This window comes from Echeneis naucrates, chromosome 7 (genome assembly GCF_900963305.1).
Source record: "Echeneis naucrates chromosome 7, fEcheNa1.1, whole genome shotgun sequence".
In the NCBI taxonomy this organism is placed as follows: Eukaryota; Metazoa; Chordata; class Actinopteri; order Carangiformes; family Echeneidae; genus Echeneis; species Echeneis naucrates.
In genome coordinates this window covers 23,041,283-23,185,461 of record NC_042517.1, presented here as the reverse complement: position 1 = coordinate 23,185,461, position 144,179 = coordinate 23,041,283, and the positions used below count along the sequence as shown (strand labels likewise).

The 144,179-nt window shown below is 40.1% G+C and overlaps 7 protein-coding genes across 14 annotated transcripts; 5 read left to right on the top strand and 2 right to left on the bottom strand.

The window, feature by feature from the left end:
• The first annotated feature begins 5,393 nt into the window (after nt 1-5,393).
• Nucleotides 5,394-13,951, top strand: rbbp8l (retinoblastoma binding protein 8-like). 2 transcript variants are annotated; one of them, XM_029506378.1, is made up of 14 exons: nt 5,394-5,495; nt 7,003-7,078; nt 7,625-7,667; nt 7,878-7,973; nt 8,290-8,402; nt 8,618-8,693; nt 8,831-9,009; nt 9,110-9,153; nt 9,455-9,540; nt 10,211-10,949; nt 11,039-11,135; nt 11,243-11,304; nt 11,448-11,589; nt 11,978-13,951. In XM_029506378.1, the coding sequence occupies exons 2-14, from the start codon at nt 7,018-7,020 to the stop codon at nt 12,037-12,039; spliced, it is 1,800 nt and encodes a 599-aa protein (XP_029362238.1). In that variant the 5' UTR covers nt 5,394-5,495; nt 7,003-7,017; the 3' UTR covers nt 12,040-13,951. The 2 variants fall into 2 exon arrangements, with proteins under 2 accessions (XP_029362238.1, XP_029362237.1); XM_029506377.1 differs by having other exon boundaries at nt 5,396-5,495; nt 6,940-7,078.
• A 4,210-nt stretch (nt 13,952-18,161) lies between these two features.
• Nucleotides 18,162-35,603, top strand: hck (HCK proto-oncogene, Src family tyrosine kinase). Its single transcript, XM_029505517.1, has 13 exons — nt 18,162-18,475; nt 24,791-24,927; nt 26,387-26,420; nt 26,936-27,029; nt 27,164-27,259; nt 27,486-27,589; nt 27,910-28,059; nt 28,880-29,032; nt 29,127-29,309; nt 29,973-30,049; nt 31,264-31,417; nt 31,711-31,842; nt 33,165-35,603. The coding sequence occupies exons 2-13, from the start codon at nt 24,799-24,801 to the stop codon at nt 33,365-33,367; spliced, it is 1,509 nt and encodes a 502-aa protein (XP_029361377.1). The 5' UTR covers nt 18,162-18,475; nt 24,791-24,798; the 3' UTR covers nt 33,368-35,603.
• A 4,600-nt stretch (nt 35,604-40,203) lies between these two features.
• Nucleotides 40,204-59,177, top strand: tm9sf4 (transmembrane 9 superfamily protein member 4). The gene is made up of 18 exons (XM_029506997.1): nt 40,204-40,227; nt 42,227-42,337; nt 43,742-43,841; nt 43,952-44,108; nt 44,305-44,449; nt 44,943-45,066; nt 45,176-45,297; nt 46,235-46,346; nt 46,556-46,626; nt 46,783-46,915; nt 49,667-49,748; nt 49,853-49,928; nt 50,080-50,163; nt 53,246-53,421; nt 53,501-53,564; nt 54,178-54,297; nt 55,706-55,795; nt 57,175-59,177. Exons 1-18 carry the CDS (start codon nt 40,210-40,212, stop codon nt 57,322-57,324), a joined length of 1,935 nt encoding a protein of 644 aa, XP_029362857.1. The 5' UTR covers nt 40,204-40,209; the 3' UTR covers nt 57,325-59,177.
• Nucleotides 59,178-64,486: 5,309 nt separating this feature from the next.
• On the bottom strand, nt 64,487-101,542 carry plagl2 (pleiomorphic adenoma gene-like 2). The gene is made up of 4 exons (XM_029506917.1): nt 101,324-101,542; nt 70,601-70,727; nt 69,999-70,491; nt 64,487-68,998 (listed from the first exon to the last, which is right to left on the bottom strand). The coding sequence occupies exons 3-4, from the start codon at nt 70,331-70,333 to the stop codon at nt 67,513-67,515; spliced, it is 1,821 nt and encodes a 606-aa protein (XP_029362777.1). The 5' UTR covers nt 70,334-70,491; nt 70,601-70,727; nt 101,324-101,542; the 3' UTR covers nt 64,487-67,512.
• A 15,771-nt stretch (nt 101,543-117,313) lies between these two features.
• On the top strand, nt 117,314-121,493 carry pofut1 (protein O-fucosyltransferase 1). The gene is made up of 7 exons (XM_029506677.1): nt 117,314-117,455; nt 118,113-118,234; nt 118,779-118,961; nt 119,216-119,328; nt 119,487-119,679; nt 119,999-120,241; nt 120,416-121,493. Exons 1-7 carry the CDS (start codon nt 117,323-117,325, stop codon nt 120,608-120,610), a joined length of 1,182 nt encoding a protein of 393 aa, XP_029362537.1. The 5' UTR covers nt 117,314-117,322; the 3' UTR covers nt 120,611-121,493.
• Nucleotides 121,494-121,814: 321 nt separating this feature from the next.
• kif3b (kinesin family member 3B) lies at nt 121,815-133,755 on the top strand. 6 transcript variants are annotated; one of them, XM_029505956.1, is made up of 9 exons: nt 121,815-121,925; nt 122,577-124,087; nt 124,341-124,442; nt 126,614-126,736; nt 127,717-127,835; nt 129,214-129,330; nt 130,772-130,877; nt 131,206-131,408; nt 131,599-133,755. In XM_029505956.1, the coding sequence occupies exons 2-9, from the start codon at nt 122,681-122,683 to the stop codon at nt 131,702-131,704; spliced, it is 2,283 nt and encodes a 760-aa protein (XP_029361816.1). In that variant the 5' UTR covers nt 121,815-121,925; nt 122,577-122,680; the 3' UTR covers nt 131,705-133,755. The 6 variants fall into 6 exon arrangements, with proteins under 6 accessions (XP_029361816.1, XP_029361814.1, XP_029361812.1 ...); XM_029505954.1 differs by having other exon boundaries at nt 121,833-122,034; XM_029505952.1 differs by having other exon boundaries at nt 121,833-122,034; nt 122,574-124,087.
• A 2,482-nt stretch (nt 133,756-136,237) lies between these two features.
• pcmtd2b (protein-L-isoaspartate (D-aspartate) O-methyltransferase domain containing 2b) lies at nt 136,238-143,241 on the bottom strand. 2 transcript variants are annotated; one of them, XM_029505959.1, is made up of 7 exons: nt 143,120-143,241; nt 141,308-141,468; nt 140,996-141,146; nt 140,295-140,397; nt 140,041-140,212; nt 137,988-138,111; nt 136,238-137,878 (listed from the first exon to the last, which is right to left on the bottom strand). In XM_029505959.1, the coding sequence occupies exons 2-7, from the start codon at nt 141,461-141,463 to the stop codon at nt 137,328-137,330; spliced, it is 1,257 nt and encodes a 418-aa protein (XP_029361819.1). In that variant the 5' UTR covers nt 141,464-141,468; nt 143,120-143,241; the 3' UTR covers nt 136,238-137,327. The 2 variants fall into 2 exon arrangements, with proteins under 2 accessions (XP_029361819.1, XP_029361820.1); XM_029505960.1 differs by having other exon boundaries at nt 143,005-143,216.
• Between the last annotated feature and the right edge of the window lie 938 nt (nt 143,242-144,179).

The following is a 144,179-nucleotide window of genomic DNA, read 5'->3' as shown; positions in this document are numbered from 1 at the left end:
GGGTTCCTTTTCTTCTGTCCTGCACATTTAATTGTTGCAATAAAAAGAAGAGGAGTGCCCCAAGACTAAATGATTTATTGTCAGATGTTAGATATAAACGTCATATTGGCTAACATTCAGCCTCCAGCCTTGAGCCTGACAGTAAGTGATGTATCATTAAAATTTTCCCCAGCTTGAAGGAAAGGGGGTCATCCTGTGAGTTTTGTGGTACCTTCATTGACAATGGTTGTCCCTCTTACGTTCTTGCTGCTGACTGGGAGAACACAAGCCTGCCATTTCAGAGACACTCCAACCCAGTCACCTGGTAACAGTCGGTTCCTTGTCAAAGACACTTGAGTCTTAGCACCTGCTTCACTTTCACTTTCATCCATAATATTGACTATGAGAACAAACTACCAAGTCACCACCTAATATACTGCAGACTTTGCATAAAAAAAAAAAATCATCATTAATTTGCTTCATCTTTGACTGATGAGTGTTTTGGAAAGCTTAACTGTGGTAACACTTTGGTTCTTCATAATAAGAATGAGTCAGAAATTATGCCCAAAGTCAATCCATTAAAATTTGACAGCGATATATAGTCTCACTTTGGGAGCGTTTGATTTAAAATCATCAATTACTCCTCGCTCTTATGTTTCTTTTCCTAATGGATGGGTAATGTATAAAGTAATTTCATAAATAGAAATACTGATACTAAGCAGTGTCCAAAGATGTCCTTGATATTCCAGTGAGTCAAAAACAGTCTCTTTCTCATCAGTGCCCCTCAAGTCTCTTGCCTCCTCAACAGATTTGTCAAATGCTGTTTATGTAACGGAGGGAAAGAGAATCCAGTGATTTACAAGCCTGTGAGTGTTTTAGTGATGGCTAGTGCAGGTCAAGGTAATGATCATAAATAAGAAGTGCAGCAGAGGCGGAGGAAGTGAGGACAAGTGAGAGAGGGTGGATGAACATCATAACAAGTTTAGGGAGTATAAGGGTTCAAATTCCTACAGCTCATGGGTGTTGTAACTTAAAGGACCTTGTGCTGACCCTGACGGAGCTGGGAAAGTGTTTGGAGAGCTTGATAGCAACTTAGAAATTTTGCATATTAGCATTTAGCATATTAGCATATCATTGAATTGGAATAATTTGTTTTATAGGAGCCACTGACAGTAGCTTCTCATAGTTTGCAATACAACATAGAGTAGTTTCCTATGTTATGTGACATTTCACATCTGTAATTGTGGCACAACAAAACTAATGCTTGCAGATCAATGCATGAAGGAGTCCTAAGGCCATTATTAATGTGATTTTGGTTAGATGACTCAAGACATTTTCACGTGTAAGATATCATCACCATAGGGTCTTTTGTGCAGTCGGAGGCAGAGTCAAGCGACTTGTGGAAGGTCCCAGAAGTGAACATTCATTCACGGGTGCAACCAGGGAATGTGCAAAAAAAAAAAAACTAACTACACAATAAAACTGAGGATAAATCAACTCATAACAGTACAAGCAAATATCAGCACAAGCCATAGCATCGGCTGTGCTTAATCCTCCCCACTTGGATTCCCCAACCAACTGACTTTATACCCTGGCATACCCCTCAGTATGCTGTATCAGGCCATCACCATCCTCATTACAGGAGTGGGCACCAAGAATATGAATCTGAACCAAAAATAGCAAACACAGAATAATTTCTGATACAATTTAAAATTTTCCACTACCATTGAATGCATTGCAAACTGCTATTCTCCACTCAAATCAAATCAGATTTATTTGTATGCAAAATTATATCAAGGCACTTATAGAACAGGTCTAGACTAAACTCTTTATAAAATGATTTAAATACACCCAACAGATCCCCCGATTAGCAAGCACTTGGCAACAGGGGCAAGGAAAAACTTAATTTAAGAGGCAGAAACCTCGGGCAGAACCAGGCCTTGGGGGGGGACCTCGACCAGTTAGGTTGAGAGTAGGAGAGAAAGAGATATGTTCAGTCCTTCCCCCAGTAGTCTGGGCCTATAGCAGCATAGCTCAAGAGTAGAGGACTTTAACTTTTTAACTATAAGCAGAAAAGTTATAAACCTGGTCTTGAAAACTGCTAAAGAGATACTGGAAGTTGGTTCCATAGAAGAAGAGCCTGATAACTGAACGATCTGCCTCCAGATTTACTCTTGGAGACTCTAGGAACCACAAGTAAACCTCCATCTAGAGAGCAGAGTGGCCTGCTAGGACAGTAAGGAACTATGAGCTCTCTGAGATATGATGGAGCTTGGCCATTAAGAGCTTTATATGTTAACAGAAGGATTTAAAATTCTACTCTGTATTTTACTGGCAGCCAATGAAGAGCAGCTAACAGGAGAGATGTGATCTCTCTTTCTAGTTCCTGTTAATATTCATGCAGCAGCATTCTGAATCAACTGAAGCCCTTTCAGAGATTTGTTTGGACATCCAGATAGTAATGAGTTACAGTAGTGCAGCCTAGAAGTTACGAATGCTCTACACTCTCCACCAAACATACATAAAAACCATATTAATACTATTAGCAGCTCCCCCCTCAGACATGGCATGGCATCTTCTCTGGCATCACTGAAAGCTTAATAGACCGGAAATTTCGGGTGGCCCCCTCCCACACAATGATATCCCGCAGCTGGTAATACAAAGGAAACTTTCTCAAACAAATAACTTTGTAAGCAGTGTAATGACAAAAGCAATAAAAGTAACAGAAATAGCAACATTTGTCTGTTATTACTGCGTTAACCTAAGTGTAAGAATGATGGAAATCTCAACTAAATATAATGCTTAACACAAACAAACCTGGGATAGTAATGTGTATTGACGTTATCAGGTGAAATCCAAGGTTAACGAAACAGGCAATGAAACTAAACAAACTAAAGATGTGATAAAAAATGGCTAAAAAAATGAACAGATACATAAGTGACAAATGACAAATAAGTCCACTTTGTCACATCACGTTTTGTTCCATAACATACATTATGTGAATAATTACAGCTAGCAGTTATGGATTTGTTGGATTTTATTCTGTTGACTGAGCTGACAAAGTGATGTTAAAATTATCTGAGTGTGGTGAAATTCCAAAACAGTAGCCAAGCAAGATTAGTGCCAAGTATGCCAGTTAGGTTAATCAGATATTAGAAACCGTTGCTAGGAGCATAAGTTTACAGATAACAAAACACAACGACTTAATCATGTGGTGGTCTTTTGATCCATCGTTAACAAAGACAACAATAAAAAATAAATATTCAGCTGTGAACATGGTATTGTAGATTGGAAAATAACAATAATGAGCTAGCTGGTTAGGTCATTTCAGTGAAAGAGAGGCGTGATCATTGGTATTTACTTTGGACCTCGCCAAGGTATTTAAAGGTAGTTGGTCCAGATCAGTCCTTTTCATGAGAGTTCCAAGTGTTTCTTCTCTACCCAGAAAGTTCTGTTATGTAATTAAAGTTTCTTTAATGTCTCATAAACAGTAAAAAAAAAAAAAAAATGTACATGTATATTAACTTCAATCGTCAACCCAGAAAAGTAAACACTCTAGTGCACATCCACACAGTCACACGGAGATACAGATACAGTCAGAGTTATACCCAGAAGCCCTTGAGACAGACTCACCCTTTAAAATACACATATATTCTGATAGGATTGTCTTGTTGTAGCTCTCTGTTTGCTCATGTTCTTGTTCTAAGAGTTTCACTGTACTTCTCCCCTATCAGTTCGCAACTGGATGGAAAAGAAATGTTGCACTTCTCATTTTACTGACTGAGACTGGGACAGAAAAGGGGAAAAAATGGCCTGTCAGAATCAGCCTCAAAGTGTTGATGAAACTCCAAAGAAATATTTTTTCATCAAAGCTTCTCGATGTTTGTTGCATTTTTATTATTGCATAATATGTTCAGCTTGACCATTGATTGATTTGCCTGCTTAGCTTCCCAAACCACCAAAACTGTCTCACCTTTCTAAAAGTGACCTCCTGTTATAGTGGGGAATCAGTCGTCATGACCCTCACTCAGGTGGACTATGGAACGTTTTGGGTCATCATAAACTGAAAGGCCACAGAAAACAATGTGCTCTTACCAGCGGACCATCAGAGCTCTGTCTGCTTCAAGGTTCAACTGGTCCCCCTTGTGGATGGAAATAAGCATGACACCATTATATGAGGACAGCCGATCGAAGTCAGGTATTTAATGGTATCTGGAGGTGCTTCTGCTGAGACGCAGATTCAAACTATTTCACTAACGTTTCTTTCCTTCACTGGCTCCTGATCCACATTATATTCGGTGTGGGCGCTACAGTGACCCCATATCTGTCTAATATCCACTCTGAAGAGTCCTGTCGTCTTCTGTCCTTTTTCCGTCTTTCCATTTAAACTGCCAAATATTAGATTACTTTGGAAGCTCTGGCTTCTTGTTGGTGGGTCTCGGGTTGGCGACAAACTGAGACAATGGCACGTTGAACTCACATTAACTATAACATGCAAACTACACACAGAAAGGCCCCAGGCTCAGGAATCAAACCCACAACCTTCTTGCAGTGAAGCCACAGTGCTTGCCATTATGCCACCATGCTTCCAGCTGGTTTATGAATCAAGAAATTCTCAATTTTTAATTTCCTCTCATCCTGATGAGCCACAGCTGCAGAGCAACGGGCTTTGTGTCAACCTAAAACCATGCACATGTAACTCTTTTGCACCCAATCACTTTTGCTCATTCTCCTTGGTGTTGACATTCATGGTACCTATGGCAGCAGGAAGTGTCTGGCAGGCTATAGGAGACAACAGCTAGGCAAGTCACTGGGGATGCAGTTGGTTTTCAAATCAAACACACACCAAACCCGGTTTTCAGCGACGTTTGCTGCCGTTATTGCATGTTGTTTTGCAAAGAGAATTTACATAAAAGTATCACAGTCATCATATCTACCACTTTCTGTCATATGACTGCCCACATATATTTACTGTACGTACAGCGATTATGTATATGATGACTTTGTTGAAAACTAACAAAAACAGACAGTCTCTAACATTCTTTATATGTGTGAGTGGGATAAAGAGGGTGTGTGTCTTTCATACTATTTATTACACTGCCATCGACTATTAGGATTCACCCAAACATTTGAAGTTTATTATAATTTAGTGGTAGAAAAATGTAACGTCTGATTTAAATGTAGCAGACTTCTCTGTCTTTTCTCCGATCAGCTTTGTCCCTCTATTGCCTCAGGGCTTTATGGGGCCGGTTTAGCCGGTTACATGGGATTTCAGCAGAACAGGAATATCAAGGGAGAACTTGCCCAGGCCTTGGTGTTTGTGTTGCTCAAGGGGACAACCGCTCCAACCGGTTTTCTGGGGTGGAGAGATGAGAGAAGGGAGGGTGTGGGGTGTTCTCCCTTACCTCTTTCTTGACATTATTGTCTTTTCTCTCCTCTCTTCTCTGTGTGTCACTCAGCCCATCTCTTCGGTCTGAGCAGTACACTGCGTCTGGAGTGTTCTTCAGCTGTGTGAGGTGAGTTACCACTGATTAAGCTTTGTGTTATTAAACCAAGGGCCAGACAGGTGGGGAGAGTAAGTGCAGGTATGCGTGGAAGTGAGGGCAATACAGGAAACTAAACATGGTATATTCACAGTCATTTTAGGGTATGTGTGTGTGTGTGAATGGATTTGTGTCCCCTTCCCTCCTTTCCTCGTCTTTTCATCTTCCCGTCCTCCTTCTTTCCTCCTTGGTATGGAGTGTATTCAGGCCTAATGAAACAAATCTTTATCGACAAATATAAGGCTTAGGTTTTTGCAAAAACAAAATACACGTGAGAAGAACTAAGAACTAAGGGAAGCTTACTGATCATCGCCATCCACTGATGGACAGCCACAGTATCAATGAGACACAGTGACAGTCCAATACATAGCAGCACTGAGAAAAGCTTCCAATGCCATTTTTGTTGGCCGTGGCTTCTCCAATTTGTTCAAAACAACATCAGGTAACATTGTGTGACAGCAGTGAATGAGACCTGAATACACAAACTTCCTCTTATGCACTCAAGTCTGCTTTCAGACAACAAAGATCTCTCTCTGTTTGAAAAGGGATAAAGCTACAGCAGGTTTTCTGCCTGTGTGTTATCTGCATCTTTCTATAGGTGTACGACATCCAGGACTACGTATTTACAGATACTACGATAATGCCTCTCTCAATAACATGATAGAGCAGCAATAAAAGTTTAGGCATGAATATGTTCGAAATACAGAATAGCTAGACAGTAAATAATAGAATGTGTGTCCATGCGTGCGTTAATAGTGAGTGAGTGAATAATGATCGAGAGATAGTAGACCAGCCACATAAAGGTAGACAGGTCTTTTCTTGCTCTGCCGAGATGATCTGAACAGCCACTTGCCTGGCATATCCTGACATGTCGGTACAGCCCAATCCACACTGATCAAAATGCTAAATATTCAGTTCATGTATTTCTTCATATAAACAAGTGTGTGTGTGTGAACATAGCCATGAATACCGAACGTGTCAGTTGGCAAAAACACAAGTGTTGACTATTACCTTTCTAATGATCGTGCTGCATTAGTTTTCGATAACATGTTCAGACTGACACCGTGCAATGCACATGTATACGTGCACACACTAGAAAAGCTGTTTTTCACACACTTAAAATAGTCTGCAGACTTCAGTTTCACGCCTGGCAGGACCAGTCTGGCAAGTTTTAATGATTCTCAATATAACAATGAAATTTGCTCGCCCATTCAAGTTATGAATGTGCAGTGCCAGCAAACTGTACTGTGCTCTGCTGTATCTGCTCCAATGAAGAACAGACCTCAGGCTATAACGCCTGAACTCTTTATAACTAATGAACAACTTACTTACAAAAGTGTGTTTACTTCCATCAGTGGTTTGAAGTTCTATTTTGTAAATGTGCTGGGTTTAAGATGTGAATTATCTTCTCATTCAGTTCAAGACGTACTGAATTCTACGTTGGCAAATATATGGACGTGAGGTCACTTTTCTTTTGCAGCCATACTGGAGGACAATGGAGTGCTTCAATGACCTGCTCCTGAAATTGCAGGAGGTCCACGACCGGGAAATGCAGGGTAAGTTAAACGCAGACATAGGTTGTTATAAGATATCTTTGTGTTTTAAAGATTAGAACAAGATTTAAACAAAGCATGATAATACATTGTGCATTTTTTTTTTTTTTTTTTGGGGGGGGGGGCAAAAGCTGAAAAAGCTCAATAACCTCTACATTATTACTTAATGAAAGGAATGAGTATTAAGGGTCACCCATACAATTACTTGACAAAGATAAATATTAGCAACATAAACAACCACTGTCATACATCGAGGTCTACCACTAAATAGATTCTCTCAGTATCTTATCCTGAGTTTTTCTCCTGCAGATGCCGTCTACTGGCTCCATATTGCATAAAATCAATATTTTCTAGAATTCGCTTTTTTTTTTTTTTTTTCCCAAGATAAATGTTCTTTGTTGACAAACAGTCTGTGATATCCTTGATCCACACATTTTATCAAGCAATGGTAGATACAATATTTTATGTTTAGCTGAAATCTACATGTAAGTGCCTTAAGAGACTCACCTTTCACACTTCCACCCAACCAGATGTGTCTTTGACTTCCAGGTTGGCAGGTGAAGGTCCAAGAGTTGTCCAACAAGAAAGGCTGGTGAGTGGATTCTTCACCTCTGTTGATAATTTATCTGACTGTTTACACAGCAATGACAAGATGTTCAAGGTTAGCCGTTCAGCCACAATGGGAGCTTTGTTCCGGTCTTTGTGGACTAGGCTGGTCCTGCACCAGGACCTGTGTGGGCCCACGTCATGATTGGAAAGTGTGGATCACCAAGTATGTGTTTATGTTTGTACATACAAACAGTGACATAAAGCGAATGGAGGAACTGTTCACCAGAAACCAGCAGATGAAAGAACAGCACAGAATACTCACCGAGAACATAAAAACACTGGAAAACAGGTACTGATGCCCCACTATGGTTTAATATAGTAGTATGTATAGTATGTGGCTGCACACGTGAACGTGTGCACAGTCAAGGCTGGGTAGCTTCAATGGGAAAGACTGGTACTTCAACAATTGCTATGCTAACATTATTCGATTAATAATGCTTTATTGACCTGCATTGTGGAAATTTGCATAGAGAAAGCAGAACTTGAAGTAAATAATGGATGGATTTAGTACCTGAAGATTAGAGTGATTTCAAGTTGTCTTTCCATTCGTTCTGTTTGTAACGCTGTGTTGATTTTTTTTTTTTTTTTTTTTTGCTGGTGATCAGGTTGAGAGCAGGGCTGTGTGACAGATGTACAGTAACTCAAGAAGTTGCCAACAGAAGACAACAGGAGTTTGAAGTGTCACAGATACAGACCCTCCAGCACATCTCTCTACTGGGTATTCAGTCCAATCATATCCACTCATATATCCATCTGGTGTATTTCATCTGAATTTGTGCAACACATTAGAATTTTTAAATCAATTTCTTATTGGTTCTTTGCCCTTTGAGATCCACTTGCACTTCCTTTTTTCAACCTACAGTCTAACCCCAGCAAAAGTGTATTTGAAACTTTCTAAAGTGATATTATCCTCTCCTGTGATGTATGTTGTAGCGGGAGAGATGAACAACTTGAAGAGGGAGAACAAGAGACTCAAAGATGAAATCAAGAGTTTAAGAGCAGCACTAGAGTGCGTACAAAGTGCTTGTTTGTAAAGTTTTGGGTTCAGTCCATTTTTCTTCTGGTCGTTGTTGTTATTTAAAATACTACTAAACTAAAGTTCAATGTGGAAACTGTAATAGCGCTCTATATGTGTGGGTTCAGCAGAAGTCACAGTGAGCATTCCTCAAACAGCAGCACTACAGACGTCAAACCGATCAGTTCCCCTGAGCTCTCACCATTCTCTGGACCTGTGGCCCTTGTTGGTACAGCAACAAGCAGGAGCAGCATCCAGCCACCAGATGGTGATCCCGTATCGAAAACTGATATGGGCCAAAGAAGTCTGGGTGAGGAGGGGCGCCTTGGACTTGCATTGTATGTTTGTTGATTTCCGTGGTCTTGTTCCAATTTATCTAAGTCCACATTTTTCTGCATCTCATCAAACAGAAACTGAGCACAAACAGCCAAGAGGAATGAGCAGGAGCCACTTTGTAAGTTTCTCATTCAGCTGACTCAAACTATCCAATAATTGTTCTGGAAAACATTCTTGTTCAGTTTTTCATTGAGAGTTAATTAAGAAGAGCAACACCACTCTCATAAGGATAGGGATAAAGGTGTAAAATGTCAAAAACTGTTCACTATAAAACTGTTGCTTTAGTTTGGTAAGTCCAGACACATTCAGACTCTTCATTGATATTTAGCAAACAATAAAAGCTTTTCTGTTTTTACAAACATGTCCAACCATACAAGTACAGTCATTCATTTGCCCTCTGTCCTCCTCCATTCTGTCAGGAGTCATACAAGTCTCTACCACTGTCGACTCTTACGTTACCATCCTGGAAGAGAGAGCATGGTGTAATGTGTGCTGCAGAGAGGAGGTGAGAGAGATCAGCAGACTACTACTATATTAAATGATCTTTGTCTATGCAGAGCTCTATTTAAGTACCTATATCTATGCAGACCTGCATTAAATACACTGTTTTTACAGTTCAATCCTAAAAGGTGATCGGGCAGCTGCGACTCATTCACTTTAGTGAATTGCTGCAAGTTTCGATTTTTGGCCTGCTACTACGTTCTTAATTGGCTGGGAGAGAAGTTTTCAAGCCCATAATTTTGTAGCTTTTGGGGACACACTCGTTTCCAAGTCAAAACTTGTATTGCATTGCAATGTAGTTTGTAAGGGGCAAAACCTAAGATTAGCAATGACATAGATACCTGCCTGCCTGATAAGCCTTATCAGCCTTGTCATCGCTGACGAATGCACCTGTAATAAAGTAATATGGGTGTCACTGTCATTATTGTCTTTGCCAGCTGCTCATGCTAATTTTATGCACCTAATCAACTGCAGAAGAGATAATCGACTTCCTGTGTACACTAGCTTGCATATGGCTGTGTCTGTCATTTAAAAATGAGAGCACAGTAGTGTGAACGTAACATTCAAGTGTGTGGAAACTAAATATGGATATGTTAGACACAGTCCCTACAGCTCACATTTCTATGCTACCCAAAGATTTTGACCCTCTGTCTCATGTCTTTATCCTAATTTAGAGGTCAGAGTATTGAACCGCTGGACCAACGATCCATTGTCCCCCCTCAGACTCTCCTCCTGAAGAATTCTTCTTCTTCAACTGTTGCTGAGGTCAACCCCAGCAGACATGTGCTCCATACTCCCATTTCATGTCGTCCACAACTCATCGAGAGCAACCCTGCTGCGCTCCCTTGGCCCTTATCTGAATCATCTGACTGGCGTTCTGTGACAGCTACAGGCACAAGCCAGATGATTCAACCTTCTTCCAAACCAAATCAGCAACGCTTTCCAAACCTGGTCCAAAAAAGCCAACATGCCAGCTCTAGAAAGCCAGTGTTCGAGGTTCCTTGGTCCAAACACAGCACTCCTCTGTCCCCAGTCAAAGACCCAACTGGGGTGTTCAGGTTGAGAAGTCTGTCAGAGGATGTGGAGAGACAGAGTAAGCCACAGGACAAAAAGGAAATTCAGCCAGGTAAGGCTGAGAGAGTCTCTGGACAAGGGCTTACAGAGATGTATGAGGGACCTCTGGACCTATCAGATCGGGGAAAGTCTAAATGCAGCCAAAAACCATCAGGTGATTCCCCCACGGCCTTTCAAGTCGGAGAGAGAGTACAGAAGTCTCCTGACAAAGATGAGGAGACTAATACATATGCACATGAAAGGGCATCATCACTTTTACTACTTGCACAGGCCTCATCCTCATCAACACCACCTATCGACCAACAAGAAGAGGAGTCGACAAGTGATCATAACCACAAGGTAACAACTTCTGGTGTGGAAATGAAATGAAAAGCCAAACACATTGATGACGGTAAAGGACTTACAGTGTGATGGTCTCATCGCTGTAGATAACCGAAGATCAGGAGCATAAAGAGGAGGTGAATGGGAAGACAGACCAAAGCAACGAAAAGAAGGTTCCTGTCCTGACTATATCATTAAGACCAGGTAAAGGGCCTTGATACACATGCTCCTGCGTCTGTGTGTGTATGTTTGCATCCATATTGCATCCATGCACAGATTAATAATACTCAGCGTTCCGGTTTCCTTAACAGTGGTAGTGCTGGAAACTCTGAATTCTGCTCTCCAAAAGGAAGAGGCCTTATCCAATGGCAAGGTAAGGTCAGATACAGTACTAACGTAAAATTTTGTTCGCATATATTGGCGCATTCAGCTTTTGCCGTTTTCCAATGACAATATTAGCAACCTTAAAGTCAGGGTTGTCTTATATTGTGAGCCCTCGTGTTTGCCTGGTCATAGTCGTTTTCACAAGAAAACGAGCCCAGGAGCAGCACAGATGAGCTGGACGAGGATGAGAATGGAATCCAAGAAAGCAGCCAGAGTGGAAAAAGGAAGAGGGCATCAGTGGAAACAGAAACTGACCTAGACTCAGACACCGACAGTAGGCACCACTTAACATATCTCCTTTTCCTTATCCTTTTTTTCCCTCCTCCTGGGTGTGGTCTTGAAATCAAATCTCTAAGCTTTGTGAATTCATTTTTTTCCCCCACAAAATGCCCATTCATATTCATCTCTGGTTCAGCTCTGTCCCAAGGTAACAAACTCCAATACTTTTCAGTATAGTGTATTTTTTTGTTTAGGTGGTAAAGAGCCACCATTTGAACTATACTTATAGAAAGTAATTCGTCCTGCCTGTAACTACTATAAATTACAACTTGGTTAATTGGTGGTCTTAAAAATGACTATCAGGTATATTGCTTCCTTCTTCAATCTGTTTCTCCCTGACCTTAAGAAACTCTTTGGAACAATTTTTCATCTCTTCCTCACAGACATCCGAAAGGAAAGGAAAGTCAAGTTCACAATGGGAACTGAAGAGAAGAGCCCTACCTAAGGGGGACGGTGGTCATACCAAAACTTCAACCAGCCTATGTTTTCGGCCTCTGGAGAGCTGGGTAACAAGCTAAAAAACAGAACTAAGAAGCAACACTGCCGTTTTATCTACGTATAAGTTGACAGTGGAAAATGTACAGATCCAGCCGACATGGAACTAACTTAACATTAACCAGAAATGTTTTTTTTCATGTCGCCAGTCCAATACTGACTCTTCATTTAGCTTTGGTATTTACCTAACTGCTGAGTGCAATATCCAATATCCTCCTACTCAGCTAAAATTGTTAATCTGGCGCCTGGCCTGGTGTAGAGTTGTGATGGGAAATTCATATCTTTTTACTGACTCTGGTCTTTGAATCTTGTTCAGTAAAATGAACAAATCTTTTTTCAAGTCATTTGTTTGTTTCATTCATTGGAACCAGTGTGGCGCTGTAGCTTTGAGTGATGACTGAAAAAGCACGGCTTTCAAACACTGAAGAGCAACATGGTTTGCTTCACTTGGCACAAGTTTGCTTTTGTTAAACTACCGAGCACCCTTTTGGGACATAGCCTACTGAAGTTGAAATGACTGATTACTTTATTTGCCGGCAGGACAGCGCTCCACCTATCATTAAAAAATTCTCATTCACTTCAGCCTACCTGGTCACTGAAGACCCGTAGTGTATGAATTTGTTCCAACAGAAAGGCAAATTAAACATCCATCCTTTCGTGCTAATGTCAGACAGCTCTCCTCACCAGTAATAACAGCATCGGTCACGTTACTGCTGTAACCACGTGAATAACTACGCTGGTAACTAGCATACAGGAGAGGAGAGGCGGAGTAGTTGAACACATGGACCAGGGCTTTATTCAGCTTTCTACACTGAGAATATGTGGCAGAAAGTTTTTTTAACGGATCTGAGTCTGTGGTGTGCATGCACTGACCGGGGAATTACTCACTGAGATGACTTGGTACTCCCGAGTCATACAAAAGATTAGTTCAAAATTAACAAATCATTCACGAACGACACATCACTAGTCTACAGTGATTTCAGAGCATGCTAAAAGTGTATGTTGAGCTCACGGGAATGGTGATAACCGTTCATTATTTCATATTACATGCAGGCATTTGATCCATAGCGCATACAAAATGTTTTAGTAGTTTATGGATTTGAGTAGCTTTAAGTTACACTTTTTTAAACATCTGAGGTATTTTGTTTTTGTGCTCTTCTTTTCACACAAAAGCACAGGCCTCAGGTTATTCTCACAATCTTCAATGTGGTAATACAACAGATGAAGGATAGGAAATCATTTCTTGAAACAAGTTGAAAAAGTCAACGACTATTTAGAAGTTGCAAGTATTTTTTCTTCCCATTAACTCCTTATTAATTATGTCACTTGCCACGGAAGATACAGAACACAGCATCCTCTGTCTGATGCAAAAAATTCACATTTAAGGCCATACGAGAAGTTACTACTTCATTATTGTACAAACAGTTCAGCAATTTTAACAACAAATAGACAAAATGCAGAAGTGAGGAGACACTCTGAATGATATCTGTGTTTGGCTGCACAGATCCAATGTCTCAGGAAAAAGTGAATGTAAATAATAAAAAGAATTTCATGTTGAAATGCCTGACATCGAACCTTTAAGGCATTAGTTTAAACTTACTTTAACACTTGTATGTCCAGTAAATATTAATTTATGCATGGACTTTGTTTTTCTGTTTAGCAGCTTTCAGCTGTTTTGTCAACTGAAACATAGTCAGGCAGAGAAAGTCACACATATTGCAAAACATTACCAGTCCATCATCACAGCACTCTGTGAATTTGGCAAAGTGAAGATGAGCACAATGTCCTCTCATCCATCCATCCATCATCTACCGCTTTTCCATTTCCAGGTCACAGGCGTGCTGGAGCCAATCCCGGCTCACACTGGGTGAGGGGCGGGGTCACCCTGGACAGGTCACCAGTCCATCACAGGGCCAACACACAGAGACAGACAGAGACCAACAACCACTCACACTCACACAGACAATTTAGAGTCACCAGTTGGCCTGAGGACATGCGGACGGTGGGAGGAAACCTATACAGACACGGGGAGAACATGCAAACTTGTTCCTGTTTGCCCAGGAACCGAACCTGCAGCCTTCTCATTGTGGAGAGACAGTTTTCTGACAATGTGAACCCTGTGTCTTTTTTGCTGTGGATTGTCCACCAATTCAACTATCACTGATGTCATCCCTCTACCGTAAACTGCACTGTCATCACTGCCTTTCCCTTCTGACTCAATAAACAATGTCAATTACTTCTGACAGGCAGTGCGGTTGCCCTTGCCCCACAATAAGAAGGTTGCAGGTTCGGGGCCTTTCTGTCCAGAGTTTCCATGTTCTCCCCGTGCCTGGTGGCTAATGCTATCAAACATTTTGTTTGTCATAACTTAGTACATTTACTGACCTAACCACTATATTGGTTAGGTAGCAATGTTGACTCACAGCAAGAAGGCCATGGGGCTGGTTCCTTGCCTGGGGCCTGTGTGTGAAGTTTGCATGTTCTCCGTGTGTCTGCCTGGGTGTCCTCCAGGCACTCCAGTTTCCCCCCACCATCCAAAGACATGTTTCAGTTCACTGGTGACTCTAAATTGTCCATAGGTCTGAGTGTGTGTGAGTGGTTGTTGGTCTCTGTCTGTCTCTGTGTGTTGGCCCTGTGATGGACTGGTGACCTGTCCAGGGTGACCCCGCCCTCACCCAGAATGAGCTGGGATTGGCTCCAGCACCCCTGTGACCTGGAAACAGATAAGCAGTAGAAGATGAATGAATGAATTTCTGACCTTGGGCCTCATTATTCATTGAAGACTCACTGAACTGCTACAAAAATAAAGAACTGACAATATTAAAATTTGCCTGTAAACCTGTCAGAGTTTGGTTGGCCATTTGCCAATTTGAAACCAGAAGTCTCCAATCATGGTCACACTCTATTCAAGTACTATTTTTACATTTTTAGTTATTTCACTTTCCTGACATTGCTGTCACAGCGTTGGTATTTTTGCCACAGAGCCCCACACCCCTCCCCATCGCTTACCCCTCTTCTCAGCTTGTCTCTCAGTGTCCTACAAAGGGGAAAAAGAAGAGAAAAAAAAAACTGTTCCTCTTCCTCTTTTTCATTTTCAGAATGCACATATTTTGCAAGTATCAACTTTCCAGTCAAAGCTGTGACAGCTTGCGTTGAGCCGGGTTAACAGAGGAGATCAAAAGAGAGGGGAAAGTTGAATGAGCAATACAGTGTGGTGATCATGTCCACGCTGTGTTTTAAAATGTATATCATTAACGGAGATGCTCTAATTAACAGGCAGTATCAGCCAATATTTATTTGATTGTAAAGTTATTTTTCCCTCTTTCTTGCACTTTTTTGCTGCCATGTGTGACGACCCCAACATGTGCAGATAGCAAAATAGTTAGTGATTTCAGTTTTCTGACTATGCTATTCCATTAAAGTCCATTAAATACAGTACTTGGTTAATGGTCAGTGAACTAAATAGGGTTCCCCTGCCATTCAATCTATCTGTTAATTCCTGTAGATATTGCAGATGTACTGTGTCTTTTTTTTTTTTTTTTTGTTTCCTCTTCTATGAAACCTTATACTACATTGTTGCATAATTTTAACGGATGCATTGTATATATAAGTTAGAACATGTTTTTGTATAAATTCACTATTCTTAATGCTGCAATAAACTTCTGTTATATTCCAAAACATAATTCAGCGTTTAGGTTTTGTGCCGTCATAATTTTACCACACACTTTTTGGGTTTTCTGGGAAACTGAAGCATCATCATGTCTGACTTTTTTTTTTTTTTTTGCACAGGACATTATGCAAAACAATTGCGGTGTGATGATGGAGGATGCAGAAACCAGTGGAAACCATTCAAAGTTGGTTATGTAGTATTGTGTATTGTATTGTATTGTGAGGAGATGTAGCTTTACTGTGACATGAAATACATGCCACAGACAGTCTCCTGGCAAATGGCCCTATACATTTAACCTGGAAAAGGTTGTTCAGTAAACCAGTGATCACGTGAGGAAGCGAACATGTTTGTATTGTACATGTTTACAATATAACAGTGCGTCGCTTCAGTTGATTTTGTCATGTCTTTGCTGTTGAAATGAAATTTGGCTGTCTTGTGGCTTCTCTACCAACAGGAAATGAGAGATGGAAATTTAACCTATTTCAGTGCAAACTCTAATTTTTCTTCCTTTTCTTCTTTTGCAGTAGTCCTCAGTTTAATGTGCTGTGGCACTGTCTGTCTGAATTCCACATCAATCCAGAAAAGGGCCTTTTCCAAATAAGTCCTGTTGACCAAATTCTAAAAGTGTTATTCTTGCTTAACAACCTTTCAGTTTCTATGTGTGTAGCTACAGTGATACAGATCATCAAGCATGACAGGTCAATCAGCAAGTCTCTATTTAAGTAAGAAGAAGTAGTCAGAAGTAGGTTGCACATCCCAAGTCAATGTAGAACCAAATCAATATTAACTAGTCCCAAGGTAAGACAGGCACATCTCTGTTCGACAAGTCCCAGATCAAGAAAGGTTTAAAGCTCATGTCCAGCCCAAGACACCAAATCCACATAAACAATTGGGCTTGGGGAGGAAATTATGTCAAAACAAATAAAAATATCAACATCCCTGACCAATCCCAAGACTCATTGTGTATTGGCCTTTCGGTTTAGCCATCGTAATTGATTGCATTGACTACACCTATGTTCTGAGACATAGGGGCTGGCTGACAAATTACAAAATGTCTCATTCAAACCACTGAAACTTGCACTGGTTTTCAAAAAAAACTGAAATCGGAAATGAGGCATGTAACACACCAAAAATAATTCACATAAAAACTGTCACAGTCTCCAGCCTGCCCCACCTGGTGGATTTCCACTACCACACCCCCTGCTCCAGTCACACCTGCATCCCATTCACAATCATCTCACCCGGCTCTGCTTCAGCTTATCATCCACGCACCTGCAGTACTCCTCTTCAGCCCCAGCTCCACACTCACCACTTGCCAGATTGTCTTCGTTCTCATGCAAGCCTTTCCAGTAACTCACCTAGGACTGATCACCCGTTGCCGACCCGTTTCGTCCCCGTTCCTGCCTGCTTGCCTTGCCCTCGGACTGATTACCAGATCCGGACCTGTTTCTGTCCCTACCCTGCCTGCTCGTCTGATCCCCGGAAAGCGACCTTGCCTTCTGTCCCTCACCACGAGACAACCCGTAAGTCCCTGCTGTGCTGGTTATCTGACCCCTGGCCTGTCCCTGACTATCCAACTGCCTGCCCACTTGCTCTTGTTGGTCTGGGCCTGAGCACATCAAGGACTCCGCTCCTGTTGAACTGAACACCTCCTTGGGGCCTGGTGGTAACGTCACAGACACTCCTGGAGATGTGGACCTGAACCCTGGTTGTTCCATCAGTTACAGAGCGTTCAATAAAGAGCATGTGTCAACTCACACCTATTAGTGGATGAATTCCTCTTCTATTAATTCAGCTTTGTGTGCTCTTCAGTCTGGCTAGTAGGGAACTCATTCAATTTCCAGTTGAAATACTGAGGCCTCATTGTGTCATTGTGCCTAACCCCCCCCCCCCCCCCCCCCACCACCACCACAGCCAACCCCTGGCCAACATCTGAGAACTCTGTCTTCACCCTCTGTGCCAGGATTTTGTTTTGCTTTGTTTCCCTGTTTCTTTTCAACATTAAAAAGTGCTACAACTCTCACCTCATTAATTTCACTCTCGTGCTCAACCCCTCCCTCCTTCCCTCCCCCACCATAGGTTTCAAAGCAAATTTGTTTCTAATCCTGATCGTTGATGAAGGATTATGGCTGAAGAGCGGCGTTATGAGCGGACCCGCCTGACTCCACCCAACAAGAACACACACTCGGCGTGATAGCTGTCAGACTATCATTTGAATACATGTTAGCTCTATCCAGCACACGATGCAAATGAGTTCCACACATTTGTCCACCCACCCGTTGCATCCAACCATTCCTCCACCCTTCCCTCTCTCCCTCCTCTCGTAAATGCCGTAACCCTCTTTGAAGAATGGTCCACATGATCGAATACAGAAGACCGAATGGATGCGTTTAGTAAGGAATTGATTGTTTATGTTTTGTAGGTTATCCATTTAAGGCTTGAAGAACTTAAAGAAAAAAAAAAAGGCGAGTGAAACTGAGGGTAGGCTTGGTGAAGGGCTGGTTCCTCTTTCTCGTCAGATGCGCACGACTCAAACTTCCTCCTACACCTCCAGTGCGTTGTGCTCCGTCACTGAGTCCACATCCTCGGCCCGGGGCAGAAGCGGCTTGCACAGGGGGATGGAAGCTACTTAAGGGAAATGAGGACTAAAGCCTCCACCGTCAGCAGAATCTAGAAGATTGCACGCATCCAGAGAAGTGAGGAGTCTGAGTGATTGGTAAGTGCCTGCGTCTGCGGAGAGATAAAGATGGAGTAAGGTGACAGCAAGACTGTGTGGATGATTAATCCAAAAAGTTAAAAAAAAAAAAAAAAAAAGTAAATGAAAAAAAAGGACCGTCTGTGAAGTTAATGTCAGTGAGAAATGTGTGAGTAAGGATAAAAAATGTGCTTTTATAGACAAAGAGTTTTAGGATGCTTGGCTCCAGAAAAAGAGGAACTACATGGTCTGAGTTTAGACACCCACCGCCCACAGGAGTTACTGTAAACCGGCACTGAGCAGAGGCTCTTGTCTGTGAAAGTGATCTAGACTAAGACAAATGTACAATTCATCTCAGTCCCGCTACACAAAAAGATTCAATTGAATTGAAGGTTTCATCTTGGCTTTTCTCTGTATCTGTGTATAAATATGCTCGTAAGACAGTTATTGTTATTGTCCGTCCAGTCTAAATCAGCAAGTTGTGTGGGTTTTATTTGTGATCGTTTAGTTTTGAACTTGTTTAAAAGTCCAGACAGACAGAAGCATTTAACAAATACAAAGATGTGTCTGTGCGCTATATGTGGAACTTATTTGGCAGAAATATTGATATCACACAACACTGGTGGTCATTGTTGAGTTCCCCGCTGAGCATTGATCACGATGCTTTTCCCCAGATGTTGTCAACAGAGGCGTTGGGGGTTAGTGCAGAAAAGCCAATATTCATGACTGATTGCTGGAGTGTTTCTGCTTTGATACAGCAGCTGAATTAGAATATTGGAGTCAAAACTACCTCCCTCTTGTGAGAAAAATATATGATACATCTCATAATCAACGTCACATTTTAAAGAGCATATTTTTGAAAGATGTTGGGCTTGATGATTTACATAAATGGTGACTCAATTATCAGAAAAGTTGCAGATAGATAAACTGTTTCTTACCATTCCCACGCAGTCATACATAATACCAGAGTGATAAACCAACAAATGGTAAATTTGTTGGTTTATCATTTGTTGTTGTGGTTATCATGGGGTCTATGGGTTGTCCTGTGGGTCAATTCGATCCATGGTCCCAACAACAGGCACTTAAAAATCCTCTGATGGAGCTGTCTTTAATTTATTTATGTCAGCTCGGCAATGCTGAGATGGGGGCGCTCTGCAGTCCAAAGTTTTTTGTTTTTTCCTGATAAGTAACTCACTGGCTACAAGACATGTAGGCAGCGATACCTGGAGGCTGTGAAAAGAGGTTTGTGTGATGTCCTCCTGGCTGTTTGCCAGACTGGCAGGTGATGTTATAGCCTGAAGCAGTTCCAAGTAGGTATGTAATCGCCCAGCAAAAATTCTGTCCATTGAGATATCAGCATTACAGTGGCCTTCTGGTTTTTTGTATCAGGATCACACATCACAACCTGCATAAAGGAGGGCAAGGTGTGGTTGTGCAATACTTAACTAAAACTGTAATATAAGACCTGGCAGTAGGCAGGGAGCAGCTCACTGATGAAACAGGGATATAGTGCAGATGAATGTAAGATGCAACATTCACAGAATACAGTTGTGATATAAGAGTCTGAAAGTTTATTACTTTTTGGCGGCACGGCGTCATACTGTAGTGGTTAGCTAGTATGTTGACTCACAGCAAGAAGGCCGTGGGTTCGGTTCCAAGGCCTGGGGCCTTTCTGTGTTGAGTTTGCATGTTCTCCCCGTCCCTGCGTGGGTTTCCTCCCACCATCCAAAGACGACATGTTTGGGTTGAATGGCGACTCTAAATTGCCTGTTGGTATGAGAGTGAGGATGAGTGGTTGTTCGTCTCAGTGTGTTTCTATGTGTTCACCCTGCGATAGTCTGGCGACCTGTCCAGGTTGTAATATGTAATTTAAATCTCATATTTTGTCATATCTCAGGAAATCTTGTCGCTCTGATGCTGGTCAATATTCAGTCAAAATAAAATTACATAAAAGCTATGTCACAATTCAGGGTACGCATCCCTCGAAGGCTATATTTGTAAACTGATTGCTCTCAACTGCAAGAATTGACGTGATTTGCACTGTTTCAATGTCTTCCTCATTTGTGGCTGAATAATATGTCGCAGTCTCCTCAGAAAAAAAAAAGAATCTAATAGGTGGATCACTTGTGGCCCAAGCTATCCCAGATTCACTGGTGATGAAAACAATGTGGCAAGCAGATAAACACCAACAGCTGTCAGAATTACACTTTCATATGCAAGTATTGGCTTTCAACTAATGGTAACTAACTGTTACAACAAAGGGGCCTCAAAACCTAAGGTTTCTGTGAAAAAAAGTTTTGTGTTTTCAAGTGATGGAAGATATCAAATCAAATCAGATTTATTTATATAGCGCCAAGACATGCTTGCCAGTCTATTGGTAAGGGTGGCCGTAGCTTCTAACTAAAATGAGAATGCACTATTTCATTTTGGTTCGGCTTTCAAGGTCCACAGTGCTATAAAGGACAAGACCTGGAGCTCTAGTTGCCAGTCAGAATATTCGAGCTTGTTTTCTGATTGGTTAGCTTTTTTCTGAACAATAGGATCAAAACATTGCAGATTTTAGGAAGACATACTTTTAAATATTTGCTGACCTTTAAGTCTTTTCTTAAGTTCTCTTTCCACATTGAAGCTAATGGTGATGATATACAGTCATACAGAAGAATGTAGAAGAACCCAGTGAGTTTTAATACATTTTGGACAGCTCACCTGTTGATGGAACACAACAGATTCCCATTTGGTATTTCATTATTGTGACATGAAACTAGACTTGAGTACACAGACTGACAGGAATCATGTCAGACATCTATTTTTAAGACTGATGTGGTCTGGAAAAGGAACTCAGTAGTCACAGAGAGGAGGAGAAGAAACATGAGAGAGGAGAAACAGATCCGCAGAAATGAAACTGTTAGTGTGGTCAAAGCCTAAGTAAAAGCTGCTGAAGTGGACATAATAATATTCCATTACAAACTCCTATTTTCTACTTCTATTTTCTTGAAATAGAACTGTTTTGTTACAGCTTTGGTGAAGTTTTAAGTATGTTGCCCCGGAGGAGACCCATATGTGACGTTCTAGTGCATCAGGCAAATCTTCTTAAATTGGTTTGTACCTCTGTTCTCTGCCTGCTGTTTGGCATGATAAGATCATAACAAACTGCGTATCATTCATGACTGAACGGTGATGTGTTTCCGCTGTGTTAACATGTTAAAGAGAGCTGTAGGAATGAAAAGGATCATACTTGAAGTGTGCTGCTCAGACAAGCAGCTGCTGTTTAGTGCAGTGTGGCCCTTTGCCAGTCTTTCCTGCATATTGGTTATGTTATGGTGTGTCGCAGCCTGCCCTATGATTGATTGTTGGCTGTTTCCAACCACGAGTGAAAAAGTCTCAGGCTTTTCACCGCGTGCATTTTTTGCCTTCCAGAGGATTATAGAGAACTTGGAGCTGGAGCCAGCCTGAGGTGTGGAAGCAGGGGAAAGCAACTAGCCTGGCTCTGTCTACATCTTTATGATAGTGGGTATTTCCTGGACTGTCAAGATGAGATAGGTGTATCACTAAGCTTATTGGTGTTACTAAGTACATCATCTTTTTGTCCTTTGAACAGAGCCAGGTTGGCTGTTTCCCCACCACTCCAGTTTTCATATCAGGTCATGCTTGATTTGTGTTGGCTTTAGCTTGCAGACAAAAGAGTGGTATTGATATTCTCATCTAACTCTCTACAAGAAAGAAAATAAGTGTATATCCCAAAATATCTAACGATTCCTCTAAACTTTTGTTTTCACCTTTATATATTTCTCCCCTTGAACCAGTCAGGCCCACTGGCAGGTGAATTTCATGTTACACATTCAAACTTCATCAAGACAGGAGGTGCCATCTGGTAAATCAACCTCCCCAATCCAGTGGAGTTAATAATACCTTGATAATACCTTTTGTAAGGTCAGAGTTTACAGTCACACAACCACGATCTCACTGTCCAACAGTAATTTAGCCCGACCAATGATTTTGTTTAACTTCATATTCTCACGGTTTATTCGTATTCTCTTCAAATAATCACATTATCAAGTAGTAAAATTGTGTGTTCATAAAGAATTGTCATCAATAGTGCCTTTTACAACCAATAAATATAAATTTAATAGTCAAGCTATTTCAAAATAATTCATTAGTATTTCTTCCACATTACATTTAGCATGCAACAGTGGTAATGTGTTTGTAATAAGCTAGCATCAGCCGATGTACCACCCTGACTAGTTAAGGAATGAGTGTAGCTCCAGAATGGAGGTGTGTACAATAATAGCATAGTATTCCATTATGACAGTCTGATTCATCAACATAGAACGAGATTAAAATATGTAACTAATAATACATCCTGACATTCATACTATTTCTGATTAGAAATAGTTTTCTTACAATTTTTCTTGAAGATTTCTTTTCTTAAAAAATGTGAAGAATTTCATCTACGATGCACTTCATGTGTAAATCCTTTGATAACCCAGTTTAGCCTGCAGTCAGGGGGAGCTGAATTTGGCTCCCTCAGCTGTAACATTAAAATAAAACATTTGAATTAATTCAAGCACAAATAGTCAGGGAGCCATATGTGTTCATTCCATAAAAGAGATCTTCAGTAAACAGCTTAAATTGGAAAACAAACTATAGAGAGAAACCTGTCCTTCCTTTGATTAGACATCTAAAGAGGAACAAGGTTCAGAACAGAGAGAAAAGGGAAGCAACTACATCAGCACCAATGCTTTTGACCTCACGAACACTGAACTTCCTGTGTCTAAATTCTCAAATGAAACATTTTCCAGTGCTAACCACAGCACTTTAAGGACCCACAACATGAATAAAGTTTTTAGTCATGTTTTGCACTTCATAAATTCTGATCTGTGAAATTAAACCTTTGGAAAGTATAAATTGTTCCCCCACAGCCTGAAGTTAACAAACATTCAACAATTTAATGTGGTGCAGTGTGAAGGCTAACAGCTAACAGGAAACTAGCAGGATAACTGAATGGAGATCAAAAATGTATGTGAATATTTACCCATCCCAAACCCATATTTACTGCATCTGATCCCAGGTTTCATCTGTGCTCTGCCACTCAAAGCACAAGATGGTGAATATGAGCGTATGAATATAACACATGATATAGGACATTAAGCCATAGTCTCAACCGCAGCGCCCTGGTTTCAAGGGTGGCCCATGATCCTCTGCTGTATATTGCAAAAAACAAAAAACGAAAAAAAACCCAACAAAAAACAAACCAATAATAATAATGATAGCTAACTACTAAAACCTAAGAGCAGAAATATCAACAGTTTTGTTAGAGCTCATATTCCTTCAGCAGAGATACCAAATCTCTACTGAAGATATCAGTGACCTTTAAAATTATAGTGCATCTGTTTCCGTGTGAAAGTGTCTGATCTTTAATGCTCATGATAAACATTACTTCCTTTATTGAGCACAATAATCTGCTGCCCTCAGCTCAGGAAAGTTTGGCTGCTGACTATACCTCCTCTGTCTTCTAAACATGCATGAGGCAACATATGCTGTAAAACAATTTTTATCTGCTTTCACAGTTACTTCATTGTTCTCGTTCCCGTTTGACGCTTTTCTGCATAACTGCAAGCAAATTTACATGCAGATGTAGATACAAAATGAGAGCCAGATAAAGCAAGTATTCCCTTGACATTACTGATTAATAAGGGGTTTGTGTGGGAACAATTTTTATTGCCACAGATGATAGAAAAACCTTGCAGTGTTGCTCATTTAGGAGTAATGATGCATGAGTCACAGCATTTTCTTCGGGATTTGGCTGCTTTAAAAGTCAAATGACCTCGAGACTGCAGAAGAATATAGAATCCCATGTTAAATATATAATGGCTACTTAAAGGAATTGTGTTATGCCACCCAACCCCCCTGTTTGGTTACTAATATTACATTTTACTGGTAACAGGTAATGTACTTTTGAGCCACAAATCTTAACTTTCATGTACTCTTCAGTTACCTCTGTGATTATAATTAGTGTTTTAATCTGACACCTTTCAGAGCATATTAAATACAGTCCTCTGTATCTTATTTTACAGTCTTTTCATCTGTTTTTAACAGAATTGCTTCTCTCACTCAATAATAAAATTGATTATTTCTAGTCTTGTCTAACAATGAGGTTTTGTTTTCTATTCGCTCTGAGCCCTGTAATATTTGATTACTGTAGTATACTGAGGATACCTCATGCTTTAATTGTTCATGAAGAGCATAGCTTGTTCACAGCCTTGATCATGTGGATTTTTATTCCACTTTACTGTTGGTAACCTGTTGGACCTTCATGTCTTGCTGTATCTCTCTTAGAAAGCACCATGGGTTGTGTGGGCTCAAAAAAGGACCAGGAGCCTCTCGGCAAAGGGACAGGTAGTGATGAGCAGCAGAACCGCACACAAACAGCCCACTATGTCAAAGACCCCACCACAGGAAACTCAAGCAAAGCTGTAAGTTGTGATATTGTGACTTAAAAAAAAAAAAAAAAAAAACAGTGAAAAGCAATACAAGCATTTTTTGTTCATCACACGAAAAACACCAAAGTGAAATTACTTTGAGAAGTGAGCCATACGCTTTGTTTTGACATATATATCTGTTTGTGGAAAAAGATATAAAAACAAAATATCTGATATGTTGACCCAGAGCAAATTTCAAACCATTTCATTTACAGCGGCTCCCAGCCTTGGGAGCTGATCTCCTCCATCGGGTCACAGGCTAGATCTGAATAGTCAGGAAAAGATTCATGGCTCTGCTTCATGCATTATGAATTCATTTGTTGAATCGTTCTCTTATATACTTTGAAAAGCAGACACTGCAGTCTCACCTGTCAAATACCATTGATTTAATCTTCAATCGAGTAATCAATCGAGTAACTATAGCTGTTAGTAGAAGCAGATAAATATTTTTTCCATTGTTACAAAATTATTTTCTTTCTAAGAAAATAAATTCAATTTTTAGTCACATTAGTGTTTATTTGACTGGAAAATAACCAAACTGAAAAAAAAAAAAAAAGACACATCTGCACAACTGACTGGATTTAAATGACAAATGAAATATAAACAGTACGTCTGTGGGAAAAAAAAAGAAAAAAAAGAAGGTAATTAGCTTCAATAAGCATAGTGGTAACGAGCTTGTGTAATGCCCAGACATTGATCTGTGCCATGGTGCTGCTGTCTGTTAAGCGTGGTTCCTCTGGCTACTGTTTCCTGTGAATTGAATCTAACATCTTTTATGCACTCAGTGAAGACAGAGGAAGTCATGGCAGCAGAACCAGAGCACTCAGGCAGGGCACACTATTAAAATCTTAAGCAATACCCTATGATGTGTTATCTCACAGAAATTTCCGAAATACAGTAATTCACACTTGCTGTCTGGTGTTCACACAGCTCAGATTATTACACCTTGTAGAAAACTGTTTCTGATGCCCCCTTAAATGATTCAGTGACAGAGAGCAGTTACCGCTTTCAGCTACGCTTCAGCCCCGCCCCACTTGGACCTACAATTCAACTTTATAGGATGTGGTTTCCCTAAGTGTTAAATTCTGATATTATTTTTCTTCAGTTAGAAAAGTAAAAGTAAGCAAACGTACCATCAACATTATGTCAAACAGACTAAAAAATAACATGATTAGAATAACTGCAACAATAATTATCCATCCATCTTCTACCGCTTTTTCTGTTTCCGGGTCGTGATGGGGGGGTCAAGCCAATCCCAGCCAACGTTCCAGGTACACCCTGGACAGGTTGCCATCACAGGGCCAACACACAGAGACAAACAGCTGCTCACACTGTGCACAACTGCACTGCCCCATAATAATAATAATGTTGTTGTTATTATAAATGTAATGCATATGCTTTTAAATATCTTTACAGCTCACATCTCTCACTACCCTGTATTTTCTCCCCACAGAACAAAAGCTCATCAAATGCTAATGTGTCAGAGGGTAAGTTACAGTCTTTGCTTGCACTAGTACTTCCCGTCACACAGTCCTAAGGGGTATCAGAAGTTCTGCATGAAGTTTTCAAAGTCATCGTCTGAGATCAGTCAACTGTAGTTTTTGGTTGGAAACTTTACACAACATATGAGTGACAGAGGAAGGAGAGTCATTGTGTGGGTGCAGAGCGATAGCCCCCCCCCGCCCAGTGCCTTACCACACAGACCTTCAGTGAACAGAAGCCCCAGTGCTATTATTATCAAGCTTATGAGGAAGTCGTTTACATAGTGAAAGTACAGGGAACCTGGTGTTCGTATCAAACGCCAAGAAAAACATGCTGAAAGTCAGCTCCATCATTGTTTTTGATAAGCACAAAGATGTTTCTCCAAGATGGAACCATAATTCTTCAGTGCGTGCAAGGTGAACTAGTTTCACAAGCTAATAAAATACATACACATTTCGTACCTCAACAGCCAGTACTACACCTGCATCAAGGTAACGCTTTCTTGCTGTTCTCGCTGTAGGGGAAACCATTGCCATGGCACTGTATGACTATGAGGCCATTCATGACGGAGACCTCGGGTTCAAGAAGGGAGAAAAACTTAAAATCTTAGAGGAGTGAGTAGAATATTATTTATTCCTTTCTCCTTCTGTCATTGTGTAAAAGTGTGAAATAAATAAGTTCCCATGTCTTTACTGACAAGTGTTTTATGTTGTGTGACTTTGTCTTTTTATTCTCTGTTTCATTGTAGATCAGGGGAGTGGTGGAGAGCTATGTTGGTCAGCACAGGTCAGGAAGGCTACATCCCCAGTAATTATGTGGCCAAAGACACTCTGGAGGCTGAAGAGTAAGTGAAAAAACCCCACATTGCTAACAGATAAAGATGAGTGTTTCAAAGCTTATTTCTGACTCCAAATATGAAATAATTTCATTGATCAAGGGGTGTCACATTTTGTTATTTTTCACAATTTGAAAGGACAAAAAGAAGAGTGTGCTATGGAAAACTAAGGCATGTGCAGGGCAGAGTCGTTACAAAAGTCACCATACCAACCAATCTGTTTCCTGTTGTTAAGGTGGTTCTTTAAGGGCGTGAGCAGGAAAGATGCTGAGAGGCAGCTGCTCGCCCCTGGGAACAAAATGGGATCCTATATGATCCGTGACAGTGAAACTACCAAGGGTGAGTAAAAAAAAAACAAAACAACATATTGTTTGTCCTTTCATGGGCCCAGCTACGTTGTTGTGTAGAGAAAAGACTGACCTCACGCAGGTGCAGTGCTGCTGAGCCAGTGAAAACTGTTTATTATGTTCTGGAGGGAGGCTTCTGAAGCTTTAAACGATAACCATTTAACATTGTGAATTAACATCTTGAAGAGAATGCTGACATTTCACACAATACATGATCAAGCTTGGCTCCAAATATCACGATGGATTATAAAATTAAACTTTAAATCCCTTTAGACCACTGGCTGACCACTATTCTCTCTCCATTTTCCACAGGCAGCTACTCTTTGTCTGTTAGAGATAGCGACCACCAGGCCGGCGACACAGTTAAACATTATAAGATCCGCACCCTCGATAATGGAGGATTCTACATCTCACCCCGGATCACCTTCAGCACCCTGCAAGAGTTGGTCAGCCATTACAAGAGTAAGTTTACAACTGTCATAACTCCTCTGTGTGGTCTAGTTTCTTGAGAATATTCATGCCTGTCTTCATTAAGAACCAAATCGAACCTTATTAGCACATATCATGCAATGATGTGGTGCAAAGTGCTTAGTAGTCAAAACAGAAAAAATACTAACGTGTAAATAGTCATATATAGTCAAATGAAATTGATTTAATGTGAAGAGGGATTTTTCTTTTTTATTTAATGCTCTTAGAAAGGAGTGCCACTTGTTCCACATGCCTAGTGAAACATGTTGCTTGATGCAGAGCACACTCTGCTGGCCAACTTATCACCATCCATGAAACATGATGAGGGCCATGTAAACATCTTCAATTAGGAGTACTACCAGCATTTAAAATAGCTGCATAGCTTGTACATCTTCTCCGTATAAATAGGTCATTGTCCTTGCTTACAATGGATTTAAAAGTATGTAATAAATAAATGCATTAAAAAATAAAAGTTAATTATTTGACCGCTGCAATTTATGGAAAACCTAAGACAGAACAAACTTTCATGTACATCCCATGTATTTCCTACATTTGATTACTGTTGAACCAAAGCGCTTTGCCTCTTCCTTTGTATGTTGATTGTGTTTTTCATATTATCTACATTAAACCGTTTTTTCATTTTCGTTTTAATGGATACAAATTTTGGTAATATTTTTATAACCATGTGTATAAGATATTTCTTACCATTTGGAAATGACAGCTGACATTATAAATGACATTAACAGTCTTATTCAGGTTGTGATATTCTGTATTGTGTTTTGTTTTTTGTTTTTTTTTTCATTGTGTTTTTCAGAACAGGGAGATGGCCTCTGCCAAACCCTGACCAACCCATGCCTGAGCCCCAAACCTGAAAAGCCCTGGGAAAAAGATGCCTGGGAAATCCCAAGATCATCTCTCAAACTGGAAAGGAGACTTGGTGCTGGCCAGTTTGGAGAAGTCTGGATGGGTGAGATAGATGTGGATAACTGAAATACCAATTTTTGATGGGGAACAAATACCAACAATTAATTGTAAAATGCTTTCTGTTGTTCTGTTTCAAGCCACCTACAATAAACATACCAAGGTAGCAGTGAAAACTATGAAGCCTGGCAGTATGTCAGTTGAAGCCTTCATGATGGAGGCTAACCTGATGAAGACACTGCAGCATGACAAACTGGTCCGACTCAATGCTGTGGTCACAAAGGAGGAGCCAATCTATATCATCACTGAGTTCATGGAGAAGGGTGTGTTTATCTGTACCTGCCTGAATGTGTGTGTGCATGTGTGAGTGTCTGTATGTATACAGGTGCACTAAGTTGGTGATTAGTTTCCATTTCTGTTCCCATTTCTGTCCCTAATTAAATGTTCCTGTGTTTTATCTGAGGTAGTGATATCCATAAGAAGATATATTAATGCGTTTAAGAGCAAAGAACATTCCAAATCACAGATCTGTGACAAAATAGTCAGTCAATCACAAGAGAGGCTCCTCTGATTGGATGACTGTTATCTTTATAAAAGAAAATGCCGTTTCTGAATACTGACTGTTTTTTCTTTGGACTGAGCAGTTTGAAATTTTCTCAGACAATTGTAAGCTAAAATAAATGGAAAATTATTTTAAAAACTGGAGTCCTACACAACTAATAATTCTTAGGTGTACCAGCTATATTGTATCCCGAGCAATCCAGTTAGAATCAGTTCAAATGGCAAATTTAAGTATATTTCATGCAAATTTGGAACATGACAGCTGGTGTCAATGAAGGTGCGGGCTACTTAACCCACCGTATTTTTCTCTTTGTACATTTGGTCATCATCACTGTTGCGATTAAGCCTTTGAAAGCATATCTACAGGTTTTATTATCTCAAGCAGATATATATGTTCACTGGTGTGTTTGTGTTTATGCCTACAGGTAGTTTATTAGACTTCTTAAAGAGTGATGAAGGAAACCGTGTCCAGCTCCCCAAGCTTATTGATTTCTCTGCCCAGGTGAGAGTAATTGTCAGTCTTCCGCATGTCACATGTCATCGTGTGCAAAGTTTTAGTGTCAAATATGTAGGAAAGGGATATTTAGGCAATTTACATAATTTTTCAACAGCTGACATTTTGGATATACAGACCACTTAATTGTATTTATTTGCTTTCGTAGCTGCCATTTGCATTGCCTCTACATTTACTTACTAGTTTTTCTGCAAACTTTACCTTTAAAGGGGATTTCACACCAGAGCCGCACAGTAAAAAAAAATTACACACACCAACTTTTTAAGATAATAAAGTTAATAGCAAGTAGTTATAACAATAACAAACCATTGAAAAAAAAAAAAGATATAATATGTGCAATCAGTAAGAGTGTGTAAGTCTATTTTAAATGTAACAAGAAGCCACTGCAGTCCAATTAAACCTGGACTGGTAATCATTTTTTGAGAGACAAGGAGAACGTGCTTTACAGTAACTTGACCACTCTCTAGCATGTTAACATTAGCTATGAGCACAAAGTGCAGCTGAAGCATTAAAGCTCATAAATGTTATTAGTTTTACAAGTACTATTTAGTTGTGCGAAAAACTATTGTGCAAATTGAATTAATTAATTTATGATAAATGATGAGTCAGTCAGTTTACTGAAGACATGTATGGGTGATTGTGATGAGTTACGTCCAACACAAAAACACAGAGAGGGAAGAGAAGAGGAAGAAGGTTATATTTGCCTATTTTGATTCAGTCCTACTATGGCTGATTTGGTCATGTTATCTTATCTAATGGTAACACAAAGGAGCTAAAGGGAGGGAGGACACGTGAATAAATCCTCATGTCTTACTAATCATATTGTAGTAAATACCTGTTGCAGCAGTTCACATTATTAAAGGACACAGAACACACAAGATTTTAAACTTTAAACTGACTTCACTTTAACTGATGAATAATGGTTTTCCCCTGTTGGATAAATGACTGCTTAATAATGTTGTGTTGTATTTCCCTTTGTTTTTTATTATTATGATTAATTACATAATTATTAAATTAATAATAATTTAATAATAATAATTAAATAGTTATTTTAATTATATTAATTCATTTTCTACCACTTATCGGTTTCTGGGTCACGGGGAGAATGTGCAAACTCCACATAGAAAGGCCCCAGGCCAATTATGTTCATGTTTATTTGTACTCATCTATCTAGCTCTTTAACTTTGATTTTCTGTGTCTAGATTGCAGAGGGCATGGCCTACATTGAGCAGAGTAATTATATCCACAGAGACCTGAGAGCCGCCAACATCCTGGTCAATAAGGCTTTAGTGTGCAAAATTGCAGACTTTGGCCTTGCTCGCATCATCGAAGATAATGAGTACACAGCACGGGAAGGTATGACACAGTCACATGTTGTGGAGCCAGGTGAAGTGGCTACAGAACAGCAGAAGTGATTGGGTAACTGTGGAAGTGATGAAAGGGGAGCAGTCACAGTTTCTTCAGATTGGGGGAAACAACATTGTGTCAGATATACATGAAAGATTACAACATGAGTGACAGAGATAGTAGAAGTTAAGAGTGACTTTCAAGATGAATGAGAAGAGGATGGATGCACGGGACGTTTCTCAGCAATGTCTCAATAACAGGTGCAACATGAGTTCATTTTTTTTTCCCCCCCCAATAAACAGGAGCCAAATTCCCTATCAAATGGACAGCACCTGAGGCCATCAACTATGGCTCCTTCACCATCAAATCTGACGTCTGGTCCTTTGGCATCTTGTTGACTGAGATTATCAGCTATGGTCGCACACCCTACCCCGGTAAGTGGATTGCTCATTTCATTTTCTAACTTTATGGTTGCTGTCAGTTTTGTCCCTAAAGTCTACCAATTAAGAGTCACAATGAGTGGTCAAATAACAGCATGTTGGATATGAGATAAACTGTGACACTATAAGCAGGGTTGAAGCATGACAAAAACTGGTTTATGGATCTCTAGATTAATATAGCATTTGATGCTAAGTCCACTAGTGACAATACTAAAGCTATGCTAACACCTCAATATTTGTATTATTCACAATATCAAAGCTAATGTGCTCAGTAGTTAATGCGTATTGGTAACCTTGGCTAATTAACACTAAACTCAAAGTGCAGCAGAAAGAGTTGAAATCGGGATGTGATTAAGGTGTCAGAGGTTCACCCAACTTCGAATATGCTTTTTGGGGGGGTTGTTTGTTTGTTGTTTACTAATTTACATAGCAATGCATCCAGTAACTCGGAACTACCAATACGCTTATGGTGGCAGCCGAGGAAAAGTCAGGGATGCATAAATTCTCCAAGAACCATGGCTTTGTGCACACTTTAATGACAATTCAGTGCCATTCAATAGTTGCTTAGATATTGTAGTTTGGCGCAAAGTCATTAATCAAATCAAATTACATTGTTGTCCATATATACATAGGGTTGATATGGGATGATTCCATACCTAAAAATATGGAATCATCCCATACTTGACAACCCTATATATATATATATATATATATATACATACAAAGTTAGATTCCCACACAAATGAATCTAAGAGGAGCCCTTGTTAGTATCTGGCCAACAATTGAATCAAAAGCAACAGGACTTAGGACTTATGTTTGTCAAAGACATTTTGCCCCTTATCCAAGGGGGTTAATCAGTTCGTAACACATCGGTCTGACTAGTCCTCACTAGTCTGAAAAACAGTGGAGTTGGACCCAGGTATTTAACCTCTGTGGGAGTGTTCACACAGCTCCTTGTGACAATAGTGTGTTCGTGGAGTTTCACTGACAATAGCTAATCATGTGACGCCTCCAGTTAACAGTCCACTGGTGAACGACAGTGGTGGTGGCCGTTGGAGTCACATGAGGTCAGTTTCAGGCAGCCATTGTTGGAAGCTTAGTTGTTAATTCTCCTGGGTAAGGCTGACTTTGACAAACCTAAGTCCTAAGTCCAGTTGCATTCAGTTCAGTTGTTGGCTGGATATGATTATGGATGATACCTGGATGAATGAGAATATGCACAGACATAGAGCCCATGATAGGTTATTTTTAGGTTGAGGCTCTGCACGCAGCTTATTAAAAACTCTTAACACCACCACTTGCTTGTTTGTATTCAGGGATGACCAACCCAGAAGTGATTCGTTCCTTGGAAAAGAACTACCGAATGCAGCGCCTTGAAAGCTGCCCCAAGGAACTTTATGAAATCATGTTGGAGTGTTGGAAGAACAAGCCTGAGGACCGCCCCACGTTTGAATACTTGCAGAGTGTCCTGGAGGATTTCTACACAGCCACAGAGAGCCAGTACCAGCAGCAGCCATGAGACTGAACATCATCCACAAACATGTTTTTTCTTTTGTTGTTGTTGTTGTTTGTTGCCTTTTTTTTTGTACCATTCATACTTAACATCAAATTCACTTTCTGCATACAGCGATGCAGTTCAGAGTCTTCCTGTCTCATTCACAGTGTGTATCAACAAGGGACTGTACAGAAATTATTGGGAATGGTTGAAACATCTGTTTTGTTAATTATGAAGCAAAAGCAGAACCTATAAACAATGTTTTAGATTTTTCCTGGGACTGTCTCCCTTCAAATTTGAGCTTTTTGAAACTAATACAACCACAGCAGAGACCACAGCAGGGAGCAAAATAGAAATTTAAATTACCCATCAAATATTATTATTTTGATAACCTCAAATTCAGATCATTTAACAACATATGAAAGAGGATATTGTGACGGGTTGGTCAAAGGCGCAGCTATGTCATCTTACAAAACTTGGCAGTCCAATAAGTCTGCAGTGTTTTGTCAATGATATGTTCAGACAGGTGGTTGTTGTTGTTGTTGTTGTTAGATATTACAGTCTCTTAATACAAAATGTGATGCACAAAAGTATGTTCAAATAATTTATTTTTACTTTTGTTGTATTCATTGAGTTTTACTATACTTTGCACATATAATGTGGATTATTGTCTTGTGACATAAAACTGCACATCATTATGTAGAGTTTTCCATATAACCTAACATTTAGCAAGAATCTTGATCGAGAAAAAATTGTGTCAGAGGTAATTCTGAGCTCTACAGGTGAGGGGTTCGTTACAAAACTTGACCTGTGTAGAGCTCTTCTCTACATGTAACAGTGAAAATGTAACTTGCCAGTGCAGAGGCAAGAAGGGCAGTATAACTATGGAGGTTGAAGTAAAAGAGACCCTGGTAGGACAAAAGACCCACTATGCTGTGTAAAATTCTAAATAGTTGTTCCAAAGGGAAAAAAAGACATTAACAGCTCTCCCATTCTTCTGCCCTCACATGTCTTATCATTTTTGAACAGTCCCTAGTTTCTATAACACCTTTGATGGTACAGTATATCTACATAACATATACAGTAATATATGTAGGAGGCAGTACTGTGTAGTGCATACTATTGTCAAAGTAAGAGTGTCTCACATGAAATATTATTTCACAGATGATACTTAATGATAGATAAATAAACAAAAAATAAAAATAAGTTCAAGTATACATACTCTCCGATCAAAGGAAAGTAGAACCACAGCACACAGATTCAGAGTGTTCAGCTTTGATAATACTTTCATGTTCCCATGTGTTCCTATAAACAAGCAAAGCTGTTTGATGCAGGGAAGGGAACTGAAGAAAAACCGGTACTGTGGGATTTAAGTGCAAGACAAATTGCTGATGAGACCTAAATCCCCTATTTATATTCATCAATAGTTTTCCATTATGCTGTGGTTTGTTTCAGCATTACTCATTTATAGTGCCTTTTGCAGTGGTGGTTTTTCCAGACTAAACATTGATATATTCCATATGCTCTGTATATACATTAAAGACATAAAGTATGTACAAATGGAACCTTTATTGTGGAGCCATATTAATAATGCTTGTTGATGATTTTCACCCAGTAAATGTAATGTTAAATGTTAATGTTATGCATATATACAAGAGGTGTAATGATTCTCCAATTACAGTGGTGTACACACTTTTTTTCCCCCTCCGACTTGAATGTGCTCACTTTGCAGTCTCAAGTTTATTCCTTGGCCTTGACTTTAATGATAATGACTGTACTAAAAGTAGCAAGACACAAACAGCTGGATGGCAGCAGGGTTGGTGTAATGTGTAATAGTAACACATGAACATATTTAACAACAATAATAGCATTGTTATTTTGTGATTTATACTTGTTGTAATGAAATCTAAAGTCATTGCACTCCATGTAACTTACATTTCCCATCTTTAGGCATTCTTCTACTCTGTTTGGAAAAAAATATTTATTTATGCAAATACTACTGCTGTGAACATCATTATTTCTTGAAGGTAATGAGATTTCCATTAAGTAGACCCTCTTTCTGTCTGTGTTTTTATTTTATTTTCTCCTTTTTGTTCCAGATGTGAGGCTTCAATTTTTGAAATATTATCCATTATGAAGAATCAATGCCCAAACTTGTACATTCATAAGGTGTGTTTTTCTGCAGCAACAGATATTTTATTAAGTGCTTGGTATAGCGCAACTATGACAGATTTTTTCGAATAAATTGTTTAACAAATCATCATTGAGCCATCATTGTGTGTTTGTATAATATTTCAATGGCCAAAGAGCAAAACTTCCTATCTGAAAAATGCACTCTTTCGAAGATTTGAGCAGCCCTCCTTGTTCTCATCATCCATAGAGAAACCCACCAATCAAAAAATTGAGCAGATGGGAGATTTTTCATTTCGGCCATCGATATGTAATATATTATTACAAAGTCAGATCGTGTGTTTGTTTTTGAATATGAATTTGAATAATAAAGATCACAGCAAATCCCAATTAAAGTGAATAGCCTATCTTCAGCGGCAGGACCGCTGGCTGCGGGACAGCTACCCGGGTACAGGTGGCTTTATGGCAAATGCAGAGAGAATGGTGTAGGCCTGCAGCTTTACAGGAGCACACACATATACACACGCACTACCAGAAGCTACACACAGACACACACACACACACACTATTTCAATGATGCCAATTCACATGCATGAACAGAGTTGTTTTTTTTTTTTTTTGTTTTTATTCGAACATAATCAAGTCCCTCATAAAAAAGGAATTTTACAAAAAAAAAAAAAAAAAAAAAACACTCTTAAGACAAGAGTGGCTGGTATGGTGTAAGATATACCAGTAATGGGTGTCGCCCGTACCATTCAGTGATTATGCAGCATAGTTTGAAGTGATTTCGATGAAGCCCTATTAGGCTGGGGGGGGGGGGGGCTCTCACAAGAGCTGTCCACTACTCACAGACGTGTCAATCATAGCACAGGGGTATGGATATTATTCTGTGATGAAAAACAGACTAATTCATGAAATTTCATTGAGAATGTTTGCTCAAATGTTTTACTCAAATGATGTCCGCATCATCCGGCATGGTTACGCAGAATAGAGGGATATAACGGGGGAAATCATATTGCGACGGAAGGCAAAGATCGATCCATTTTTTTTTCCCTTGACCCCTCAGGGGCTCCGTAGAGGTCGGACAGGAATTTGCTTTCAACAAAAATTAAAGTTGCCGCTGAAATTTGGGAGCGCCTCGGGTGGCTGTTGTCCCTCGGTAATATATGAATGAAATAATGACGGGGTCCGTTTCACAAAGCAGGTTCAACAAACTCTGAGATGGGAAACGCTGAGTCTTCGGTTTCAGAACAGCTGATTAGAGTTAGTTTGATCAACTCGGAATAGTTTCACTCGGAGTTAACCACAACTATAAAGAAACAGCACCAATCAGTGTGTTTACATTGTCTTTGGTACCTATCCCGAATTCAGAAACTGGGCTTCGAGAAACCCGGTTTTACCACCTGGAGTACTCCCATAGAAGCGTGTATAGGCCATATCCACCTTTAGAATATGATTTCAATTACATCATTGACTAAGTTTTTGTATCAGGTACTTTTTTTAATCGAATACATAGATAAGCCCTCGATAATTAAACCTATTAACAGAATTCATATAGTGCCACTATCAGGCCAAACTGTCCAAGTAGAAAATATCTATCTTGAAAAGTATCCATACAAGTCTTTTCAAATTTACAACCACAAAACAACAAACCCTATTAAATTTTGGGGACCCCATGACCTTTAATTTACTTACTTCAATTGTTTTTATTTACTTTTTAGTTACATAAATGTGACCAGTCACCATTAAGTCTCACTCATGCTTCCTCTTTTCTTATCTGGGTACAGGACTGACAGTCACAGACTGTTATCTATTTATTTCATTTTTCATTGTTATCTTTTATGCTTTTTTGTGTGTGGGGTGGGGGGCAGTGAAACAAACACATTTTTAAACTTTTAGCAGGATTTTGTCTGTTAGAACATGAGAGCATTGTTCAGAAAATTAAACAGTTTTTATTTATAATGTGTGGAACCAATCCCAGCCAACATTCTGGGTAAGGATGGGGTGCACCATGGACAGGCCACCAGTCTATCACAGGGCCATCACACACAGAAAAAAAAAAGAAGCACTCATGCTCACAATTAGACCGACATGCATGTCTTTGGACTGTGGAATGGAGTACCTGGAGGAAACCCATACAGGCACGGGGAGAATATGCAAACTTCACAGAGAAAGGCCCCAGGCTGGGAATCAAATCCACAAAAGTGAAGCAACAGTATAACTGTTACACCGCTGCGCTTACTTCCAGACATATTTCTTGCATTGAGCACAGGTCATACTTGCCTTTGAATCCTTTTGGTTGGGACAAAACCGGCACCTGTCACATTACCTGTCTGTGGTTTGTACCATTCTAGATGGTGGGGTTCCTCACTCAGGGCTTCGGATGTGAAAAGGTGATGAGTTGTAATGTTATGACCATGACGTCCTTCAGCCCTGATTTTTAAAATGCATCCACAGGGGATTTTCTGTGTAACCATCCATATTGCAGACATAGCTGTGCATCACATGTTGCCCAAATTTTTATGCTGTATTTTGCAGCATTGCTCAGCATATATTGTCACAATGGGCACAGCCCATGAACCACAATCAAGCATTCATCAAAAGTCATCATGCCAAGTATCAAGGTTTTCATGGAGATTTTGCATTCGCTGCCCCTTTGTCCTGTATGCATTCCAAAGTATCAGTTCTGCACCTGCAAATGTTGGGATGTGAGGTCACACACACAGACAGATGTGTTTTACACAGCTAACACAGCTTGGGGTCAAATTGTCCCCAGAGGAACACCAATACCTACAGTACAGGCCAAAAGTTTGGCTACACCTTCTCATTCAAATGAATAGGAAAGTGTGTCCAAACCTTTGGCCTGTACTGTACAAAATGTGTAACCAACAGCAAACTGTAACGTACCATCATGAAAATGTTATGCTTGATCAGTTTTCCCCTTCACAGTAGGAAACCTCACGAAACATGAAGCCACAAATCTACAGTCAACTACAGCCAAATTGACCCCAAGGTTGATAGGAGGGTTAAGTTAGGACAAACAAGTTAATTTTGGTTCTGTGAAGCCCTCAAACTAGGGGCCTCAAACGGACAAGACGGTGACCATTACAGGTTCCTTAAGCAGTAGATGGTTTTTGGTGCTTATAGAGCCTAAAATGTGGACAAGACAGTGGTGTCAAAAACAGAGACATTATCGCTGTTCTCCCGAGAAATTGGACTGGAGTGAACTGGAGAAATAGATGCAGGGCATGTCCCTCAGAGGCTCACAGATCAAATTCTGTTCAACTCACTGTTAAAGTCGACACACTGGACAAGAATCTCTACTACATCGGAAGAAATGGTGAGGCTATGGCTTTGAGAGATATCTCAACGCATGTGCCTGTGAGAATGATGATATTTATCCAGATAATTTTCACCTCAGCTCTCCACTCTACAGCTGAACATTACGTGCCATACACACACATTATAAACTGAAAATATGTCAAAATTGAGCATGATACTTGAACAGTTATTGCCCAAAAGGTATACAAGATATGAAAGAGATGTAAAACTGGGATGAATATACAAGGCTTTTGTCAACTTTTTGTTGCAATGCCGAACTACGAATGGAGTCGGAAACAGTCTTAAAGTTACGTTATTTATTATAAGACACATGGATAGGGGGGCCCAGTAGACTGCGTCACACAAACCGAACCGTTTACGGACCCGAATATCCTCAAGTGTCGAATACACGGCAAACTGCACTTAATTTGTGTAAAACCACACCACCGCACACATGAAACACGGCAACAAGTCGGGTCATGAAAGAGGGAATAGTTCGTGGACTACAGATCTTACTACGGGGAAGTGACAAAACAAAAACAATTAATTTTAAGAGTTAGTCCGCCCTTCACAGGTGTTCACCGGCACAGTGTCAAGACTAGGGCGGACTAACAAAAATAAACACCGGCACAAGGACAGCAGGAACAATGAACGTCTAAAATAAAACACCATTACAATCTAACATTTACAAAAAATCCTTTAATGTCTAAAATACCTTTTAAAAAAAATATACCTGTGCGCCGTAAGCCTCACACACAGCTCTACTCATCCCAGTCGTGGTGTACAGCTTTCACCTGGCCCTACACAAAACAGACATTAAAAATACTTTGTTTAAAAACTCCGATAAAACATTAAAACTCACCGATACACCTTCAACAGAGACACAACGCGTGAGCCCAGCAATCACCCTTGCTTCCCACGGAAACTGGCATCTCCCGGGCCACCAAGCCACTTCCCTTTTAAGCCATTGGCCAAAGGTGCAGCAGCGCCCCCCTGAGGTACCACCCGTCACATTTTTAAAATCCGAATAAAGTCAGTAGCTAAAACTATGGGGAAATAGTGCAAGTTTGAAAAAGGATGTACACTTGTTGGAGTCGACCTTCACACAAATACTCAAACTAACTGACACAATTTTTGAGAAAATACGCAACACACCGATTGAGACCAAAGCGCATGTTTTGATATGCAATATGTGCACTGACGTTAGAAACAATTTATATATTTTGTCTAATGTATCAAACTCGAATGGAATGTATATATATAAACACACACACACACACACACATACATGTATATATAATTATTAGTTTGTCTGTGCCTGCACAGAGTATATTTATTTATTTATTTATTGTTACTAAAAATGATAACTCGAAAACTATTACCGTCCACGACGTCACTCGTGACACGTATTCAAAATGGCGGCCGCGGCTATGGTGAGTGGAAACATGAACTCCTTTTTCAAACTATTCATTGCTTATACCCTCCTCCTGCATTCACTTAGACAGAGCTGTGGTTATAACAGTGTAAAGGTGGGGCATAGTCATTGGTAAACATTTAAATGGTGACCACATGCGGATTTACAGCAGTTCGCTACTGTGTGAATTTTGAGGATGCTAACTGCCTGGTGGAGTTAGCTAAATTAGCTAACGTTACCTAGCTTAATTGTCACTTAAGATGTGCCTCAGAAACTATTTGTATATTTTGTCTGGTGTAACAAGCTCGAATGGCAGTACATAAATTAATATACCATTGTTGCCTGGATTGTCACTCGGTGTGTAGCCAGAGGAAATTGTGTCAGCGAACTTTGGTTTAACGTTAGCCGTTAGCAGCCGTGTCGGGTAGCGTCACTTTGTGGTTGGATGTAGTTTTAAGTGCTAAATGTGTGACGATCCCAGTAGCGGATGCATATTACAAAGAAACACAGGATGAGACTGTCTCTGTTATTAAATTGTGCTGGTACTTTGTAAAGCACAATGCCTTTTCTAACTTCTTTAGTGCTTCAGCCCAGATTGATACAATCTCTCACACTTGCTCCTCCAAATGGCCCGTTCTTCGTGTGCATGTCGTTTTTCAAACTTTTACAGCGTCCTAATTTTTTATTTTGTAAATGTCTTTTCTAAATGACGCTGTGCCTCGTAATGTCAAAATTAAGGACAGCCCTCAGTCCCATCTACCAAGAACTGAGAGGTTTGTGTGATCTTCACACATTAGCACAGTGCAGGCATTTTATCTTTGCATAGCTGTACATACTCTGTTAAATTCTGTTTGGTGGGTGAGAGAACAAAAGTTGCATTTCTGTCACAAATTTGGGCAGACTTGGCTCAGTAAGTAAAGGGATTACAATCATTTCAATTCAAAGCTTCCAGAATCTGAGCCAGACACAAAACCTAATGGTTTAGCTGGTGGTTGACATTATACCTCACTGCTCTTTGTATCTGTGAGTGAGAGTTAAAACTCTTAAGCATATAAATGCAGTCAATTCACTACTTAAGTACAACTCCATCCAAACATGTGTTGGGTTCAATGGTTAACTCTGTCGCAGCCACTATAGGACATTGTTGTTGTTGTTACACCACTTTTCCCTTGCCATTAATTTATGTTCGGGATCGCTGCCTTTGCAGTATTATTTTACCCATGCTGACTGCTGCAGGTTTCTTGGAGGCATGTGGAGGACTTGCAGCCTAGTTTGGTGCAAGCACATATGCATATGTCATGAGAAGTAATTTTCTTAGCTCTTTGCTGTAAAGCTGCTGCCGCTAAGTCACTTGTGAGCCTGCTGCGTTTTCAATTACTTCTGTCTCAGCTTTGGGACCTAGAGCTCTCAGTATCCACAGACTATGAACTTTATTAATGACTGTAATGTTTACTGATTGTCTATTTGTTTGAGGGTTTTTGTTTGCTTGTTTGGTGTGTTTTTTTTTTTTTTTTTTTTTTTTTCTCTTTTCTAATTTATATTAAACTAACTGTGTACTCTTACTTCATCTGTTTTGCTTGATTAAGTATATCCAAACGCATAATAACTGTGCTTCTGGTTAGACTTAAAAAATCTTATACAGTATAACATGTTCCTGTATATGCAGTGACATCATTGTTATTGTTAGGATGATTGGGAAAGAGTTCCAGTTCAACTCATCTTGAAGGGATTTCTTAGAATATAATAGATTAGTCGCTACTCGTGTATTGGCCTGCACCTCTGTAACAAAGCCATAGCATGTATGATGGGTCACTGCATGGAATGAAAAAAAACATGTGAATTTGGTCCCCCTTCATCCCCTAATACATATATTTTGTTCTTAAAGTTTGATGATGAAATCAGTTCATAAATAGCACTTTATACTATATTGCTAAGTCTTACTATATTCAAATCGCATTATATTATTATATTGCACAGTTATGGCTGTGTGGTGAAATGTTTGGTTTTGTCCATTGCAGGAGACATGGGGGACCTTGCTGCTGTTCTCCTTGTTACCTGTGGTCCAGCCCTTTTATGTACCTGGAGTAGCTCCCCGGGACTTCCGGGAGGGTGATATAGTAGACATTAAGGTAAGATTTGAATTCCATTGTCAAGAAGAAACAGTGTGTTATGGTTATTCATTTGTTGAATTTTTGGATAAACATAAAAAAACGTAATTCTAATGAAATATATTCACATAAAAAAAGAAGATGTTTACCTCCATACCAATGTTTCCTCGAGGATTTTTTTTCAGAAACAAACGCAGGCACTCTGGGGGGCCATGGCGTGACATGTATATTATAAAAAAAAAAAAAAAAAAAAAAAAAAAAGCAAAGGGGAAAAAAGGTTCATCAGTACTCCCCATGATCAGTGCGGTAGATCCATGAGTGGAACCGGTTATTTATTTTATTTTTTTTTTTTTCCCAACCCATTTTTGTTCCCAGCATGTGTGCTTCCCTTTAGGTTTTTCTCCTCTACTTATCTCTCCTGCACCACTACTTTGCTCTTCTGCTTCTTCACTTGGCTCTCTCCCTGCTGTGCTCTCCTCTCCTTCGCTTTGTTCCACTACTCCTCCCTGTCTAATGTTAATTGTCTAATACGATTACATAAAAAATTTCAGTAATGTTGGATAATTTAGGCTCACATCACATCTGATTATTATAAGTGTGAACATTAAAATATTTTTTTTTTACCTAACCGTCATCATTTATGAGTAAGCAAAAGGCTAATGATACCTGACTAGCGTCATCTTCATCAGTTGTCTCTCTCTTCTTAGAGAAATATTTGAACAAGCTTATCTGAAAATGCAGTTAATACATCGCGGCGTGTACTTTAATGCTAGCAATTAGTTTACGCACGTTAGTGTCACTGAGTTGGCACCGGGCCCAATTAACTTAAGCTGCCGGTATGTTATGCAACGTTAGCTGGCCATCAATACTTTGCGGATGTCTATTTAACTTGTAAAATCTGTGATGAGTTACTTTAAGCATATAAAACTACCTTTTTCTCCGGTAAGTTGCTGCCCTATAGGACGACACTCCTCTGACACTCTGACCTGGTGCCTGGGTGACTGACATGATGTCATTTTCAAGGTTGTGCTCTCGCAAGTAATTAAAGACATGTTAACTCCAATAGGACCCCCCCGCCATTGCACTCATCAGCAGGGTGTCCTGTGAAGGTGGAGCAATGTGACGGTGGTGTATTCACAACAAATCAAAAAAAAAAAAGACATTTTAAGGAGTGGCAGCTAAAAGAATGTAGAGGAAACACTAAATACTAGCCCCCAGGGGAAATTAAGGACAAATAGGACAAATACATTAGCACATAAAATCTGTTGATTTACATCAATTATGGAGCTTGTTGCTTTGTAAGCCCACAAAGTATAGTTTCCTTTGTCATTCTGACCAACTATTTGTGATTGTAGCTTTTCATTTTACTATAAGCTATATAGGACCCATTCAGCCAGTCAGTCAATCACACTATTTGTGTTTCAGGCAGTGAAGCTGACCAGTTCCCGTACGCAACTTCCTTATGAATACTACTCCCTCCCTTTCTGTAAACCAGAATCTATTTTCTACAAGGGAGAGAACCTGGGTGAGTACACTGTTGCAGGTATATGAATTTGTCACCTCATTAGACCTGTCCCTATTTAGGAAGAGCCATGTTATCTTACAAGCTGCAAATATGAATTATTCCTTTTGTAGGTGAGGTGTTACGCGGGGACCGTATTGTGAATACCCTTTACAATGTTGAGATGAACAAAGACAAGAAATGTGAGATGGTGTGCAACAAGAAAAAGCTCAGCATCGAAGAGAGCAAATTGGTTGCTGAGCGAATTCAGGAGGAGTATTACGTTCACCTGTGAGCATCCGTTCATCGCTGCTGTCAGCAGAATGAATCTTTATGCTTCTGTCCACCCCATGCTATGTAGAAAAACTGATATATGAAATAAGATTTTTTTTTTGTTTTAATTTGTCTGAGGTAACCCATTTATGTAGCTTTTCTTTATGTTCATTACCCAAATATAAACTGACTGAACACTTCCTGCGTCATTCAGTATTGCAGACAACCTACCAGTTGCCACCAGGTTAGAGTTTTACCCTAACAGGGAGGCAAGAGGTGAGGAGGAGCAGAAGAAGGATGTGGTGAAGGATATACAGTTTGAACATGGCTACAGACTGGGCTTTGTCGAGGCAAACAAGGTATTATTTAATAGAGTTGTTACCTGTGTATATAATTTAAAATTTGGCACTACATAAATCTTACTTAAACTGTGATTTGATAAGTTTAGTAATGCATTATTTTTTTTAGACATTTATAAAACATTTAATTGAAACCATGTCTTCAGGGACTTTTAAGGAACAGTGTGTTGCAAACCATGGAGAGTTTGACATAAATCATCCAATGACTTAACTTATTGTAGGTAAAACTAATGTTGGACGTCTTGGGTTATGCTTTCCCGGTTGAAATCATCGGCACATGCTAAAGTTTGTCATGTGTTGAACAGTTTACACTGAGGGTTAAGTCAGTCTTGAATTTCACAACAGCAAACGTTTCAATTACATTTTTTAATTGAAAGGTAGAAAACAAGGAATATTGGTCACCAGCACAACATGATGCAATGCCAGTATGAGATTTATTTTTTTTTTATTTTTTATTTTTTAACATTTCTCTCTTCTTTTTTCTCCATTTCAGTTTTACTTGCACAACCACCTGTCCTTCATCCTGTACTTTCACAGGGAGAAACTGGAAGAAGGAGAAATTCATGACTACAGGGTGGTACGGTTTGAAGTCCTCCCACAGAGTGTAAAAGCAGATGGTGGGTGTTGCCACACCTGAAATGTTTATGTAACATTTCCAGCCAATGGTGATTAAAAGCTATTTGGGTAGCAGGAAGAAGTTTGATCACTGACTTGATGTATTCACAGACCTGAAAGCAGTGGAAAATGAAAAGACTTGCACCTTGCCTGAGGCCAGTGGTTCTGCCCCCCAGGAAATTGATCCGAGCAAGGAGAACGAGGTCCTTTTCACTTACTCCGTCCACTGGGAGGTCGGTGATTTTCCCTTAAAGAAAATGTCAGGCCAGTCTGTAACCCTTAGTAATTTCCTGAAATTGTCCACATAAAAGTACATAAACATTCGATTGGAATTGTTGTTTTTTCTATGATTTGTCACTTACAGTACAGGCCAAAAGTTTGGACACACTTTCCTATTCATTTGAGTGAGAAGGTGTGTCCAAACTTTTGACCCATACTGTAGGTTCTATTTATTAAGGATTTTTTTTTTTGTTTATTTTGAATTAAGTGGCGTACTGCAGAGTTAAAACTATGGAGAAAGTGGTTTATTGAAAAGGAAAAGTCAATTTGCCCTCAGAACACAAAGCCTGCTGAGCCAGTGCAATTTGCGCAAGTCATGTGATTGTTGAGCAACTTACTGAGACACCAAAAGGAAATCTTCATTCCGCATCATTTACAGCGTTGCTATTCAATTCATTAGTCATCAGTCTCTTTTTGATTTCAGCAGTAAGAGATTTTGCCCCCTTAATTTGGCTCTGAGGGAACAGGAAAGCTGAGGCAATCGGTGAAAAAGAATACAAATTGCAATGTTAGACATTTTAATGTTATATGATGAAAAGTGTGAATAAAATTGAATTTCATTACAAATTTTGAAAAAAATGGTTGTGAAACATTGTGCAACACACAATGTGACTTTAAGTTTCATTCCAAAGTTCCATGTAATGTATCCAAGCCTCTTTAGCTCATGTTGCTTGTGAGTAACAAAGCAAATAGACACCGAGCTTAATATTTAACAGAGCCCTGCTTCTTTGCTGCATTTGAGGCAGTTGATGTGGGATGAACTGTACAAGAAATAAACTTTGATCATGCTCTCCCTGAGGTTCTCTGGCCCTCTCCTATGGAGGCACACCTCACAGTTTAGATGCCATCAATGCAGAAAAGACTGCTGAGCCTTTTGTCCCCTCTGCACAGGAGAGTGAAGTGAAATGGGCTTCTCGATGGGACACGTACCTGACCATGAGCGACGTCCAGATTCACTGGTTCTCAATTGTCAACTCCGTGGTGGTTGTATTCTTCCTGTCTGGTATGTCCAGTTTGTCACTTAGCCTGCTCAGCTCAACTTTCATCATGTTCATATTAGATGAATGTAGCATTCGCCATCTGGTCATTGGATTTATGAAGCTCATGAATTTGATACTAGATTACTAATTTAATGTGCCATTGGTGCAGATGTCAATAATCAATATGGAAATTGTTGAGATCTGACTGACTTATTTGTCTTTTCTCTCTCAGGAATTCTAAGTATGATCATTATCAGGACCTTGAGGAAGGACATTGCTAACTACAACAGAGAGGATGACATTGTAAGAAAATATAAACTTATTAGATAGTTGGCATGCTTTTAATCAGGTGTGGGAAAAGAACTCTTTTAATATATTTGAAAAACTATATAAATGAGAATGAAAAGATTTCAGCTGATGTTTATCTTAAAAGACTATGTTTTTATTCTCCCTGACTAGGAGGATACAATGGAGGAGTCAGGATGGAAGAATGTCCATGGTGATGTCTTTAGGCCACCTCAGTATCCAATGATCCTCAGCTCTCTCCTGGGCTCAGGGATCCAGCTCTTCTGCATGATCCTCATTGTCATCTGTGAGTTTGTTTTCTCTCATCAGGTATTTCCAGACGTTGACAGTGTATATCTGTCCTTCACCCACAAGGTTGTTCCATTATTTCTTCTTTACATTGGTTAAAATCAGGCGAAGGAGTGTTGTTATTGCATCAGAGTTGTAATTCGTGTCATTCCATAAATCTGAAACAACAAACTAAATATGCAGAAACTAAATTACCGTATTTTCCGCACTATAAGGCGCACCTAAGAGCCTTCAATTTTTTCAAAAGCTGACCATGCGCCTTATAATCCGGTGCGCCTTATATATGGATCAATATTGATATTGATCCATATATATATCTGCCAGTGGATCGTAAATGCCTGGGCTGATATATCAGTCTCAACTGTGGTCCGAGCTTTCAGTAAGGCAGGAATTGTCACTGAACTGCCAGACAACAACAGCGACACTGACTCGATTAATGACTTTGATGAGACGGAGCCGGGCGTGTTGGATGCCGCATTCGCCCAGCTGTTCAATTCGGACACTGAAGAAGAAGAATTCGAGGGATTGGTAGATGAGGAATGAACTGATAAAGTGAGCTTTACGTGTTTCTTTTGTATGTTTACAGTTGAACAAGGTTGGTCATATTGTGAATATGGACATTAACGCGTAATGTAACATAACGTAACCCCAGCCTCTACTGTAGCGCCTTATAATGCGGTGCGCCTTATATATGGAAAAAGTTTTAAAATATGTCATTCATTGAAGGTGCGCCTTATAATGCGGTGCGCCTTATAGTGCGGAAAATACGGTAAACATGTCTACAGCAAAACAGATGCCCTCTGTGTGGAGCTGTGTAACATGAACTTGGAATATTTTTAGGTTTGATTATTTTATCTGTACTTGAAAAGAGGTGCTGAGATCTATTGAGTAAAAATGTATAATTTCTTACCATATGCAGCATACTTTTTGTGTGCTGATTTTTCCCAGAAGAAACATCCACACAGACAACAATTTATATACACCGACAGTGGAAAGGTTGCAACAGAGGGAGACATTCAAAAGTCAACTCATATTGACTATGTGCAAAAGTTTGGACACTCTCAACTAATCACCAAAAGGCATAAAGATATATTTAACAAGATAACCATCTTATTTCCATCATTAAAGGTAAAAACTACACAAAGAAGGTGCCTGGAGCAAAGGTTTGGGCACCCATCATAGCCACGCCCCCTTGGCAAGTTTCACAGCTTGTTAATGCATTTTTGTAGCCAGCTAATACTCTTATAATTCTGGAAGATTCTTCGCCATCTTGTATGTACTACTTGTTTGCAATCTATCCAACTTCAAAGTTGTATTTATAATTTTTATTATTACCTTGTTGTAGGACCTGCCAACTTTAACTTCAACTTTTTAACAGCTGCTGTAATATTTGCTCCCAGCATTTGCTGGTATTTATTCAAATCCATTCTTCCATTCCTACACCAATGGTTGAAGAGATGTCCTGGAATTAGCACCTCTTTTTCTCAAAACTACCCTTGCAAATTTTAGGCAAAAAAATTGTATTCTTGTTTCCAAAATGTATCAGATGTTTAGATGTTCATTTCGAACCTTAAGATGCGGAGCTTTGTGGCTAGGACAGACGAAAGATTTTTCTCTGCTGTCTCTATCGTGAAGGCAATATTTGTTCAGGTGTTGTTGCCCGGCAGAACAGTGCACCGCCCCTCCAAAGTCTGCCAAATCTTCCTGTAGGTCTTATGCAGTCAAATTAGTTGTTATTTTCCTTTGTAGCAATCAAATAAGCAGTCTTTCAGAAAGTTCAAATGTTCTGGTCTTCCAGACTTCACCTTGACTTTTACCATTCCTGTTCACTTCCATCTCTTCATAAAATTACGAATTGAGGAAACAGGTCCCTTAAAACACTTAGTATATTATTTTTCTGAAGGATAGCAAGTCACTTAGAGGAGCCCATGAACGTTGATTTTAGGGTCAACTTTGCTTCCACTTACTTTTTGCCTTTTGGTAGTTGGTTCGTGCTCACTTAAGTATAAACGGTAACAGACATTTTAAGCAATGGTGCCTAAACTTTTACATACCACTGTATGCTGGTTGTTCTACATGAAACTTAATTTTTGCAGATTTTTTTGCTGATTATAGTCAGACCTCCTGAGAGTCGTAGTAGTTCTCTCAGGAGATCTGACCATAACTGGACAGTTCCTTCATTAGACCACATTTGGCTACATGCTTTTGAAAGTGGAAATGCAAAATACCTCCCAAGCTACAGTAAAGTACTGCCTTTCTCTGCTGATGTCCAACTGATTGGTCACAACACAGTTTCATAGTAAACTGAAAATATTTTAAAGTTTCAACATGAAAGACTGATTCGCTCAACCCTCAGTAGCCTTCTCTCTCTTACTGTCACCCACCCACACACAGATGCGAACACATTCAACACACATTGACAAATTTTCTGGATTGGTTTAAAACCTTTTTTTTTTTTTCATATAAACCAGAAAAGTGTGATCAATCACAAGTGGTCACTGAACTGATTTACTGCTGTGCTGAATCACTTGGGGTTGGATCACATGCTAATGTCAGTTCTGAACATGGAGCATGCGCCATCACAGTGAAGTGTGATCTGGCGTGGAATGTTATTGTAGTTCCAGTGATACCAGCAGGGTTAGGAATCTTCTCTGGCAAACAATCAACTTATACAAAAGTACATTCAGTCTTGTCTGTGTCGATCTGTGATGTAATGAAATATTCAGACGGCTATGTTTCCTGGTTGCAGTTGTGGCCATGTTGGGAATGTTGTCTCCCTCCAGTAGAGGAGCCTTGATGACCACGGCTTGCTTCCTTTTCATGTTCATGGGGTAAGCCTATTTCATCTCTCTCACTTATAAATTCAAGTTCTAAGATGCTCATTTTGAAATAAATTAATTTAAATGGCTGTTTTCTTTGGTTGTGCTTCCCTCAGTGTGTTTGGTGGCTACTTCGCTGGCAGACTGTATCGCACACTGAAGGGCCATCGGTGGAAGAAAGGAGCATTTTGTGTGAGTTCTTAAATTAAAAATCGTTTTCCATCAATGCCATCACAAATTTTTCAATGCAAACCCAGTATTTTTTTGTGCCTCACCTTCAATTTCTAAATGTAGTTCCACAACTGGTACACAAGACTTGTCTTTGTTTTTGACTCCTCTATAGACAACAACTCTGTATCCTGCAGTGGTTTTTGGAATTTGCTTCATCCTCAACTGTTTCATCTGGGGAGAGCACTCCTCTGGGGCGGTGAGTAGCTTGACTGAAACAAAAATCTCAAAATGTAGTACAGATAAGTAAACAGCAATTTTAGTTGTAAGTTGACTTGTAACATATTTTAAATATAATTTATTTCAGCCCCAGCTATAAATTTCATTAGCATGTGAGTTGATAGCCTGGCAGAACTTAATTGCTGAACTTCGTCATTCATTATTGTTTCTCACTTACACACTAGCTACCCTAATCAGCCACTCAAAACACTTAATAAAAGCTGCATACACATTCAATGTTTTTTATAAAGCTACTTAAATAGCGCTTCTAATATACATTACCACACCCATACACTGATTGAATGGCCATCAGAGGTTTAGTGTCCGAAAAACAACACGTCACAGCTGAACCAAGAGTAGGTTTTGGCTTGTGGACATGTTTTACTTGGTATTACTTGGTAATATTTCAGTAAGAAGAAAAGATGGAAGAGAGTGCTATAACAAAAGACGTCAGTGTACCATATGCACACACATGAACCATGTATATTCCACATGAATAAATATTAATGAACACAGAGGGTGCTATGAGACTGCATTCTCCTCATCATTCATATGTACGTTACTTAAGAGCTGAGCTACGGTGAAGAAGCAAAATCTAACATAAAGCAGAATAGTCAGCTTATTATAAACTTTACTGTTTACCCAGCCAAAAATATGTTGTTATGCAGGGTTGAGCTGGATACTTGGCTGAAATGAGTTTCTGGTACAGATATAGCAATTTTGACAAGTATGAGTAATATGAGTGAATATCCATGCTTGAGCTGAAGGAAATTACTCCTCAGGGCGTCCTGTGATAGAGAAAGAGTGCAACGCATCATACTCTGAAAGCCATGGGGTAAAAACTTGATTCTTAACAGAAGCAGTGTTTTTGTGCCAGACAGGACTTCATGCAGCCCGCATCGAGTTTTGTCATTTTCACTGTTTCTTTGCTGGGTCATGTTTTTTCCGGTCGGCTCGCTCTTCTTACCTTGGTGTGATTAAAAACTAAGCTGTAAAAAAATTTATATATTGAGGCTTACAATAAATATAGCTACCGGTATCAATTTCCACCCTGGACCCCAACCAATTCACATCCCAAGCCAAATGATCTACAGAGGATGCAATCTGCTCTTCCCTCCACCAAGCCCTCACCCACCTGGACAAATAAAGACCCATGTGAGAATGCTGTTCATAGTCTTCAGTTCAGCATTCAACACCATTGTATCACAGCAACTCATCTGCAAATTTGACAAACTGGGGCTCAGCACCTCCCTCTGCAACTGGCTGCTGGACTTCCTCGGTCACAGGCCACAAGCAGTGCGTGTCAGCAACAACACCTCAAGCAGCATCACACTGAGCACAGGGGCCCCCCCAAGGCTGTGTGCTCAGACCCCTGCTCTTTACCCTGCTAACACATGACAGCACAACAACGTATAGTACCAATCACAGAGTGAGGTTTGCGGACAACACAACTCTGGTGGGTCTCATCACCAAGGGCTACAAGACTCACTACAGGAAGAAGGTCAACCTTCTGACCATGTGGTGCAGAAACCACCTCATCTGCTAAGTGATCAGTCGTGAGCAATGCAAGCCACCCCGCCTCCTAGAAGCCTCTGTTCTTGCACCACCATGCTCACCAACAGCTTTATCCACCAGGTTGTAAGGATGTTGAACTCACTCCCCTCTCTGCCATCAGCTCCATCCACCAGGCTGACAGAAAGCTACTTTAAAAATACAACTTTCGTGCAAACCACGCCCACTTCTAGTTTAAGTCCTGCCCCTCCCTTAGCGCTGTTGACTCACAGCAAGACATTTGTGGGTTTGATTCCCAGGCCTGGGGCCTTTCCATGTGGAGTTTTCATGCCATCATCCAAATACATGCACGCTTAGGTTAATTGGTGACTCTAAATTGCCTGTAGTGTGAGTGCAAGGTTCTTTGTCTCTGTGTGTTGGCCTAGCGATGGGCTGGTGACCTGTCCAGGTTAGGGCTGAAACGATTCCACAAATAATTAGAGTACCTTGATTACAAAAAATGATCGAGGAATCTTTTAATTTTTACAGAGTACTTTGCCCAGACTACTTTTAATAGAGACAGAGCACATTTCAGCCCCGCCCATGCCGGAGGGAAAAACAATCAAGAGCTCTCCATTGACTTTGTATTGTGTGAAGGTGTTTCTTGTCATTCTCCATGTGCCAGCAAACACAAACAAATGCCCAAAAGCTGCTGTCTGGTAGGGTGCACTAATAAGAGGGTAAAGAACCCTGATCTAAGTTTTTATAAGCTGCCGAACAGAAAATGTTTTTCTTTAAGACAAGAGAATTGGATACAGACAACAATACGAGAGGCCCTGCTGTCGGCTACACAACAGCCTTGAAGACCAGACACTCAGTCGGCTGATTTATGGTGGTCCACAACTCTTTTGGAGTATGACGCAATGTGCTCTGTCTCCACAACGCGCTGACATCACGCACGCAAAGGAAGAAGGAGAGGGCAGACGTGTTTGGTTTTAGCAGTGGGAAGATGGAGGACAGACGTGACCATGACAAAAGCGAAGATAAAGATAAATCTTGATTGTTAAAGGAAATAATTTTTTTGTTATTAAGTGAAATTCTCACTTATATGTATAATTGCTCTTTAACTAAACAAAAATATCTTTTATCCGATCACTCAAGTAATCGATTGAATTTTCAGTAGAATACTCAATTGCTAAAGTAGAAAGATGAAAGAAGTTGAAAGTAAAACAGCACTTCAGAGTTGAAGTTGCCAAAATTGGGATATTATGTTTTTATGCCATTCTTTCTCAGCCATATCTGATGACTTGTGGCACAGGAAGTGTTTTGTTGCAAACTGCAAATGAGGTTTGTGCTCAATTTCTCAATGACCAAGATTCATTAATCAAAGTCATGTGAACACAGTGTCCAAAAGAATTTGTGAGTGAATTTCTGCATTTATGTTTTTCCATAGTTGTGTCATGAATCTGCATCTCGCCCATTACAAATTATTAAAGACTGTCTGTATGAAAACTTTTTCCTTTATCTTTAAAAGTTTCCTGTGCCTCTGCTCTCTTCTCTTGCGCCATCAGGTGCCGTTCACCACAATGCTGGCCCTGCTCTGTATGTGGTTTGGGATCTCCATGCCCTTGGTCTACCTGGGATACTACTTTGGCTTCCGCAAACAGCCATATGATAACCCAGTACGCACCAACCAGATTCCTCGTCAGGTCCCAGAGCAGCGCTGGTACATGAACAAGTTTGTAGGGTGAGTGTCGAACCAAACAGTCTGATTTTAATTTAGAGCCGATCGGTTGTGATACAATGGTGTCTTTATTTTCCCTTAGGATCCTGATGGCTGGGATCCTGCCATTTGGTGCCATGTTCATTGAGCTGTTCTTCATCTTCAGTGTGAGTACACCTGCTCTGCTCTCTGGCAACATTGCACACTGTTGTGATTGATAGATAGATTGATTGATTGATTGATTTTTATATATATATATATATGTGAGGCACAAAAAAAGCACCAAAATCCAAGACACCAGATGAAATCAGTAATCAGTAATCAGCAATCCTGCCCCTTGTCGGTGCAAATTAATATCAGCTGGTTCAGTCCTAACTGATGGCCTATAAAAAGATGTCTCATTGCCAAGGTGTAACACAAGAAACAAAGCAAAGAATTCTCTGAAGACCTTTGTAACCTTATTGTCGCAAAGCATACTGATGGCATTGGTTACAGAAGGATGTCTAAACTTCTGAATGTTCTGGAACCGGCTAGCTGGAATCCAGAAGGGGAAACAACATTTAACAATAAACTGGCCCAACTGACAAGTGGTGAAAATTTCAGTAGCACCTTTTTAAATATATTTACTGAGAAAAATGGTGATGTGTTCAATACTTAATTTACCCACTGTATATTTGGATAGTAACTGATGTGAAGGCAGCGACTTAGTCCTCACACATACTGTAAGGTGAGTTGTGCCATAAGTTGTTGATGCTAGTGAATCTGTGTTACCACCTACAGGCCATCTGGGAGAATCAATTCTATTACCTCTTTGGCTTCTTGTTTCTGGTATTCATCATCTTGGTGGTCTCCTGCTCTCAGATCAGCATCGTCATGGTTTATTTCCAGCTCTGTGCAGAGGTAAGTTCATTGAGGACTTAAGTACTTTACCTTTTTCTTTTGCTGTCTGATACCACATCGTATTAATTTATATAGCAGTTTGGTCAGGAGTCTCAACTGGTATTGTATTTGATATTATTTAACTTGATGCATGGACATCTGTATAAATATCTTGTCTGTCCATACATTTATTACATTAATTTAAACTAATGGAACAAACAAAATGACTGCAGTCACTACTCAGGAACATTCATTTTCATAACATTCAAAGATATGAACATACAGAGCCGCAAGTTAAAATTGTGTTCAGAGCGCTCCCCTTGCTGACCATAAGCTCATATCTTGTTCCGCGTGCCTCTTCTGCTGAGTGTGAATTTGCTGCTATTCACGCCGCACAGCAGTGTAGCCTATGTCACGTCGGCATCACAGTTCTTTCTACTCCCGTTAGTGTATAGAGTTCGGTACCTTTAAAATTCTCAACAAAAAAATACTTACAAACAATTCAGGATATGAACAGCCATTCAGAATGCAATTCGTCTATAAGTTGGGTAGTGTCTGTATTTACTTAAAAAGCCAATAAGCCTTGTATTTTATAAGTAACAGGCTCACTCATTACTTGCATCATAGCATGTCCGTTTTCGTGGATAGTGCAGTTTGCTAGTTGTTTAATAAGATAACTTAGTTGGCAAATTTTAGATAGAATTTTCAGAATATGCCAAAACAAATATAGAATAAACACCTCCTCTGCAATAAGAACTACTTCATATCCTTTGAGCTAAATCAAAGAAGCTTATATATTAGGGAAGGAAAAATAATTCAAATGGGGATTAGGAAATCCTTCAATGTTGACTGTTTTTGTTTTGTATCATAAATACATCAGCTCAGAGTCTCACTGAGAAGGTTCTTATATCACACATTTTGGGGATAATCATTATCTCACATGACTCTTTCTTTCCAACCAAGGTGCAATGCATGCACATCTCACTCTCTGCCACAAGACTGCCTGTTTGATGTACAGTGGCTCGGTTTGACTAAAGTATAATGTTCATTATGTTTTAGAGACATTTAATGGAGTTCATGATTTTTGCAATATTGTGAAAGTTATTTTGACTGAGGATAATCAAGAAAAAATTATGCCACACATTACTCACACGTCCTGTGCCTACTCTTAAGTCACATTCAATTTTATGGTATTTATTAAAATGATTTTATGTAGCAGGAAAAGGTCAAAACATCAGTGTACGAGGTTGGAAAACACCTCCTCTAGTAGCATAATTAGCAGAGTGAAAAGAAGCTGTTGGATGAAGGTTTGTTTTAAAGTTTGAATCTGATATAGTTTTTGTTGCTGACATTATTTAGCAGTACATGACTCTTGTGCCTCTGCTTGAAACCTGTAAAACCTTATGTTGTGTTTTGTGTGTTTGTCAAGGACTACCGGTGGTGGTGGAGAACTTTTCTGGTATCCGGAGGCTCAGCATTCTACGTCCTTGTTTACGCCGTCTTTTACTTTGTCAATAAGGTAAAAACAAATGTTCAGTCTCATGCACCTGAACACATCCGCACAAAGACGGCATAATGTTATCAGGCCTGAGAAAACAAACATCAGCTTCAGGGTCTCGTATTTTACACTTATCCAGTGTCTTACTTGACAATATATTTGTGGTTTTAAGTACTCAAAATAGGGCTGTCAGTGTTAATTTTGATTTGTGATTGACAAAATAGCAGAACTGGATGAATGCAATGAATAGAAATCATGTTAATCACAGCCGTTATTTGGTTGTGATACACACATTAAAGCTAACAGCCCTAACTAAAAACTGTCTTGGTGTAGTTTTGCATTTCTGCTTTCAGGCTTCATTATGGAACTCAATTAACATCAAATTAAACTTGTTTCAATGCTCACTTCTAATTGGATGCCTGTTTGCAAACTAATGTCCAGTCAGCACTAAAATGGGTCAAATGTGACACATTCAAACTAAGTTGCTCCAGCATATAAGAATACATGACTAAAATCTCTAGTCACTACTGTTACTATTTGTAGATGCAATATATATTGATGCATAATATTTGGCATGTTTGACAATGGTTCTGGGCTGGCTTGGCAGAGGGCAGCAACTGTATGGCTGTGACAAAGTTACTCAAGGAGAAAATGTTTCAAAGTTTAAAGGCTCAATCCTCATTTGTCAAGAAGGACCTTCCTAAAACAGGCAATAAATTGAGTAAATTGTCAAATTGGTAAGTAATTGTGTTCCCTATAATGATATAGCTGCCACAATCAGATCAAGTAGAAGATAACATTTCTGTATAAAAAAAAAGTAAAAGGCCAATAAAGATTTATACATAAATCACTTCAGACATGAAACATATTGTCAGCTGTTACCACAATTATCTGCTATCAACCTTTTAAATCTCCTTCAGTATATTCAAACTGCATTCCATATATTTAGACTTTCATTCAATATATTCCATAAACTTCATAAAATATATAAATTAGTTCCTAAACATTGTGGCATAAAATAAAATAAAAATATATACAGACCTTTTCAAATCTGAACTGAAGCCACAAGGAAAAGACATTTCTGATTGGAGGGTGGTCTTTAATTAACACTTAATTAACAGAAAAGTAACCTTCAAAATCTGTCACAGAAACAGTGAGAGAACTGAAACCTGTTCTTTTTTCATTTGGCTATTTTTAGCTGTGACACCACCTCTCACCACACACCTCAGCATGTGAGCATTGATGGCCCTTTGGTTGTCAGAATAAAGTTGTAACTCACTGTCTGTGTGACAATTGCCATTATTCCATATCTCCATGGAGACTGTAATGTAAGCACCAGGGAGAATACAGTCAGAATATGACTTGCTCTGTTGATCACTCCTGTGTTTATTACTCCTCAGCTGGACATCGATGAGTTCATCCCCTCGCTCCTGTACTTTGGCTACACAGCCCTGATGGTGCTGTCCTTCTGGCTGCTAACAGGCACAATCGGCTTCTATGCAGCCTACATGTTCATCAGGAAAATCTACGCTGCAGTCAAGATTGACTGAGTCACCACAGCTGCTGTTGTGTTTTGTTTTATTTGTGTATTTGTGTATTTTTTTTTTTTTTTTTTTTTTTTTGGGGGGGGGGGGTGTTAAATCGCCTTTTTGTTTGTTTGTTTTTTAAGATGTGCATTTTTTTGTTTTGTTTTTTTTATATATATATATATATACCTGATTTCAAACAAGCACTGACTTGTGTTGAGGGGTGTTTTTATGCAACAGCCCCACCTACTGGCCTCATGAGGGAAAAACAGCAAGGTGGCAGAACTAAACAAGCCGCTCCTGCCCCGTGTCCCCTCCCCATTCCCCTGCTTCTTTGCAGCACAGAAACTCAGAGGAAGTCCCCCCCTCTGTCTCCTCTGATGGGACAGCTAATGTCTTCTGCTGTTTCACCTTGCACACAAAATAGTGGGCCAAAGCTTGTCAGACAACGGTTTCTGCACATGTTTGTTTTGTCTTTTGTGTTTTTGAGTCTAACTTATCTGAGTTTTTATTTTTGTCATCCCGGGATTTATCTCTGATTCACTTTATTTCAATCATTTCCTGGGAAGCGAGTTGCATCTAATTTCCTCACCTAAATTCTGTCTTTAGTTTTTCTATTGTCTCTGCTTTTTGAAGTGACTTTGGTTTCATGTCAGAGACTTTACAGATCAGGGAAGGATGGGAGAGTCTAACTGTGGTTATGTTGTTAACTTTTTCATGTTGAACTGATGTGGATGGAGTTTTTGCTGGGAACTTCTGCATTGTAACACAAGAAAGGATAAATTAAATGTACTATTATTTTTTACTTCAGTTTCCATGTCCTGGTGTGACCATGTTAACTACAACTGTAATCAAAATATTATCATCTCCTTTCAAAACAATGGGTCTCTTATTAATATTGGTCCATTTGTTCTAAATGAAACAGAGCAGCTCTGAATGGGACTGTGAACCTGATGCCCTGAAGCTATGGACTGTTGGGTAAAAGCCGCTGGAGTCACAAAAGGAAACGCTACAGTCAACAGACAAGAAGGAGGAACGTGTTGCATTTCAAAGTATGCGTTTGAAGCTTTTCCACACGCAAATGTACACATGAACCATGCAGTCAGTGTAGCCTTAGCAGCGCTGGATGCCTGCTGAACTATGCAGTAATGGAAACAAGTGCAAAGTTGCTTGTTTTTGTGAAAGTTATTACAAAGGAACATTCCTCTTGTGAAACATTACCAAGTTTCTTAAAGTCTGAGTCTGATGTATGATACGGTTTGTGAATAAGTTGTGATAAGAATCCTGAAAGCCAGCAATGTCACTGCTGTGTTTCTCTAGTGGTGGCAAATGTTGTTTTAACAAGGGATAGGCTTTGAAACATAATTCAGTGTTCATATAAGACACAAAGTCGATGCCTTTGTGTAGACTGATACCTAAAGACTTGTTTTTTGTTTTTTTTTCTCCTTTGCCAAGGTCCTCTTCATGGATAAAAATATTTGGTTACACATTAAGGTATTTTTCAGATCAGAAACTTGAAATGCATTTAGAACATGGGTGATGACAATGTGACTTGAGCAACTCATACTAACAGCTTCCCATAGATGGCAAATTTATTTTACTGAAGAAGAGAAATTATATCATCATTGCATTTGTGAAATATTTTGACATTTTGTGAAGTGCAACTTTTAACTTTCTTGTCAAAATGAGATTGGATGAGTCAGCTGATATAATTGTCATGACCAAGATAGCCTGACTTTTCGAACTCAGTCCAAATAATCGTATGCTTATCATGGAACAAGGATTTAAACTTATATTAATTATTTAGTTGGAAGACACTTTTGGACAAATTAAAAAAAAAAAAAAAAAAACAAGCTCTAATAGACTGCTGACTTGGGCTTTACATTTCATGTGGAGAGGTTAGGTTTATACCTGTCTCATCTAACTTTTGGCAAGAACAGGAATAGGCGTAATTAGACCTTTAAAGACAACACAGGCAGGTCAGCATCAGTCTAATTTTGTTGTCTTTTGTTGCACAACAATAGGTCAGTCGTTGGGCTCTGCTGCCTGCCTGTCATGGATCGGCACACAGGAAAATGTTATTTCAGTGTACTATAGTTAGTAGTTGCTACCAGACAAGCATCTAGTGCTGAATTTCAACAAGTAACACACAACTTTAAAAAGAAAAAGAAAAAAAAAATCCTTATTAAATATCAAAACGATAACTACACACACTCAGCATGCAAGGCTCTGAGAAACATTCATCCAAGTTGTTTTCATGCATCTTCTTTGTGACCCTCTGAAACTGAAAATTACTTAGTTATTGACACTGATTTTATTGAAAACGTCATGGGGTTCACTTCAGCTGTTTTTTTTTTTTTTTTTTTAAACACAAAATGGTAGTGGGTGTATTTGCACAGAATTAAAGGTGAATTTTCATTGGAGAACTGCACAGAGAAGGGGCAGGTGCCTCAATCAACCCTGATTCTCCAGGGGCAGAAAATGATGAACTATTCATCATCCTGTGCCCTCTCCATCCTTCACTCAAATCAAGCCCCCCACCCCACCTCAGATGTTTGCAAGACAGGCCAGAATATTTAAGTCACACTCACCCCTCCCCTACGTCAGGATATGACTGCTCAGTTGTCTCAGTTGAAATGAGCGTATTCCTGTAATGACACTCATCCCCTGCCGTCGGAGTGGACACGCCGGAGGGGATTTTTTTTACAGATAAACTTTTAAGTGGCCTGCATCATTCATGTGTATGTATGATGGAGCGGTTTACAATGTAAATAAAAGAAAACAGCTTTGTATTTGTTGCTTTTAGCTGTCTGTGGCACTGTCTCTCTATAATGCTGTCATTGTTTTAGCCAGAAGCATGTGGCTAAGGATGACTTCTAAAGGAAGTTGTTTCTATTCTTTTCTCCCTCTCTTTTGTTTCTTTTACAGAATACCCATAACAAAAATGTACAATGACAAATAAAGTGATGGCTAGTTGAATATGAGGAAATCTGTTGTGATTTTGCAATATTACACATGCAGCTTCGTGTTGGGGTGGATCAGCTGGTTGATTTTAAATAAATCAACATCAAAGGGACTATTTGTCTGTTTTCCCAGTTGCTGAACTTTTGTTTGGTTGTTTTTTTTGTGCGGAAATGGTGGTGGTGGCAGATTGAAGGCTATAGTGAGTCACTATTGGAAAGACCAGCGCTAGCTGGTTAGCATTACATCTGGAGTATAAGGAAAGATGTAACAGAGACATTATTTAACATTAACATTTCTTTCTACCTCTGGTGACAGGTAGTGCCTGAAGGAATGAAGTTCAAGGCTGAACTTGTAATGTTTCCTAAGTAAACAAGCTGACATTGGCTTTTAATGGTCTTATTAAGTCAAAATTTGATCACTTTTTTTTCCATCTCCACCAACCATTACAATTTGATCAATACTTTGGTTCATGTCCAAAGCTGAGATTCAATCAATCAAAGCCACCTGCTGTATCCATCACTATCCAGAAATGCTCTAAGTCTCATTAAGCATCTCTAAAGTCAACATATCCTGAAGGAACCAGAAGATGTCTCCTGAGGGTCCTCCTGAGACCTGGCTCATTCATTCGTCTCCTTTATAATGGACATTATGTTCACTTGTACATTCCTAAAGTATTTGGAGTTACCCTATCAAGCCCTGTATCATGTAGAGGACATCCTGGGCTTTCCAGTGATGTGTCATGTGATGGGTTTGCATGCTGGGAACTTTACTTTTTTTCTCTATCAAGATGGCTGCCATACCAACATCCACATTTTATGAAAAGAGGAACGGTAAGTCAAATATTCTTCATTTCATATAAATATTCTTTATAGTGTCACTGAATACTACTACTAAATCAAGATTTTCTTCGGCCTACACATGGCCTGCCTTGGTTATCCCAGAGTCAAAATGTTTTGGGCTAAAAAAAAACAAAGGGCCAGTTATTTGTAGGAAAATGAGGGATAGGTTCTACAAGCTGAGACGCTCACTCAAGATTGTGAATGACCTGGATATAACTTTAGAGACAAAGGAGTCAGACATTCTTTGGAGAATGAGGCCTTTGCTTGACCGTGTGAGGCAAGGTTGTCTCAGCCTTCCAAGGTGTGACAAGATGTGCGTTGAGTAAATTATCCCATTCACAGGCCGCTGCCCAGTCAGGCAGTATGTTCCAGGAAAGCCATACCCCACTGGCCGAAAGCTTTTTGTGTTTGCCTCAACAAATGGTCTGGTCCTGGATTTTGAGGTCTATCAGGGCAAGAACACATTCAGGGGCCAAAGACTGGGAGTTGGATCTGAAGCTGTCTTGCAAATGGTCGAGTCTGTTCCCACAGGAACCTATGTGCTCTTTGATCGATATTTCACTACGATCGATCTTATGGATGCTTTGCTCTTAAAGGGTCTTCCAGCAACCAGAACTATTATGAAGAACAGGGTTCCAAAACAATGCCAGCTGCCAGGAGATAAGCAGCTGAGAGAAGAAGGGAGAGGGGCTTCAGTGACGTTGGTCCATAGGGAGCCTTAGCTAGCGCTCACAAAATGATTTGATAATAAACCAGTTCTGATAGCCTCCACTGTCTGTGGGACAGATCCAGAGGATCTCTGTAGCAGATGGTCCAACGAAGACAAAGGTCTTGTCCAAGTGAAACGACCAGCAGTAATCAGGGAATATAATGACAACATGGGTGGTGTAGACCTCTGTGAAAATTGTCCTGTTTTCCTCTACAGTGGACATGCTGTAAAATTAAAATAATTTAATTGTAAGGTGTTTTTTTTTTTTTTTTAGGCCCAAATAGGTTGGAAATTGTAAGACACTTTTTTTCTTTGGTTCTCATACATATAAACAAAAGCTAAAGAGCTTGTTGGCAAATTTTAGCATGCTACCATGCCATGGCAAGCATCCACTGTCACTGTGCACGTCTTGGCTCACAATGGCAGCAGACAAGTCTTCTTAATTCTGTTCACAATAAAAAATGACAGGCACCTTAGACAGAGGGACCTCAGTCTAAGCTCCTACAAGGGACATTTACATTTTTTATTGCAATCAATTTTAAATGGGTGGCAACCTTAAAAAAAGATTTTTTTTTTACCTATTCTAGATCCCAAAAATATCATAAAAGTACAGAGGTGTGAGGTCACCCATAATCTTAGATGATATTAGCCACCGACTTTTACTCTTATCATGCTCTTTTGCAGAGGAATTTCACATTTTGCAGAAGCAAAAATAAAAAGAATGCAAAGAAAGTATGAAACCGCTGGTTTGTCTTTTAATCATTTCAACATAACACTTGACAACTCAAAGATACACTGTACTGTACAATAAGTCAATAGTTCTGTTGTTGTGTTCATCATCTCTTTGGATCAACCAATATACAAATCTGTCACTTTTACATTGCAACAACTGATTGCATGTGAGATATGTAACAAAAAAAGCAAGACTTATCATTATCTTTCTTTCTCTGAAGCACATTATTTATATAATTCTCCCTGTAGTTGATAAACTCCATGCTATATAAAATAGTGTAAGTGAATGCAAATAATCTATTATCGTTCACCTTTTTCACCTTTTTTATGACAGAGGTGGCTGTAATAGCAAGTGGTAAAAATAAAGGCCTATGTCACTAATCAAGATACACAAAGAGGTTGGAATGCAAGACTTACATTTAAGCTAGAAATATATAAACCTACATGTGGATGTTGTCTGCATCAGACAGTACCCAGTTTCTAAAAGCAAAATAAAGAGAGAGAGAGAGCTTTATTAAAATCCAATCAGTTTTTTCAGGCTTAAACTGATGAACAAAATCCCTTAAAATTTTTGTGTTCTGCACCTACTAGTAAAGAAGAAAGGCTGAGGATAAGTGCATCCCTAGTAGGTGCAGGTCGAGGTAATGAATCTACAGCCAAGCCAAGGAACAGAACATCACTGTCAGAGGTCGGAGGAGGATCTGTTTTATTTCAAGTGTTTTCAGAGTTTTCCGTCGTAGTTCTTCTATGGAAGTCCATTTCTAACAGAAATGGAAAGTGAATTGATTAAACTTGTGCATAATTTGGACAAAGCAACTGTTTGTAATGTCAAATTGATCATCTGGACTAAGAATTAAATTTTATCTTAAAATCAGATTATCTCCACCTGCTTTTTATTGATTTTAACGTCATTTTATTTTTCAGGTTTCTTGTTTAGTTTTTCTCTTATTTGTGTTGTCTTCTCACAAATAGGCTTTCATCAATTCAATTCATCTCTCCAATTTCTTCAATTCAATTCAATAGCGGTATGAGTAACACAAACACTGGAACACTCTTGAAACAAATACTGTATGAAGACAACTATCAATATATGAGTTTGGGTTTTACAACAACATGGGCTCTTTTGTTGTCTGTGTTTCACAGCTACAGGTATGATCCTACCACACTTTTCAGTTCTGTCTTTTATTTTTCACTACATTAATTTAAAGCCACATTTACTTCACTCCATGCAAAGACAAACTGAAACAAAATCATTCATAAATGTGTGTGGTTGATAGTAGAGACAACCAGGTCAGTGACAATGGCTGTATGCTTTAAGTGCTATATTTCGGGGTAACTCCTGACTTACATTTTTTTCAGTTACATTGTCGAAAACTGTCCTTCACATGGTCTGTGTTGTAGCTGCGTTTCATTGGCAGCTTACGGCTTTGACACTCTGTTGTCAACACTTGTTCCTCACTGCCTCAGAACCAGAAACATGCTGTTGCTGTTCTCTTGAAACACTTGGTGTGGGGTTTGATTGGATAAATTCATGAGGAAGAAGGCAAAGTCGGGCACCCAAAAAGTTTCGTAGGAGAAGGAGTAGGGGGATCATACGTAGAAGGATATTAGTGAAAAGTCTATCAAAAATACTGTTATTCTTTTGGAGAAGAGAAATACACAAAGGTTGATAAAGTCTACACATCAAACTAATGGCACATACATGTACAGGATCAATACAAAATTAAAAACACATGAACATAACAAGCTGAAATTTTTTAAAGAAAAAAAAATACTCTTTTTTTAAAGGTTGAAAGTGCTAGAATTCAGATTAGCTCACAGAAACCCAGGGAGGACAAACTTAATACATGCCAAAAGCTTTTTCTTAACTTTTTTTTTTAAAGGAAATGAATATTTGTTATAAAAATATAAATGCTCAATTTGATTGCTACAAATCTGGCTCAAGCCAAGAGGATTTTTCCTAAAAACTACTTTCTTAAGTTTAAAATAAAAATCAAATTTTAATTTCTTTTTTTTTTTTTTCATATGTCAGAAAGGTGCCAAAAGCTAATTTCTTTAGGATCAATGAAAAGTTTGATCATTTTACAACAGTCATCATCATAATAATGACCTTCGAGGGGGGAGTATAATACATGTAAAATAGGTTTGGATTTAGTTCAGAACTCAGAATATAATATCTATGATTTTAGCTATGAAGTTGTGATTAAACAGTCAGACTGTAGGAAATCTTTTCAGTGATTGCTGAATCAGAACTTTCAACTGCTCCTCCCTTCACCTGTATTACACACAGAGACCAAGAGCTGCTTGTCATCGGGAGATTTATAGCCAACAGTGTATTTTAAAAAAATTGGTTTACATTTTGAAATAAGCAATTGTGCAAAAATGTAGTTTCTTCTCCCCAGGTTTTGGTAAGAAAAATAAAACAAATAAAAATGAGGTGATGTGTTGTGTTGTTTATAGAGGTCCTGTTTAATACAAACAGAAAAAAAATAATATATCATATGACAACAAACAAAACAAATATATGACAAGAAATGACACCCCCAAGCCATGCAGTCAGTCACGTCCCCCTGCGCTTTGAATGTCAAAGCCCGGGAATTCAAAGACTGCATTCTTCCAGGTATCGTCATATTTTCAGACCCTTTTACTTTGACTCTACAAAAGCAGCTGATAGAGGAGGGAGAGGGGGAGTACAGGTGAGTCAGGTGGATGGGGTTGGGGGGTGATGAACACTTTGTTGGTTCTGTTTGTGCATGTTTTCAGCTCACTGTCCAACTTGCAAAAACAAAAAAAAAAAAAAAAAAAGAAAAAGAAAATAATGAAATGTTCTAGTGGTCTACAGTTGACATCCATCAGCAACCGTAGCTAAAAGCAGCAATGTGGATTTTATTTTTCGTTTTTCTTGTGCTGTGTTTTTCCTGTTTTTTTTCTTATCTTTGTTTGTGTCTACGCAACATTTCACGGCGGGCTGTGCTCACTTGTGGCACAACGTTGTGCTAAAGGTGTAGATGAACAGATAAAAACTATTGCAGATGCGCAATGCAGGAGCTCAGCCCCATGCAAAGTTTTGAGTACGCTGGTCATGCCACAGACAGAACATTAGATAAAAAGCACCTATTTCACTTTGAGGCTTAGGTTAACTTTGGGCTCAGGTTTTTATAGGCTGTTGGTGAACGGTTAGAAAGGCTTGAAACTCCAACGTATCGGCTGGGGTTTCACTGCAGGGGTCACTGTACATACCCCATCAATTGGCCATCCATGTCAGCATCCCTATGACACAATCTATCTAGTTCAAATCCTACATGATTATTAGGCCATTAACAGCCTTCTATAGATATTTCCCCTCCACAGTTCTGATTCTACTACACTAACTCAAGTACATATAAAGGTAGAGATTGGATATGACACAGAAAGCTTAAGGGAAAAAGCTAATACTTCATCCATTTGTTTGATAAAAAAAAAATGCAAGATACACACAAATGTAAACCTGCAAGACATCAAAAACATCACCACTTAGTTTTAATACATCTACCTAGATACATTTTACTGAGATAAAAGCAATTATAATATTCTTTTTTGAGATATTTCGTACACTGCAATAACATTCTTGAACACATTTTTCTCATCTGTCACTGTAACTCTTGTTTTTTTTTTGTTTTTTTTTTTTTGTTTTTGTTTGCTTGTTTTTTTGTCTTTCACATGTCAGGGTTCACCTTTACCATGATGATACGTAAAGTTGCGTCTGGATTATATTCCAAAAATAGAGCCTATGTTGGGCAGTCTGGTTAACGGCTGCTGTACGTTGTCATGGAACTTCATGGGAGCTTTTAAAGATTAACTGTGAGAAGGAATAGGAGACTCTCCACAAAAAGAAATCAAGTGGTTCTTTCTGTTTCAGGCAGTGACAGCCTCTAAAAGTCACATGGAAGGAGGAAGGAGATTCCTATAGGTGAAGTGCCTTCTGCTACAAAAAAAGTGCTTCTCTTGAGGAAAAGTGGGAAGACAAAAACAGCCAGCATGGTATTACATAATTTTTCACCAACTCAAGCACTTTCACATTTCTTTTGTTTCTTTAAAAATAACGTGTGGCCATGTGCATGACTGGTAATTACGTTTGGCAGCAAACAGAGGTACCATAGGTCTCTGTTTTTATTTATAGGTATTTGTTTTTTATTATTTATTTATTAGTGAGCTATTTTCCTATTTTTGTTAAAACTGACCTTACTCTAGGAGCAAACCAGTTATTGTTAAAACAAAATAATAGGGACTTTTTTTCAGATTTGAAGAGCACTTTTTTTAAGGCAGGGTTTCTTTCGTAGCTCTCGCCTTGCTGTTTAAGAGGAGGACATTAGATTTAAGGATCTCTCTCCTCTCCAGACAAAATTCAGGTTACTATAAAGGGTTGTTCACAACTCAAGATGAGACATATTCTACCATGTTCTTCCATTTGGAAAAGAAAAAAAAATTAGTAAAAAAAACTGCCACTTCAAACTATATTTTTTTCTGGGTCACAACAAGACAGACAATTTCACTAAAAATTATTTTTTTCTTTTTTAAGTTATTACATTAGAAAGTATGCAGTACCATGCCTTTTGGCCTACTGATTCTGCCCTCTAGACTACTAAATAGGGGATGGAACGGGAATAAAAGGGAATTAAATGGAAATTTAACAAAAGGGTTAATACATTGTTATAACTATAGGATAGGCAAAAAGTCCAAATAAAAGCTGCTTCAACTTCTTTTCTCATCTTTTCCTTTTTAGCTCAAAGGGGCTTTAAATTCCTTTTACGGCTCAATCAAAAGCTATTGTGCGCTTTCATTTAAGGCTTCTAAGTGTTTATTTATCCTAATTCGCTAACTTCTTTGATCAAGCTCTCTAACAACCCAGAGCCTGAAACATCCATGCTGAGCTGATGCTGGTGTCGCGGCCATCTTGTCTGGGCAGGCCTGAACCCAGGGCCAGCCCTGTCACTGGAAGGCCTGATGGAAGCGAGGCAGTGTGGTAGTACTAAGGCTCGAGCTGAACACTGGGGGGAGCGGGTGCAGGGATCCGAGCCCCAGACCCCCACTGGAGCTCTGCTGCTCCTGAGGTTGCGGTTGCAAAGAGGTAAGAGGTGTCGTGGCGACAGCAGCTGCTGCCGCAGCGACTGCTGCAGCGTGAGGCTCGGCAGCGTGCAGAGATGAGGAAGAAGAGGAAGAAGAAGAGGAAGAGGTTGTGGATGAGGTGTAGCCCATAACCAGCCCTCCTGTGCTCATGGGGGCACTGTAGGAGGGCAGGTTGAGGGGCAGGAACCCTAGTAGATGGGAGAAGTCCATGTTAGCAGCACACAGAGACTCAGCGATCACCGCAGGGCTCTTGGACAGGAGGGGATCCCCACAAAGATCATCTGTCAGCCCCGAGGTGGGCTCCAGTCCGTCCTTGGGGGGGGAGGCAGCAGCGTGGGGCTCTGCAGAGGGGACTGGGCCAGGCAAGCCACTCTGCAGATCCATGAGGAAGCTCTCCATCTCCACTTTCAAAGGCTTGTCCAGCAGGTATGAGGTAGATCCCAGCTGGTATTTGGGGGCTGGCTGGGGCTGGTGCTGCTGCTGGGGAGCAGGAGGCTGGTGGTGAGGGGGCAGTGGAGGGGAATGGTGATGGTGGTGATGGTGGTGATGATGGTGATGGTGATGGGAGTGTGGGTGAAGAGATCCAGGTGATTCCATGTGACATCCCATGCCCATAGCGGCAGACAGAGAACTGGGCATCAGGGACGGGTGTGGGTGACCCACCCCAGTATTAGACATTGCCTGGAGATGGTGGGGGTTGTACATGCCCATTGGAAAAGGGGCACCACTGGGGAATGGTTTGCCCATCATGGGGTCTTTGTTGGGAGCCATGCCGCACATCATGGGGCTGAGTTCCTCCTTCACAGAACAAGGTGGCGATCTGGAGGCTAAGAGACCTAACATATCTGGAGGCTCCGCCTTGATCTTCAGCAGCTCCTGTGAGTGGCTCTTCTTTACGTGGCGTGTTAGATGGTCCTTTCTGCCAAAGCGCTGTGCGCAGTACTGGCACAAGAAGTCCTTTCGGCCCGTGTGAACAACCATATGTCGTCGCACATCCTTCCGTGTGTAGAAACGACGGTCACAATGGTCACACGGGTGCTTTTTCTCCTTGGTGCCACCTGAAGACTTCCCAGAGTGACTCTTGAGGTGCTCCAAGAGGACAGGTGTGCTCTCATAGCTCTGCATGCACACTTTACAGGTGAGATCCCCTGCCGTGGCAGAGTGCATGGCCACATGGCGCTTATATCCCAGCTTGGTGTTGTAGTGCTTACCACATTCCTCACACTTGAAGGCCTCCTTGTTGGGATCATGGGTCTGCAGGTGATTTTTCAGGTGGTCTTTGCGGTGGAACATTTTCTCACAGAATGAGCACTGATGGGTCTTCTGTGGAGAGTGTGTGGCCATATGCCTGCAAAGGAACAGACAGAACTGGACTGTGAATAAAATAATTTCTTACCCTATTGAAATAGTTGTTACTCTTCTACCAGTCAACTGCATCTTAAAGGGAGACATTAATTCTTTCTGTCCATATACAAAAATGAGTCACAGTGGTTTTTTGGGTTCAGGGCCCAAAATGGATTCTGGTACCACTTCCCATGATTCACCAGATTCCAAACATCCACATATGCTCATGCATTTGACACTTTCACTTACACTGGTCTAAAAACCAGTATAACAGGAAAAAGTTTATATTTGGCATAAATATTAGCAAACTGCTACTTAAACATATTTGGCATTTTAATCTGTCTGCTGTTTGGAGCAGCATGGGAGGTATAAAACAGCTGTTTGCTGCAATAGAAAGTGATTCCAATGAGGGCAGAGTGGGAATTGGAACAGTTACTGAGCACTGAGCTGGAATGTCCTGTATTATCCTCATCTAGCGTTTTATTGAAAGCTGATACTTTCAATAAAAGGTATATTTCATTTTTTAAGAACCAAAAATCCTCTCAGTGCAGTTTCATATTGCCTGTCTCAGGCTTCTCTCTGGACTTCGATTAACAAATCAGAAGAGAGGACTTGAGCATCATCTGTGAGTGGCTTGCTGAGTACAGGCTGTGATTGGCTGGACGTAGCACTTGCGATACTTAAAATATTAACATAAAAGTTAAATCTGCTTTGTAATCAAATACCACATGGAAACTTCTTCATTCAGTAACCCGGATCCTCCGATAAAACTAAAGAAAGCTACGGAATCTGGTGAAGAGTGTCTGTGGGAATGTTAAAGCAAATAAACCTCTTCATGTGAAAGTACTCATGCGATCTATTGTTCATATTGTCATGTGTTCAGTTATGTCTTTTTTGAAACAAAAGCAACTATGTATATTGTGCCTTATTATTGAGGTTTTCTGGAAAAGTAAAGAAGCCTTACATCAGACTTATTTTGAAAGGATGTGAACTATTATTGATACCTGAACAGTTTGTATTTGGAGCTGAAGGCCTTGGGACAGTGTGGCTGCGAACAGTGGAAGGGTTTCTCTCCTGTGTGACTCAAGGCGTGGACCCGCAGTTTCTCCTGTGAGGCGAACAGAGCCCCACACACCAAACACTCGTTCCTGCTTGCTCTCCCTAACTCTCCTCCTTCCTCCTCCTTCTCTCTCTCTTTCCCCCTCTCTCTCTCTCTCTCTCTCTCTGCCCTTGGCAGCGGGGGAGTGCTCCCAAACAGTTTGGCGGCAGTCCGTCGTCCCTCTTCCTCCGTCGTCAGTGCGGTAATACGGTGTGAGGCATCAGCGGCAGCAGCTGCCATGGCAGCCCTAGAGTGCCGCTGCCATGAAAACTCACTTGTGGCTCCCCTGCCTTGCAGGCTCAACGTTGGAGGTTGCACAGTGAAGGGTTGCCAAAAGAGAAGGCAATGGTAAGTACACAGGAAGGGCCAATGATCCAGCAGTCAAGGTATGCAAAAATCTGTGATGAGATAGATGATATATACTTTAGACACCAATTCTGGTCAAATTTGTGGCACAATTTAATTGTTTTTTCTTAAACCTAATTTAAAATCTTACATGTCTTTTACCTTGCACTTTCTGCCTCTCCCTCTGCTTCAGTCACTCCTCCTTGCTCTCGTGGTCTCTGCTCCTCACCCAGTCCCAACAGCTATGGTTGGCGGTGAGTGGGAAATACTGCTGTGCATCTTTACTGTCCTACAAAGAACAAACATGGCAGCAAATGATCATTCATTCATCCATTATCCATGCAACTTATCATTCAAAGGCTGCTGGAGGGTTATGACCAATCCCTGCTAATGCCGGGTAAGGGCAACAACCATTCAAGTTCACAAAACTCTGGGAAAATTACAGTCACAAATTAAGCTGCAGATTTGCAGACTGGCATACTCTGAAATTATCTCACCTAGTGTGACACACACAACAAACTATTGGCAAAATTAGCTAACCCCAGATTAACCATGTCACTTGTAAATTCCACCTGAAAAGCTTGTTTCATCTGAGCTCACAAGGGGGTGCTGAACACCAAGTCTGATAGACATAATAGGAACTTCAGGGGATCAGCAGGATAATGTTCTGTAAATGATGATTCTCCACCATAGTCACAGCACAATACCCTTATTTCTAAACTGGATGTGAAGACTGAATGTAATTACACAGACTCATCGGGAGTCTCTTCAGATGATAGTGTTGCACACAAAGTAAGCTTTGTGTGTATGTGTGTGTGCTTGTATGTACTTGTTATGAAACTGGATAAGGCTCCTGCAATCCTTGGGAAAACAGAGAAACAGCCACAACCCTCAGGGAACCAACGGACAGAGATGAGCAGTGTTATGCCACAAACTCGTGCTTCCAACAATCAGATCTACCTGGCCCAATCAATTCAATGAACGCCAATGAATGACGACAGCAGAAATTGTCAGTAACGAACAAAAGGGTACATAATGGCTGAAAACTGCACCAAAGTTAGAGAACAACAGTTGCTTGTCACAATAAACCATCAGCGATTTGAAACAGTGTTTCTGAGAGTATGGCTGAACTCACTCTCCCTGTCATCCCTCCATTCCCTTATTTACCCTCAGTGACCCCTGTGACCCCTGCCAGCTAACACACCAGCCAAGTCCAAGGTTGAGCGGACACAACAGTGATCACAATGTCAGCTGTGCTCCAATCATCAGTCACGTGATTTGAGCACTGTAAAAGCATGGGAGTATCTGACTAAGAGAATACACACACACACACACACACACACAGTCTACACGTACATACGCATTCCACATGTATTTATAATCCTTTCTGTGAGAGACGTCAATGAGTTAAGAGAGACAGCAAATATGCAGGAATCTGCTATGATTGTTTTTGCAGATGCTTGTAATTTTTACATGCCTTTGTAGGAATACTGTAGGTGCAAACACCCAACACATGTTGGTGAGCGTGGCTAAGAAATGAGCATAGCTGTGTGTGTGTGTGTGCGTGTGTGTGGCCATGTCATTTCCTCTATACTTCATCACATGCGTGACTGTGTTCCATGTATATCTTAGCATCTACATGTATGTGCATACGTGTCTTTGTTCTCATAATGTATGTGTATTTACAGTGGTGGTTAAGAGGACCTGACAGCTGTAGCGTTGTGCGGTGGTCATCACCCAGCAGGGAGGGTGCAGGGGGTGACACCCGTCCCATTGACCACCCTCAGGGAGCCCGGCTCTATTGTACAGCCTACCCACATCGCACATTCCTGGCCTGAACCATGCAGTGTTGCCCCTGCCTCTCTTCTCTGTGCACAACGGCACATACAACACACAGAGTTCTGGTCACACCGAATGCAACATCGCGTTCACACACACACACACGCACGCACACACAAACACCCTCCCAACCCCCAAGCTGGCATGTTCAAACAAACTCACAAAGGCATGCACACAGACAGGCACATACAGTACAATGAAAAGAACCAACACAGTCAAGTTACAGAAATAAACCAAATAGAGCTTGAACACAAAGAAGATGCCATGAAAGATAACTTTAGCTACGCCTGACCAAATCCCTATCACCCTACGTACACACAACACTGCAACTTTTGTTTTTGGTATACTGTGCAGCTTAAGTGCAGTATGCTTCTTTCAAAATACACTTTGAATACAATAAATACATGAATCAATCAAACAACCTTTTTTGTGCCATTATGTCAAAGTTCACAGTACTGTGATTTCCTCATTCTCGAGCAATCAACCAATGAAACTGAGCAGCTGAAAGTCCTCCCATTTGCGCTCCCCCCCTGCAGCTACAAAGACTTATCGTTGTACTCCTCCAGGTACTAAAACTGCTCCCACAGAAGCAACACAAACACTTAAAGTCTATCTGTGACAACAGTGCTTCCTGGCCACCCGTGTAAACAGTAAAAGCTCTTGTCTCCTTCTGCAAAGAAGAAGAGAAACCAGAGAAAAAGACACACTTGGACAAGTTCCTCCTGTTGTTTTCCTGATGTCTGATAAACCAGAATGTGAAGGTATAAATCTCTCTGAGTAATTAACCGGCATTTTCTCTTGGATGAAACAGGACTCTGAATAGTCCTAGACAGTTGTGGAAACCACCATCAATCTACGTCCTGTGAATATTATCTCCTACCTTCAAGCACATGATATATGTCCGTTAATCGTCTCTATCTTCATCTCGAGGCATTAACCACACCCACACTGACTCTGCCTCAGCTGCAGATTGTATATAAGAGACAGAATTTGAGCTCAGCTCAGATTGTGGTAAATATATACAAATAATTATTCAGCTCTGATTCAACAGGTTGTAAAAACTAAAATAACAGACTAATAACATCACTTCAAATTGTTGTGTTGGTATTCATGAACATCTAAGTATTATTTGGCACCTGATATGAACAGTAACAAACCTCAAGCATCCTTCTGTATATATCTATCTTAAGTATATTATTTCATTTATTTTATATTTGCATAAGTGTTTTTTTAAGCATCTGAACCAAGTTCAACCCATCATGACAACACCCATTGGTTTTATGAGCTGCTGTTTTGAAGCCTCTAGTTTGTAGATTGACCGTCAGCCATCTTGTTCTTTTTTGGAACCAAAAGACTGTATTTGGAGAGGAAGGTGGAGATAAAGAGAGGTGAGGGCTGGATTTGACCTGCTCTGAACTCTACGCTTCCAAGTGTCTGTGTGATGCACACACATCACACAGTAGCCACACCCTAATGTATGCATTATGGTCTATTTTCCTTGACTTAAAATTTTTGCGTGTTGCACTGAAGAAAACTTGGCCATAAACTGGCCATAAAAGACCATTTTCACATAGAGTTCAATATAGTAGGACATTTTGACCACCAGTGGCGCTGCATTTGATGGTTATTACATAAACTGCAGGTTTGAGGCTCTTAGGACTTTGACCCACTACACACAAAAGACAGTTACACTACTTCTGACTAAGGTACATTTCTATGAAGTCCTAATCACTTGGAATCAGAGCTCTTAGTGATGAGATTAATCTTCTTTTATTTTTAAAATGTAACTGACAATACATAAACAATGTGTTGATTACATCCATCACCTATACCGTTGGTCATGTCTGATCCTGCCAGTCTTTACAATGTTGTGATAAATAGAGATGAAACAGACACCTTAGCCATTAGTCCACATGTGATGTCCAAGAAAAAAGAAAAGACTCTCTTAAAGCTGTTTAAAAAATAAACTTTTGTATTTCAGGATCAAAGCCTATTTCTAGTGTTTGTATCATCTCCTCCATTCTTTTACTCTACAGGTTAACTCAGCGAGTTGTTTCATTTGGTTTTGTAAATGTGAAACATTACAACATTGTGTTGATGCAAACAATATTTTGCATCAACACAATGTTTTTCTAACCAAACAGTGTCCACTTACATTACTAAGTATCTACACTGTGACCCCAGAGATGGAACTGTGGACCTTGTGTGACACAGTCTCATTAACTAGCTGCTGAGATGTTCTGATTATAGCTGTCTGCAGAGCTGAAACCATCAGTCTATTATTGATTTTTAATTCATTTAAAATTTTCAGCCTTAACTTTAAATTAAAATAAAAAGCGAGACGATACCAGTTTGCCAAAATTACAATAAACTATTTAGTTTACAATACAAAGTTATTTAGCTTTGTATTTTTCTGAGAAAAAGAAGCAAACACCCTGGGAACCTAAAAGAAATTTCACAAAATGACTGCGTTTGATGAACTGAACTGATTTATCAAAATAAGAGCCGATGATGAGGGTGATCAGGAAGTAATGTCTTTTTGTCTGCTACATAGAAACAAAGAAATGATACAGTGAGTAAGCTCTAGGTCAGAGCACGGAGCGCCTCCTCATTACCACACGACTCCACCAGCACAAACAGCACAACTGCAGCCATTTCCAAACAATAATCACACTTCACCCTCATTGCTGTGATCACAAAGTAATAAACACTGCTGCACCATAAAACTTTGCTCCAAAATGGCAGATGCCGCTCCGACACACACTCCACAGCACAGTCACATGGAATCTCTGCTTACTTCCCCTAATCAAAAATGCTGAAAGCAGAATTGAACCGCCACTTTTCCAACCGCCCGGGTGTCTTTGGTTTCTGTCCTGGATGAAAGAGCTTCCACATTCCTTTCCTGAGGGGTCAGAGGTCAGCCTCTGCATTGCCTGCCTGCTGCAGGCTCCCGCATGCTGAGTGACTGGTATTAACCCCTTCAGTGCCTGCACCAGCCACACACAGCAACAAGTGGGAAGTTATTTTTTGTTTGTTTGTTTGGGGTTTTTATTTTTTCATGTATTGTTTTTCACAGTGTCACATTTCTTCATACTGCTGACGGCACAATGCTGGGCCAAAGCTGACCAAAGCATAGTGGGCTGTTAGTTTCTGCAAGACCATGATCCACATGGCAGCGCACTGCAGCTACAAAAGATTCCAAACTTAACTATATGAACAAACTAAATATAGAATGTGAGTTCATCATACGGAGCTCAGGTGACAACAGCCACGGTCACAGGGAGGGGGTGAAGCACTCAAGGGAGGGAAACGTCGCACAAACATTTAAACTAAAACACAGAAAATTATTATTGATGACACAAGAAATGGCGTGTACCGTTTCATTAGCGTCTAAAGTAAACTTACCAAAAGCTTTTATAGCCCTGCTCTGCATTTGCAATAGGATCTAAAAAGTAACCATGTCATTACGCATGATGTTAAAAAGCAAAAAGACAGGTGCAAATTAATTTGTTATACATGCGTGTAATGTTATTCCAAAGGTTGTAGGTTGCTTGAAGATTGTTTTAAGGTGCCATTTAAGTTTTTTATATAAAAATCTTGTATCCATGTTTTTGTACACACACAATTCTGTTCAACTCTGATTTAATGCGTCTCGTTGTTGTAGACTTTCATGAAAATTAAATGTAATCCTAGTTACAACAATCCTAGTTACAAGAGAAGGAAAACATAATAATAAATAATAAAGGAATAATACTTAAGATGAAACCTGGGTGACTTTTTTTCTTTGCAACCTTAGCGGCTGACCAAAGAAGAAGGAGCAAAGCATAAAACAGAGGGATAAAGGGAAGAGTCTAAAAGGGAGGGAAAAGAGGAGTCATTGCCGTGGTGGAGTCAGGGGTCTTTGCACCAGTCAAGTGACTCCAGAGAGCGAGAGGGGGAGAAAGAAGGAGAGATGGACAGACAGAAAGGGAGAGAGAGCGAGCGTGGTGGGTGTGGGGAGGAGGGGCATGCCATGCTTTACTAAACACATTGACCAGAACTAAAAGCTGGGGCAGATGGAGGCAGAAGGCAGCACGGACTCACTTCTGAGTTCAAAAAGGTTTCTGAGATCACTTGAACTCATCTTATAATTACATTTTGTAGGAATGTTGAATCAATATGGAAACTGACAGAAAGTACAGACGATATGAAATACTCAACTCACAAAAGAAATAATGAAGCAAGGAAAAAATTCATTTTGATTGGAAATTAACACATTTAATTTTTAGTGCTATTGTCCACCAATTATTTTTTTTACCTATTACTTTCTTATGACTTGTTTGTCATTTAGTGACAAAGATCAGATAACAACAAGTACAAACCCAGCATGATGTCACACATGGGTTTGCGATTTTGCCATCTCTATCTTCAATTCATTCATCCTCTACCGCTTATCTGTCTCCAGGTTGCGGGGGCTGCTGGAGCCAATCCCAGCTCACACTGGGTGAGGGTGGGGTCACCCTGGACAGGTCGCCAGTCCATCACAGGGCCAACACACAGAGACAGAGACCAACAACCACTCACACTCACACTCAGACCTACGGACACTTTAGAGTCACCAATCAACCCAAACATGATGTCTTTGGACTGTGGGAGAAAAGGCGTAAGAAAGGCCCCAGGCCCAGTAACCGAACCAACAACCTTCTTATGTGGGGCAACCACGCTAACCACTACGCTTGTGTGCTGCCAACTTCAATACAATTCAATTAAAAAAACTTTTGTTGTCTTTCAAATAGTCTCAGAAAGGTCCCTCAGTTATGAACACCTCAAACCCCAAAAACATAAAACACCGCCCAAGACATGAAAAGCATCTGAAAACAACAGACTCATGAGTGACATGAAACCACATGAAATGACACAGGTTAGTAAGTAAAAGAAGCACATCTGCAAGGCAGTGTCTATTTTAGTCTATTTACCATGCATGCTGCAGTGTAGAAGGATAAAATATATATATATATTTTTTTATGTTCTTATAGCCAGAGATTAACCCACCTATTGTGACTGAAACAAACAATATATTATTTTGATAACATCCATTTTATAGATAACATCCAATCATAGAGCTGGATTTGGATTTCCTATAAAAGTTTTGGTAGTAGGGTAGATAAGATAAGCAACAGTTAAAAAAGTAGATCTGACTGCAAATTATGCCAAACTGTCAAGAGAAAGGGCAAAAATCAGCTATTTCAACACAAGCTCATAAAACAGCTAAAATGAGATTAGATGAAATTTCATCCTTTATTAGTCCTTCAGATGGGGCATTAACAGAGGAGCAAAAGTACATTGTTGAGTCCACAATTACAATTTTAATGCTGTTTGTGTCACAGTTTTATTCAGTTTAGTTGATAAATTACAATATTCCTTTTAACTATATTTCCATCGATAATTTATGGCTATTTCGGTCATGTGCGGTGGCTGAGAAAGCTCACCACACTGCAAAGCCCACAAGGCAAATAAAAGTTTGAAGTAAAAAAAATAAGGCACAATGCAAATAAATTTTTTTGGAAAAAGCCACAGATTTGAGTGCAGCTCAAACCCTGTATGTTTGTCAAGTGAGTTCCCTCCCTCTCTCAATCCATCCTTCCTCCCACCTCCCCTGCTCCTCCCCAGGTTTCAGTTCCTCTCCTGCTTGTATATTCTGACCCATGGTGAAGCTCAACGCATGGGGTGAGTGGGAGGAGGGAGAGAGGAAGAGTCTTCAGCCCCCACCCGCCAGCCAGAATTTAGTTCAGCCCTGCCAAACCCTCACCTATTCTGACAGTTGGTCCCAACCACAGTGGCCATGAAACCAGCGGTGCTGCACTGGTGTCCTGGCTAAACATAAATATAGCCCAGGCTGTGGTCTGGCTGTGGGGGAAGAAGGCAGGGCTCATCTAACTGTCACCAAGGACCATCTTCACAACTTCATTGCCTGCTTCTCCCGACTTCATCGTGCTACTAAAAAAAAAAAAAAAAAAAAGGTCAATGTTTTTACTGTGTTTATGGGACGTAAACACATCCATTTGAATCAACATTTTTTCTGATTAAATGTGAAAATGACTCACTTACAGCCAGCTAATCAGATGTTTTTTTCCATCTCAACACCTGCAGGCGAAGTGGGGAATTTCTTAGTTAACATAGGCAAACTCCTGGCCCAACATTTGCCTTAGAAACTGCTGCAGAGACTTTCCGTGTGTGAGCTAGAACTAGTGCAGGACAATCAAGCAGCTTTGGGGAAGATTTAGGCCAGTTATTTCTGTACGCCAGAAGTAAAGAAGCACGTCGCCTCATGGTCCACACTGCTTGGTGAGTGATCATCAACTGCACATGGATGCCAGCTCCCTGGCACTTTCTCCAGTAGGACGCTCATTTATTTGGGACCATGAAGCCCCTCACTGTCACTCATCTTCTATTCCTCATCATGAGGGTCACGGTGGTGGCTGGAGCCTATCCCATCGCCAACGTTCCAGGCGAGGGCGGAGTAAACCCTAGACAGGTCGTCGGTCTTTAGCTGGGCGATCACATAGCGACAGAGACTAACAAGCACTCACACTCAGACCTAAGGGCAATTTAGAGTCATCAATTAACCCAAACATGATGTCTTTGGATGGTGGAAGGAAACTGACGCAGTTTCCACAAGAAGAGAAAATGCAAACTGCACACAGATACGCCCCAGAAAGTGAAGGAATGCTGGACGTTCCACTCAATATTGCAGTCAGAAAAGTCAGAAAGCATCTGGTAAATATTAAAAGAGAGGAGTGCCGTGAGGAAACAATGCTAACTGACTATGCTGCTAACATAACTAATTACTTAGTAACATCACTAACAAGCCATGCTACCATGCTGCCCACCAGTTTGTAATTTATCTGTCACAATGAAGATTTTTGTGACAGCTCACCATGTGTGGTACAGTCTGACAATAAATAAACATCGTGTATTGATCAAGATTTTAAAATAGAGGCAGGCTAGGATGGATTTCAGAATAATCTGTCTTCTTTTTATAGCCAGCGGACTCTTGCCCTGATGGTCATTAGATAGAATCCATCTTTGAGACACTTTAACATTGATTTCCCTTTGAAGCCCCATTATCTACATCCTAGACTTTTTATAACGCAGTGTGGGATACTATGAGTCCACCATGGAGTATGATACATTCAGACAGCAACATAGTGCTGGTCTATATAGCTGACAATTAAGTGGGTCATTTTGGACATGACCGTGTCCTTTTTTGGCAAAAAAAAAAAAAAACGAAAAGAAAAAAAGAAAAGAAAGAAAGTGAAAACATTTTCTTGCAGGTTCTGGACCAAACAGAAAAATCAGCATGGAACGTTTCTGTTGCTCTCACAGTGTTTCATTGAAGATAGCCATGCAACAAATGGTACAATCAGATTGGCTTGAGCCACAGACAGTTTGAATGTACGCCTCTCAAACCACAAAGCAAATAGCCAGAGATCCAGGCAGACCAAAACACATCTTCAAACGACCAGGCACTTCTCAAACACAAGTGTCAACAGTTAGAAAGTGTTTCACTGCTGCAGTCATGTTTTTGTTGTCTAAAGGTTGGGCTAAGCATGACATGAGTAATAAAATAACATTTATACATAAAAAACACAAGTTATAATGATTATACAAGTCTTACCTAGAAATGTTATTCAACAAAAATTTCAGTATGGAAGGGTAAAGCATAGTGTGAGACTTTGAGCTCTGTAGATTGCTCAGCACAAGTCCCACAACTCAAGAAATCTCAAGAATCAAGGAGACAAACATCCACATTACGCTTCAGGCCTGTCTAGCAAAACATACTTATATCTCCAAAACAAACCCGTGTAAGCCTACTGAGATTTTACAGTCACGACCAATAAGCATTAGTCATCCATCTGCTGCACAACACAGGAACTCATTGATAGTGTAGCCAAAGGCATCTGCCGTAGTGTCAACAGTCGATCTTGCAAAGTTTTCGACACACAAATGCTTCTATTACATGGCATAAAAACCCACAGGATGAAAGCAGCAGATCAAGTAACACTACAAGCGCATTAGACTCATAAACAAGTGATATTTGTTGTTGCTTTACTCGTATATTTGTGTGTAATTTTCTAATTTGTGTTGAGTTTAGGGTCAGTCAGGTTTTGGGGGATGACACTGAGTGCACTCTGCCTATTTGACACTGGGAATGTGTCTGTTAGTGAGAATGAAGGCCAGACTTACACAAGCGCGTGCAAAAGCAGATGATGTAGTTGACATCTGTAAATCCAACACCGCAGCTGTAAACTGGTTAGAACTGTAATAGAAACACTTCTTCTCAATGAATTTTGTATAAACATTCTCAACTGGAGGTTGAGCCATACAACATTCAGTTGATCACTAGAAAAACTAGATATTTCAACTCTATCACTCTCAATCAGTCAGTAAGTTAGTCATTGACATGGACAGAAAAAAAATTGAGAAATTTGCGTTGCCTCTGTAGTTTTAGAAAAGTAGGAAGAATTCCAATTTTCAAGGAAAGGGCAAATCGCCTCCAGTCCCGTTAATTGCTGCTGTTAATAATTAAACCAAAATAGACACACACACACACACACACATATATATATATATATTTATACTCCTTCCTTTTCTAACTCCTCCTCTTCTTCTTTTTCCCCTTTTGCCATTTCAAACATTCCAAAATCATCCTGTACTTGTTAGGAGCCTCATCTTGCCCTCTCTTCTCTTGCTATTTCCCACTTTTACACCCCTGCTGTGGTCATCACAGACGGCACGCGTTTGGAAGACAGCTATCAAAATAAGCAGTTGAGTTTCAACCCTTCCCATGTGTAGATGTGTGTGTAAAAGCTGGCACACGCTGTGGAACATCTTCTCCAAACATGAACCACATCAAAGTCCAATGTCATGTTAGCAGAATGGGGAAAAAGGTATGATGATCATCATCATTACAACAGCCATGACTGGCTTTATTATCATCAGTCACTATCTCTCCGAGTCTGGGACAGAGACATCTGGGGAGCACACGTTATTCCTTTAACAACTTTTGGGGTTTGGTGGAAACTAATTAGAAAATTAACTGGCTCCACAAACAAAGACCGACAGGGAGTTGCTCTCTCACTCTCTCTTTCTCTCTGTTCCTTTCCTCACTCGCTATTTAACTACTCTCTCACAAACCGCCAACATCACTGACACACTGGCTTTGGGTCTTGTGTATGCGTGTGTGTGAGCATATGTGTTTCCATACAAAATCTTATATTATTATCTGAAATTCCAGAGATTTCAAAATCAAGTCTGTGACTAGACATGCTAAGCTTAGTCTTAACATACAACATCCAAATGTGAAACTCTGAAGTACCATTCTTATTCCTGAGAAACTTCAAACTGAGCGTGAGTGGACACACAACACACACAGAAACAAAAACTGACTTAACTCATGGGAAAGAGGTCCATATTGTCCAAAGACGAATAGTGCTGGGTGACTGGGGTCAGTGAGGTCACATATTATTTAATGAGCTAGTTCATATGTATCAGACCATGTGATTTTTGGGTAATGCTTCATGTATATATATATATATATATATATATATATATATATACCTGTATCAAACTAACTTCAGTTCCTGTGATTTGAATATTAGGCCATTTGGGGATTTTGATATGCTTTAATTAATTGTTCATTTATTGCAGTCCATGTGCAAAATTGTCGTTTTATGTAATACATAGCAGTGAAATGATTTCAAGCAGTAAAATCTCGATGTGAACTATTTAAATAAAAGTGATAAAAAAAAATAGGCTCTTAGCATAATCACAACAATAAGCAATGGTTTTTATGATGTGGGGCATGTTTAAGCAAACTGGTCATTAGCACAGGAATCACTATTTGCTTGGGAAAGGTTTATAAAAATGTTGACACCACACACATGGGCACCATGACTGCGTGTGTGTGCGTCTGTGTAAGCAGAGGCTGATTCTGGGGAAAGCCCTTCTGGCAGAGAGTCCTTACCGTGACACGGAGCTTCACAGCAGCCGGAGATGTGGGCACAGTGCCAGTGGGCATCGCGCCAATCACCCTCCGCTTCTCCCGCTCTCAGTCTCTTTCTTTTTCTCTCTCCCATCACGTTTAAAGAGCACAGCTTTCACAGACACCGCAATCATGCACACTTTAGCGACCTCCGGCCGTCTATAAACAACACATAACTAAACGATACATACTGAGCTAAATACATTATACTCAGTCCCTAATCTGATAACAACATGTAGAGAAAGTGAGACATAAATTCTATTGCACAATAATCTTTATCTTTAGATGATAACCAAGATATGATGTCATCACCTAAGATTAGATGGCTGACATGTAACAGACCATATATTATCATTTATCATTTATTGTGTGTCACCTGATGCCTAAAGTTCCTTCTCTTGTAGCTCTGTGCTTGGTCTCCATCTCCTCCTCAGGGAACTCTCGTGTCTTTTCAGCTGCTATACAATCTGATACATGCTAACCAAATGCTTTCTGACTGTTCTGACTAAATGATGATGAAGACAGCATGTATTTTCTGCAGTTTGTCAAGATGAGGAGAATCGCGATGAGAATGCTTTCGAGTTCATGTTAAATAAATTATGAATGAAACGTAACTTCCTCTTGCTTTGTTTCACTTTAAAGAAACCACTTTCACTTTAAGTGTCGCTCATTAATTCATTAAAGGTGAACACACACTTAGTCTGAAAAGTTAATACTTCGTTCTATCGAATGACCATCCGGGGATGGCTCCACTGGTTGTAATCTATGTGAAACTGCCTGTAACTTAGTAAATTAGGAAGCATTTTCTAATGGGTTTATGATCCCAGTCCCAAGTCTTCAATACGCTATGATCTTCATTTTTTAAATGATGGTCCCATGTACAGGAAAATAGACCATGAAACAGGCTATAATGTAGGGAGCTTGATACATAGATAAACACAGTGCTTTGCTGGACAGGGAAGCATTAAGGTTAGGAGTACTGAGCAGGTCTGATCAACTCCTCACTGCTCCTCAGCTCCACTTTCTACGCTAAATATGAGTTCTTCTGTTCTCAAAGATGCCGATGGACGGACAAACTGGAGTTAGTTAGATTTAGATTTCTAATTAGTTATTTTTATTATTTAATTGATTGGTCAGAATTTTATCTCCTCCAGCCCCTGTTCAGTGTTAATTGTAGCACTGATTTATGCAGATTTTTTTTATTATTATTTCTTATCTATTTTTGAGGTTGGTTGTGTAATGGGGTTATTATCATGTTCAACTCTACCCTGCTCAACAACATGTATCTATGAGAACGATACACACACACTTTTACACAACACCCACAACACATCCTGCGGTCTGAGCTGGTCCATGCAGCTGCCGGGACTCCGACACTTTTGTTTGCCTGGGCTGCCACCGGCTCTCTGTGTTTCAGATGGGGTCAGCAACAAACAATCTCTAAGTTTGGCAATGTCAGCTCAGCTTAAAACAACAGGCATTGTTCAGCTGCCTTTTGTTTAGAGAAATCTACAGGTTTCATAGACCCCTGCAGCCTTTTCCACACTTTTTCTTTCACTCTCGTTCTGCTGCTCATTTTTTCTCTGTTTGGTTTCTTGTTTGCTAAAGACCCCCACCCCCCCACCCGCGACACACACAGAAAACACAAGAGAGCTCCTCCTTTGCTTAATCTCCAAGTGTATTTCTAGAGGATGTGTTCAGGATTATGGAAGGGAAAACGGAGAAAAGTAGTGTGTGCAAGGGGGTGAGGGGTAGCTGTGGTTAAAGGTAAAGACTTGTAAAAATAACATTCTTGCATAAACAGGGCCTTGAAAAATGGGTAGTGGGCAGCTCGCATTCCTCAGATTTTTTTGAAACTTGATCACGTTCTGGGGATCAGAGGCCGCAGGCACCTTCAGCAGATGACAGCCGTGTGACAAGCAAAGGAGAGAGGGAAGGGGAGACTCACGCAGAGGAAGAGAGAGTAGATGACAACAAAACAAGGAGGTGAAAAGAGAGGAGAAAGACACCAGCTGACAGGAACAGAGAGGACAGAGAAGGGCAAACAGCACAGATGTTCAAAACAGCAACTGCTCACACACGTGTGGGTGTTTCAGTACAAAAGACCAGAAGGACATTTTTTGAGGCAAAAATCAGCAGGTTCAGCTTTTTATGTTTCTTTTCAAAAATGCAGAGACTTCGCCTTAGTCTGATCTGCAGTGAGTGAGACTCTCTTACCCTGAGGTACCTGATCAGAGTTGCTCGTCGGTGAAGTAACTGCACAAGCGTCTATCACACCTACTAACTACTCCTGATTATTCTGTACATTTTTTTTTCTTCATTTCTGTCAGATAATGGTGAAAATGTGTCCTATTATGTAGTTTCCTGAGTTAAATTCAATATATGACAAAGAAAAGAAGCCCCACAACACATTTCTGCATAAAAGACACTGACAGTCTCTCAGTCATATAAATAATATCAATAGGTCTGGTGAATTGACTGGTTGCTTTAGATAGTCATGTAGATATAATGGGCCAATTCACCTTATATATCAATATAATTGTTGGAGCCTGTATTTCCTCTTCCTGTTTATTATATTGTATAAGTTATTAACTCTTTGACCTTGAGTTAGCTAACAGAAGAGAAGAAGAACACTGTGTTTCTCAGTGAAGTGGCAGATGCCGGTTCTCTATCTGTTAATAAAAACTTTCAAATCAACTGTGGAGTTCAGATGATTCCTTGTATTATAGTTTGTAGCATGTTTGCGTTTTATTTGGCAGTACATGACATTGAGCCTTTGGTGTCAACTCTTAGCTTGAAAGATAAAGCTGACAGTTGTCAATAATATCACATAAAAGAAATAGCCTGATGGTTTAAACCTCTCTGAGACCTTAAGACGCAAGGCACAGCAGCACGAAGTCTGTCCACAAAGCAGCAGGTTTTTACATGTAGAGTGGTTCAAAGTGAGACAAAGATCAGCCTTAAGCACAACGATTTGAAGGAGAAAAACACAGGGGTAGCTCCACAACAGTCAGGCCGGTTGTCATCTACTGATGATGTCACTGCTGACATCAGCAGGAACAGGACACACACTACAAGTACAACAAAACACAATAAATATAGTGATCATCAATTCTTTGCGACGTGGATAGAAACACCACAAATGGCACAATTACCGCAATAAGAAATCGAGCTGTACTCGATGTGCAGCACCCAGATTTCCACAGCAGCCACCTGACAATGGTAACCCATCCTGGTTCCACCTAAGAACAATCTCTGAGCTGCTAGCATGCTGCAGGCTGTAGCTGTGGACACTTTAAAAGCTTAAAGACAAGTGTTTGGCAAAGATCTGCTCTACAAAGTGAAGTGTCTTAAAATAACTCTGCTATGATTTGGCACTGTATGAATACATTTGATTTGACTTGATTTGGAAATAAAAGTTACAAACACTGAGGTGGACAACGTCATGTAGCTGAATCAAAAGTACTGAGTTTGATGCTATTAGACAATCGCAGCTTTTTTGGTTCAGTTGAGCAGTACAGCAGCATCTCTGGGTACACAGGTTTTCATTTCCACATTTTAACACAGCACTTTGCTTCTCCTTCACTGAAATGACTGGGATGCCAGAGGGTGGTCTTCCACCTCACTACCTCTCTAACACTACAGAGGCCTGTGAGTGTGTGTTAGTGTGTGTGGGGGTGTGGGGAGCACTGAGAAGCTCTGTCTTTCACTAAGAAGAAAGGTTTAGGTTTCAGATGGAGGGTAAAATAGTTAACAGATTGCCCATCAGGCTGGCCACCACCTCTCCCTGCCTGTGAGCCAGTCTTCTCCTGCACACCAGTTTGCTCCTAATATCAGATGGATGGACCAATGAGGGATCAGTAGAAGTATTGATTTGGGTTCTTGGTAGCCATGCTGCCATCTAGCTGAGATTGAAGGGAGATCAAGCAGCCATCTTCACGCCGAATGTCAAACCAGATCTGACTGACTGACAGATATGAAGATAGTAATTGACTTCATCAGACGATTTATGTTCTGCTATGCAGTTCCATTTTTTGTAAAACTAAATTCAGAGTTGCACTGAAACACTGAGCCAGCTAACACTTTCACATCAGGATAGGGTGTCCTCCAGGGATCCCATGACAAGTCTAAGGTGTCAGAAGTTAACAGAGTAAGGCATATGACTACTTTAAAATGAGGTTAAAGAAGATGTGACACTGGGATGTATTGTTCATGTTTGGAAAATGAGCAAAGATAAACTCTAAAAGTGTATTTGCTGCTGGACTGTAAAGTATAAAGTGAAGAGGAAGCAGTCGGAACCAGAAGTTGCAAAAATAATTGGACTCATGTTGACAGATGCTACAATTTTGGAATGATTGTATTTTGCATTGCCTTTAATTTTCAGAGAAATAGAGACTAAAAATGATAATGTGACTTTTGTATTCTTTCACATCTGAAGAATATAATCCAAAGGGGGGGAACCGTTTTAGAACCATATTGCTTATGGTGTGAACAGTGTACAAAAACACCCTTTATCTAAAATTCTTGAGCTTCTGTTTTTCCTTTTTGTTTCCCAGTTACAGGTGTTTCAATGTTGAACATAGCCCTATTGTGATCTCAACCACATTTCAATTGAATGTGCAACCCTACTCCCTTCTGCCTCTGAGATGTAGTTGCAGTCGATTGGCTCAGATGCACCAGGTGTCTGCTCTCTTTACTTTATGCGGCACCTCTCAAGTGAAACATCTTCAAAGTCACAAATAAGATCAATGCATCCTTCGTTTCACTGGCCAAAAGTTTCTGCACAGTACTTTCGTAAACAAGCAGAAACACAATTAAAAGGTAATTATTCTCTGACATTTTGTACTAAAATTTCTCAGATTGTGAAAAATGTAAAAATATATACTCATAAGCAGAGGGGAACCCTCTGGGCCTTCAAGGTATTTTTGTACTATTGATGCTACATATATTTAATTTACATTTTCAATTATTTTTTATTCAGTCAGTAATAATTTCTTGATCATTGTTATATACTTGGACTAATATTTCTTGGGAAACAATGGATTAATATAATAGAACAAGAAACAGACCAATCACAATTTTTCTTCAAATGGTATCTGGGCAGGTTATTAAATCAGCAATTCCTTCTGCTGGACCTTTGGTGGCTATAACGAAGGCCCGTGTAACTCAAGTCAACGTGGGCATGAATTTGAGTTTGACAGGTGTCTTAGCCAATCATACTTCATGTCCATATCACAACATCTTCCGCGTATTCACGAATATTTAGGAATATTTGGAACATAAATGAGTCAAGCAAGCTGAAACAAACACAAAAAACATTGGATCAGCATTGGAGCCATCTTTAGTTGTTGAACAGTAGCTAAAGATTATTCTTGACATTTTACTTTCAGTCCAGCTAAACAAATATGCGAGGTAAGTGAATATGTGATTTGCTTGTTTCATTTAGTTTTTGTAATGAAATGATGTCATGATAGCCAGCTTTGAATGCCTGTTTTTCCAGAATAACCTTTGTCTGTTGTGAAACCATTTTGGGCAAATAACCTATTAATATGCTGAACATCGATGTCACAGGGCTCTGGCTATTATTTGTATCGCTATGTTTAATCTTTTATTGCTACATGTGGCCCTATTGAAGGCCCAGGGTCTTGGTCCACGGTTCACCACTGCTCACAAGTTATGTTCACAAGTGGTAACTCTGGGTTCCATGAAAACATTTAATCTTTTTAACAGGTCACAGCCTGAAGAGATCCACAGATTAGAAATTTGACTGTGACTCTCTAAAATTTTCTCACAGGTTTTGTCTCCCAATGTCACCCTGGTGTCCTGGTAGCAGTGGATGGGCTCACAGAGCGCTGTGACTTCATGCGCGCGCACACACACACACACACACATATAGCTACTGCTAAAAATGTCACTTGCTGGTAAAATGAGAGCATCCAACCAAACCGGCTGAGTGAAGAGGAGGCAGATGATGTGCCTGGATTGGCCGGGCCGCATTGGAGCAGGGGAGTTAAAAGAGAGGGAAAGGGGGGAGGGACAAACAGGGGGGGCAGGAGAGGAGATGGGGGGGATGAGTAACAGGGAGCGAGGCAGCGTCACATGACCGAGTCCAGCAGAGAGTGTTATAATAGGCCCCCTCTCGGAGTAGAGAGGCAGAGGCTGGATGTGAACCAAAATCCCTCTACCACACACAGGCTGGCCATTGTTGGCTATTCACTGGACTCCATCTCGGGGCACTTTATCATTCAATTAGGACAGCTTTCACACCGCACACCACAGAAAAGAGGCCTTCAATCAAACTGAAAACTTCACACTGGCCCTGGAGGGGACGCAGAAAGAAGACTCACAGTTGTCACCCCACTTTCATTTTTCCTACTTGTTGTTCACCAAGATTTTGAGCGGAAAACGGAGAGAGAAAGACAGAAAGAGGTGGAGAGAATAGATGGAAAGATGTGAGGAGAGAGGAGGGAGTCCCTCTGAGTACCATTACATGTTTAGTAGCATGTGTGTGTTTATGAAGCTGGTGGAATGCATGCGGGTGGGTGAGGGGTTAAATTTGGTAAGTGGATGCCCGAGGACTGGGGGGGGAGTTTAAAAAAAAAAAAAAAAAAAACACACACAGAGAGTGAGAGTGAGGAAAGGGGAGAAAATTCAAAGCTCCGAGAGGAGAATGACATAGACGAGTACACTTGAAGGAAATAATAAGTGGGGAGATGTGGAAATATGCTGTTGAGGGTGAAGCCAACAGGTGAAGAGGGATAGAGTGAAAGACAAAATAAGGGAAGTGGCTTCAGTTTAACATCAACCCTTAATGACTCATCACAACAGTTAAAATCAGATATCAGGACATTCAGGAGAGTTTTTTTTTTATGCATTTATCAACATTTATAACAGAACCTAAACAGAATGAAAAACAATTGTGGTGAATTATTAAGTTTCCTTTTCATTATGTTAAAAAGTTTATTCCTTTCACTGTAGTATATTCATACCCGTATTTTCTTCAACAAGTCACACCTCTTCCGATCAAGGTAAGTGCTGAAGAATAACAAATGCCAGGTTCTGCATGCAGTTTTGCTTTTGCTTTTTTTTTGTTTTTATTTTGGTTTATATTTCTGTTTTCTTCTGTTTGCTTCTTTTAAACAATTTCAATTTTTATTTTTGTTTAGGTTTGACATTGTGCTGTTTTTAGTTTGCCTAAGTTTATTTGTTTTGTTTGTGTGTTTGTTTTGCTTTATTTTGCTTTGTCTCGTCACCGGGTGTATGTAAGTGGCACTGACAACAAGAAAAAGAGAGAGAGATGCAGTTCCTGAGTTGATTTGAACTGTGTTCGTGTGGTCCAGGCCTGAACTGCAACATTTAGCATGCATAAGAATCTAATCATTCGTTTTCAGCTGTTATAACAGGATATTCATCCATTCAATCATCTTAGGGGTGCTGGAGCCAGTCCCAGTTCACTCTAGGTGAGGGCGGGGTCACCCTGGACAGGTCACCAGTCCATCACAGCGCCAACACACAGACACAGAGACCAACAACCACTGACACACACTCAGACCTACGGAGAATTTTGAGTCGCCAGTTAACCCAAACATGATGTATTTGGACGGTGGGAGGAAACCGGAGTACCTGAAGGAAACCCATGCAGACGTGGGGAGAAGATGTTAACTCATTTTGTGCTCATTTTGGAAATAATTGCTACTCTCATTGATTTAACTATGGAATAGGTCATTAATATGATAAGTAACATGAGATGTTGTTGTCTTTGGGTTGCTGCTATGTGTTGCCACATCACACCACCATCACAGGTGAGCAATTCACTTAACGTCAGCTTAACTTCATCAGAAGACACAAACGGATGTCTCTTGAATGAAAGGCTAAATGTCTTCACAGATAGGGTTAGGTCCAATCCAGTTGCACTCGGCTGAATAACAATTAGGGATGAACGAGTACATCACTATCTGTTCAACCATCTACATTATCTGTATCCGTATTTGTTCTCGGAAGGGGCGGGACTTAACCAAGAAATGGGCGTGGTTTATCCGAAAGTTGTGTTTTTAAGCCTGAAATTGATATGGGTTGATCAGAAGTTGCCATATTTATTGTAAGCCTCAATATATTTTTATTTACAGCTTAATTTGTATCACACCAAGGTAAGAAGAGCGAGCCGGCCAGAAAAAAACCTGACCTGGTGAAGAAACAGTGAGAATGAGAAACACGATGCGGGCTGCATGAAGTCCTGTCTGTCAAACAAACACCGCTTCTGTTACCAATCAGGTTTTTACCCCGTAACCCCATAAAGTGGGGCAGATTTGAAACGTTTGGGTTATTAAAAGCTATTCTAAAATGATGATGTAGTATTGTGGATGTAGCCTAGCTTTTTATCACTATCAGGTTAAATGATCTTACCAGGGACTCCATCAGGTAGTTGGAAATATCGATTTGTCACCTCCAGCTATGGATCATGGATCATGGATCATGGATCATTTCTCCATGAAAATGAAGGCAAACAGAAGGGACAATGAGAAAGACCCACAGATGTGAGTTTTTCTCTGATACAGCTAGGGTGTTAAAATAATCATCTGACATGTTGAAATAATGTTTTAAGATAACTACTGGACAGTGTATTTTAGATTGTGCTGCAGATTGTTTTCCCCTCCGGTGGGTGGGCTTATGGAGTATGACGCGACTCATATTATGCTTAATCCTAATAACCATGGCCTGGATGAATGACAACTTTCACAGACTATGGTGTCAAAGAGGGTCCAAACCCTCCCCAAGCTTGATATTGAAATGATTACTTACTAACCACTAATTCATATTCAGCTGTGACTTTATGCCATCAAAACTGAAAGGTTGGAGACACAAAGACTGAGCGTCATCCCGAGGAGCTTCTGCCAAAAGATTTTGTGTTCATCATTCTGACTCATTTTGGCTGCAATGAACATAAATTTGTAAAGAGACACTGCAGGAAAATAATTTCACTGACTCAAAGTAAGAACAGCAATTATTTTAAATAATAAATTGTTTTGTTATCCCTGCAGAGCAACCATGGCAACACATTCATCTCCTAGCGCAAGGTCTGCTCATATCTCTGGCTGTTAACTCTGTTCTTGAGCAGTGACCTGACTCAATGTGATTCCGATGTACAAGATCCCAATTCAATTAATTTCCAGATTTGATTAAAAACTATTTAATATTATCTATTTGATATTTTTTCTTGGCACTATCAATTTTGCTTACAAAAAATAAATTATACACAAAAGATTCCCAGAGAATGCCATAAATTTTACAACCCCCTGACCTGGTGCATTATGGAGTTTTAATGTCAAAATCAACAAAGCAGTTACACACATTAATGTACATTTTATTAATAATAAATGACCCGTAATCGTGCAGTCAATGCTGAGATTACCCAGTCAAGCTCAACAAAATCGAGTCCAAACTGCAACTCTGGTCACTGGTTGCATGGTTGATTTGGCAATTTTTTTTTTGTCGGCTACCCTTCCTGTTGCAACCCTCCCCATTTCTCCAGACTTGGGACGGGCACAAGCCTACCACTGGTTTGTCTTGTGGCTGGGGTTTGAACCCAGGCCTCTGCATGCAAAGAGTATGCTCTACTACTGAGTTGTGCCCAAAAATATTCAAATGTTCAAAATATTCACTAAATAGCTATAAACAGACTTCAACACATTTATTTCAATTTGTGCTCAGATACACAGAGAAATTCCAGCTCCATCTCAGTTAGTGAACACACACGCTCACCAATTTATTTTCTTTTTCGTTTATCAAGGGAGTCGGACGTTTTGCTTGGCATTATTTAGTGAGTAAGGGATTGTTGAGCAGGGTGCGGTGGTGGAGGCGTTATTAAAAATCACTTCAGAGGAAGGAAGAGGGGATGTGTCATCAGACACACTGGCTACATTCTGCTCTTTCCCACTTTTACTCCTGTTTTCTACTCCGTCTTTAGTATGAATCAGGACCAGCACAATCATCTGTGACTACTGTTGTGACTGTGTGTGTGTGTGTGTGTGTGTGTTTGGAGTTAACGTTCTCTCCCTCTCCACATGGATCAGGTTTCTGGTCCATTCGCTGACTCACAAATCGGCAAACCAAGACGGAGCTGAGCATACTACGTCCATATTCCAGATATTACTGTGCCAGTAAAACAGACATACACAAATAACTCAGTGATGAGTCATGTGCTGAAGCTCACCATCACTTTGACATGCATCTGTCTTTTCACTAGACCAGCGGTCCCCAACCCCTGGGCTGCGGACCAGTACTGGTCCATGGGTCACACAGCCCACACAGAAAGACTAAATAACTTATACACTTTATATTTGTTTGTGTGGTGTATCTTATTTTGAAGGCATGTTTAAACATTACCATAGCAACCAAAGAGCGTTAAGGGGCAGAGAGGTTGTTACTAATGTTATGTTGTTGGCATGATGAGGACGCTGCTGATAAAGTTGCATATGAGTGCACAGGGGATTCACGTTTATTATTATATTTAGAAAAGAGCACCGTTTTTATGCTGGTTGGGGTTAGGATTATCATTTTATTTTGTTATATTTATCTGCCACACCTTAAACGCCGGTCTGTGAAAATATTGTCTGACATTAAATCTGTCCAACCCCAAATCCTAAATATAAACTAAAGCTGGATACAGTGTGGTGGTTACACTAAAAAGTCTTCAAGTAACAGGTAAATGTGAGCTCAGACACACCTCTGACCATGTCTGTAGGTACAGGACAGATATTCTTGATCTTCATCACATTTGCCGTGTGTCAGGCAGCTTTTCTGATGAAGATTATTGAGGACAGATTATCAACTTTATTGCAGATTCATCTGTGCTATTCTTGACGTTATTTATTATACTAATTACCTAAAATTACTATAAAATTTTCAGCTTTTTTTCTATATCCATACTCTACATTTAATCAATATTTTGTAGCAGTAACAAAAACAGTTCTGCTTTTTTGGCCTAAAACAATAATATATCTCAGGAAAAAGCAATCTGGTTTTAGCATCAGAATTCATTGGAGCTAATTTGATCATTGATAATCATCATTGATAATTAAATAATCAATTGTTTTTCAATCTGGTGCCTGTGGATACCAGGATTGTGCCATTTTTTTTCTCATCTTGGCATTTTCCTTAATATTATATTATATTTCTTGGGTTTTCCACTGATGATGGAACAAATTCTAAATTCTAAACTTATTTCACTCTGCCATAAAGAAAATGTTTAACTAAATGTATCAACGTAAAGAAAAAGGTTCTTAATCCAGATCGGTTAATCAACAAAGGTGAATATACAGGATTTTCTTGATAATAAAAGAAAAATTAATCCATCCAATAATGTTTTGATAGTCAATAAATATACACAGTGCATTGAAGCAGCAGCTTCTGGAAGCACAAAAATTACTTTTAAATATCCTATTATTTGAATAAGTCTGGAAATGACCACAGTTTTTCTTTTTTATAATCAGACTACATTTTTGGCGTCACAAAATTTAGCAGCATCTATCTTAGAATATCTCATGATCCTGAGACTGAAAATACAATACAAAGAAATAACACTTTGATAATAATTCATTCGATTTAGCGGGACACATCCACATGCTCCATCTGTAAATACCACATAAACTATGTAATCAATCAAACATGATGACAGGCCAGCAGAGCATAAGCTCATGTTTCATTTGAAGGGTTTGTAGATACTTCTCATCACTGCTCGAGTATCACTCCACTATGTCTTAAACAGCCCAGGCAAAATGTTAAACTGGTCTGAGAGAGCTCATACAGGCTGTCAATTGCAAAATATCTCAGTTTTCCCCAGTTAAAACCTGAAAGAGAGTTTACACAGGGGGTTTAAAAGGCCTGAGTGATGATATTTAGTGTGACTGTGGACAAATTGACTTTCCAAAGTGGGTCATTGCAACTAAGGTCAACACAAAGAAAGTGTCATGTAAACTGCATGCCAACATTACCCTTTCATTCATCGCCCTCATCTCCATACATGACTTATTTGAAACGAGAGAAAACAAATGTTAGCCAGCCAGGTATATAATATTTTCTTTGCTGGTTGCTCTAAAACATTTAGAATCATTAGAGATTTTAACAATGTCATAAACAGCAAGCTTGTTTTGTGCATGCACTTGTAACATTTTTATTCCCAAGGTCATTATTCCATTTGGCACAATGTTTGCAGCTTTGCTGAGAACAGGAGAGGGGGGAGGCTCTGACAGTGCGCTGCCAAATGTACAATAGACTTTTAATGTATTTCAGTATGAAGAGCCTTTTTTTCTTTTTCCACAAGCAAATTTCCACTTTATGAAAATTGTCAACCGTCAGTACGCTGTCCAAGTTTAGTGTTAAGTCACTTTGTTGCTTTACAGTGCGATGTGACAACTGTTTTTGTAGCTGAATGGTGACATGGACTTGGACATGTTACATTGGTCTCAGTCATACTGATTATATGCTCATCAAGTAAACATAGAAAACATTTTTACAAGGTTCTCATTTCTAATAAGTCAGTTATAAACATTAAAATGTGAGGAGACAAAGGTTTTAACCAGCTCATGTTAGCTTAATTATCTTGCTACCTACAGCTCAGAAAATATCGTAGTGACAACTGTGATTCCAGCATACAATCTTCGAAAAAAAAAAAGGATCTAAAATTTTCATATCACATCATAATGAAAAAGTGTAAGAACAGCAATCTTGAATAGTCATGAGAGATATTGAATCACTGCTGTTTTCCTAAATATGCATTGCTAAAGGCCCCATATTTTACACTTCTCCAGTGTTTATGTCTTCAGTGTTGAAGTCCATAAGAAGATACATCTGTGATTTTAAAAACCAAAACCACTTGTGTCGACTGGACAGTGAGACTCTTTGCGGATTGGCTGAGAGTCTCTCTTCTATTTGCCTGACCGTTTTCCTTGGGATTTAATCTTAAAATAAAAGCAGATTTCAGGTTAACACTCAGGGAAATCAAATTCTGAAAGCTTGGATAGTACAGGTGGACATAGTTTAGGGCTGCGGCTAAGAGCAATAGCTGCTTTGTTCGTGCAGTTGATTTTATGACTCAGTTTTTGAAAACAAGCTGTGTGCATTTTTGACTGAGCACTTAGATACTTTCACAGTATTAATGTAGAACGTAGAACTGATTTATAAATAAGGAATACATCAACATCTACCTTTATAATATATTGGATTTAAATGTATAGTATGTGGATCAGCAAGCTGAGGTGCACACTGACTTTTGTGGCCATGACATCTCTTCTGCCAACCGGGCTTCTTGCGTCACCAAACTCAACCTTAAAATGCTAGAAAATTTTAATCAGAAAATGTTCAAATATATTTTGGTCTTTTACTGCATTTCCAGCAATCTCTCTTTTACTTAATCTGCAGCGGATCATCTTTTAACTAACAGACTAACCTCACTTCGCTGCCTTGGGTTGAGCACAAGTCTATCAGTTTCTGAGAGACATTCCCTTTAACCAATGCTGTTTTTACTTTTACAGAGAGAGAAAAGCCTATTAATAAACATGTTTCAGACAGCTCGGCGGAAGTTGCCTGGGGGCTGTAAACTCAGTCTGGGAGAGAAGGATGGATGATCGGACTTGGGCAGAAAAAAGAAAATACATGGAAGATACATGGAAATGCTAAAAGGAGGGAGGAGGGGCAAAGAAAGAGGGTGTGTGTGTGTGTGTGTGTGTGTGTGTGTGTTGTGTAAACCATGGGTGCTGGTTGATGGATGGATCTAGGCTCTGAAAAGCCACAGCTGCCCCGCTCTTCCTAGAAAAAGATCCACAAGGAAAAGTGGCAGTATGTGGTTCAAGCATCTAGCATCCTCTTACTATTTCTGACTGGCATGCTGGAGGACCCATCAGAATGTGCATGGGTCCAAAAAGCCGCTGCCAGAATGAGAATGTAAATGAGAGAATGTGCGCCTGTATTATTAACATAATGCCTGCGCTTGAAAAAAGTGAAAATGTGACGGGTGGTTTTTTTATTTAATTAGCTCTGTAAATATCTGTGTTTATGTGTGTATATATGCCGTGCTGCGCTGCACATTCGTATGTCTGTTTTCAATCAGTCTATTACATTGCAAAACATCATTCTTTTCTCTGTCACAGTTGCCAACTTCATTTTGTAAATGTACAGTGTGGTATGCTTTTCAATAGTGAGGTTAAAGAGTGATGTTTTATTCTCCCAGAATATTTAATCTTTCTCTCTCTCTCTCTAATTTTCTACCACTTATCAGTCAGGGTCACGGTGGGTGCAGCCAATCATAGCCAATGTTCCAGGCGAGGGCATGGTACGCACTGGACAGGTCCCCAATCTGTCGCAGCGGCATATCTGACCTAAACTCTTGATTTGACGTGAAAAAGCACCATGAAAATGTTTACTACCAAAAGTAAATGAATCAGAGCAGATGCTAACTTTGTCTTAGATCTAAAGAAAGGCCTATGCAATTCACCCAATTCTATGGCTAATGAAGCCATGACCTGCAGTTAAAAATGTTCCACTGTAGTATGGCCAAACTTCCATGTTTGTGAAATGAAGTTCACTCAACAGTCATAAAATCAGTGGACTGGGGTCTGCCCACTAACACTAAAAGTTAGTCGGCGATAATTGAAGTGTGAGCGGACCACCATTTTACTAGTCAGTTGGTCATTGTATAAAAAGGAATTCTAAATCCTCAGGAAGTAGTGGCACGCCGCCATTCAGTGAGTCACGGACATACAACCAATGACATTTAGTCATAAAACAGTAAACAGGACAGACACAGCAACATGAGTGGGATGAAGCAGGGTGTCAAAAACTGCAACTTTTACCTGAAGCATTAAAACACACATGAAACACAAAACAATGTCGTCATTGTTGAAATCATTTTACCCATCATTCATTGACTTCAATCATGGCGTGTGTTGGCACTTAACCACTAAGTCACTTAGCAGGACTGCTCACTCAAACCCTCTTCCTAGTGGCTTTTTTCCACATATCGGCTTTATTACAGTTTTACTGGTGTCATTAACAGGACACTCGCTTCATGCTGACTTGGAAAATATGTATTTCAAGGGTTAATTATTGTGATTTTGCCTTTCTCTGTAATGTAAAATCATTTTTTCTCCAAAAATTCCCATTTAACTGACTAATTTAATATCGTTAGTCAGTGACCCAACATCAGTTTGAGCTAAAACTGCCCAGTTGACCAGGATAATCTTTGATTTGGGCCAGTCTTGTCAGCAACACAATAGTCACAATAGGTTTTTAAAGTTTTGTGAACATTTTGGCACCAGACACTGTGATATCAAGCCAGATTATATAAATCTCAGCAAAGCACTTGCTAAAACATTGTGTAAGACTGCAAGAGAAAATTTAAAAGTCAGCAATTACACTGCAATAACTAGGCAATTGAAAGCGTTTCAAACAACAACAAATAGTATTTGCAAAGGTTCTGAGTTTGTTGAACAGGGAAATGTGTTCAAATGCTGATTCCCAGCCATCCATAACGATTGGGTTTACTGTCAATTTAGAAACTGACAATGCCAGTGACAGCAAAGTCATCTGCAATTGTCTGCAATCATCAGAAAAATCCCAAATGGGATTCAAACAAGTTGTAAATTGCATCTACTTCCAAGTCTCATTGTTAAAGACACAATCAAAGTAGCGTCCAGGTTTTCAACACAGACTCTGGAAGCCCCACCAGACTGACTATGAGGGAGTAAAGAAGGGTATCACTGGGTTGAGTTTTTGTTTCAGTTTCCCGTAAACAGTAATTTTTGACATTCACTTTGGCATTTTGTAGATTTAGTTCAATGAAAAAATACAAATATAAGACAAGAACCTTTAATAAATAAAACAGATTCCAAACCTAGCTACGTAATATTAAAATATCAAATGATGAATCTGACAAAGCATGCAGTCCGAATTTTGAGCACTTGACACTTTATTTATTTTGGAATGCCTGAAAAATCCTAAAATTTCACATACGAATGCCCTTTTCACTCTGTTACTCACTCTCACATATTTTACCCTTCACTTGTCCCATGACACATTGACACACACGCATGTAAACACTACAGTGTAAATGTGAGTACACAACCCATTGAAATACAAAATCTGCATATACACTTTCTTGTATATGACTCCCACATTGCCCCGTTTACTGTTCACGCTCTCAGGCTCGGCCATTTTTTCCCCCTTCCCATCGCCTTTGAGAAAATAACAAATAGTACAATCATCTTGCAGCCCTTTAGTGAACAACATCCATTCTAGCATGAACCCAGTGAGCCTTGTTCCCTCACCCATCTCCTCTGCACCCCTACCAACCCCACTCCATCCCTGCCTCTAGAAGGTGAAGAATTACAAAGAAAGGGATCAGAGCTTTTCCGATTCTTCCCTGGTTATTAACTACCATTTGTCCCTTCAGAGGGGCTGTCCCTCCCATTAAGCCAACTGATGCTCTTTTCTCATGGAAATCAGCCTGCTGTTACTGCCGCCACCACCGTCTCTGCTGCCACTACCACCACTGCCTGCAGAGGTGCAAGGAATTGTGGGGGATTTTCAGAGAACAACTCCCTCCAACTCAAAAACAGCTCTCTCTCTCACTCTTGCAAATACACAAACTTGCACCATGAGTTCAGGCACACATTTGCACACACACACAGACACACACACATCTACTGTCTCAAATACAGGCATGTGTGCGAGCTCTCACAGGCAGGCACATTCACTCAATCACAAAGGCAAACATGAAACGTGCTGCCTCCAACCACAGGGGCATGGAAGCAATGTAAGGCAATGCATGAAAGTTAATGAGAAGAAGCTGGCTCAAGGACCCGGCGCAAAATCTTTCAGACAGCAGAACAGCGAAGAATGTTTGAGTTTAAGAACAACACGAATCATCAGGAGTTTATGACAGAGAAAAACAAATATAAGAAAGTGATGGCCACTATTTCCACTTTGAACATAATCATCAATCAAACAGATAACGAAAAATACCAGAAATGCAAGTTTGCTGTTAATGTTAATATGTCAGAATTCACATCTGATCTCTAAAAGTTTGGCAGAACTATTAATACCAATTACAGCAAGCTCCTACTTCTTCGAAAAACAGGTGCACTGGAATAACAATTAAGAAATCTCTGAAGGAAAATCAAATCTTCTCAAGTAGCAGCTCCCACCACTAAACAGGGGCTGTTAAAGTATAAGGGTGGCAAACGTCAACACATGGGTCTCAACTTGCACTTCAACTGGCAGCAACAAAAGCATTGTCTCGTGACAAACTCACTTCCATTTCCTTATTATGTAGCTGGAGGCCTGTATGGTCTCGAAAATCCTGCAGCAGAAAATGTGTAGTGGTCGCCTGCAGGGATGAAGTGGAGGGGAATTCCCATCTAAACTCACACTTGACACTTCATCCATTGTTTTGCAGATTGGATCTTTTCAGGTTTTGGGTTCAAGTTCTATACATTTATATTTAAAGATTATCAGCCATTCCATTAATGCAGCTAGCTGCTAATTTGATTATTTACCACTATTTAAATTTGCTTACACAAATCATCACAGTACAAATATGTAATATCTCATGTATGTGTCAAATGCAACTGCTGTCAGTGAGATAACAAGTAATTCCAACATTAAACATGCTGTTATTGGAAGGTAAGTTCTTCAGACCCTTTCAGGTGGATTGAGATCTGAAATAATTAGTTGGTTGCTAAATTAGATAATTAGCAATAAAATTAATTTTTTTAAAAATGTTTTTAAGTAATTTAATTGAAATAAATTATAAAACAATTCCAATTATTAATGAAGTTGGTTTTGTGGTTTGTTGTCTGGCCAAAACAAGTTATCTGTATGAAGGAAGTCGAAATGGGCTTTTTGATTCACTGATAGATTACACAAATAATTTGTTGCAGCCTTTGTGGACTGTCTAGTGAAGAGCGATGTGCATGTGTGTCTGCTGAATACCACAGGATGTCTATTTGTAGCTGCTGCTGTAGCGCAAGCATCTCAATATTACAAGGTGTATTATGAAAGAAGCCTGGCCCTTAAAGAGGAAAACAATGTGTAGCACAATAACTTACATAATGTTGCAGCAGAGAGCAGTGAGAAACAGTTGAGGTTAAACTCATAGTCAGTCTCCTCTGCAGCCGGGTTCTCTGCTCATATTCTGCTCCACAGTAAGTTAGTTCAACGCTTGTTTTTGCTTCTTTCTACAAACTTTGGCAAACAACAGTGAGTGAGGAGTGGACATCTTCAGCCAATTTAGCTATCAATAACAAGTGCATAAATTGAACCCCCACATTCTGACCCTTAACCCCCCCACCCACCACCACCCCCCTTTTTGGTGGGGGGTCTTAGTTGTTATTTACCAGCTTCCAAGGAAAAGCTCTCTCTCTCTCTCTCTCTCTCTCTCTCTCTCTCACACACACACACACACACACACACACGCACGCAAATAGCCAACATCCGATCTGCGATAAACATGACATGAGTCGTGTAGATAACCCGGCAAAGAAGCCAAACACACTTGGTCCAGTTACGGTGGTGGAGGAGCCACAAAACTCAAATAATGAACCAGTGTGATGCACACACACACACACACACAACAGCTTCCAACATCAGAGCAAAAAATAATAATAATAAAAACTTGCATAGATCATGAGACGTCAACAGCGACGAGAGACGTTTTTGCGGCGTCACTCATTCATGTTTTTACCGAGCAGAAAGAGTCGACGGGGCGATCGTCTACTTAAAAATTAAATACCCTGCTCCACACTGTCGCAAAGACACACAAGCGAAATTACGCCAAGTCCTGACTTGGTTACGACGCATTCACAACTATTAAAGTCGTCGCGCACGTCGATGTGTCAGTGAGCGCGATCCGAAAGTTGATGTAAAGTTGGTAAAGCAGCTGAAAAGACACACATGCACACATCAGGACGTGCAGCCACATCAGGAGCTCTTGCAGAAAGAGGAAAAAAAAAACGGAGCAGTTAACCCACCTAAAAGTTTCCAGCACCGCATTAGTCAATTTCACATGGAGCCCCCTCGGTAACCTTCAATCCCGGACCTGGACCAGAAACCCGCCGCGGGAGAGCCCACGCCGCCGCTTCCCACTCCTTTCTCCGCTCGATCCGATCTTCGATTAATTTTTTTCCGATTTTTTTTTTCCAGTAATTTTTCTATATTCAGGGCCTGAGAGTGTGTCTGGCTCTCCTCAGGCTGCAGCGGAGTTATGGGGCGGTAAGCATTGTGGGAGTGTGACGTCAGGCCACTTTCACAAACTTTTTTTTTTTTTTTTTTTTTTTTTTTTTTTTTCTTTTCAGGAAGGGACAGCTTACTGGTTTTTCAGCAGCTTGTAAGTAAACCAGTCATCCCACTCACAGGCTACGGATCCAGTTATAACACCTGCAGTTCCTGTGCAGCAAGTGATTTTTGTCAAATAAAAAGAAGAAGAAAGATTTGATAACTTTACCTTTAACAGAGCCAAAGTTTGACACATGGTATATGAACATTTAATATTTGAATGGACTTCATATTGTTGCTTATTACTACAATTTAATGCAGCATGATGTCTCCTACTGTATGAGAATACTTTAACGTTATTAATCAATTTTGAACACCAAGAGAAGAGAAGAGAACACTGAAAAATCGGAAGATTACTACAATGAAACTAAGGTTATTTTTAAAAAGAAGCAAGAGAAAATTCATAGAAATAAGCCACTGCATGAGTAACAGAAGACGCGAAAACCTCTTTCTAAAATTAAATGTAAAAGTTATTGAATTGCTTTATAACCTCCCATTTCGAATTAAACTACAGTAGAAAAGTTCTTTCACTATGGGAATCAGTGCATTGTAATGAACCACATGGGCTCGCCGCACTTTATTAACAATTATATCAACCTCTATAAATACATTTATATCAGCGTATATACCTCTTATGGTTATAATTAATAGGATTTTTTTTTAGATTTATTTGCGCTTGGTTTAAACGCTTCTTGTGCACATTAATCATAGAAATGTTTTTATGTGGAAAAAATAATAAAAACATTTTTTTTCAAAAAACGATTAACTACACAACTTGAAACATTTGCTTTGAATAGTGAGTCATACATCCACCTTCGTTGTTTATTCATTCATGTTGAAAAGTGCACAGAGGAAGAGACTGAGCGGGACTTGGGACCGAGTCGATCAGCAGGAATGCGGACGGTCACCACCGACCCCCACGTGTTCAAGGTGCTGGTGGTTCTGTCCCTTCTCTCCCACCTTGTTTTCTTTTCTTTTCTTTTTTCTTTTTTTCATTGTGGAGGTGAAAGAATTACTTCCAGGGCACATCAACTCATTTCCTCATCACCCTAACCTCCCACAGAAGCTCTTCCTAGTCCCTCATCTGGCTTCCAACTCCCCCACCAAGCCTACAGGGTGAATGTGTTTGTGCAGACAGTGAGTATGGGGGGTGGGGGAGCACGAGTTTTCAATAATGCTGCCTTCAAGGGCAGCCCGCCTGTTCAAATTTTACAATTATAGAAAAAAGAAACCTCACCTTATATATTTGACCCACACCTGTTGGAAATTACACATCAAGATCAACGAGATAAATATGTTGCCTTGGTATTCATTTAAAAAAAATAATGACTTCAATATGTATAATATCCGTCCTGCTGGAGTTTCAGCTTTTCTTGTTTTGACCAAATTATATAAACATGGTAAAAACAAAAATCTTGTTTCAGCTCTTTCAGCACTGATTTACATAACGACAACATCATGGAGAGCTACAGATTTATTCGTATTCTGTGTTTGGTAACGAATCACGCTCTCTTGGCGGCCACATATCCGACAGAACTTGAAGGCAGCAGAGGCCTTTAGGCATGTTCAATACCGCGCAGCTCGTCAAGAAATGCTTGTTGTCCGGAAGGGGGGTGCAGGTCAGAGCCACTGCAGTTCTACCTGGAGCTGCAGCGTGGTGACAGTAGTCAGTCATCCAGATGTCAAGCGGAGCGGGAAACAGGGGATGGTGAGAGGATGGACCTTTCATTTGCAGATGCAACATCCAGTTCTTCTGTTTTTGTGATGGTGGGGGTTTTCATGCGGTTCACACACAAAGAATACTAAGGAATCACTTGCAATATTATAATCAGATTTATTTCAAGAGAGTTGAGAGCTTTTCAGGTATTTGAGCTGCATGAAACCACAGTAGGCCATTGTCGTCGAGGTGAGGATGCAGTTTGCAGTCAAAAAAAAAAAAAAAAAAAAAAAGTACGTTTCTCTCTGGATACTGAAATGGTAAATAATTTGATCTCAACTTTTAATTTAAACGTACTAGCTGTCTTTAAAAACGCAGGCTTTAAGAGGGTTTTTCATTTCACAAGAATATATATATATATTTTTTAACAAATATACATACATTTATTTAATGTAATTTATATATATATATATATATGTGTGTGTCATGTAAATTGAAATGTCAGATTTCTAAAAGCATTGTGAATTTTAAGGGAATGCCCTTAGGGTTATGTATTATTAATTATTCCTTCCTTATTAAAATAACTGAAGTTATATTGGAATGAAATATTTGATCTGAAAAGTTCATATTGAATAATGATTAATAAAGTGTTAAAATATTACAGTATACCATCATACATATAACTAATTTACATTTAAATTTTATACCAAATAAATGACTTGAACAAAAATGAAATGTTTGCATAAATTGATGCAATTATTTCATTTGATTGTATTACACAGAACAGTAGTAATAATGATCGAAATCCAAGACTCTCTCACTCTCTCTCCATAGATATAGAGAGAGAGAAGCCTGAGGCTTTGACATTCTAAAAAAAAATGTAATAAAGAGCTTTAAAAAGAACTAAAGAATTATTACGACTTAGCAATATATCATATAATAAATTAAGACATTTAGAAAAGAAAGTAATCTTTCTGACTCCCTTGGGCAACATTTCTTTTTTCACATAATTGTAAATATTATATTTGTCAAATTATGAGTATAAACCAGAATTAATTGAATTCAATAGGGAGGTTTGAAGAAAATTCATTCATTCAAAGCAGTGAACTTACAACCAAGATGAGCTCAGGTATTTTTAATTACAACACATTTTCATCCATAAATAAAGTATGTTTTGGATATTGAGTGCAAATAGTAAAGCTGCATTGAATCACTATCACTGTGTGACACAGGATAATTTTATTACACATGCTGCCGCAAAACAAAACCCTCATATACCTCTAACTAATCTGGATCGTTAGAGTCAATTAGTTTACGTTAGTTTAAGGCCTAAATGTGCAATTGCAGTATTGTTTTAATGAATGGAGAATTGATTATTCACAGGGAAAGCCTCAATCATCAGACCAGTCACATTGTGTTTTTATATTAAGTCAAGTCAATTTTTGTTTATATAATAAAATTAATTTACAGCAAAAGTTATCTCCACCAATGTACTTTCCAAACATCTCATCACAATAATATTTGAAGGGGCAACTCTCACCATGGGCAAGCACTTCACAACAGTGGCTAGGAAACTTTTCCTTGAAGAGACAGAAACATCAAGCAGAATCAGACTCGGGGTGGGAGGTCATCTGCCTTGAGCTGCCAGGTTGAGAGAAAGAGAGAGACCGTGGGAAACTATCACCACTCTGCAATATCAACAATTGTACTAATGGTACTAATGGTTTGGTGTTAATGTAGCTGTAACACTACAACTGATAAAGTTACACTATTAGTTACTACTAATTATAAGAAATCGCGAAGCATGTCTTGAGCAGAATGATGATAATAGTACTGTTTTACAGTTGCTGAACCAGACTCCACACTTCCAGAGGCAGGAGGACCGGCAGGGAGAACACATCTCATGTGAAGATGCTGCAACTGAACTGGACAAGAACACTCACACATTCATTTATTTTCTACCGCTGGGGGGTGATAGATTCAATCCCAGCCAAGGTTCTGGGCAAAGGAGGGGTATTGCCTGGACAGGTTGCCAGTCTATTGCAGGGCGAGACAAGAACAGATGATAGAAACAAAGGGGACATGGAAGATGGATGAGGTGAGGCTGTTTCCCAGCATGAGGAGAGAGACTTCCTTCATTATGTGCCTGTTTGTTTATTTGTATCTCAATTTGGTTGCTGCAACCACAGTCAGGTTGATTGCAGTTGCATGGTGGTCTGTTATTTAGAGCCTGGGAGTTGATTTTTAACTGTCTTATGAAAAGCCACATTTTGCCATGACTCTGACTTACTCTGTCCGCCTCTCTCATCTCATTCAGACCATCTCTCACGTGCAAGACACAGACACTCCAGACATGACAAGAAGGAGGGGCAGCCTCTAGAACAGCCACGCCTCTGCGTGTCTCTGGCTGCCACACACCTAATCAGCCCTGATTAGATGCACTGTGAGGAAGCCAACCTTTCAGAAGTTATGATGACAGGACAGAATAAAGTAACCCTAAATAAAGCCTTCATCAGGGCATTGAGCAGAAACATCTGTGTGTGTTTATGCTTTCTAGGTATAACAGTAGTCAAATCTCCAACTTAGTCCTCTGGTGTCATTCCAATTTACCTCTCTTCTCCTGTAACGCCCTCTGCTTTTAACACTGTCAGCCTCACACCCAAACCATAATGCAAACACACACATGCACATCAAATTCTGGCAAGCACCTATTCTCGGCCCCATCAACAAAAAAACCAAAGAGAAGAAAATCAGCATCAGTTAACACAATGGCAATTAGTAAGGGAGACAATTTGTGCACATCTGGAGTGTATTTTCTTGCCACCAGAAAACATGGCACTCCTTCCTTTCAGGCTCCAGCGTGGTGGGAAATGACTATGTGTGTGTCTTTTTATGTGTTTTGTTTGAAACAGATGGGCAGTTTACATTAGCAGAAATTGGCTTAGAAAGGATGAAGGGAGAGATGTGGAGAAGAGGGGGGAGAAAACCGCTAGGGCACAAAAAAGAAAGAGACACCACCACCATCCCTTCCAGTTTGTGCAGATACAGAACTGAGGCATGTTGTGGACATACATTATTTTCTCTCTCAGTTTTGTTTGGGCTGGTTCCTTAATTACAGTTGTGTAAAAATAGGTTGTTACCCTATAGTGTGTTTTAATGAGCCTGTGCTGAGCTAAATTTATTGTGTTTGCTTCACGGGCTGAAAAGCCTTCAGGATCATTTGGTTGTATTTGGGTGTAATTCATCCATAAAAGCCCAGTAGCACACACCCTTGCCAACTTCCACATGGTTACTGCTTAAACCCCAAATGTGACACAGCACCTGATCACCTATTAAAGATTATGGTGCTGCTCTCAAAGATAGCATGATGATCACTTCCTGTGTGTATTATGCAAGCATTGAGCAGCTGCTGAGTGATAACCTCAATGTAGCACCAGCGCAGCAAATGCGATGAGGTGGGGGTATCAGCCCACACCAGTGACAGGTTGCAGCAGGTTGATAACGTGGATGGGTGGAGTGTCCTGCCTCTACTTCCAGATCAGCAGGGCCAAAGGGAGTAAACTAAAAATAATGACCGACATTTCATCAGTAGAGATTGGTATTGGGTTTTATAAGCAGTTCTATGCGAAATAGAATTGATCCTTTCTTAGATTTATTAATAGTTGAAAATAGTGCTGGTACTTTTCAAATTGAAATAAACTCTCAACAAAAGAGTACGTTTTAATTACCTTTAAAAGAAATTTAAACATATTAATATTGTTGACTGGTAATAGTATGAGTTTGGTTAGTTTTGGTTAGTTATAACAGTATTTTTCCAGAACACTGCCACAATTAGATAAAATTCAAAATTCCTAATATTATTTCTAAATATTTCTCTGACTTTTAAAGATATGTTTAGTAATTTTCTTTTATCTGTGATGTGAAAAAAGTAGAAATAAAAAGTAAACACGTTGTCATCAAAGTTTTTTGGGGGACTTTTTTTCAAAATGTCTAAATAAATATAAATAAATATAAATATATATAATAAATAAATATTTAGGGGGTAGAAGGGTTTTTATGTGCAACACTACCAAAGTAAGAGTGGAGGAGAAATTTAGAAACAACTAACAATTTGCCAAAAAGGCAGCTGTTTATTCTAAATAAACAGCTACAACTGTTTTGTTTTTTATAGTAGATTTCATTTAATCCACAGCAATAGAAAACGCAAGGGTATCTAAATTGTGAAACTGAAACTAAAAACAAGGATATTGTCGGGGAGTTTTGGTTATTAATTATTAATTGTTATTAATTGTGTTTGATAATTTTTTTATGTATTTATGTGTTTTGACAAAATGCAGAGTCATAAAAATTAAAAGGGTGTTTTTCCCCAAAAAAAAAAAAAAAAAATCTTCAAGCAAAAAAGGAGCAAAAAGTGTTATGTTTGGGATGAAATTTTTATTTTTTAAGTCACTGTGAAAAGAAGTTTGCAGGTTCGATTCTCAGGCCTGGGGCCTTTCTGGGTGGAGTTGGCATGTTTTCCCCTGGGTTCTCCGCTTTTCTCCCACCATCCAAAGACATGCATGTTTAGGTTCATTGGTGACTCTAAATTGTCTGTAAGTCTGAGTGTAAGTGTGAGTGGTTGTAGGTCTCTGTCAGTCTCTGTGTGTTGGCCCTGTGATGGACTGGTGGCCTGTCCAAGGTGTACACTGCTCTCACCCAGTGTGAGCTGGGATTGGCTCCAGCACCACCCGCGACCCGGACACAGATAAGCAGTTGAAGATGAATGAGTGAGTGAAAGTCGCTGCCCCCTACAACACGCACATACGCACACACCACCCACATCACAATGCTGCCCCACAGAGGAAAAATAAAAGTTTAAATGAGGATTTTCAGCATATTGAGTATTTTTTGTTTGGATGGTTCTCTAAAAACCACAAAATCTATAAAGTTTGCATTGATTTGAATTTTTGGTCAGTTCATTTGAATATCAAGAAATTTTGTTTTATTGCCCTGTATGTGATCTCTGCCTGCTGAAATTGGGGAAATTACACCTAACATGCTGCAGTTACAGCCTCCAGCTGAACTGAAAGGCAGGTTGTCAGTTACAACACAAAAAGGTCAACAAGAGGCGGGTTGTTTGAGGTTGACTACATCATTTCCCTCTTTTGAAAGGCCAAGGTCGGAATGATGGGCCTGTTTGCAGCAGTGAGCAGGAGACAGTAGAGGCCGAAGACAGAGGGACAAAGGAAGAATCATGCATCTGTATGTGAGTCTGAGGAACCTATAGAGTTAAAAAGGGAAATGAAATGTTCAAACACAGGACAGTGAGCCAGAGATACGTAAAAAAGCAACTTTATTATTTTGTTATTTACTATAAATACTAGTCCATAAAATATGAGATGATAATGTGATGATAATTAAATAAATAAAAAAACATTTTTGTTGCAATGATTGTCATTTGTTCACCTGAGGGAAGTGTCTCTGTCTCTGTCTGTCTGTCTATCTGTCTCTCTTCTCTCTGTCTCTTCCTTTGTGTGCGTGTGTGTGTGTGTGTGTATGTGTTTGTATGTCTGTTTCATTCTCTTGCTGTGAGTTGTGGTTCTTTGCATTGTTATCATTGCTGTCATCTCTAACAATGAAAAACAGTGTGTGTTCAAGGGATGGGGGAGGAGCAGACACAGAGAACGACACAGGAAAACAGTGAAAGAACAGCCAGCTGTCATGCATCAGAGAAAAGAAAAACGAGAGTGATTAAACACAAAGAGGGAATACATCGGACTGGGTTGGCTGAGCTGGAGGATGTGGAAGGATTAAGTATCTTTCCTTTCAAAGCGAAGACCAAGATAGAAAACTTCTAAAAACTCTTTGCGAGAGTGAATTGGATGATTTCGGAAAAAGAGACATGAACTTTTAATGTCTCTTTATGAGCTGTAACTGTAACTTAAAAAAAAAAGAACAGTAAAACAGAAATATGAACTGTCCCTTACAGTGTTTTTGGCCAGATGTACTATTCATTAAATCTTAATCTAATAACAGTACTGATTTGCATGCATACAGTTTGTCTCTGCATTTATCCAGGGACAAACTGCAGATCATACATTACATGCAAGGTCAGTTGCTCCACAGAACCTCTCAGCACCTGATTAGTAACATCTTAATGAAATATATTTAAGCAATTGTTGGTGAATTCAGTGAAACAAGGCAGAATGGAAGAGAAGCCACATATTTGAACAAAAGGTTTGAGATTGCACCCTGGCCACATGTTGCCATGCCTACCAAGCACACTGACTCTGGGTATGTTTTAGCACACGTTAACTTCTCATGAAGGAACTATAATGACAGAGCTCTGAAAACACAGCAAGTCTTTATCTTTGGCTGTAGCACTGATTGGCCCCATTTCATTTCCGCCAGGGAATCTGGGACAAAATGGGAAGGACTGATACATTTTCTTTGTAATATGGACTTTGTGTGAACATCTTATCAGTCTGCAGGAATGATCAGAAGAAAAAAAAAATGCTGCATCTCTTAGTCTAACATTTTTGTGTTTCTTCCAAACATAAAGTTTGTTAGAAACAGCCATTGTTCACCATTTCTAAGGTTCCTGTATTTTACACTTCCCAGATGTTTTTTTTTTCCTCTAAAGTGTTGATATTCATAAGATATTTTTGTGGTTTTACGAACACAAAAATCATGGTCAGTGAAGTAGTCATCTATCGTTCGCAAACGATCCGGCTCTGAAAAGCCGACTCTTTGATTTGAACGGTGGGAGCTGGCTCTTGACTGGGAGCCAATTTAATTTTCTTGGGGGGTACATCCACCTATTTTTTCTGTTAAAGCCGCGCGTGATTGGTCAAGATGTGTGGCAGCATCAGAAACACATACAGCGCAGTGAGCACTTGTGGTGGCACATGTTGTCCTGCAGGTCAAAAATGACCCATCACCATGTTTAGCTGCAAAAAAAAAAAAACATATAACACTCTTTTTTCAATTTGAAATTTTATGACTTTTCCTAAAGAGACCCCAACATTATAAAAAGTGAAACTCTAGTTTTGTTTACATTTGCATATGCGCTGCACACCACTAGGATCCTAAGATTGTCTAATGGGTCATTTTTGACCCGTGTATTATAAAAACATTTTCATGATAGAAAAAAGTTCAAAGGCCACATACACAAACTCTCTCTAACACACATACACACACACGCACACAACAAAGAATGTCTGGATTCCTGTTGATGTATAAATGGAACTTGAATTTGCACCTGCACCTGCACCTCTGACCTGCAGCTAACCCCTCACATCACACAAGATCCCAGACAAAAAAAGAAAACAAAATGTAAAAAAAAAATTCAGTGGAGAGGATATAAAGATACCCCTGACCAAAGAACCCCCAGTTGGTTCCTTGCTGAAGCCATGAGTGGGCATTTCACTGTCCAGCAGATCCTGGACCAGATTTTTTCAGAGGTTCAGGATGAGCAAGAACACTATGATGTGGAAGAAGAGGTATGTGAAGAAGAAGATGAGGAGGAATACAACACAGACCATGAAGACCCCAGGGCCAACAAGCTATTCAGCTGCCCATGCCAAGTCCATCTCCTCCACTTTCCTCCTGTTCATCACACCAGCTATTGAAAAGATCATACTGGAAATGACAAATTTGGAGGGTTCTGGTAAATATGGATCAGACTGACCTGCATGGCTACATAGGGCTTTTGATCTTAGCAGGTGTCGATAGGTCTCGTGGTGAGGCTACATCTAGTCTCTGGGATGCAAAGAGTGGAAGGGCAATTTTTCGTGCCACAATGCCGCTGAAAGTCTTCCACACTTTTTCAAGAATGCTAAGATTTGACAACCGTGAGTCAAGACCAGCAAGGCGTGTGACGGACAAACTGGCAGCCATCAGAGACGTCTGGGACAAGTGGGTTGAGCGTCTGCCATACCTTTACAACCCTGGACCTGAAGTCACAGTAGATGAGCAGTTGGTTCCATTCAAAGGTAAATTTTTTGTTTCGTAATGGTGCTTACCTGAAATGTATATTTTTATTTTGTTGATTCATGTGATTTTTTTCTGTGACACTCACACTCACTACTGATTGTAATCTTTGTCTTTTTTTTTTTTTTTGTCAGGTCGCTGACCTTTCCAGCAGTATATGCCAAGCAAGCCAGCAAAACATGGCATTAAATTATGGGTGGCCCAAAATCCAGCTATGCATGGAATATGCAAGTCTACACCGGGAAGCTGCCCAGTGGAGCACCAGAGAAGAACCAGGTGATGCGTGTTTGTACTTGATTTGACGGTTGGACTGAGGGGGCACACCGTCACATGTGACAAATCACTGATCGTGAAGACAGGAAGCCAGCCATCATCATGGACTAAAACCGCACTAAAGGAGGCGTGGACAACCTTGACAAGGGTATTTGAACATACAGCTGCAGAAGGATGACTGCACACTGGCCTCTGGTCATCTTCCACAGCATCCTTGATGTCTCATCATACATAGCCTTTGTGATATGGCAGACGGTCCACCCAACCTTAATGGCTGAGAGGAAGAACAGGAGCAGGATGTTCCTGGAGCAGTTGGGAAAGGCTCTTGTCACCCCATGCATCGCAAGAAGTGAGTGCCTCCCCCGCACAGAAGCCTCTGCAGCAATTGTGAGAGCTGCTCAGGGAGCTGAATCTTGTCCTGAGCCACCTGAGGCTGCAGCCGTGTCAGGTAAGAAAAAAAGATGCAATTTCTGCCCCTGGAAGAAGGACTACAAGACAAAAGTTGTGTGCTGCATGTGTGTGAAATACGCCTGCAAAGTCCATGCTCACGTTTGCATATAATGTCCCACATGTGCCAATGTTCAATGTTAAGCAACCTTTTGTTGTTTTGTTATTAGACAAGAGATGTATTTGATAATTCACTTCCTAAAGAATATTAACAAAGAATAAACTGTTGGAAACGTTCAATACTGTTGACTGTTATTTTTCCTTTCAATAAAATTAATTCAATAGTAATCTCTTCACATTGATATAATAGTAATAATAAACCTTTACTGTATAAAATAAAACTATTATGATAGTTGGAATGTGGTAAAATAAAAAAAAAGAAAGAAAGAAAAAAATAATCATATTCACTGGTGAATGTATTTTTTCACTATTAGAAAAAAAAAAATGACCCATAGGACAAGGGGAGTACACAGAATGTTAAGACTGCACAAGGGTTAAAGACTCAGGGTTAATCTGAGTCACTCACTAAAGTGATCTGGTTCACTTGAGCCACTTGAGTCCCTTTAGTCAGTGCTGTCACCCCCCCCCCCCACCAATGCAGCATAAAAATAATCATTGTCATCATCATCACCATCATGAATAAAATAAATCAGGTTATTAGGTTATTACTCAGATTCACTGACTGGAGTGAAGTCAGTGAACCAAACTTCTGAGTGCGATGTGTTTCCAGTGAGTCCGCTGACTCGAGTCACTTTGCACCAAAATCATCTGAGTCAGAGCTGTTTCCACTGGAGATGAGCGAGTACACCACTATCCAAATCCGTATCTGTATCTGTTCAACCATCTACATTATCCGTATCCGTATTTGTACTCAGAGGGATATGAAAGTTGTATTTTTAAGCCTGAAATTGATATGGGTTGATCAGTTGATATTGTAAGCCTCAATATATTTTTCTTTACAGCTTAATTTGTATTCCACCAAGGTAGGAAGAGTGAGCTGACCAGAAAAAAACCTGACCCGGTGAAGAAACAGCAAGAATGAGAAAGACGATACAGGATGACTGCAACTTTTACCCCATAATCCAATAAAGTGGGGCAGATTTGAAACGTTTGGGTTATAAAAAGCTATTTTAAAATTATGTAATAGTGTGGCTGTCGCCTAACATATGCAATCTTTATTTTTATCACTTTATAATTTCTATAAAAATTAAGGCAAACAGAAGGGGCAACACTCATTTGACATGTTGTAATAATGTTTTAAGCAAACTACTGGACAGGTTTTTTTTTGTTTTTTTTTTTTAAAACAGAGGGGAACCCTCTGGGCCTTCAAGGTATTCAGTGAAGGCCTAAGAAAAAATATTGAAAAAAATTTCGTACTACTAAGTTCAATTTAATTAAATTTACATTTTTATACAGTCAGTAATAGCAATAATTTCTAGACCATTGTTATAAACTTAGACTAATATTTCTTGGGAAACAATGGATTAATATAATAGAACAATTTTTCTTCCAATGGTATCAGGGTAGGTGGCTCTAACGTGGTCAGAGCCACAGCAGCAGCACAGAGTCAGAATCAGAGTCACAGCAGCAGCACAGAGTCAGAGTCAGAGCCACAGCAGCAGCAGAGTCAGAGCCACAGCAGCAGCTCAGAGTCAGAGTCAGAACCACAGCAGCAGCAGAGTCAGAGCAGCAGCAGCAGCAGCACAGAGTCAGAGTCAGAGTCAGAGCAGCAGCAGCAGCACAGTGTCAGAGTCAGAACCACAGCAGCAGCACAGAGTCAGAGTCAGAGCCACAGCAGCAGCACAGTGTCAGAGTCAGAGCCACAGCAGCAGCTCAGAGTCAGAGTCAGAACCACAGCAGCAGCAGAGTCAGAGCAGCAGCAGCAGCTCAGAGTCAGAGTCAGAACCACAGCAGCAGCAGCAGCACAGTGACAGAGCCACAGCAGCAGCAGAGTCAGAGCCACAGCAGCAGCTCAGAGTCAGAGTCAGAACCACAGCAGCAGCAGAGTCAGAGCAGCAGCAGCAGCTCAGAGTCAGAGTCAGAGTCAGAGCAGCAGCAGCAGCACAGTGACAGAGCCACAGCAGTAGCAGCAGCAGCAGCACAGAGTCAGAGTCAGAGCCACAGCAGCAACAGCAGCAGCATAAAACTGAATTTATAAGAAGTATACTGTTGGCCTAAACCTACAATTTGCAGACAGTTCTGTAGCCATTAAGGCCAGTGAAAAATGGCTGATTATTACTTACAAATAGCTTTTTCCATTTCCTCTTTAACCTCAGGAGGTGTTTGTGTTATACTTTTGGCAGAAATATTAAATCTACATGAAAATTCAATTGTGTCTAAGCTGAAACAAACACAAAAAACATTGGATCAGCATTGGATCCATCTTTAGTTGTTGAACAGTAGCTAATGATTATTCTAGGAATTTTACTTTCAGTCCACCTAACAAATATGTGTGGTTGTGGCAGGAATAGGAAAAACACAGGAGACGAAGGCAAGTTTAACCTTTTATTCGTCAACTCCAAAACCAAATCTGGAAGAAAACCAGGAGCAACTTTACCAAAGAGCCCGGGACCGTAAACCATGCCCTCAGCTAACAGCCCTGCTGGGTGAGAGGCATGGCCCATACTCAGCTGAAACGAGTGTCCGGCTCGACCCTAGTTTCTGCGAATCTTCTGATTCACAACTGTTTCTGGCCTTGTGTACTTAGCAGCAGCCAATCGGAGGACTCATTCATGCTCTCAATGCCCATCTTCACTAAAGACTAGCTAAAACTGTTAAATGGTTGCTGCTTTTTCATTTTTGTTGTACATATTTTAATGTCATATAATTTTTTGACATACATCTCCTCTTTGGGGAAAACTCTAGTTGTGACAGGTCTGTGAGTCCATCATAAAAGAGACTTTGACCCTCTCCTTTGATTGGCTAAGTGAAAATATAGCATATTTCCAATAATCAATCCAAAAATAAAAAAATAAAAATAAAAATGCAATTTAAACATTAAAAACTTAGCAGAAGATCAACAATTTCACGTTAGTTTAAGTACCCAACTAGCTACAAATTTGCTGGTGGTTGTCAAATGTGCCTTGTTCCATGAGAAGATATATTTGTGATTTTTTTTTTGTGAAGGACAAAAACCCATTAACGCAAATGTGATCTGATCTGTGAATGTTTAGAAGGAAACAAGTCAAATGTATTTTGGTTCATCACTTAGTCACTTACCACAGTGTGTTGCTTCCAAACTTTAAGTATGTTGGAAACATATGCCAACATAATATTTTAACACTATCCATAAAATTAGTTACAACAGATCCTTCGGCTCTCTTCTGATTGGCTGGGTGGAAATATGGTGATCCAATAGAAATATAGTAGTACCCAGGTAAAAACTCAGAAAAGCAAATCTTGCAAACTGACTGCTTTGTTGTGACATCGCAAAGTCCCAGAAGTCCCGTCAACTGGTTTTAGAGCTCAGTTTTCAAATGCAGGCTGTGAGAATTTCTTTGTGGACTGAGACATTTATTAATAAAAGAACTTAGACTTGATTTATAATCAAAGAGGACATAGATATCTAACTTTATACAATGTTGGACCTTTAAAATGTGAGATGAAGCCTAGGATCTTGGGTGAATGCTGTTCCTGTAACCTGAGTTTCAACTGTGTTTGGGTGAGATACACACATTTTTTATGCTTTGAATTGTCAAGTCCACTGAATGAGTATTAATGGAGACACTGTGCTTTCAATGATCTACTAAATGCTTTCAGATGTCTTGGCTCAGGAACATTCATAACTGGAAACATAAAGTCTTGTTTTTCTTCCGTCTGGTCACAGAAAATAAATTAGCCTCTTCTGTACAGGGGAGAAAAAGAACCAACATACATTTTCACATCCTCATTTTGCAAGAGTTGTGCCAAATTGTAAAAATTTTTCATCTCAATGTGGAATAAAATCTTTTACAGTTAATCTGCTCTAATGAAAAAAAATCTAAAAAATAACTGTAATCAAACTGTTATGATTATATAAGGTTGTCTGAAGTCATCTGTAGTGTTTTTCAGGTAGCATTATCGTCTTGTGTTGTTTTGTATTTCTAGTTTTATTCTAGCAGGTTCAGGATTTTGCTGTGACTGTTATTCACCTCGTTACAACCTGGCTCATAAGGGGAAATGGAAGTAACACACACCACAACCCAATGGTCAGGATTGTTGTTATCTGTTATCTGCACAGAAAAAGGCAAAATGTGAGGCAGAACAACCAGAGGTGGGCTGCTGGTGGGTGCTGTCAAACAAACAAAATAAATATAGCAAAAAGATCAAGACAATAAGACTAGCTTCCTTACTTTAGTAATTCACATGATTGTCCACAACAAACTAAGCTTTTCACAAATAAAATCCTTGCAAAATACTTTGCTGTGGCTACAAAACAGAAATACAAAGTGATCAACACCCCATAAACCTAGTGTGAGCTGATACAGAATAAATCTGGGAATCTGGGACATCTGGGACACACACAAAAGACTAAGACCTAAGGTCACACACACAAACTAAGTCTGACCAACACAAGCTCTAACAGCAATCAAGTGGTGTCCAAGATGTCTGCCAGCAACTGAAGGGCTGGCACAGCATTTAAACTCTTTCGGCTTGGCTGTTACACACAAATTGGTGTGGTGGGAAGAATTGCTGCTCCAATTGGCCTCCAGGGAACGGCATAAAGGAGGAGCTACAGATCGAGCCAGGGACAACACATCATATTTGCCTGCTTTGAAACACAGGTGACAGCAGGCACACCAAAAACAACAAGGCCAGGGGCGGTAACATACCTTAAATTGTAGAATAATTACAGTTTAATTCCTTTGTGTATTATTTTGTCAGGACCTAAACCATGGGGCCGGCCTTTTAATCTTCAATGTCTCTGATTGACTGATTAGTGCAGCACTAGTCGAGTGCTTTGTAGATGAATTTGAGTTTCTGGTACAGAGAACTTATTTACATTGCACGTGTCAAAGTACCAATCATCTAGCGCTTGTGTTTATAAGCGTTTAGGAATTACAAGAAAGTGGAGGTTTGCTTCGATTCGAAAATTTGTATTACTTTATATTATATAGAATAAGCTTTATTACTGTTATACACGTACAACGAAATTTATGTTTCGTCATGGCTTTTTGTTGTGAGTGAAGACATTATACGATATGTGTTTTTATATTCATATTAATGTCTTCACTCACTACGTTTTATATATAAAACACCTCCGGTCCGGTAGGTAGACGAAGACTCGAGTGTGCGCTACATTTCATCTAAAGAAGAAGACGCGTGACGACAACACGCCGGTGCATGCTGGGATGTGAAATAGAGCACAATGGCGGTTGAAAAACAAGTAGCTCGCGTTCTCACAATATCATGCTTGATTTCAGCACTTCTGCTGCAGAATACCTTTGCCGAAGAGCTGCAGTGGGATGAGAATGGCTACGTCTTGTACTGTCCGTGCATGGGTAATAAACTAATAAGTGTTAAATGCACAGATGTTTAGCTACATGTCTTCTTCAGCATGTCAGTCGTATCTGTGACTTGCATGAGTCGATTGGCTACAATTTTACGCCGGGTGCCCTTCCTGACCCAAACCTCCCCATTTATCTGTGCTTGGGACCGGCACAGGCATACCGCTGGGTTGTGGCGCTTTGTGGCTCGATTTCGAAGACACGACGCTGAGATTAAGAGTCTCATGCGCTACTGACTAAGTTAGCAAGGCCAAAGTTGACAATAAATTTAGTGACATTATAATCCCAGAAAGGGATCAATATTAACCGATTACCTTTACAAGAGACAACTTTCATCTCAACAGCCTTTAAGTGAATAAAGGTTCAACCAGAAACGCAGCAGAAGCTTTTTAGTCGCTTACATGAGCTCAAAGCTCAAATCCAAACCTAAAAAAGTAATAAAAAAAAATGTGTGTATATATATATATATATATAATTAAAAAAACTCCCACAACTATTACACTGCGAGAGCAAATAACCCAATAAATGCGGCAAATGGTATTCCGCTGTCACCTACATTTCCCGTCAGTCCCTCGGGTTTAGAAATTGTCAAGGAGTGTAAATAGATGAACATGAGAACGTTTAATGAAAGTGACCCACACTACTGTTCAGGTCGCTTCGGGAACCAGGCTGACCACTTCCTGGGATCTCTGGCCTTTGCAAAGATGTTGAACCGGACCCTGGCAGTCCCTCCCTGGATAGTGTACCGCCACCACACTCCCCCTTACACCAATGTAAGTACAGTTTTGTTTTGAATAATGATGAACCACCGCCATACAAATGTGATTAGTCATAATGTGGATACATTTGTCAGAATGAATCAGTGACAGTCACAGGACTTTAGAGGTTGTGTGCTTAAACTTAGAAACATTTTTGTGTTCTTATTCATTCATAAATCTGTAGATATTAAGTGTGTTTGTTAATGAATCCCATAAGAAGACCAAATCTGACAATGCATGAATCCTTCTCACAAGTGTCTCTGTAAGCAAGCCTTTGTACCATAGAACTCTACTGGTGTCCAAAACACATTGAACACACCTTTACACATGCATCAGGCCCCTCCATTATGCACACAATTCCACTTAACTGGTGTTTTGTCAACATTTGACAGTTTCCAACTGCTTGGGCTAAAAGCCTAAAGTCCTTAAATATTCAGGAGATAGACCAACACATTTTTGGATATGTGTTTAGACAAGATCTATTGGCAATAAAAAATAACTTGTAGTTTTGACCTTGATTTGGACATTGGCTTATTTTATCTCATTCTTTTTCATCCAGATCCATGTTCCATACAAGGAATTCTTCCAGTTAGAGGCCTTGTCTACCTACCACCGTGTGGTCAGTTTAGAGGACTTTGTAGAGAAGCTGGCTCCCAAGCACTGGCCCCCAGGTCAGAGGAAAGCCTACTGCTTTGAGATGGCTGCACAGCGGAGTGCAGACAAGAAATCATGCCCTATGAAGGTGAGAGTCCAGCTCAACCAATTATATAGTTGTTGAGAGTCACTCTCACAATGTTGGTTCCAGACCGCAAATTTCTGTCCCCTGAAAGACTTTTAATGGTATGTAAAGAAGCAGAGAATCAGAGCCAATCAAATGGGCATGAAATGTTTGCCTCTGGTGGCCGGCAGACCACAAGCTATGGACCTCATAATAATGAAGCCAGTGTTCCCATTTTGCTGCTCTGACACGGAAAGATGGGTCTGATTCATTTTTAGGATGGGAACCCGTTCGGTCCATTCTGGGAATATGTTGGGGTGGAATTTGACAAGTCTGTCTTGTTTGGTGGTATTTCCTTTAGCGCCTACCACCAACCTCAATGGATGAAAAAGTGAGTACATATTTGAGCAGAACACAGGGATGAAACACCTGATATGAAACATAACTTATAAGGAATGGTGTAAGCTGTAAGCATTGTGGCTGACCTTTTCCTTTAATAATTGATGTCAAAGACAGGTTGAAGTTGTGAAAAGATGGATTCTCTTCTAGGTTCCCTCCCTCTGAGCATCCAGTCCTGGCACTGCCTGGGGCTCCTGCCCAGTTCCCAGTGATAGAAGAGCATGTGGGCCTGCAGCGATATGTAGTGTGGTCTGACAACATGATGAAGGAGGGAGAAGAGCACATTGCCACATTACTGAACAGACCATATGTTGGCATTCACTTGAGGATTGGCATCGACTGGGTAAGATGAACTGATGATGTATGACATCAGGTTTTAGTCTTTTTTCATTTACTCACACACCTACTTACATCAGGTAATGTGACTCACTCATGTGTTGGTAAGTTTTTAGACAACAATGGAGCACAATGTCCGAGAGGAATATCGGGCTCTGGATATAGACACAATATTTCATTCTTAAACATTCATTGTTATTTTTAGACTCTGAATTTGATTTGTTGACCACAAATAACAGATTCAGAGCAGAGCAGTTTTAGGTTGGTTCTCAAGCCCATCCGCAATTAGTCCCATTTACATAATTTCTCTTCATCCGCTCCTACAGCAAAATGCTTGCAAAATGCTAAAGAGTGGTGACACGGGGCCTCACTTCATGGCCTCTCCTCAGTGTGTTGGCTACAACCGCCAGACAGCCCTACCTCTCACCATGACCATGTGCCTTCCTGACCTGGCGGAGATTCGCAGGGCTGTCAAGCTGTGGGTGAAGAAGACTTCTGCCCGTTCTGTCTACATTGCCACAGACTCAGAAACCTACAGCAGGGATATTGAAAAGCTCTTCAAGGGCAAGGTGGGTGTGTCAAGCCACTGAATGTCATAAGTACATCCAGTTTTCAATTAGATTGTTTCTTTCACTTTTTACACCATCTTAAGCATACTTGAGAACTGAGAAATACTCTTACTTGCTTAATTGTATTTTCCCCACATGGTTGTTAATTTGCATATTTCATTGTGGCCTATACAGGTAAAAGTGGTGAGTCTCCAGCCAGATTCGGCCCAGTTGGACTTATACATTTTAGGCCAGGCTGACCACTTCATCGGCAACTGTGTTTCCTCCTTTTCTGCCTTTGTAAAGAGGGAACGGGACGTGCGTGGCCTCCCATCCTCTTTCTTTGGCATGGACAATCCTGGGAAGTTAAATCAGAAAGAAGAACTTTGAGTGCAAAGTGTCATGTGGTCACCTTATGGACACAAATGCTGGATAACTGCCTTGAAGAGGCAAGAGTGCATGAGGAAAGCAGAATGTATTTATATTTTTCCACAATGTTATTAATGACTGAAGCAAGATGCGTAATTAAGGCATAGATAAATTTTAGGGAAGGTGTATAGAGCCGGGTGTGGCACATTTTTAATAAATGTTTGTCAAAAGTAATGAAGTGCTGCTGCTGCCAAGGAACACTACATTTTAGTCTGTTCTCTGCTTTAAAATTCAAAACTTTAATATTCCCTCTCAATCTTTGGCTTTACCTGCTGTTCACTGTAATGAAGCCGGTATTCTTCTCTATTTGGTTAACACAGTTTCCTCAACATTTCCTTTAGCTATAGCTGTATTCTTCTTCTGCAATCATGTTTTGCAATCTCAACATGTTAGCAGGACCTCTAATGACCTCACTGAACCCTGGAAAGCCTGATTGCAGAGTCAGCAGTCATCCTCTCCCTTCTCTTTAGCCTTCTTCCTCTGTTCTTTCTCAATCACCTTCCCATCCATCTCCTTGCAGTCCATATTTTTATTTGCGCTCTGCCCGTCATTCCAAGGAGAGCACAGAAACTGATCCTCTTCTACATACTAAATTATAGGGAGGGAGACAGGGGAAGTGTGTTCCCACCTCTCAGTTTACCAGGACCAAAGCCGATGGAACGTGTGGAACCTCTGAATGCTGCATCAACAGTGTTATTCTGTGAATTTGAACAAATGCTTTAGAGTTATTTTGCACAGGTTGAATTTATTAAATGTGAAGGGAATGTACTGGAAAGTAATTGTGTGTTAACTGAATGCAGTGAAGTTTAAGTAAAAATGTTTTCTACAGTTTTTCACCAATAAAGAAAAGAACTCTAATAAAAAAACAGAAGCGTCAGTCTGTTTCCGCCCCTCCCTGGAAGCTTCGCCGTTAGTACAGTTGAATCAGCTGATAGACTAAGCTATGATGGAAAAGCTGGTGAAGACTTAGTTGCCAGATATGTCAGAATACTGGGATATGTGTTCGTCACCATTGTTATACATTCTCGGTGTTCACAGTCAAATATATTCCGTATTTTGCCGAAACTTAGTTGGTTTGACAGATTTTGCGAAAAGCCCAATGCTGCTACGAGTCAATATGCCTCGACACTTTGCTCTTGTGGGGGGATGTAGTACGTAAGTCTGGCAACCTCTCCCCGGATCGTTGAGGGGATGAGCAACGGCTAATGGTTGACTGGGAGTTATGGATTAGCTAACGTTGGCCACTTCTAAATGTTAAAGGATAATTGTGTGTATGGTGGGTAGCTGTGTTTGCACTGTCTTGGTTTTACGAGTTAAATGAGCTTTTCGTCCCTCCGCTGCGATTTGAGTAGTTCATCGATGCCCTCGCTGCTAGCGTCAGCCAGGTAATGCTACCCCAGACTTGCAGTTTAGGTGTTTGCCGTTGCTAGGCCAGTCTCACATTCTGTTGCGGGCTGCGTTTTGTTTTAGCTAACGTTGGCTAGCTGATCCGCTAGTTTGACGAATCATCCCATGACATGCTGCTTCGGTAACATACCGGCTGATATCAATACGCTCTGGTTGGTACAGTGCTCCAATCGGTTGTCACCGCATAATCGGCAATTCTGGAGTGTTGACTAGTTAACCCAGCTGTTTTATAACCGGCTACATTTAGTTAGCAAAATCAGGGAATTGGCACCTAACAAGTGCTGCTGCTCAACGCTGACAAGTATGTGGAGGTGATTTATTTTAACTGGCCAAACTTACACCATCAGCTCTATTGCATGTTGCGGTGTGTAACAGGACAAGACTTTTTTTTTTTTTTAATCCACGTACAACAGGAAACGCAGACAGCATCAGCATAAATGTGTCATTACCTAACTGTACCTGCTTGCTTTGACTTGAATGTGGAATGCATTTTTTTGAAAAGATGTGTCTTCTCCAGCAGGTTCTTGTGTGGGTATATCTACCGGTGGTCTCTTCCTGACTCTGCACTTGGAAGGCGGAGGATAAGAAGTGCTGAGCTCTGAGGGCTGGCAGCTGCTTCTCACCATGTCCAAGAACAAGAGTTCTGAGTCAGTCAAGGTGGTAGTTCGTTGTCGCCCCATGAATGATAAAGAAAGGGCAGCCAAGTTTGAAAGGGTGGTTTCTGTTGACGTCAAACTGGGACAAATTATTGTCAGGAACCCCAGGGAAGCTTCAGCCAGCGAACTTCCCAAAGTATTCACTTTTGATTCAGTCTACGATTGGAACTCAAAACAAATAGATCTGTATGATGAAACTTTCAGGCCCTTAGTTGATTCTGTTCTTCTTGGTTTCAATGGAACCATCTTTGCCTATGGGCAAACAGGTACGGGGAAGACATACACTATGGAAGGGGTGAGAAATGATCCAGAAAGGAGAGGGGTAATCCCCAACTCCTTTGAACATATCTTCACACATATTTCACGGTCTCAGAATCAGCAGTACCTGGTGAGAGCATCATATCTTGAAATTTACCAAGAGGAGATCAAAGACTTATTGTCCAAGGACCAGTCACGTCGTCTGGAACTCAGGGAAAGGCCTGACACCGGTGTGTATGTTAAAGACCTTTTGTCATTTGTCACCAAGAGTGTGTGGGAGATCGAGCATGTCATGAATGTGGGTAACCAGAATCGTTCAGTGGGTGCCACTAACATGAATGAACACAGCTCCCGCTCTCATGCCATATTTGTTATCACCGTTGAGTGCAGTGAATTGAGTGTGGATGGGGAGAACCATATCAGAGTTGGCAAACTAAACCTTGTGGATTTAGCAGGCAGTGAAAGGCAAACAAAGACTGGTGCTCATGGGGAGAGGCTAAAAGAAGCCACAAAGATCAATCTTTCTCTTTCTGCTCTGGGAAACGTCATATCAGCTCTGGTGGATGGTCGGAGCAGCCACATTCCCTACAGAGATTCAAAACTCACCCGTCTGCTACAGGACTCTCTGGGGGGAAACGCGCGCACTGTCATGGTTGCCAACATTGGCCCAGCATCCTACAATGTGGAGGAGACCTTGACAACACTGCGCTACTCTAACAGAGCAAAGAACATCAAGAATAAACCACGTATCAATGAGGACCCCAAGGACGCTCTACTGAGGGAGTTTCAGGAGGAAATTGCAAGGCTTAAGGCACAGCTGCAAAAGCGTTTGGGGAAAAAAAAAAAGAGGAGACAGAGGAGGAGGGCCGTTGAGGGGCATGATGATGAGGAGCTGGAAGAAGGGGAGACGGAGGATGATGATGATGAAGATGGAGATGACAAAGGAGATTATTGGCGAGAACAGCAGGAGAAGCTGGAAAGAGAGAGGAAGGCCATCATGGACGATCACAGTCTAGTAGCGGAAGAGAAAGTTCTGTTGCTGAAGGAGAAGGAAAAGAAAATGGAGGACTTGAAAAGGGAGAGGGAAGCTGGAGAGATGCTAGCAGCCAAAGTCAAGGTAGGCCGACTTCATTCTTTATAGCCAAAATATCTGTTGTTTCAAACTGTTGAGCCAGTTTGATTTACATTCAGCTAAATGACTTGTGTTCCTTAAAATGTCTATACAAGCCAGTGGCTCTCTTCAAAAGTTAATCCAACACGTTCTGGAAGTAAAATAGTCTGCAGTAAGGTGCACATGCTTCTTTGTTCTATGTGATTTCAGTCCTTGTGATGTTTGTTTTTTGTTATTGTTTTTTTTCTTTTTCTTCAAGGCTATGGAGAGTAAGCTTCTTGTCGGGGGAAAGAACATTGTGGATCACACCAATGAGCAACAGAGGATGCTGGAACAGAGGAGACAGGAAATTGCAGAACAGGTAAACTGATAATTTAATATAATCAGTTTACCTAATACCTAATAATACAACTGGTCCATAGAATTGGATCAAAGGTGACATTTAAGTTGTAGGAATTCTAGTGACAATGAGATGGTGAGAAGACACAAAATTATTAAAATGTTGCTGGTTTTTGGTATGGATTACACATCTTATATCTAAGACATAAACCTCAAGGTGTCAGTGAATCTGCTTGTGCCTGTATTAGCATTTCATCACATTCAAACAGTAAAATAGTTTGCGACAAGTTTTGACTGCATAAATAAAATCTAAATAAAAAAAAAACAAGCCAAGCATGACATGACAGCGCTTTGACACAGGTTGTATTACGCCTCATTTCTTCACTCAATCTGCCTTAGAAATATTTTGAATTAAGATCAAGTTTGTGTTTATTGCCAAATATTATCATATAATTTGGCAAGAAATGTATACTTTTATTGAAGAAAGATTATTTCCCAACAACTTTTTAGTTGTCTTTGGATCAAATTTCAGGAATTAGCATTGGAAAGATTAACTCTAGAAAAACATTACCATGGCCACATTTTCCAAGATCTTCGATTTCCATTATTCTCAAATTTTTTCAAGGAGACCATTGAGAAGTTTGGTTTTACCCTGAACCTGGACCTTTATAGTTAGGTACACCTGACCCTAGGTAAAATATATTTTGTTAAGGATTTAATTGTTGGTGCCCTGTCTGCTTTTGTATTCTGTTCTTTTGGTGAAGGATGTGGGCAAAGGAAGACATTGTAAAATTTGCTTTCACAGATACATTATCAGGGCTGTTGTTTTTTTCAAAATCATAGTAAAATATAAAGGCTTTTTGAAAAAGATTTAAAAAATGTATTTTATTAGAAATATCACATATGATATTCATTCATTCATTCATCTTCTGCCACTTTTCCGTTTCCGGGTTGCGGGTGCTACTGGAGCCAATCTCAGCTCACACGTGGGGAGGGTGGGGTACAGCCTGAACAGGTCACTAATCAATCGCAGGACAGACAGAGACAAACGACCACTGACACTCAGACATAGGGACAATTTAGAGTCACCAAAAAAGCTAAACATGCATGTCTTTGGATGGCGGGAGGACACCCACACAGGCACCAGTAGAACATGCAAACTCCAAAAAGGCCCAGTCCCAGGCCCGGAAACTGGGAACCTTCTTGTTGTGAAGCAACAGTGCAAACCACTATGCTGCAGAGATGACCGTGGCTCCACTAATTCAAAAATAATACTCTCTGTGTTGAGAACAGAACATCAGGGCTACACCTGGTCCTGCTGCAGTCTGATCCACACTGACCTATGTTTTGTTTTTTGTGATTGTTTCTAAAAATATCCTAATCCTCTGGCCTCCAGCATATAAATAAAATAAAACAGTTTTCCACTAAGATGCTTCACAAATTATTTTTATCATCTCAAAACTCGTTATTGATATTGCTGTCACTCTTTTGCCACACACAAAATGTTTCCATCTGCTGCAGCAACCAAATACTGCGTGTTGCCATTTAATTTTTAGAAATAGAAAAAGGAGTGTCGTGTCTTTCTGATTGTGAGCATCACAATGTGGCAATAATATTCAGGAAAATGCATGGCATAAAACTTTGTATGTTAAGTCAGGTTTCACTTGGCCTATAAACACATTTTAAACAGTATATATAAATAAGTCCATGTTTTCGACACATTCTTAAACTGATACTCAGCACGGCTGCGTCTTTGTTGCGCCATCATCTTAAATCAGTCTTGTGATGTGTCAGCTCCAAAGTATTAGTTTTGGAATAATCTTGAAATCTGTTGTGTGGTTTGTGCACCAACAAGGCAAGGCAAGCCATGACTGACTTCTTAAGCATTCACTTTCACAATTACCTCCCCTCAGGACAGCCAGGCTTGAAATACTCATGTGGGTCCATTGAATAGATTCCCCTACAACTATCTAAGCATTTTTCTATTTGTCGGAAGCAATTTGTATACTGTTCCATTGTATTAATCTCCAGCCATAACCTTGCATTTCTGACACACTGGTCTTTGTTATCTCCTTCTATGGCATTAAGATATGATTCACTGTGACATATGATCTTCCTTTCCAAAAGTGACTTTTGTGCAGCCCGATCTCACATGCTGTGCTTTAAAATTTTATATGTATGTTTGTTTCCCAGAAACGTCGAGAGCGAGAAATGCAACAGCAGATGGAGAGTCGAGATGAGGAGACTCTGGAGTTGAAGGAGACTTATAGCTCCCTGCAGCAGGAGGTCGACATCAAAACTAAGAAGCTGAAAAAGGTAGTGGCACCAAAACTAACCTTATCAATTAATATACCGTATTTTGTGGACCATAAGGCGCAATATCAATGAATGGGTCTATTTTTACATATAAGGCACACCGGGTTATAAGGTGCATGATAAAACATATAAAGCGAAGCACAGCACATACCGGTATTACAAAAAGTGGCGGAGGTAAGTTTACTGCGTACTGTTCTCTGATTGGTTTATCGTTGCCAGTGATAGCAAACACCTGAAGTTAGTGTGACGTTGGAACAACGTTGTATCCCGACATTTGATTACAATTGGATTATGATATGCATTTGAAAATTGGGTTTACGTTAAAAACCTACCGTTGGCTTGACATCTAATTATTGTAAGGTAACTGACTAATTGTTGGATGATGGTTGGTTGCCAGGACTACATAATTAGTTATCTAACGTTGTCTGACGTTGCAACACATATCCAACCAAGGACCAACGTTAATACAACGTCCCTGTGTCAGCTGGGAAAGCTCCGACAATCCATCAAGCGCAGTGGCTTTGTCGCTTACCAAAGTCGCACTAAAACATTTTGACAGATTTTTGAGTGTAGTGTACCACATAAAATAGTTTCGATTTCAGTACGCACAACAAGAATCTATACATACGGTGCACTGCCGTTTGAGAAAATGTAAGGATTTTAAGTGTGCCTTATATTGCGAAAAATACTGTATTCTCAGAAACAGTCTGTTAGTATAATTATCTAGGTCAGCATAACTCATTTTGAAAGTTGCATGTGTGAGGTATTATATGTGTGGTAATAAAAGACCTTGCAAGTAAGCAGGCCAGGCACTATTTTAAACTCAGGTAAGAGCATATCTCAAGCTTTGTTGGTGGGTGTGAATATTCCATTATTCCTCATGGCAGTCAGATGTTTCAGCCAAACACTAAGGCTGAATTATCTTAAGGTAATTTTCATCACAGATACCCTTATCTCATCCCTCCTTCTCTGTCCTTTAGCTGTTTGCCAAGCTGCAGGCAGTGAAGGCAGAAATCCAAGACCTCCAGGAGGTGCACATCAACCATCGTCAGGAGCTGGAACAGACCCAGAACGAGCTCACCAGGGACCTCAAACTTAAGTATGATGACATTTTTTTGTATACACAGGGCTTAAAGTATTCCGGCACCATGCCGGATCTCTGGCAAGTGTTGTTGGACTGCAAAAAAAACAAAACAAACATCAACATACAAAAAAAAAAAATGGTTGATGAAAACATTTATGCGGGATATTGTCAGGTTCGAGCAGTGGAATGAGAGGGATGCAGCTTTCCCTCTCAACCAAATAAACATCACTAGCCAATCAGAAGTAAGGTGGGGGTGACTCGGAAAACTTGGTTGAGATCCAGCAGCAGGTGATGCTGCATTTTAAACAACTTAGGAAAAAATGAGCTCTGAGTTGTCAAACTTGGAAATTACTGCTTCCAAAATAAAAATAAATGGCTGCTGCACATATTTTAGCATTCAGCAAACGGTGACAATATGCAAAAATAATTTTTATCCCCCAAGTTAACCTGTAGCGCCAACGCTATATTAGAAGTCGGAAATTTTCAATTTGGAAATATAGATTTCTTGGTTCAGAGTTTTTGTGAAGCCAGGGGAAAATGTCCATCAACAGACAAAGGACTTAAAAGTAAGTGGCACTCAGGATTTTAAAAAATAACATGGTCGCAAACGTTGTGATCTTTAATACTATCAAATATTGGCCCAAACACGGTTTTATTCTCAAGCTCCTCTGTATACATCTAATAATCACAAAACCAGTTTGTGTATAAATAATAAAAATAAAAAACTTAAGAATATTGCATCTATGAAAACTTATTCTAGTTGAGGAGGATATAGACACTATAACGCTCCTCTCTGTGTGTGTGTGTGTGTGTGTGTGTGTGTGTGTGTGTGTCTTTCTATTTCTCTCGCTCGCTTGCTCTCTCTCTCTCTCTCTCCCCCTTCCCCACTCTCAACCCAACTGGTTGAGGCAGATGGCTGCCCCTAACCCTAACCCCCCCCCCCCCCCCCCCCCCCCCCCTTCAAGCCTGGTTCTGCTCGAGGTTTCTGTCTGCCTCTTAAAGGAAGTTTTTCTTTGCCGCTGTCGCCAAGTGCTTGCTCATCAGGGGATCTTTGGGTCTCTTTAAATAATTTTATAAAGAGTTTGGTCTAGACCTGCTCTATATGGAAAGTGCCTTGATGTAACTTTGTTATGATTTGGTGCTATACAACTAAATCTGATTTGATTTGGATTTATATGTCCCCAAACACCACATAATTTTATGTTCTTCAGTCCTAAATCTCTATCTGTATATATTTTACATGCAGGTGTATTGTTAAGCAATACAAAATAGGCATTCTTATAATATTGCAATAGCAAGAGTGATCAGGTATTTTTCTTTTTTTAATTCAGCCACATATAAGGTGTAACAGCCAGTTTCCATCCATTTAATGGCTCACTTCTTTGTCTTTCAGGCATCTGATCATTGAAAACTTCATTCCTTTAGAGGAGAAGAACAAAATAGTTAACAGAGCTTACATGGATGATGAAGATGAACACTGGAAAATGAAGCCCATCACACGCATAGAGGAGTAAGTAATTAAATATTACTAAAAGAGCAGCCTGTAAAATAAAGAACATGTTTTAAATTGAGTGTTCACTGTTTTTCATCACAATGTTCATGTAAATATGGAACAATCCACATTGTTTTGGATTCCCAGCTATCAGCTACTGGCCAGAAGAATCTAGTCTGTATAAATATAGTATTCAAATACAATTATACCATGGCTACTGTGAATACTCTTTTCTGATTGGTCAGCAGGTGTGTGTTAAAACCATCTAATGCACACCTACTCGTGGATTAACCCTTTACATACCACATTCCTCTGCTGTGGTGATTCTAGAACATGTGTCAGCAGTTAAAAATGCTTATACATGTATTTGCCATCAGTTTTACTGTCTCCTTTGGTTCCCATGAAAGAAGTCTGCACACAGAAAATAAGTTACATTTGCTGACTGCATAGCTTATCAACCTTAAAAATGTAAATTTTTAAAGTTGGTTTATGAACATCTCCAGCTACAGTTTTAATTTGAAATGTGAATGCACTGGTCAGATCAGTAATCTGTGTGAAAAAATTATTACCACAATGAAAACAATTTGATCTATGCTGCTTTGTTTGTGGGCTGTAAATATACTACAAGTATATTTTAAATAAAATCTGGCATTCACACAGCTCAGACTTTCTTCATGCTTCATGCTGTGAAAAGGAGAAAAAAAATAATTTGTGTAACAGTCTGTCAGAGAAGAGGGTCATTTGAATTTATAGAGACCTGTTATATTTTCAAAGCTTGATGCTGATGCTTGATCCTGGTCTTAATGAAGAAATAGATGTTTTACTATATGTGTAAATTGGCGTACCCCTCCTTTCTTTGTTTTAATATCCTTTGTAAATTTTTAATTTTTATTGTTTTTGATGATAATGATGATGACATGGACCAACTCCAAAGATATGTATGGAGTGCTTGTTGGTCTATATAAAGACTCATGACACTCTAGTCTGGTTATTTCCCTTCTTGTCCATGGCCTAAAAAAACCCTGTTGTTGATGAAACTAGGTGGAAGGCTTTTCTATTTTTGGGATTTGTTAAATATTTGAATCTAATATGCTGGAACACAATTAACCCATGTTAACATCCATGGCTCTGTGCGAGTTTGCCAACTTCACAAGTTAACTTTAAGGGACCTAACATTCACCTGAAGACCTACAGCAAACCCACCAGCAATCTGTATAGCTTTGTCAATTTTGCTCTTTTTGTAGTCTTTGTGGGTTTGTTCGACTGGACCAACTGTCATGTTTACACTGGCTGACTTGAGCTTCAGTTTTTTTACAGTAATTTTTAGAGTGTCTGTCTGTGATGGCAGAATCATCCATTACTTTATTGTATGACGCATTAGGAAAATGATGAAAGGCAGATTTCCCTCTGACGCTGTATCCACTGTCTCACTGTTTGCTTGTGTGTGCGTGTGCTTCAGTGAACATCAGATGATGACCAGGCCTTTGTCTGCAGTGGGCTACAGGAGGCCTCTGTGTCAACATGCCCGTGTGGCCTTGATAATGAAGCCTGATATTAGATACAAAGTGAGCTCTACTTTCTCATCACCTTTTTGTGTTGTTTCTTGTATTCACACATAAATGTCACCGGCAGTTCTACCTACTCACCTTCGTCCTGTTTCTTTGATTACACCACAAAGGTTTGATCTCAAAATAATTGACACTTAAATTTTAACATTGTAGATATACATCAATTTAGTATGAGACAATGTCATAATCCTGTGCAGGATTATCTAAAAGTATTCATATGTAATGAATAGATTTGTATTTGTTCCCCCTCAGCCTTTTTATAATAAATATCTGCCAACCTTCAATACTAACACAAAGATGAACTTGGATTGATGTCTTCTCCTAGGCTGAAAACATCCTGATACTGGACATGGACATGCCAGCACAGACCACCAAAGAGTATCAGGAGCCTGTTATTGCCCCAAAGGTGGCAGCAGCTCTGGAGGACGCTCTTCGGGATGAGGATGAAATCCAGGTAGATGCCTCACGCTTTCACAGTAGCTTCGCTCCAACTAGCGCCAGCGGCAGCCTCAAGAAACCAAAGTCTGGGTAAGAAATGCTGGGACCTGTTGCTCTCCCTTAACTGTCAAGATCAAACTTATACAGTGGTGTATAGAGTACTTAACCTGGAGTTCATATTATTTGCATTTGTTCTGGAAAAAAGAAACCACGGAAAATATTATTACGACAGAATGTGTAGGCTCTGTTTAATACTCTGCCATGTCTTTCTGTAACTCAGTCGTCCAAGAACTGGCAAAAAGTCGGGCACCCCGACCTCTCCTTTCAGCCCCTCCAGTCCAGGACCTCCTCTTTATCCACAAACTCGCGGCTTGGTGCCAAAGTGAAGCTCCTGCCACTACTCTCCCCACTACCAACCTTTTTGTGCACCTTTTCCAGTTTGGAGCCCAACTTCAAGAGAATTGTTTTGTTTTTGTGCTCTGTTACTACGGAATTCTGGATTATCTTAACAATAGATAAACACTTTAAAACACTTATGCTGCTTTCCCTGTTTTAACTCTAATTAGACCACTATTAAGTCTTGTCATGAGCTTTTCATTTTGAGATTTGAAGCCCGCTTATCCTGAGTTTGAGTCAGTCCAACATTAGGATAGCAGCCACACTTGGAGCCTCACATCACTCTGCTCTGCTGTTACCTGGCATTTAGTAGAATGCCACAAATGTCTTATATACACGTCACAATGTTCTTAATGTACAGGAAAAAAATGAAGGTGGGCATAGAGCCCAATTTTGGTGGATTGCAGTATCTTTAATGCACTTCTTCATAACCTCCCAAATGTGTGTTGTCTGTTGGCTGTTGTAGTCCTTCCTCTTACTGAAGCTGTGGATGTTGTGGGGGGGTGTGGTTGGATAGACCAAGAAGCTTTGCTGCTTTTGTCGTTCACAGATTGTGTGTTTCAGTTAGTGTATGCTTGGATGTATATGTGTGAGTACATTTGGTTTATGTCACACTACATTGTCTTTCTGTATGGTAATTTTGAGAACATAGGGTGGCGGTTTAAACTCCCAGTGCATGTCATTTAGTATCTTAAAGGAACATTTTGGGAAATAATGCTTATTTAGGCTTAAAAGGTCAGTACCACTCTTGTGTCAGACTAACCATGAAGCTCCAGGTAATAATCAGCTTGTCTTGGCAGTCTTCAAGTTTCCTGGTGCCCAAAAGCATACAGTAAACCCATAAAACAAGATAAGCCAATCACAAACTGCCACAGTATGGAAACAAATGAGTTTCATAAAATGTGGACCTGGTTCTTTAACTGTGCATGATTGTAAATGTAATTGTCAGATGGCAAATCGCACGACAGACTTGCCTCCACATTGCTGTAATCAGTAGATGCTGTTCTTCCTGGGGCACGTGGGACTGAGGTGGGGAATGATTGAAGATAGCTGAACACATTCATACAAACACTCATGATGGAAACACTATTGGCTGAATTTCACTGCAGTTGGCCACCAGATGTCCTGGCAGTAGGTCATTGCTGAATGCACCCTGGGCCACTTCAAACTTAATGTCCTCTGATTCTGTGCCTCAGATTCATCAGGATTCCAAGGTGCCTTAACCTGTGCCCTTAATCTCTGCTCTTTCATCATAAGTTAAGTGTACACATGTCATCAGGCCACCTCCGCATCAGGGAATTACCTATTGCTTGGTCCGGGTCATTCCCATCAAAATGGGGTGCACTCAGTGTATAACCACCCCCCCAAGTCTCTGCCTTAAGGGCTACAGAAAGAGGAAAGGCAGATGAAGGGTGAGGTGACTGCCATTTTATATTTGATCTCCCATCTATTGCTTTTTTTTTTTACCTCATCTACTTGGTCTGAGTGGAAAACAACTGATTGGTTTAACAGAACATTTAACAGGGAGGCTTGAGCTCCTCAGAGTGCTGTCGATACACTGTGGACATGAATGGCTCTCAACACACAAACCATTCCATGTGAATCCCTACAGTTGGAATAATATGCAGTTTTTAACCTCCATGGTTCAGCTGACCTTTGTGCTGCTCTCTGTTCCCCACACTCTCAACTGTGCGGGGAAGTGCTGTCTGCTCGCTGCTACTGTGTAGGGTTTTACAGCCCACTGTGATTTGATCCACAGGCCTGGGTCAAATGCCGAATGAAATCCTCAGGTATATAAGCAGCTGATTGATTAACAGGCATCATCATCATCATCAAGGCCATCCTAAACCCAAAGGCACCGTCTAGCTGTTTGGCCCAGGCCTGTTAATATGATGTAGTTAGATGTGTAGCAGAGAATATAGACTTAAAGACTTATAGGCAATCCTCAGTCACTTTCGCATATGGGAAAAAAAAAAAAAAAAATACAAACATGAATTTCCACATTGAAAAAAGTCTAACTTATAATCTTTCATTTTTATATCCAGATGTAGATATAATTTTTTATTCTGTTTTTCTTTAAGATAGATTGTTGTTTTATTTTTTTGAGCTTTGTAATTTAACATTGAAATTTCACTTTTTGCGTCATTCATGTGCTTTGTGTCTTTGTATTCAGCAAGGTACAGGCTTCTTCTTTACTGCAATGAATCAGCTATGAGTTAATGTCACTGTTGAGCATTTTACACATTTATTGTTCTTTTAGCATCAGACATAAACATGAATCTTTAGATTAAGGCCTGATTGTTGTATTGTACATTAATATGCTGTAAACCTGGTGCATGATCTAAGAATGCTCAAGTATTTGCGTGTATTCAGCAGTCATGTGACTTTGTTAACCAAAATGTGAATGTCATAATTTAAATGAATAGCTTTGCATCTGCATCCCACAGCTTCATCACTGGATCCAAACTTATCTGAGACTTTTATAGCCAAATGACAATGATGCTGGTGCACTTCTGTCTGTTGCTGGCTGAATCTTTCACTTAAGTTTCTTTTGACTATTAAAGACAAATCGTTGATAATAAGGTGGAAAGGTGTCTTTGTATTAAGGACTTTTCAGAATGCACTTCACTGAACAAGTAATGTACACACACATGTATATGTGTGTGTGTGTGTGTGTGCTTTTAGGGATATATACAAAACACATGTAATGTTAATGTAGCAACAGAGGAAAAGAGGGAGCGGTGCTCAGTGCAACCCCCAGCAGTATAAGCCTATACCTGCACAAAAGTGTAAATAAATAAATGAACCTCACATTTTTAACTGTAGGCTCTGTCCTGTCAAAGGAAGGTTAAGCCTGATCTTGAAAACTATGACAGTCCGCCACCAGGACTGATCCTGGAAGTTGGTTCCATAGAAGAGGAGCCTGATAACTGAAAGATCTGCCTCCAGATTTACTCTTGGAGACCTGAGGAACCACATGTAAACCTCCATCTAGAGAGCGGAGTGGCCTTCTAGGACAGTAAGGAAGTATGAGCTCTCTGAGATATGATGGAGCTTGGCCATTAAGAGCTTTATATTTTAACAGAAGGATTTTAAATTCTACTCTATTTTACCGGCAGCTAACACAGGAGAGATGTGGTCTCTTTTCCTAGTTCCTGTTAATATTCATGCAGCAGCATTCTGAATCAACTGAAGGATTTTCAGAGATTTGTTTGGGCATCTGGTAGTAATGAGTTACAATAGTCCAGTCTGGAAGTAACAAATGCATGGACTAGTTTTTCTGCATCCCTGTTCAGACAGAATGTTGGCTTCATTGACGAGCATAACTGAGCATCATCTGCATAACAGTGAAAACTGATGCTGTGCTTCTGGATAATATTGCAAAAAGGAAGCATATAAAAGAGCCATTGTTAACATGAACAATATCTGATTACTATGATTTGAACCAGCTTAGTGCGGCTGATTTGATCCCAATTGCATGTCTCCGCATTTGTAATAGAATATCATGGTCAACGGTCTCAAAAGCAGCACTAAGGTCTGACAGGACAAGCATGGAGGCCAATCCGTTGTCTGAAGCCATTAGAATGTCGTTGGTAATTTTTACCAGGGCTGTTTCTGTGCTATGATGTGCTCTTGAAACTCTTCAAACAAGCTAATGAAATTTAATGTCCAACTGAATTTCCTTGGATATAATGGACTTTATTAACAGCATAAATAATACAACTCAACTTCAAAAACAACTCATTCTCACCAAAATTCAATGTTAAATGCAAAAAAATAAAATAAAAAAATTGCATGGTCATTTACAACAAATAATCACTATTGCATGACAACCAAACATGAATGGTACTCATGCTAAAAGAGGAAATGGTCTATACACAGGACTCCAGCAGCAGTGGAAATGGTATAACAGCAAAGTGAAGCGGGATTTTCAGTATGATCACTCCTCCCATTCAGTGTTGGGCATATAACCATTATGTTGTAGTTTTTAGTACGTTCATGATTCATGTAATAAGCTATATTAACTCATACAGGCTGCTTGTCCATTGCCTTGTGTAGCAAATCTTCCATCAGATACAAACTTTCAATTGGTAGAAAACTAAGACTCTCTGGGACTAACACCAATACATCAACAACCACACTTAATTGTGTTGGAGCCATTTTAGAAATAACAAATTCTCATTCACCCGCTGCTTCCTCATGGATGTAGCCCATGCATTGTAAGTTTGGCACAGAAAAGAGCAGAGTTTGGTTCAAAAGCGAAATAATATGAAAGAATAATAGAAAATAATGCCCCACCAAACTGCAACTTACAAGAGAAGAATGTATTTAAAGATACTTCTACTACTAATCAAAGTATCAAATTTTTTAGGATACACAGAACAACACACCTTCATATGTACACACAACTTCAAGTTTCTGAAAATCCAAGAAAAAAAAAAAAAATCAAGATATTACAGGAAAAAATCTCCACACTGTCAACCATCATAAACTGTTTAATCATGCTGGTTTATTGATGTAACTTGGAATATTAGTAATTTTAAGATCAGTTGCTTCTTTTTTTTTTTTTTTTTTGTTTTGTTCTCTGGTGACTCAGAGAATAGACTAGGATCTGGAGGGGAAAAGTGAATCAGGTGCCCCTCAATACAACAAAGATGTCAACTCAGATTAAAACATATACATAGAAAAGGGGACAACTATACATTTCTGTTCAATCAACACAACTTCCAAAATGCTTGAACTGATGAGTGGCATTCTGCCTTAGAAAAATTAGCTCTTTTAAATGAAACGAGCCAAAGTCTTGAAGCAGCATTCCCCCTTTGTGTTTGGATACTACTCCCACATCAATTTCTTCACTCGCTGCAGCTACAATATCTTTAAATTTCATATAGTAAAAGAGAAAATATCTTTTTTGCGTCACCAAATCTTGGAATGCACATCTTCTGAGATGACATAACATCTTGCACTTCTCTTCATAGGCTGATATTATAAGCACCATCTCATGTGGACACACAAGGTTCCACATGACTTGTACAATCAAAACATGCTCTCTGACCTAGGACCCCACAGGGATTGGGACAGAGCAGAGCTGTACCCCATAACTGGTCACTGGATGAGCTGAGCTCTCATTTTGTGGCTAGAGGGCCTGAACTCACTGAAATTTCACTGCTGTGGTAAATGACAGCTCAGTCGTGCTACTCTGCGGGCCATTCAGCTGTTTTAGGCAAATGCTTAGTAAATGATTAGTAAATTAATTACACAGAGCTGCCAAGCTAATTCAAAACCTGTTTGAGTGTATTCACATCAGTGGCTGTTTGGTTGGCATTGAATGTTTCTGATCCCAGAGAAGTGTCACTTCCCCTCCTGCCTCCACAACACCAACTGGACTGACTCTTCACAGTGTCAGGAAACAAATCAAGTAAAAATAACAGGAGGCAGAGCAGAAACAAGACTAGGAAAGAGGGTGGTCAATGAAGAGGATCAGGACAGATGAGGGAGAGCAAGTGGCCCTTGGTGGAGCTAGAGTTTGGGGCATGTTTACCTGCCTCGCACAGGCGATGGTGGGGTTGTAGCAGAGACTTTAGCCCCTGGCGGTCTGCCTCCAGCTCCAGCTCATTTCTCCCTGTAGAACAGCAAATACATCTTCAGAGGCTCTGGCAGCGGCAGGCCCAGTATCCTTTCTCTCAGGATGTTCACGGCCGGCTGAGGTTGGAGCAGCTCCCCGGTCTCCTTCTCTTCCTCCTCCTGCTCATCTTCTTCATCCTCCTCCTCTACCGTCTCCTCCTCTTCCATCACCCCTCCTCCTCCACGGACCGCTCTTCTGCTCCCTCTCATTTGCTGCCTTGCATCCCGCTCTCCCGCCCTCTCCTCTTCGTCCACAGCCCTCCCTCCTTGGTTGTTGTTGCTGTCCAGAGAGGCGGAGCTGATGCCACCGCTGGCCTGATGGGTGGCCAGGACAAGAGCATTGCAGTGGCGGCGGTGGATGCGACGGCGTTTGAAGCGAGGCCCGTACTTGTGGAGCCCAGCCACGGCCAGACCTCTACCCACACTGAAGGAAGAGCCTCTGCCACGCGATTGGCTGTCTCTTCTGTCTGTGGTCACTCTAAGAGTATGGCGGATGCAGATACGAGACAACTCCTGCAATGTCCGCACTTCATACTTGGCTGTAAAATTGAAAACCCCAAGCAGTGTTATTGTTAAATTACACACACAAATGTGTGTAATTTATCATCAGTTTGGAATTTAAAGAATACACTTTGAAATGGCACTCACGTAGTGGGAAAGTCTTGGGTTTGCGGTTTGTGCTGTGTTTAGGAAGCACCAGTGGAGCAAAGGACACAGAGATGATTTTCTTGGTCTCCCAGCTGTTCATCCCTGTGCGGGTGATTTTGGTCAACTACAGAAAGACAGCAGGATGAAATCTTCTGTCTCTGCAGTAGTTTCTTAGTTAATGGAGAAACTGCATTTAGCAACCAAGCAAGAAAAGGGTTACTATACAGAGCTTTTCTCAGATACCAGTCACTACGGCAGGCAGCACGGCGACGTAGTGGTTAGTGCTGTGGCCCCACAATAAGAAGGTCGCGAGTTCGAATTTTCTCCCCGTGCCTGTGTGGGTTTCCTCCCACCTTCCAAAGGCATCATGTTTGGGTTTATTGGTGACTCTAAATTGTCTGAGTGGTTATTTGTTTTTGTGTGTTGGCCCTGTGATGGACTGGTGACCTCTCCAGGGTATACCCTGCCCTCGCCCGTAACATTGGCTGGGATTGGCTCCACAACCCCCGCGACCCGGAAACGGAAAAGCGATAGAAGATGGATAGTCACTAGGGCTGCTGCTACCAAATATTTTAGTAATCGAGTATTCTACTGAAAATTCCATCCATTAATCGAGTGATTGGTTAAACATATTTTTGTTTCGTTAAAGCGTAATTATAAATATACATGAATAAAATAAGACATTTCACTTAATAATGAACAATTGGTTTCATTTTTAGACAATTAACATTTATCTTTATCATCGCTTTCGTCGTCGTCGTCGTCATGTCATGCCATAGAGACAGAGCGAACTTAAGCCCCGCCCACACAGGAGGGGAAAACAATCAAGAGCTTGCCACTGACTTTGACTCTTCATCGCATGGAGAGACTTAATCAACCTCAACCTGTCAGTAACATTTATCTGACTATCCCCTCGTTGTAAATCATGCAATGCCATTGAATTAGTTGAAGCGTCCTGCTTAGCAAAGTTAAATGTTTGAATAAACATAAACTACGTGACCATATGTTGCATGCCGCATTTGCAAAACGTGTTGCTTATTGTTTCCATAACGACGACGGTCGCCAACGGTTTAAGTGTGGAGAAATGTAAGAAGCCATATGATTGGCCATATGATTGATTCGCTGATGAATCCGCCAACCAGAAACATACATTTGATTGACACCTTTTTCAGCAAATGGTGATGTTGGTTGACCTGCGATGTCAGATTGGTCTCGAAATTCAACGTACAGATTACGTAGTTGCACATTCAGCAATTGGTATGCTCCGTGAATTTAAATTACAAGTTTGCATACAAATCATGTTTGTGAACTAAAGCGTGTGTAAATACAGAAATGCACGCTCTCTGCCTCACAAATACAATTTTGAGGCACACTTGTGATTTAAAATAATTTTATAAGTTTTTTTTTTATTTCTTCCTACTCTTTTTCAAACATGTTGTTATTTTGTTTGTTTATTGTCTTTATGTTTTGTTTTTATATACTCATTTTATTTTTTCTCTCTAATCATAGATATTTTGTTTGGTTTTGTTTCATGCTTGTTTGAAATTTAAGATTTCCAATTCAAAAATTCTAAATTCAACAGTAGCAGTGAGGAGGGGGCAAAAGCATTAACATGTTAATGATCAATCCAACGAAAATTATTTTCAGACATCTAGCAGTGGAAAATCTTTTGAGGGTTAGTTTCTGAATACAGGCTCTGAGCATTTCTCTGTGGACCCATCACATCATTATTATAGAACCTCGACCTGATTTCTAATCACAACATTTATACAATATGGGACCTTCACAAAACATCTAGATTTGATTATAACTACACTGTCCTTACAGGGTAATGGGGAGGCTGGAGTGAATCCCAGCGGAATTTGGGCAAAGGTCTGACGTAGAGACGCCAATTAATCTACACATATTTAGATTGCAAGAGGAATCTGGATTACGTGGCGTAAACCCATAATGGGGTTTCTGTAAGGCGACCTTGCTAACCGCCCTAAATGCATGGATTTAAATTGTTTTAATGTAACACTTCAATATATAACATAAATATATCTTAACCAACCTTTTCCTCAAGAGGCATCACCAGGATTCCCCCGACCTTGAGCAGGTTTTTCATGTAGTCCTCATGCTCCTTCTGCACCCCGGCCCCACAGTACACCCTGTCATACTGACGGCTTTCTGGAGGAATCTCCAGGCAGTTGCCCACAACGAAGGAGGGCTCACAGAATTCAAACCTGAGGAAAGACACAGGCAATGGAAAACACTACACACACAGGTAAATGCAACAACATCTCACTGATACATCTTGAGACCTACTTGTCAAAGCTGTCACTGGTTTTGATGAAGGAGTTGAGCTTTTGGTAGGCATACTCGATCACATCTGCGTGCAGCTCTATGCCATGATTCACCCCAAATGGTCCTGTTAATACGATCAAGAATACATGGTTTGTAACGCCACGATCATGCCAGGCCAACACCAAACCCACAGTCTGTTAACTCTGATTGTGCAGTCAAAAATGCAGAATATATTTCTATACTGACTGGTCTGATCTTTTGCAAACACAGAGCACAACCAGCAGATTACTCCAGTGTAGTATGTAGCACGTCCACGGAGCCTGACTTATAATGTATCATGTAAGTGCAAAACTATGGAAGCACCTGATGCATGAAGAATGGTCATCAATCACAGCTCACCCAGACCAATCATGTGGAACAGATTATGTTCATATGTTGATTAATTTCCAAGTTGTGCCCTTTCAGTCCCAGCAGTATAACATCCAGCTCAGCATAACCGGAAGTAAGGAGGGAGGGATGATGAAATGATTTTTGATTTACCTCAACTAGCCTTCCTGAAATCGTAGCCAACATCAACAAAGTCATTGCATGTCAGCATTTTACCTCCTGTGTACATCCCCAAAAACCGAACATATACACTATCCAAATTTGAAATACCTGTAATTAAATTCAAATAATGTCAATCATCAGTCACATGTTGAGCTGCTACATATGCCACATACCTAGAATGAGGCCGACCATGGTGCTGAGGTAACCAGTCCCACTGCCAAGGTTGAGGAAGGAGAGACCAGGGTGGAGATCCAGAGCCTCCATCACTTCAGAATAGATGCACGGGGCCGACAGGTGGATGTTTCCATGGCGCCACGCCAAATCCTAACAGGAATCATAGCTTGACTTCCTTTCACATCCAAAATCTTTCAGTGTATTAAAGTCTTTAGACCCATGCCGATACATGACCAGTGACTGTTCACAGAACCGACATATTAGCCCAGTCTGGACAGTCTCAATTGATTCCACAGATTTATTCTGCTCACCTTGTAGGCGTTATCCCGGTATTCATCCAGGTAATAATCAGCCCGATCGATGGCTCGAAAAGCTCGCTCCACCAGGTCAGAGCGGATGTAGTAAGCTTCCTTTAGGTTGTCAATCAAGTCATCATTGTCCTCACCAGCACTCACAGCTCCACCCATCCTGACTACAACACAGAGAAAAAGATAGTTTACTCTCCCAGGTGACAATGTGGCAAGTACATGCAACTTCATCATCACATCAGTTATCTTCCACTGCTATTTAGACTGAGGGGGTACAAGCGCAGAGAAGCACCAAGGATACAGCAGCTTCTTCTGTTTATCCTTAAATGTTTGTTTTTCAGTTCAAATGAATTGACTTGAATGCTTCAACATTCTTCCTAGTAGATTTTTAACAGTTGATTGTTGCACAGTAAAGTCAAATAATTCTGTTATGTGATAAATAATAAATATATGATGAATAGATAGCTCATATGTGAGTAGATTAGCAGATTAGTATATAGTGTATTAGAATATTTATCCAAAGGTAGATTGGTAGATAGCAGATTTGTAGGTTTAACCAAAATGTCTTTGTAAGTTCTATGTCTATTAAATAAGGAGATCATATATGAAAGTCCATCATAGAGGTGTTGTGTTAGTTGTGTTACAGATGCAAAAGTCACTTGTGTGCATTTTTTGTCTGATTAAAGACCAAACAGGTAGCTCCATTCTGAGCCATCATCTGCAAGGGTTTCACTGCTCAGAAAACAGAGCAGAGTGTTGCAGTACTGAGGCAAGAGATAACCAAGGCTTATCTGATGTTGCATTTACTGAATCAGTTAATTGTAAAAGTTAAGTAAGCAGACAATATCGAAAACAATCTTTGGCACACAAGTCCTTCAACAGTGAGGTTAATAGAGAACAACTGGTTTTCGTCTTTTTGTGGCATCTTCAAATGGGCACACTTTGGATTAATTTAGACCGACACAACCATTTAATGCGTTGAAAAGTGGTCACTGATACACAAACAGCACATATAAAACCTGAAACCACCAACCTTAGAGGCCTGACTGGAGCTTTTGGCAGCAGAGTGTAGGTGTAAAGTGCTTTGGTTTTGCACCAGGACAGTGCTGAAAACAACACCAGGGGATGCAATACCAGAAGACAGAGATCACACAGAGGGCTGGCTGCCAAATGCTGCAGTCATTAGACTGTAAAAGAACAAAGAGCTGTGCACTTTTAAATATATCCGGACCTCCTGCCTCTTAAGGCGCCTGGACGGGTTGAGGAAATATTGCCAGACACTGGCAAGAATTTTCAGAGGAGTTAAAAGGAGAGTTGAGTTGAGAATAAGATCAAATCCTACTTCTGTAATTGATGGGATGACCAGATGAGGGCACTGTGGCGCTCTCAGCAACACACTAAGTGGTTTAGTAGGCTGGTGGAGTACACACTTCCTGCAAACACTACCTGAGCTTTTCAAAATCGCCTTCTGATTCTTTGAATAAACTGCCACGTCTGCGCTATCCTTTCCGTGTCTCCGGGGTCCAGCTCTGACTCCAGCTGGGCTCAGATCACCGCAGCCTGCGGGCTGCACCCGTCGCTGTTTCTGCCAAGCAGGTGATCCATAACCAAAAAAAACAAACAAACAAAAAAAAAAAACCCCGCAACGTCCCGCGATTGTACCGACGCTCGTTACAAACGTGGTACACTAAATATCACACCTGCGACACGTTGTCATGCGGCAGCAAGGTCAGCACGCGCTGAAATCACACTAGTTGTCTTCGGTGGAGGACAACAGCTGCTGTGAGCGGAGCCCGGTGGGAGCGACAGCTGTACCTGGATGAAACGCCGACTGGTGGTCTCCCTCTCTGTGGGTTTGCTGCGGTTCAGCTTTTTGTTGTCAGGAGCTCCGGCTAGAGACAACACTGGTCGATGTAAACATTCAGCCAGCTGACGCGTTGACGTCAGACGTCACGCACGTAAATCAACGTCAGGAGGACGGTGGCCTACATTCGGCAGTGCCGCTGCGGAGTTGGAACGGTCCGCCTGTTGCTCCAAAGAAATCTAAGAATACACGTGTTTACTGCTAAAGTCCATCACACTTTTATCAGTGCTCACAGTTCAACTCTGAACGCACTCTGAGTTTAATGTAAGACAAAACAAACCGAAGCTGCAGCAAAAACAAATTCATTCATTTATCTTCGACCGGTTATCCGTTTCCGGGTGCTGGAGCCAATCCCAGCTCACATTGTGTGAGGGCCAACATTAGTAATGGTAAACTCGATTCATTTTATGGACTTAATCTGAGTCACTCACTAAAGTGATCTGTTTCACTTGAGTCAGTGTTGTAGCCCCCAATTTAGAATGATAATTCTAATTATAATGATACTAATCGTCCTCCTCTGTCATCATCATGTGCACAAAACATATCAGCCATATAGCGAACACCAGTGTGCTTAACCGCTTGTTTATCCAATGCTTATTACTTAGAGATACTGATGGAGTTAAATAAGTGAACCGAATCATCTGAGTCAGTTTCTGTTTCTGTTTCTGGTGAGTCCGCCGACTCCAGTCAGTGAACCGTTGCATCTGATTCAGAACTGTTTCTGGTGAGTCTGATGACTTGCCCTGTGGGCTTAGCAGCAGCCGACCAGAGGACTCATAGCATCCGGACGAATAAAGACCTCGGACTCATGATTCGTGATTCAGTACGAGGATTCCAATCATTAACCCAGGTGATTGAGGAACTGACCAACTCTAGCCAACAGACAGACAATCAACCACTCACACTCAGACCTGCGGGCAATTTAGAGCCACCAGTTAACCTAAACATGTATGTCTTTGGACAGTCGGAGGAAACCCACGCAAGCATGAGGATAACATGCAAACTCCACAC

Bases quoted from the DNA above. Each gene is read 5' to 3' on its own strand.
- kif3b (XM_029505956.1), top strand. From the start codon at position 122,681: ATGTCCAAGAACAAGAGTTCTGAGTCAGTCAAGGTGGTAGTTCGTTGT. The intron at 129,331-130,771 runs GTAAGTAATTAA...CGTGTGCTTCAG, and splicing joins CCCATCACACGCATAGAGGA to TGAACATCAGATGATGACCA. The intron at 130,878-131,205 runs GTGAGCTCTACT...GTCTTCTCCTAG, and splicing joins AGCCTGATATTAGATACAAA to GCTGAAAACATCCTGATACT.
- pofut1 (XM_029506677.1), top strand. From the start codon at position 117,323: ATGGCGGTTGAAAAACAAGTAGCTCGCGTTCTCACAATATCATGCTTG. The intron at 117,456-118,112 runs GTAATAAACTAA...ACTACTGTTCAG, and splicing joins CTTGTACTGTCCGTGCATGG to GTCGCTTCGGGAACCAGGCT. The intron at 119,329-119,486 runs GTGAGTACATAT...ATTCTCTTCTAG, and splicing joins CAACCTCAATGGATGAAAAA to GTTCCCTCCCTCTGAGCATC.
- pcmtd2b (XM_029505959.1), bottom strand. From the start codon at position 141,463: ATGGGTGGAGCTGTGAGTGCTGGTGAGGACAATGATGACTTGATTGAC. The intron at 140,398-140,995 runs GTATGTGGCATA...TCGTATTAACAG, and splicing joins CATGGTCGGCCTCATTCTAG to GACCATTTGGGGTGAATCAT. The intron at 137,879-137,987 runs GTGAGTGCCATT...TCAATTTTACAG, and splicing joins ACCCAAGACTTTCCCACTAC to CCAAGTATGAAGTGCGGACA.
- tm9sf4 (XM_029506997.1), top strand. The intron at 45,298-46,234 runs GTCGGTGATTTT...CCCTCTGCACAG, and splicing joins CTTACTCCGTCCACTGGGAG to GAGAGTGAAGTGAAATGGGC. The intron at 46,916-49,666 runs GTGAGTTTGTTT...TCCTGGTTGCAG, and splicing joins CATGATCCTCATTGTCATCT to TTGTGGCCATGTTGGGAATG.
- rbbp8l (XM_029506378.1), top strand. From the start codon at position 7,018: ATGGAGTGCTTCAATGACCTGCTCCTGAAATTGCAGGAGGTCCACGAC. The intron at 7,974-8,289 runs GTACTGATGCCC...GCTGGTGATCAG, and splicing joins ATAAAAACACTGGAAAACAG to GTTGAGAGCAGGGCTGTGTG. The intron at 11,590-11,977 runs GTAGGCACCACT...TCTTCCTCACAG, and splicing joins CCTAGACTCAGACACCGACA to ACATCCGAAAGGAAAGGAAA.
- hck (XM_029505517.1), top strand. From the start codon at position 24,799: ATGGGTTGTGTGGGCTCAAAAAAGGACCAGGAGCCTCTCGGCAAAGGG. The intron at 28,060-28,879 runs GTAAGTTTACAA...TGTGTTTTTCAG, and splicing joins GTTGGTCAGCCATTACAAGA to AACAGGGAGATGGCCTCTGC. The intron at 31,843-33,164 runs GTAAGTGGATTG...GTTTGTATTCAG, and splicing joins TGGTCGCACACCCTACCCCG to GGATGACCAACCCAGAAGTG.
- plagl2 (XM_029506917.1), bottom strand. From the start codon at position 70,333: ATGGCAGCTGCTGCCGCTGATGCCTCACACCGTATTACCGCACTGACG. The intron at 68,999-69,998 runs GTATCAATAATA...GTTCCTTTGCAG, and splicing joins TCCAAATACAAACTGTTCAG to GCATATGGCCACACACTCTC.